Genomic DNA, 125,306 nt, shown 5'->3' on the forward strand with positions numbered 1-125,306 from the left:
TTAATGCATCCAACTAATTGGTCATTGCACGCACCATAAATGGGAAGTCAGCTGACTTCCGATCTTATTCCTCTGGTCAGCACATCAATATCTTTGTTATCATACTTTTTAGCTACAGGTAGCAACACATTGTTAATTTTTTGAAGAAAACACTCCACTAATTTTTTGGATATCATTATCATTAATTTGCAAATATGAAAATGAAGCACAGCTCAAGTTATTCCAAAATTAGTGAAGTATTAAAATTCAGACTATATTGATAAGATTTTTCATTACTAGACTATCATATCTGACTCAATACTTTGATAGTCCTATTAATTTGTTTGCAAACCATTTGCGGCTAAGAATTTTGGAGTCACTGATTTTGTGAACCCAAAAGACCATGATAAACCAATGCAACAAGTCATCATCGGCCTCACTGATGGTGATGTTGATTACAGCTTTGAATGCATTGGAAATATTTCTGTCATGAGGGCTGCTCTAGAATGTTGTCATAAGGTGAGATATCATCCAGTGCTTTATAATTTTCCCTGCACTTTCATGGGGTGCTAAGCTTGCAATTTTGATCAATAGTTTAACTGGATATTCTGATAAGAGCCCACATCAAAATCTCCTGTACCTGTTAATTCTATTTGCATTCTCTGCCAGAATCCTTGAACTAAAACTTCTTATCGTATTAAAGATCCTTGTCTAAGGTACCACATCTGAATAAACTTCTCAAGTGTCTACGTTGTGTCGCTTGTTTCTAAATCTTACAGTAGGCAAGTTCCTCATTGTCGTTCAGATTATAACTGAGTAGATCTGAATCCTTTGACTGTATATGCGGATGCCATAGGGTTGGGACTTGGGGGACATCAGTCATTGTGGGTGTAGCAGCTTCTGGTCAGCAGATATCTACTGGGCGTGTCTGGAAGGGAACTGCCTTCGGTGGATTCAAGAGCCGCTCTCAAGTACCATGGCTTGTTGACAAGTACACGAAGAAGGTGCTGTACATTTACATTCCTCTCCAAAAAGCTTCACGTAATAACTGCTCTTTTTTCAGAAAAGAACTATTGCTGTCTGTTTCAATACTGACAACAGAATTGCCCGGATACTGATCGTTGGGTCAGGTGGTCACACACTGATGCAGCATTATTAGAAAGACGCATGTAGTGACTTTCTGTCAATGTTGCAGGAAATCAAGGCAGGCGAGTATACATAACGCCCACGATGACTTTGTGGGATATCAGTAAGGCCTTTGATTTGATGCATGAAGGGGGATGCCTGCGCTGCGTGCTTGAAATGCATGCATGAAGTGTTCCATCGTCAGATTGTATTCTAGGACCTAAGATTATGAGATCATCATCTGTAGTGGACTTTTGTGCATCCTGTCCTAGGGCAATGTGGTCTACAAAAGTAAGATGAGGGTGAAGCCATATTGCCAGTCATGTTCTAATGAACTTACCTTGTCGGTATTTTGCTGTCCTTTTTCTTTATTTGCCAGCTATTTACATGCTTCGGAATTGAGAACGAGGATAATGTATTCATCCGCGTATCTTTTGGGGAATATTCAACTTTTAAATGTGGTCAAGGCCAATATTCAGTATCTTCAGAAAATCCGTAGATGATATTTGGAGAAAAAAATAATTTTGTCAGCAATAAATGAGATGATGATTATGATTGTGTTTGTGGAATTATAAATTCAAATTTCCTATTCATGTGAAATTATCTAAATAAAGATCTGACACCGTCGGTACTGCATTTGATTCTAAGCAATGTATCCGGGTCGCTCACAATGAAATTGGCTCCTTGAACCTGAATATTTGTCTGGTGAGGGGGCTGTGTTTTTGTTTGTAAAATTTAATAAATTACAACTTTTTTAAAATTAAAAATAAATTATATTTATATTTAATAATTTGAAAAATTAATGCTTATCCTCTCGAGGCGGGAGAAGTTGAAAAATAATCAAAATAATTTTAAGTAATCTAACAACAAATCAAAGACACAAGGAACATAAATGAAGTGGGTATTCTTCTCTTCCCTCAAGAATAATTTAATTTTTTTATATAAAATAAATTATTATATTAATTTTATAAATTTAATTAAATGTAAATATAGATTTTATAAGTTATTGGATGTAAATATAATAAATATATTTTTTTTAAAAAAAAAATTGTAAGTTATTCTAAAATTTTTTTATCTCTACTTGAAAGATTGTTTTGTTTTAATTCATCCACGAAATCATTTTACTTTGTCCCATCTATTAAATAGTATTTTACTTTGTCCCATCTATTTAATAGTAAGAGAGGAGCTAGTACCTCTTATCCTATTCCATTTCTCGCTTCAGTCTCTTATATGCTCAGGAAATTATTAGCTGGGCCAGGTCTACCGGAAAGGGGGCCAATCCTTTTACGAAACGCCACGCCATACTAAAGGAAGAGAGAAAAAAGACGGAGAGAAAAAAGACGGAGGGAAGAAAGAGGGAGAAAGTGAGAAAGCGGAAGGGACAGCCAATCACAGCCGTGTTTGCTGGTGTTCGACGTCAGGCGGTGGTATCAATCGTAGGCGGAAAACAGGGACCGAAAGTGGCTAAGAGGGAGGCGAGGTCGAGCGGTGAACCAGCCATCCCCGACTGGGCGGTGAAAGAAAGAGAGGGGCTGCAGACCTCCTCCAAAAGGAAAAAGCTAGAGAGGGATTCGAATTCTCGTTGGCAAAGTCCCTGGTCCCATGGCTACCAGTCAAAAGGTAGGGAAACCCTGGTGGTGAAACAACGAAAGGGATGGAAGAGAATGGGGGCTCATCCTCGACCGGCAGTGGCATCTAGCTTCCCCCCCTTCACCGAAGAACACCAAGGTACTCATCCAAGACCAACCAAATTGGGAACAGAGCACATCCAGCTCAGTTTACTCAAATCGAACCCATTCACCGAAGAACACCAAGGTTATCATCGACGCAAAATAGTACAGTGGAATCAGGTCAAAGACGTAGTTTCGCTCGACAGTAACAGTAGGTTGGATCATTCGTTTACATATAATTTATTTTGTTTTTCTCGATTTACATATTATCAGACCATCAGCAGCAGCGACGGAAGCAGCAGAACCAGCAACGTCGACAACCATACAGCGGAGAACCGATTTGTTAAGCAGCCGTGACAGGCTTTGACAATGGCGTGCGCATGAGCGAAAATTGATGCTGGGTTTTGCGGAGGATCCAATTGAAACAGCGGAGCAGCAACATGCATGGACTTCGATCGAGAGGCAGCAAAGGAACCATGCACACCGAGTACACAATCCAAGGATCCCGGACGGCAGCAACGATGCAAACCAGCGACCCAAAAGTGGACGCCATGAAGATAACGGTGATGTCTTCGAAGAACAAGGCGATGGAGGGAAGTTTAGGACGGAACGTGATGGATGCTAGAGAAGAGGAGAAGAGGCCGAGCAAAGAGAAGGCAAACATGTCCATCGAGGTGAAGTTGGCGACGCTGGGCTTCGTCAAAGCTTGTCCATCTCCCATGGCGACGTAGGACGAGAAGAGTGTCACCACCACGCCTATAGCGAACATGGGCAAGCCTTGGACCAAAGTGCGCAGTGCTGAGTGGTTGCTGGCCTCCCTACCATCTCCATTTCTAAGTGGACTCGTGCAGGAGAGTCGGGATTCCGCGCCCCGGCAGCTTCCCATCCCAGACATGAGGAGAAGTGTTCGCCGTTGCACGGAGGCCGTCGCAAGTTATAGACAGGGAAGAGCAGAGAAGCGCGGGTGGGGAGGGGATGTTGCACTATAATACTTCGGCTAAAAGATATGGAACCATCTCGCATATAGGGAGGAGGGGATTTTATGACACAATCTTTTTCTCGCATATAGAGATAGGGAAGGGCAGAGAAGCGCTGGTGGGGATGGGATTTTATAGGGGTCTGTTTGGGTCACCTTGCTTCCAAAAACGATGGTTTGACAATTGGAACCCCCTGCATTAAAAATCTAAAATACTAGTGAAAGAGAGGCAGCATGGTGGAGCACAAGGACCACTGAGTAAATATAGATGACCTCGTCATATCGTCCGCTACGGAAGGTCCGACGGCGCATCCTATAACTGGGACCGCCCCTGCGGACCGGTTGGTGGAAACGAACTTCCATTCTCCAAGTCCCCATAGAGTCCTATTTTCCCATTAGAGAGGGCCGGTACATGTTCTTCAGCATCACTTGTGATCGGCATGAAAAATTCTTAATATTAGTTGAGTCCCTCTTTTCATATGATTAAATCATAATAATACCTATATATAGCTTCTTCCAATTCAACCGAAGCCGCCACGAGTACAACTCCAATCACAATGTATTCCATAGATCCAAAATGCGCTCTTGAAAATAAATGAAGCTCGTCATCTAGACGAGGACTACTGAGATTCCTCATTTTTTGTTTTTTGTTTTTTTTTTTTTTTCTGATGACCAGCTATATGAAATGCCAAATTTATCAAGTAAATGAAGCTCGAATATATATTGATTGTGTCTGAAAAATTATGTACCATTTGACATATGAGTATATGACATATTGCATGCACTCCATGGATGTGTCCTTGTGTGGGGTTTTTAAAGCTTGAACTGTCAGACGCTTGCGGGCACCTAGACTACTAGGCATTCGTGTCAAATGTTCGGTAGCAATATTTATCTCACATACAAAATGCTCGTCCAGCCACCACTGAAACTTTGTGTATACCTGGACTACAAAACGGCACTCCTTTTGAACTCCCCACTACGCCCAGTCACTTCTTAATGCGGCCGCTCCAAAACAAAATCGATGTGCTGGGCAAAATGCTCCTTGAGCCAATCAATTCACCCGACATGAATGCTCAGGCAGCTCGGACCCATCAAAATGACCTCACGCTTAGCTAACAATTTTCTTACCCTCCACACGAAGTGCGTTCCATCTATCGCACGAAGATTACGATAATAATCTCCAATAAGATATTAAGATATAATTCACAGAAATTTCAAGATCCCAACCAATAATAGCCGTCGGCCCTTGCAAAATTGTTGTAAAGGGTCGGCCGTCAGCGTAAAGGGGTCGCTTCCTCTATTTTCTCCCTTACGCTGAGCTTGACATGGTGCAATGAGATTGGTGAATGCGCCGATGATGGTTACATAGTCATCTTTGCTCCCCATTTAGATAATCTTTATCCATGAAGGATGTTTCGGCTATTGAATCAGCAGCTAAGTTATGATCCTAAATGAGATCATCACTTAGTTATGTGGTCCACGTTTTTCTTTTTTTTAATGCTTCTTTCACAATAGTTAATTCAGGAGTCTAAGGTATGATGCTAAATGAGATCATCACTTGGTTATGTGGTCCACGTTTTTTTTTTTTAATGCTTCTTTCGCAATAGTTAATTCAGGAGTCTAAGGTATGATGCTAAATGAGATCATAACTTAGTTAGGTCGTCCTCGTTTTTTTTTCAATGCTTCTTTCACAATAGTTAATTCAGGAGTCTAAGGTATGATGCTAAATGAGATCATAACTTAGTTAGGTCGTCCTCGATTTTTTTTTTAATGCTTCTTTCACAATAGTTAACCAATGAGATCTAGACTTTAAGAACTTCGTAAGAAGTCTTTGTGTTTGCAAATATGATCCAAGCTCCGGCCTTGCTATCTTATGCCAGAGCTCATAAGGCCCTGTTCCTCTCTCCTCAAGAATTAGGATTTTTTCATGTCCTCAAGAATTAGGGTCTCGAAGAAAACAGAGAAATTACTCATTGGAATGGTAAGAGGAGAAAAGGAGATCTTTTTACACAATTTCTTTTAGATTTATAGATAAATTTGGGAAAGAGAAGAAGAGTTAACAATTTCTTTTAGCTTTATTGATAGATTTGGGTAAAAGAAGAAGAGTTGCTTTTTTCTGGGCTGACCGTTGTGCTTAGAATTAGTTTTGAATGAATTTTAATCTTTAGCATAATTTTTTTTCTTCAACCACGCGTTAAAAGATAAAAGTATGGCTCTTCTTTCCCGCGGATGAAATTCAATAGTTCCCGGATCTACAGAAAATGACCACGTCCCGGCACGAAAAACGGAAAGTCAAGGCCAGGAATAAATTTTGTTAGCTTTCTTGGAATAGAGTATGCAATAGAATCTGTTACCTTCAGCATCCTGCTTTCCTTCTTAGGCCTCTCACCTGTTTTTATAACTGGACCTCTAGACAGCAGCTTCCCAGTTTTGATCATATATAGCTTTGGCAATCTGCAAGAATTGATATGCAATACACATGATGGCACCGAGTATTAAGGTTGATCAATATAATTTCTACTAGGTAATTAAGCTGAACATACAGGTCATGACTCAGATGCATGATAGTCAGGAGAAACTATAACCTATGCCATCACTATAAAGAATGGAACCGTTAGCTGTAGCACAGTTCAAACTGCTACAAATAGTTTACGGGCTCGTTTGGTTCGCGGAAAATATTTTCCTCTTTAGAAATATAATTCATGAGAAGTAAATTTCTAGGAAGAGTATATTTAGGAAAGTACTTTTGGCATGTTTGGTTGACCATTGAAAAGTGAGAAATTTCTAAAGTGCTTATGTTTGGTTGACTATCCACTGTCCTGAAAAAGTTATATATAATTCCTATTATATCCTTCATAAAAATTAGATTTTTAATGCTTTTTAATGCTGAAGGGTCTTTTTAGGAAAAAAATAAAAATGGAGTGATTCCCGCCTGATGAAAAAGTAACTTTTCTATGTTTCTTATTGAAAAGACTTGCCCATGAAATGTGGGAATCATATTCTCATGAGAATACAACTTTTCCATCTTTCTCTTTTAAAATCTCCAACCAAACAAGAGACATCTCAATGATTAAACAGTTTGTTCAAACGAGCATCTCTTCTTTGAATTCACCATGTGTAGATAGCGACTCAAGTGGGGCTTTTGAGTGTACTTTTTGGCATTTCTGTGGTCCGCTCTCTAAACCTTTTTGCTACAGCTAACGGTTCCATTCTTTATAGTGATGGCACAGGTTATAGTTTCTCTGACTATCATGCATCTGGGTCATGCACAAAATTAATTCTTTATGTCATCTTAGTACGCAGATTTTTTTTTCCCCACAGGAGAATTATAACTGCTGTTTAATTACTTTGGTGCATGTTTTGAATGCAGTCACTAATGGGAGCTCTTCTTGTACTCGGTTACTCATCTGCAGTCTTATCTGTGGTTGCTTCAATGGGACTTGTGTCGTTAGGAAGACAACTGAGTTCCCAAAGCAAGACAAAGAAACCGTAAATAATCAGGTTTACAAATGTCAGCTTGCTATTTTAAAGCTACAGATGTATTTTGTTGAAGTGTAATTGAAATATTTCAAATTCCTCCATGCATATGTAAAAATTTGCGTGCTTATTGGCAAATACCAATTGCCTGAACGACGTGTTGCTTTCGACTGCGGTTGTGGTTTAGGCACGACCCTTGCAAGCAGGACAGGATGTTGCTACACTGCCTTGAAGAAAAATTACATCAAAGGCAACTCGTCTTCTCTCTCCCAAATCTATCTATAAATCTAAAGGGAATTGTTAAAAAAAAAATCTCCTTTTCTGTTCTTACCATTCCAATGAGTAATTTCTCTGCTCCCTTGGAGACCCCAGGGGCGTGAATCACCTCAGTCAACCCGGCAGGTACAATTCTCCGCGCAATGGCTTAGACATTAATATTCTGATATTAGCTTCTATCCTTGAAAAAATATCTTGAATTTAGTTATCAATTAGATTTCTAATTATTTTCCTTCCTCAAAAAGAATTTTTAATTAATTTAATCATCTGACTTGTTTAAGCTAGAGGCTTTAGAAAATCAAAATGTTAAAAAACACATTGAGTTTGACTTGTTTTTAATTGAATGGGCTTGTTCTTAAGCTAGACTCGAGTAGATCTAAAAAAATATATATATGCTTGGAGCTTATATATTTTTCGATCTTTATTAATAAACAATCATTCCAAATAGCAATTTTTCAAGTGGACTCTCATACTTCACCAAGGTGGTAGCCTAGTTGAAACGGGACGTTTGCTTCCAACCAAGTGGTTACAGGTTCGAAACGTGCGGGCGTCGATTAAATTTGGGGACCGGATGCCCCACGCCTGGACACGGGGTCTGGAAGCGCTACTGGTCGGCTGGTAGCCTAGGTGGTGCCAAATGTGACGTACTCACACGGAGGGTCGGGTCGGGTCGGGTCGGGTAACCGAGCCGATCCACGGGTGGGGAGGGTATGAGTAAAACCGACCGGGGTGCCCAACACACGGTCATTTCTGCCCGCATCGAACATTCTTCTGATGGGGTGGGGGCCCAATAGGGGCTACTACGCGGGGGTGGGCTCCCCTCTTCCCCTTCTTTTTCAGCAAAAAAAAAAAAAAAAAAAAAGTGGACTCTCATAAAAAAAAAAAGAGTAGAAGTGGCTTGAATTTGCAAAAAATAAGAATAAAGTAAGCCATTTTTATAAAATCCTCAAGAGAGGAATCTAACCAAAATTAATGCACTAAGTAAAACATATGTGATCATTGGAAGTTAATATATGAATACAATCTGTGTTAGGGTTCTACGAGCAAAATTTTTATAAACATATGAAATAAACTGAAAAATAAGAGATCAAGGAATAAAATGATGGTCTAGAAACTCTCCTCGGCCTCCGGCTTATCATGATTGAACCGAACAAACAAAACCGAAAGGACAAAGAAAAATCACGAGCGATAGTTTATCCCCAAGCACGCTCCGAAGGAGTTGGAATTGGTCCCGCGCGAAAAATCTCTCTCTCTCTCTCTCTCTCTCTCTCTCTCTTAATGGCGAGGGAGCCGCGGCTTCTGTGAAAGATCCCAACTGCATAATTGTGGGCCGTTGCATTGTAATCTGAGTCTTCTCTTCTCGGTTTCGATTCCGCTTGTATCTTCCCCAATGCTCGGGGGGTTCCTCGCTTTGTCTTAATAATGTAAAAGAGGGCGGTCAAAGTGATTAGTTAGCAGTTATAATGTTTTTATTTAGAACAAGGTATAAAGTATAAGACTATATTTGGAAGCTTTATATATCCATAGCCAAAATTTGGATGCCACCTTCACTTTTGGCCGTGGTCCCGGAAGATTCCCATCTCAGTCAGACATGAGGAGAACTTTGCGGGAAAGTGGACGGATAAGCAGGGTATATAAAAGGAGGGATCCTTTTAAAATAATGATTTCAAAATTCACGAATACTTATGTCCCCTTCAGTTTAGACATGCACGTGAAGACTTAGATGTCTCGACAATTAAATTAATCGATCAGGAAAACCAACTATAACGACTTCATAGTCTAACGACGTCATTTGCCGTACACACGGCGATTAATTAAGTGTAAGTGACACTAGACTATTTAAGTCTAATCAATTGCCGTACACACGGCGATTAATTAGACATATCCCAATCCAAAAATAGAAGTCCAGGACATTGCAATTAATCGTCCTTTGTACACACGAGAGTGTTGTTCCTGCAAGTATTTGGGCTGAAATTTGGATGCCGCCGTTCCATGCCCAATGGTTGTCCACCGGTCACCCATGGCCGCTCTCCGTATCCAGTCAGCTATCGTGATGAAATTCCCCTTTAAAAATACTCTGTCGGCTCCAAAAACTCTCTTCGCATGGAACATGCCCTTTTAGGTAGCCTGCAGCTCCACCTCAATGACGGCCCACCGGGTGATGCGTCGCCGTCCAGCTGCAATCAGCTTATCCAGATGATCTCTAATCACAAAGCTCACTTCTCCGTATGCTCCATCCTCCGACCAGCTACCATCGAAGTTCAGTCGATGGGTCTTCACTTTTGGCCTAAAGTCTTGGCATGCACTTTAAAAATTCCAAGCTGAAGGGGCAGGTAAGTTACGGAAAGTCTTGATAACGTCATGATTTTATCATTATTTTAAAAGGATCCCTCCTTTTGTATACCCTGCGTATGCGTCGACTTTTAAAAATGCCCTCTCTTTTTTTTTTTGTGAAAACGACAATTCATATAACTCTAACGTGAGTACATCCAGCCAAATCAAAAGAAAGTAAAGAGAACAAAGGAATGGGAGTATCAGCTACATATGTCCAAAGGAGTTCCCTGAAGTGTCGGGCGACGTAGGAGGCGACCCAATTAGCTGTTCTGTTCGCCTTCCGGTACACATGTGCTGCCTGAAAATCACTTATCTCCTAAACCAATCTTCGGATCTCTAGGATGAGAGGGTGATCGTCACCGTACCTGTCCATACCCCAGATCCAATCGATCACCACATAAGAGTCCCCCTCGAGATGCACTCGCTCGGCGCCGAGAACCTTCCTTACATAGGATAAACCCTCCCAAGCAGCCCGCAACTCCGCCCCAACAACGGTGAGCCTTGGCATACGACGGCCACCGGCGGCTATCAACCTGCCTAAAAAGTCTCTGATCACAAATCTCACACCTCCAGAAACACCGTCAACCGACTGATAACAATTAAAGTTCATCTTGAGATGACTAAGGGGTGGAGGCACTCATAAAATAAGGGCGAACCTGGGCGCTGTAACAACGGAAAGAGTATTCCAGATGTCTCTGGCCATTCCAGAAGAGAACAAAGCAGCAGCAGCGGTGATCTCCCCTATATGTAGCACAGCTCGATCCACCACCATCCTCGAAGCCCACCTCTTATCCTCAAATAGACCAGCATTCCTATCCAACCAAATGTAATAAGCCAGGTGCACTAACAGTATGCCCGCCTCGACAAAACTGGGACTCCGTATAGATGCTGTCAGCATGTGAATCAGATCCTATGCCGACACTACCAAATGGGGTAATCGAACAGGACCTACTCTATGTCTCTGAGTCTCTCTGGGAAAAACAATACCCTTCATTTGACCAACAAAAAAAAAATGCCCTTCCCTACTGTTAACTTGCGACGGCCTCCGTTTCTCCTCATGTTTGAGATGGGAAGCTGCCGGGGCGCGGAATCGCGACTCTCCTGCACGAGCCCACATAAAAATGGAGATGGTAGGGAGGCCAGCAACCACTCAGCTCTGCGCGCTTTGGTCCAAGGCATGCCCATGTTCGCTATAGGCGTGGTGGCGACACTCTCCTCGTCCTACGTCGCCATGGGAGATGGACAAGCTTCGACGAAGTTTGCCTTCTCTTTGCTCGGCCTCTTCTCCTCTTTTCTAGCATCCATCACGTTCCGTCCTAAACTTCCCTCCATCGCCTCGTTCTTCGAAGACATCACCGTTATCTTCATGGCGTCCACTTTTGGGTCGCTGGTTTGCATCGTTGCTGCCGTCCGGGATCCTTGGATTGTGTACTCGGTGTGCATGGTTCCTTTGCTGCCTCTCGATCGAAGTCCATGCATGTTGCTGCTCCGTTGTTTCAATTGAATCCTCCGCAAAACCCAGCATCAATTTTCGCTCATGGTTCTCCGCCCTCAACAAATCGGTTCCCCGCTCTATGGTTGTCGACGTTGCTGGTTCTGCTGCTGCCGATGGTCTGGTAATATGTAAATGGAGAAAAACAAAATAAATTTTATGTAAACGAATGAGCCAACCTACTGTTACTGTCGAGTGAAACTACGTCTTTGATCTGATTCTACTATACTATTTTGGGCGATGATTACCTTGGTGTTCTTCGCTGAAGGGGTTCGACTTGAGTAAACTGGGCAAGATGTGCTCTGTTTCCATTTTGGCTGGTCTTGTCATGCTCCCGACCCAAAAACAGAGGTTGAGGACGTTGCAAGTAATCGCCATACACACGGAAGGATTGGTCCTACAAATATCAAGAACTTTTAACCTGCTAATAAATTTAATGTAAATCTGATAATATATAATTCATACATAGATAATAATAATTGTTAAAATAACAAAAAATTTAAAATAAAATATTTAATATATTCATATACATCACCGAGAGTCAGAAGCAAGATAATTCATGAGATTTGCAACCCTAAATTGAACTTCGGGTGCTTAGCATATCCGCAGTTAGTCCTCAAGTAAACTCATTTCAAAAAAATGCTTTGTTTTTTCTCATAGAAAAATGTTTTTTTTAAATGCTTTTTAGAACCACTAAAGTATAGCCCCTGCTTAGCAGCATAAGAAGACAAACAAATGTAAACCTTTTATTTATGTATCTATTAGTGCAGATACCTTTTAATCCTAATGACTATATGCTTGAAACTTTTCCTGTTTTAAAGTTTTTGGCTTTCCCCTGTGCAGAAGGCTCAGAAATAACTTGGTGGCTGATAGGTTTGTGGAGAAGACTAGGAGAGGAGAATCATGGGTGTGGCGGTTTCAGTAGTTGATGGCTATAAGCGCCAACCATAGGGTTAACTTGGCAAGTTGATTTTGGGTGAAATCGCCAGGTGAGAGTTGAGGAGTTGGGTGGTTATCTTCCAGCTCAGATACCTAGCAAAAAGGTTCAGAGAGCAGACCACGGAAATGCCTAAAAGTACACTCAAAAGCCCCACTTGAGTCACTATCTATACATGGTGAATTCAAAGAAGAGAGAGTCGTTTGAACAAAACCGTTTAATCATCATTTATGCAAACTATTTGTGGCAGTTTGAACTGTGCTACAGCTAACGGTTCCATACTTTATAGTGATGACATAGGTTATAGTTTCTCTGACTATCATGCATCTGAGTCATGACCTGTATGTTCAGCTTAATTACCTAGTAGAAATTATATTGATTAACCTTAATCCTCGGTGCCATCATGTGTATTACGTATCAATTCTTGCAGATTGCCAAAGCTATGATCAAAACTGGGAAGCTGCTTTCTAGAGGTCCTGTTATAAAAACTGATGAGAGGCCTAAGAAGGAAAGCAGGATGCTGAAGGTAACAGATTCTATTGCATACTTCAACTATATTATATGTTTTAATATTAAAACTGAGATCGATGTTCCATCATTATTTTGCAGTTTGGAGGAGCACAAGTTGAGTTGACTCCAGGGGAAAACTTGCATTGGTGCTGCTATTGGTTTTGTTTTTGGGTAAGTCCAGCTCTTCAGCATTTCAACTAGTATAGTGTATTTCTTGGTTTGGTAACTGTGGGATCGAGAACCACGAACATCACCTATGGGTGACAAAAGAAAGTGTTCAAGGCCATTTCCTGGGTGGTGGTGGTTCGCCATGGACAGGCATCCGATCTTGATCAGGCAGCTATATATGAGTGAGATTCTTGATTGTTTTACAATGTGAAATTTGAGTTGATCATCATCAATTTATCTGAAGAATGTGTTAATTATGATCTGTGGACTTTGAGATTATATTACTCTCTTGGGAACTAAGTCAGGGCATCCAAAGCATTCCAGAAAGTTCATTGCAGTATGCAAATGATAATGCACTGCTCCTAGCAATAGACTTTTTGTTTTCCCCACAGAAGAATTATAATTGCTGTTTAATTACTTTGGTGCATGTTTTGAATGCAGTCACTAAGAGGAGCTCATCTTGTACTCGGTTACTCATCTGCAGTCTTATCTACTTTTGCTTCAATGGGACTTGTGTCGTTAGGAAGACATCTGAGTTCCCAAAGCAAGACACAGAAACCGTAAATAATCAGGTTTACAAATGTCAGCTTGCTAGTTTAAAGCTACAGATGTATTTTGTTGAAGTGTAATTGAAATATTTCAAATTCCTCCATGCATTTGTAAAAATTTGCGTGCTTATTGGCAAATACCAATTGCCGGAACGACGTGTTGCTTTCATCTGCGGTGGTGGTTTAAGTGGGACCCTTTGCAAGCAGGACAGGATGTTGCTACGCTGCCTTTGATGACCACCAACTCATATTTCCCCCATCTTAGAATACCAGTTTCCATACCCCTCAGACATCGTATTACTTCTAGCGCTGGTCTTTAAAATGAATCAAAATAATCAGAATCCCAATAAGATTCATAGGTGGATTAGATGCTTTTGGAGAGGCGTGCAGGCGGATGAATGAGGCGGATTAGATGCTTCTGTCAACTCAAGACTTGAGGCAAGCACTGATTAATAATTTAATATAGACCGTTAGGTATAATTTGTATCATTAAGTAATAATTTTTTTTTGCTAGATAATTTTATATTAATCTATATTATTTTTGTTATATAGAATCTGTGCATGAATATATTTCAAATATACCGAATGTGATGGAATAATATATATATATATATATATATATATATTCTCTTGATGACTCAAGTGAAATTAAAGAGTATGTATATGAATATATCTGAAATGTACCTATGATGAAATAGAAAGATATATTTTTTTTCCCTCTTGATTGCTCCAGCCCAATTGATGCTGGGTTTTGCGAAGTGTGGGTCCAATTGAAACAATGGGTCCAATTGAAACAACGGAGCAACATGCATGGATTTCCATCGAGAAGCAGCAAAGGGATCATGCAGAGACCGTTTTTGGGAGGGCATTGATAACAGTTTTTTTTTTTTTTTTTTTCCAAATACTTTTTAGAACCACTAAAGCATTTATAATTGTTATAAATCTTTAAAATAATATAAATCCGATAATATGTAATTCATACATAGATAATAATAATTGTTAAAATAACTAAATCTGTAAAATAAAATATTTAATACATTTGTATGGACCACGGAGAGTCGAGATAATAAGTTATTAGGAATATGACGGAACGAAAGACCAAGGAAAGGAATAAGAATGCACCAAAATGCAGTTCATGACATTTGGGATTCTAAAATGAACTTCGAGTACTTAATGTCTCCGCAGTTAGTCCTCAAGCAAACTTATTTTGAAAAAATGCTTTATTTTTTTAAAAAATATTTTTTATTTTTAAAATGTGAATGGATGGATTGTCACGGATCTTGGTGTACCCAACGGCCCTGACAACAGTGTTTCCACTCTTCTTCTCTATTTTCAAAGAGGGTGAAAAGTTTAGTCCCACATTGCCTGCCAAAAGCAACATCCGCGAGTTTAAGTAACATGAGCTTCCATATTGGGCTAGGAGTTTAGTCCACATTGTTTAACTCAAGATACATTTACTGGTTCAAATAACATGGGCTCTTTTCTTATTATTGTAGTTTGATTAGCAGAAGATCTATTTGGAGAGAGAGCTGTCCTGAAAAATCACCTCCTAACTCTTCATCGTCACGGGATCCAACAGAAATCAGCCAGGGACTCGGTGGTGACTAAATAGTCACCGACTGCGGCAGGCACGTTGGTGACTACTGAAATTAGTCAGTTAGTCACCAAGGTGCCCACAAAGTAATATGTTACTACCATGAACGTGATGGGAAGCTGCTGGGGAGGCGCGGAATCCCGACTCTCTTGCACGAGCCCATATAGAAATGGAGATGGTAGGGAGGCAAGCAACCACTCAGCTCTGCGCACTTTGGTCCGAGGCATGCCCATGTTCGCTCTAGGCGTGGTGGCGACACTCTTCTCGTCCCACATCGCCATGAGAGATCGATGGGCAAGCTTTGATGAAGCCCAGCGTCGCCAACTTCACCTCGATGGACATGTTCGCCTTCTCTTTGCTCGGCCTCTTCTCCTCTTCTCTAGCATCCATCACGTTCCGTCCTAAACTTCCCTCCATCGCCTCGTTCTTTGTAGACATCACTGTTATCTTCGTGGCGTCCACTTTTGGGTCGCTGGTTTGCATCGTTGCTGCCGTCCGGCATCATTGGATTGTGTACTCGGTGTGCGCGGTTCCTTTACTGCCTCTCGATCGAGGTCCATGGATGTCTCTGCTCCGTTGTTTCAATTGGATCCTCCGCAAAAACCCAGCATCAATTTTCGATCATGCGCATGCCATTGTCACAGCCTGTCGTGGCTGCTTAATAAATCGGCTCTCCGCTGTATGGTTGTCGACGTTGCTGGTTCTGCTGCTGCTGCTGATGGTCTGGTAATATGTAAATCGAGAAAATCAAAATAAATTATATGTAAAACGAATGGGCCAATGATTATATGTAATCTTTGACCTGATTCCACTGTACTATTTTGGGTCGATGATTACCTTGGTTTTCTTTTTTTTTTTTTTTTTCTTTTGCTACAAATTACTTGGTATTCTTCCGTGAATATGTTCGATTTGAGTAAACTGAGCTAGATGTGCTCTGTATCCAACTTGGCTGGTCTTGTCATGCTCCAAATCCAAAAATAGAGGCTGAGGACATTGCAATGAATCGCTGCACACACGCACACGGGAGGATTGGTCCTACAAATATGAAGAACCTTCAACCTGCTAATAAATTTAATATAAATCTGATAATATGTAATTCATACATAGATAATAATAATTGTTAAAATATCTAAAATTTTAAAATTCAATATTTAATATATCTGCACGGATCACGAAGAGTCAGAAGCAAGATAATTCATGAGATTTGCAACTCTAAAATGAACTTTGAGTCCTTAGCAGGTCCGCAATTAGTCCTAAGTAAGCTCATTTAGAAAAAAATGTTATATTTTTTTAATAAAAAAATGCTCTTTCTTTTGGTACAGTGGCGGAAGACATGAGTCACACGACTCGCAGAGCACTAGAACCACATATGCTCTCGTCACCGCTAAGCCGAGGTTTAAGAAACTGACCAAATGCAACGGTCTTTACTCATTCCTGCCGGGGGCGGACGGACCGATTGCACTCCGGTGGCTGGATGCATGAGCTCACCGCTCACCGGGTAGTGTTAAGATCCCACCCCAGCTCGCCCCTCTTTTAATTGCACCCTCGCCAAGACAACTTGGGGAAAGGGGTCCAGCGAGAAAGGAACGGACGGCGAGCGCGAGAACATAAAACGAGAGAGGAAGGGATAGAAAGGGATAAGAAAGCGACCGGATTAGAAGCTAGAAGCTCTCTCTCATGGCGGCAACTCAGGGTCAGGTCATCACCTGCAAAGGTAAAGAAGTAGAATGGAAATCAAGAATGTCACAGGAAATCTATCCAAAATCAATTTTGCTCAATCTGTCGATCTGGATTTCAGATCTAGGGTTTCTTTTTTCTCTTCGATCATTCTTGTAGGCGCATTATTTGCTTTATTTCTTTTTCCATTTTTTTTATTAATAATAATGGGAATGGAAAACAACAGCGGCGGTGGCGTGGGAGGCGAACAAGCCGCTGTCGATCGAGGACGTGCAGGTGGCGCCGCCGCAGGCTGGGGAGGTCAGGATCAAGATCTTCTTCACCGCTCTCTGCCACACCGACGCCTACACCTGGAGCGGCAAGGTCCATGATTGCGTCCTCTATCTCACCTTATATCTCTTTTTTTTCTTCTTTCATTTTGTTATCAGACCAAGATTTCTAGGTTTCTGTTAAATTTGCCCCTCGCTTGGCTAGGGTTTATTACTACTGGTATTTCTTTTCGCCATCTGACGTTATCTTCAACGGTTGCCACTGCTGCTGATGTTAGGTCGTCCTCCTTTTTTTTTAATGCTTCTTTCACTTTAATTAATCAATGAGATCTAGATTTTTAGATCTTCGTAAGAAGTCCTTGCGTTCGCCAATAAGATCCGAGCTCCGGCCTTGCTACCTATGCCAGAGCTCATAAGGCTCTGCTCCTCTCTCTCCTCAAGAATTAGGGTTTTTTATGTCATATGTTCTTCATGATTTGCATTTCATGAAGAAGTTTGTGTTTCAATTTTGTTTATATGCGCGCGCACCCTTGTTTCTATAATTGGTACTTTTGGCTTGCAAATTAATTGACAGGCTATAAACAAGAATGTGCATTCATTTAGAGTTCATCAGGAAAACTGAAATGAAATATAAGATAGAAGAACAGCTTTTCGCTCTTAGCAACTATGGATCCATGTATTTCTTTATCTTTGAACCCAGTTTAAAAACAGCACTATAAACAGTTTGATTTGTGCACTATAAGCATGCTTCATTGGAAAATGCATTGGTTTCTGTTCCTCATTTTTCTTTTGCGGACGCTTTGTTTACTTCTTTGATGTCTAAGATGGAAGGTAGGAAAGTTATATACTTTCTGCGATAGATGGATTGGTTTGGTTAAACATGTATGAAGCATTAGAGATCTATATATATGTTTTCAATCCTTAAGAGCTCTTTTTTACTGAAGCGATACTAATATCTAATTATGTTTGTTTGTTCTCTTCTCAAAACCTGTTTAATTGAAACTTTTTACTACCTGGCCTGATATCCAACTTATTGGCTCTGCAGGATCCTGAGGGTCTCTTTCCTTGCATCCTTGGCCATGAGGCTGCAGGGTTAGCAGTTGTTATATCATATAAATGATTTTTAACTTGTCATAACTAAGTCATTGATCATCAATATTCCCTTATACAGGATTGTTGAGAGTGTTGGTGAAGGAGTGACTGAAGTTCAACCTGGAGATCATGTTATACCTTGTTACCAAGCAGAATGCAGAGAATGTAAATTTTGTAAGTCTGGAAAGACAAATCTCTGCGGTAAAGTTCGTGCAGCTACTGGTGTTGGTGTTATGATGAATGACCGCAAGAGTCGGTTCTCTATAAATGGGAAACCTATTTATCATTTCATGGGGACATCAACTTTCAGCCAATATACAGTTGTGCATGATGTTAGTGTTGCGAAAATTGATCCCCAGGCTCCTCTGGAGAAGGTCTGTCTGCTTGGTTGTGGTGTTCCTACAGGTAAAGTGTATGATGTAATTTACGTGCATTGTTTATTTAGATCAATAATTTTGATTATCAAGTTTTGGGGATGGTGTTTGTATGTCAGCTTCTACCATTTTCAACGAGATAACTTTGATTTTCCCTGGATATCATGGTCTAGCATGTTAGAGACGCTGCATACTTGAAATAATGATACTTCATGTCTTCCATCATTCCATTACCAACATTATGTTTCCTTTCTTCTTTATGCCTCCCAAATGTATACTTTGTTGGACAATTAGATTAAAGTCATTAGATGGTAAACGATGTTATCGCTAGCATTGCGATCCACCATGATTATTATTTCTATAATTATCAGGAAAGTGTTTAAGGAACATTTTATCCCTTTATTTTAGTGACATACCTTTCATGTAGGTTTATTTTTTGAATTGAACTTTTTACCATATCCAGTTAGCATGGCGACATTGAAAAGGGGCAAAGCCATGGTGTGATGGTAGGGGCCTCCTCCAACATTGCATGTACTGTAAAAACATGGAGAGGGCATTTTCTTTCTTCTTCTTTTTCACTTGAAAATATCAATATTTCATACTACTTTCTGATAGCTCCTTCTTCTAGAGAAATGTTTGTGATTCTGGCTTAAATTTATTCTATACGTTATTGTGGTGGTGGTGTTTAATATAATGTGCAATTCATAATTCTATACAGACATATACAAGTTTTGGGGGCAAACAAAAACCTTCACATGAAGGTTAATAACTTGACATAACTAATGGTATTCTACTACTGGAATTTTATTTCTTCATTTTTTATTTTTTCAGTAGGGCATGCCGGCACCATGCAAGCAGGTTATGTTGGCCAATCATTTCATGGACTAGGCACATAACCCCAACAGAAATGCCAGCAACTCCAACTGTGCATTCCACAACGCACCCGCGCCGCTACATCATTGCACCATTTGCGCTGACTGCAGCCATTGCACCATCTGCACCCTTATTAGATGCACCAGTGCAATGTATTCCCTGCGCCGCTATTCTGACATCCATGACATTGAAGTGGTGGTCAAAATCTCGGACACCACTTCTAGGATTTCTGACCCATGACCTCCCCAAAGGAGGCATAGGTTGTGGCTAAGTCCACCATTAATTATTGCCTCTTGTTACTTCAATAATGTGCTTACTGTTTTTTTTAGCTACTGTTGTTTTTCTTTATCATCATTCCTTTTATTACAGGTCTTGGAGCAGTATGGAATGCAGCAAAGGTAGAATCAGGTTCCACTGTTGCTATCTTTGGCCTCGGCACTGTTGGGCTTGCAGTAAGCTGTCGAATTAATCGTATCTTAAATGCTTTTTACGGTAATAAGCCTGGCCATCTTTTGATAAATGTTAAAATCTTCTTTTGGTAGGTAGCGGAAGGGGCAAAAGCAGCTGGTGCTTCTCGTATTATTGGTGTAGATATCGACGGCAAAAAGTTTGATACTGGTATTCGCTATCCATCCTTGAGAAAGTGTAGCTGTTGTTAGTTTTTCTATAAAATGGTGCAATTTTCTAAATAATCTGCTACTTTGTGCACATGCTGTAGATATGATGGTTATAGATATGATCAGGTTCTAGTTTTTGGTGACCCTGTCAGTCAGATTATGTAATCAATCTGATTTCTATTGTTTAGATGTACAGTCATGTGCTTGTATCTAAATTTCTACAATTCGCAAGTCAGATGCCTTGTATCCTTGTCTAATGCTGGCACACTTTTTTCTATACCTTGTACTCTTTTATACTTGATTTCTTCTAAATTGGTGCCTGGTTCCTACAAAAGAAATCTGAGTAACAGAAGCTCCCCTTGCCACCTGTCCTCAAAGATCAATGGAGCCAAAAAACTAAAGACCATCTTTTTCTCGAGTAACTGGGGTGGAATTTTGCAACCCTCCAAGATTCCCTTAGACTTTAAAAGAGTCCAGTTGACAAAACATGTTTATCATAGAGGATAGCAGTAGTCTATCAGATTCAAATTTGAGGCAAAGTTGAACACGATTGCTGTAATTTCACAATGAAAAGCAATATTTATGCATCCAATTAATTGGTCATTACCTGCACGATAAATGGGAAGTCAGCTGACTTCCGATCTTATTCCTCTGGTCAGCACATCAATATTTTTGTTATCATACTTTTTAGCTACAGGCAGCAACATATTGTTATTTTTTTGAAGAAAATACTTCACTAATTTTTTGGATATCATCATCATTAATTTGCACGTATGAAAATGATGTACAGCTCAAGTTATTCCAAAATTAGTGAAGGAAGTATTAAAATTCAGACTATATCGATAAGATTTTTCATTGCTAGACTAGCATTTCTGACTCAATACCTTGATAGTCCTATTAATTTGTTTGCAAACCATTTGCAGCTAAGAATTTTGGAATCACTGAATTTGTGAACCCAAAAGACCATGATAAACCAATACAACAAGTCATCATCGACCTCACTGATGGTGGTGTTGATTACAGCTTTGAATGCATTGGAAATGTTTCTGTCATGAGGGCTGCTCTAGAATGTTGTCATAAGGTGAGAGATCATCCAATGCTTTATAATTTTCCCTGCACTTTCATCAGGTGCTAAACATGCGATTTTGGTCGTTAGTTTAACTGGATATTCTGATAAGACCCCACATCAAAATCTCCTGTACATGTTAAATCTATTTTGCAATCTCTGCCAGAATCCTCCTTGAACTAAAACTTCTTATCGTATTACAGATCCTTGTCCAAGGAACCACTTCTTGATAAATTTTTCAAGTGTTTACATTGTGTCACCTGTTTGTAAATCTTATAGGAGGCAAGTTCATCATCGTCGTTCAGATTATAACTGAGTGGATCTGAATCCTTTGACTGTATATGTTGTTGCCATAGGGTTGGGGAACTTCAGTCATTGTGGGTGTAGCAGCTTCTGGTCAGGAGATATCTACTCGGCCTTTCCAGCTAGTCACTGGCCGTGTCTGGAAGGGAACTGCCTTCGGTGGATTCAAGAGCCGCTCTCAAGTACCATGGCTTGTTGACAAGTACATGAAGAAGGTGCTGTACATTTACATTCCTTTCCAAAAAGCTTCACGTAATAACTGCTCTTTTTTCAGAAAAAAATTTATTGCTGTCTGTTACAGCAGAATTTGCCTGGATACTGATCGTTGGGTCAGGTGGGTACACTAATGCAGACGCATGTGGTGAATCTGTGTCAATGTTGCAGGAAATCAAGGTAGACGAGTACATAACGCACACGATGACTTTGGGGGATATCAATAAGGCTTTTGATTTGATGCATGAAGGGGGCTGCTTGCGCTGCGTGCTTGAAATGCATGCATGAAGTGTTCCATCGTCAGATTGTATTATAGGACCTAAGATTATGATATCATCATCTGTAGTGGACTTTTGTGCATCCTGTCCTAGGGCAATGTGGTCTACAATAGTAAGATGAGGGTGAAGCCATATTGCCAGTCATGTTCTAATGAACTTACCTTGTCGGTATTTTTCTGCCTCCTTTCTTTGTTTGCCAGCTATTTGCATGCTTCGGAATTTGAGAATGAGGATAATGTATTCGTCCGCATATCTTTTGGGGAACATCCAACTTTTAAATGTGGTCGAGGCCAATATTCAGTATCTTCAGAAAATCCTTGGATGATAGTTGGAGAAAAAAATAATTTTGTCAGCAATAAGTGAGATGATGATGGATCTGGTACTTCATGTATAAGGACGGATTGTGTTTATGGAATCCTAAATTCAAATTTCCTATTCGTGTGAAATTATCAAAATAAAGATCTGACACAGTCGGTACCGCATTTGATTTTAAACAATGTATCCGGGTCCCTCACGAGGAAATTGCCTCCTCGAACCCGAATATTTAGCTGCTGGTGGAGAGGCTGCATTTGTTTGAAAAATTTAATAAATTACCTTTTTTTAAATTAAGAATAAATTATATTTATATCTAATAATTTGAAAAATTAACCATCGCCGTTAGTGTTCGCACGGTAGAGGGATGTTCTCCTCCTTAGCATGAAACAGGGGCATCTCCTGTTTGAGGCTAGTTATCTATTTTTTGGAATGAGATGATGATGGAATCGGCCTCATATATGGCGGCGGCGGCGGCAGAGATCGTGGCAAAATGGGAGGCATCTAACCTTTGGCCCTTATGAAAGGAATTGTCTATGCCGACCTTGCCTGGAGGATCACCACCCTCAAGAACCAAGGGGTCAACGACGGCGGCAGAAGGGAAAGGGAAGGGATCGAACGATTTGAGGGCGAAGGAGGACGACGACAACAAGGCGTGGCCATGGAGGTTGGAGAGGGTTTGCTGGAAGGTGCAGGGGACATTGTCAATGCTGGAGAATCCAATCTCCCGTTCGAGGACTCTTCTCCATCTGTCGCCGTCGTCCTTGGTGGTGGTAGCGAGGCTGTCAAAATCATTGTTGTTGGCTTCCTCCTCCATTACGGGAACTCCCAAAACCCACGCACACACCCGTAGCGCACGGAGGCAGAAATTCTTAGAGCTTGTTTGGCTCGCGGAAAGCATTTTTCCTTTTAAAAATATAATTTCTGGAAAACAAATTTCTAGAAAGAATATGCCAAGAAAAATACTTTTGGTATGTTTGGTTGACAATGAAAAAGTGACAAATTTCCAAAGTACTTATGTTTGGTTGGTCATCCACTTTCCTAAGAAAGTTATGTATAATTTCTATTATGCCCTTAATAAAAATTAGGTCTTTAATGCCTCTTTAATGCTTCTTTAATGCTGAAGAATCTTTTTGGGAAAAAATAAAAATAAAATGATTCCACCTAATAGGAAAGTAACTTTTTAATGTTTTTCATGAAAAAACTTTTCCATAAAATGTGAGAATCATATTTCTATGAAAATACAACTATTTCATCTCTCTTCTTTGAAAACTCCAACAAAAAAAAAGACATCTCATTACTTTTCCGTTGACCACATTTTCTTTTTTTTTTTTTCGCGAACCAAACGAGCCCTTAAACTTTCGCTAAGTATGAAGGTGGAGGCAAATGATAGGACCCATCTACCGCTGAGCTGGTTGGTGGAGCCTTGGCGATTCTCTTGCACTCTGAGAGGCATGATTGGCACGTGTCAACATTGGGGGCCTATGCATTTCTTGGATGGAAAAAGATAATTGAATTGCCGTACTCTCCATGTTCTCTCACAAGCTTGGGGGATTTACACGCTTCTTGGATGCAAAAACAAGGTCGACAGATCTACCTTGTGGAAAACTCAACTACCAAGAAATCAATTGAAACATATAGATGTATTAAATTAAATAAATATATTACATTATAAATATAGTTATTTTAAGTAATATTTCCATGAGAAGGAAAAAATAATCAATCATTTTTCTTTTCTTAGAAATTGAAAGGAAAAGAGATATATTCCATTTTATTATTTGATTTGTTGAAACTTTAGTATTTAAGATAATTTAAAATCAATATCTATGTATACTTAATATTACTTATTATTTATAATTTTTTAAGAAAATTAGAAGATTTTTTTTGTTTGTGTGTGTGTAACTAAAGAGTAGCGAAGATTGAAGAATGTAGATTTAAATGATTTAGTAGTACTAAAAATTAAAAATCCATTAATACTCTTGCATATTGTTTTTATAGTATATCCAGCAATTCTATATTTTATTTTCAAATATACTTTATAGTAACATGATTCAATCGATTGATCCAACGATTTCAACAGTAACCCAGTGAAGCAACCACTTGGCCAAGTTGGTCTAGGGTCCATTTGTGGTAAGTAGGATAACTTGGGCAATAATGTGGGATAGGTCAGGTCTTATCATAAATTATTTTATGGGTCTATAACGATAACCGGACCTGCAAGATGACTTTTTTAAACAAGAACAACTATGATAGATCATTGCTGGCATGCCTCTTTTCATATTTTTTTTACCGCTCCATGATGGTGAGTGAAAAAATTAATTTTAGACCCTATATTAGTTCTCAATTCATTTAAGATGGATCTCCATCAAAGTAAATCTATTTATGCATCTCTTTAAATTCTCAAATTTAAGTAACAATAAGATAGATATATTTCTACATCCCTTTCCATTGTATTTCACCTTATTAAATTTGATAAATCAAGAATTAAAAGAGATGCATAACCATATTATCTATAATAAGGATCCATTGTAAAATAAATTCAGAACTAATATAGAACCTAGACGTGAGTCTTTATCACCATCAGATGCTGGAGAAGTTTTTTCATGGAAAGAGATATCAATAATCTATTTTTTATAATTGTTCTTGTCTAAAGAATCTTGTATCATCATGAAGTTGTATAAAAATTCAAGGAAAAAAGGGCCTGCAGTTAATTTATTGCCCTAATTATCTATGTCATCAAATCCATGCAACCATCAGGCCATCCATGCATATATATTTTGTAATGGTAGTTGATCACCTTGTTTTAGTATGCCTGTAAAATGGAGAGCCAAGGGGTCAAATCTATTGAAATATCATTTCAAGAGAACTCTAAATTTTAGAACTGGTTTCGCCGGATAATAAATATACCTTCCTTCTCATACTCGGAGGCAGCTATTTAGAAATTCATAAAATCACTTTTTATTCTCATTTGAAAAAAGAGGCAAAGAAGTAAATCACGCCAAATTATTTTTTCATCCTTGTAAGATAGCACTGTAAAAAATCTCATGCCCAAGAGAAAACACCTTGGATTATTTATCTCCTCTCTCCCGATCCAACTTCTTTTTTTTGTTCTTTTTATTTGTTATTCTGATCTTAGCCGGTGGGTGATGCAGAGATGTTATAGCTGTATGATAATGGAAGCAAGAAAATAAAGCACAACACAAAAGCCTGCACATGCATATTACTGGTAATTGAAATGTCCAGTGAATTTTTCATCTTCTAACCTGAAGGTTCCTTTCGACCAAGTGAAGTTTCTTCCGGGCTTCAGGGAAGGCAGGATGTTAACATGGAGATATTGAAAATATAAATGCATGAATTCTACAAAATATCAGACAAAATCTAAGAATACAATAGCAAGCTTCATCATAAACAAGGTCTTGTATGACAAACTTTTAAACTTTCATCCCTGAGGCATTTTGTAGAGCTTTCAAGAAACAGTTGGCTTAAGAATCTGAAATCAAGCGAATGTGAGTTCAATGAATTGGTTTTCTAATCCCATCAAGATGAGAAAAAAAAAAGGGCATGAGAGTTTGCAAAGAGAACAGAAAATATACTGGGATTTGCTTTACTTTCTAAGGTATCTCTACAACTATACTTCACCATCTGCTCTGACCTCTTTTTTAATAATGTTCTGAGCCCAATCAGCAGAGTAGATCTAAGGTTTTATGCATTTCCGGTTCCTGAATAAAAATGCAAAGTACGATCAGAAATACAGGAAAAGCATAAAGCTAAAACCACCGGCGTTAACAAAATTTCAATTGTTTTCAGGAGTCCTGACACAAAATTTGGACCATTTTCATATCAAATATCTAAAAATTATCAAAACAAGCCTTTGAGCCAATAATTTCAGAAATCTTGCAGAAAAATATTGTTGAGAGAATTTACAACTTGGTCTCAAAAAAATAGGCAATCAATTTATGCACCAGATGACATCTGCAAAATGATCAGACTGTAAACAAGTCGACGAGATGCCAATATTGTATATTTACAGATTAAAATAAATAGCTTTTATATGTATACCCCGTGCAACTATTGTTATTTACATAATAGTCGTTTACGTTCCATGGTTGGATTCTATTTATAGGTGCTTGTTTGGGCCTCCATCTGGATAAAGAATAGATCAGAAAAAGAATAGAGTAGTCGATTGGGCCGCCAATTGAGGGAGGTTTAGTGGGGAATAAATCATACAGGAAGGCTTTTATCACCTTGAGCTATGGCATCTATTGTATTTTGATACCTTGAGACTCCTACATAGAGATCTATGCAACCACGGTCGGTTTTTGACCATTCTTCAATCCATCCTAAAACACACACATAGACATATCCACTACCACCAACCTACTCCTGCTTCACTTCATCGCCCCTACTCATTTTGTTAAGCAGCAGCACTGCTGCCATTACAGAGTTCCTTCCCTGTAAACAACATTGTAGCTGTCACTGATTGTCATTTTGACAAGGATGCCACTGCAATTGAATCATGGTGTAAGATATGGTAATCAATAGATTTTTTGGATGCTTGGGTTCCCTATCAAATGGCAAAGAGAGAAATCCACGCATGGCAGATGAATCAAATGAATAAAAGTACTAAAAGAGATAATTTAGCAGGCGGTTAAAAACAAAAAGGTGTACATAAAACTAAAATTTCTAAAGGTATGAAAAAAGGATCAAGTGACATGCATTCAAGGTTGTTGTGGCAATCCAAGAGACTTTTCAGGCATCATAGGCTTAAACTAAAGGGTTGACCCTGAGCTAACTCTTCAAATTTGTGATAGATTACTTATGGTTTCAAGAGGAGGCTCCATGTGTGAGTGATATGCACACAATAAACTATTAATTGGTCGAGACAAAAAGAAAATTGAAAGCTAAATTGCAGAGGAAGTTGCATTGAATGAAGTTTCAAAATCAGGTGAACTTATACAGAGTATGCAAAATACGCCATCAACTTAAATATAAGCACTCTATGCACCTTAGATAACACAAGTGATCCTCCACGGTCATGACTTAAAGTAAAATTGAAAGTGTAAGACCACAAATTTCAGAAGGAATCAGAGATTAGCAAGGTGTAGAATACCCTTAAGTGGTCGTATTTTTCTGCTAGGACAAGCACTGCCAATCATGCAATCGATGATAGTAAGAGCCAATTGAATAGCCATCTGTATTGCCAATCATAGTACATCATATTCACACAATTGAAGACACATTGTAAAGGATATTGCCATCTAACTCGTGCAAAAAAATACATCAATTTGAACATCAATGTACATAAGTTATTTGAAACTTTTACTAAAAGAATTCCTTACCAATATTTCTCCTGGGTCTTCTCTCACTGGTAGAAGTCCTCTTCCTAACATAAGAGCTATTCCAGTCCCCTCCATCCTGAGCATAATAATCCATCGCATAATCTGTTTCTTTACCATAACTATTGCACTTGCAGCCACAGGATCCACCCTCGCAACCACCAGATATCGAACAGCTCTCCTCCTTCTTTGCCATGCGTCCACAGTTAGAATTCTTTGGTTCTGTCCTCCTGTCATTCTCCCACCAACCGGGAACATACCCCAGAGCAATCTCCAGCTCAAATGTCGTCAGAAGTGGCCTTGGGAACCCCTCCCCCCAGTCAATGGAAAGCCGAGGGCAAGCAATCTGCACCCATGCATCGACCGAGTCCCCGAACAAAGCAATCCTCCCCGGTGTAATTTCCGACATCAGCACCACTGAATATTCCAGCCCCTTCTCCTCCATGTGCTCCACCACTCTGTCCAAAACCCTAGTATTCCCCTGTCTGCCTAGAGTCCCAAGAATAACACCCCAATTTCTGGCCTCCCTGGCTGCCAGTATCGCATCTTTCCTCGCCTTCTTCATTCCCTCATGGTCATACTGTTCCAAGACGAGCACGCCGAGGTAGGGATCGTACCGGAAAGCCCGGATCCCCGGATTGGCGATCATGAACGCCTCGAGATGGAACCGACCGTCTGCGACGAAGACGAGATCCTCCATCCCCCTGCTCTTGGGGATCGTAGGGGCCGTGCACCCGAGGACCTCCCCGGCGGAGAGCGGCTTAGCCTGGGGGACGGTGATGTCATACCCCTCGGAGGACAGGATCGATTTGGCGGCGTGGACGGCGGCAACGAACTGGACGGTGCCGGCGAGGGCCAGTTTAGAAGATGGGGGGAAGGCGGAGCGGACGGCAGCGGCGAGGCGTTGAACATCGATGCGGATGTCGACGAAGACGTAGTGGGTGGGGAGGCGGGCGGAGGGGACGGGGACAAGGCAGGAGTGGCCGTAGTGAACGAGGAGGTCGGCTTGGAGAGCGGAGGCGGCGAAGTCGTCGAGGCAGCAGGCGCCGTAGGTGGGGTCGGCGAGGACGAGGATGTCTTCGGCGGCGGCGGAGGAGGAGCGGAGGATGTCGGCGAGGGGGAGGGCGTACATAAGGAGGCCGTCGGGGAGCTGGAGGACGACGCGGCGGGCGGCGGAAGAGACGACGCGGTGGACGGTCTTGTGGATCTCGAAGTCGTAGTTGGAGGGGAGGAGGGCGGCGGCGGCGTTGAGCGCTGGGTCCGACAGGATCTCCAACGGGATCTGGCTCTTCACGAACCGCTTCGGGGCTGGCTTCTTCTTCGTCGTCGGCTTCTCGCCGCCATCGTCGGATTTAGGGCTAGGGTTTGGACGAGCGGAGAGAGGCAGGTTCGAATTGCTGACGTCCGCCATATGCGCTGCTCGATTCAGCTGCAGGTTTTTGAAGGGAGTTTATTCAAGCTTCTGAAGGCGTTTGAGGAAGTGAGCATCTTTAATCCAACCGATCTACAATATGATTCGTCATTTATTATTAAAAACACAGTTTTCAGATGCGGGGATAGCTCAGTTGGGAGAGCGTCAGACTGAAGATCTGAAGGTCGCGTGTTCGATCCACGCTCACCGCAATAATTTAAAATTTTATCAATTAATTATATTCAAATTTTAAATTAAATTTCAAATTGTAAATGAGTGATTTTTGAATCTTACTTCTGACTAATCTAACATGTTTAACTAAATTATTTTGGAGCAATTTTCTATACCAATAATAATCTTTTCAAAACTAAGATGCGTAGACTAAAATGATGTGTAGCATTAACAACAATCGATTGTTTTAAGCTTTTGTATGGAATGGCATTTTTGACATAAAGTATTTTCTGATACATTGACTACTAAATTTTTTTCTGCACAATTAAAAGTATTATGGTTACGATCAAACAAATAAATGAAATTGCTCCATAGCTATCTCGGATAGATCGATAATTTAAGTAACTATGATCGGCTAAGTAGATGATGCCGGTTTGCATGATTATGAAGTGCACTGGGATGTAAGGTTGCATGCTTTTATGCATCATGCTAAAACATGTTACTCATGTTTTAAAATCCAACTCGAGTTGGTTCCATATTCAGTGTATGTGCTATTATCATTAATCCCTATAATATATATTTTTTTCTATACTAATTCAACCTAAACTGGGTTGCTGCATTCTGGTTTGAACACAACACAAGCTCAATGAGGATCTGTAGTATCTAAACCTATTTGATTGGAATTGGCCTAGATTCAATTATTCCATGCTATAGGCTTTTTTAAAAAAAATGGAAGGCCCGTTTAGGATTTTTCTGTGGACATGCATAATGCATTATGGTTGTACGAACTATGATTGTACCCTCACATTTGTATTGTTCATAATTTTTGCAAGGTTTTTGAGTTTTTTTACTCTTTTCCCAGATTCACGATATAGATTTGAGAACCTGATTGAATGCGTGTTTTTCCTTAAAGCATTATTTACATTTCATGATTTTGCAATTCTATTTACCCATGTTAAATAGCCACCAATACATGATGAGAGCAATGGCAAATATATCATATTATAACAATGGTCTAACTGTTCATGCACAATATGCTGTGGCCAGTGACAATATCCACAACTAGATTGAGACTCAATTACAAAATGAAATTTTTCAAGTTCATAATTTCCTCGCATGGTGTCTTTTTCAAACATGTTAGGCAAATGAAGCTTTGCTCTAGGGGTACGACTGCTCCTCAGAGTTTGTCGTACCTCGTCGATAGAAGGGTTTTTTGATATTTTGCATTTGAAACAGAATCAAAGGGAATTTCTTTCCCTTTGGAGGGTGATAATACTTTGACCATATCATCCAATCCAAAAGGAAATAGATGATATAATAGTAGAAAATGTTGATGTAAGTGTTGATATTTAACCTCTTTAATATAATTTCTTTCTCTATTCTCTATATTGACACTTGACAGGATCAAGTAGTAGACTAGTGGGTAGTAGAGAGGTGCCCCCTTGTTCAAACCTCTTTCTTTTGATCATGGCCTAATCGCATGGTGGCATAAGAATTTGATCCGAACTCGCTTTTAATGGAAAGAAATGGGCCCGTACCAACTCAATCAATTGACTCGATATGCTCGCCATGAGCGTCTCCATAAGGCTTCCAAAGCCCATCCGGCCCAGCTTTATTCGGTCCAACAGGCCCACATGCCATTATCGTAATTCCCTTGAGAAACATGTCCTGGAACGGAGAAAACGCGAAGCTAGGGTTTGCCGCTAGGGTTTCTGAATACATTAACCTCCTCGTTTCCTGCAGAAAGAGAGTTTCTCTGAGGGCGGAGGCGGTGCGTCGTTGCAGCAGCGTCGGAGTTAGCGAGATCGATGGGCAACTTCAGGGTAAGATCACTCCCAAACCTAAAGAATTCTCCTTTTCTTCTCTCCTCTTCCGCCGCCGCCTCCAAAATACTGGAGATTGGATCGAAAAAGATCACGATCTCCCGGACCGCTGGTAGCTCTCGATGGATCGCTAGATAGTAGGCTCCATTCGGCCCCATACACCTGAAGCATCTCTGGTTTCGAAATGCCGCCGATCTTTGGATCGGGTTTGATCTGAGTCCATCAAGATTTCGTGTGCAATTTAGTCAAAATTGCGTGACTTTATCAAAGAAAGGTTTTACCAAGAGTGATGAGCCCAACCCATCTCCGAATGCCATCATTTTTCTCTTTTTTGGGTGTATGGATTGGGATTTATGAGCTTTTTTCTCTATTATTTTTAATTGTTCTTTGAGTTAGGTTTTCCTTTTCTGTTTTTTTCGTTGTTAATTTTGTCGTTTCTGGCTGAATATTGATTGTTTTCATGGTGATGGATGGGATTTGGGGGGCAGTTTCATCAGTACCAGGTGGTGGGTCGAGCCCTCCCGACCCCGTCGGATGAACACCCCAAGATTTACCGCATGAAGCTCTGGGCTACCAACGAAGTCCGAGCTAAATCCAAGTTCTGGTAACAAGGAATTCTCGCTTCAACCTTATTTCCCGCCTTCCTAAGCATATTTTGTTTCCGCTTTTTCTTTCTCATTAAGTTGTATTATCTTTTGGTACATTTTAAAAATTTCAGGTATTTCTTGAGGAAGCTGAAGAAGGTGAAAAAGAGCAATGGACAAGTGCTCGCCATTAATGAGGTTAGTTCGTTCATTTTTTTCTTGATCTTCACTCTCTTCTTATTTTCAAACTTATGCTTATTGAAGTTTTGGTGATTGTTCTGTGTCTTTTGAGATGTGACTTTTAGTCCTGCCGTAAGTGTGTAGTTTGGCACAAATTATGTTCTGATATGATTATATTTAAGTATTGATTGGTGCATCTCCATGTCTCTAAAGTTTCAACTGAATCATCACCTATACCAGCATACATATGTTGCTCTGTTTTGGCATAAGTTGATGGCTGTTGCTGTCTTTCACTTGAGTTAAGATGTTTTGCGGAATGATGAACATTGTAGGAATTGCCCACTGTCATTGTTAAACTCAGGCGTATATGATTTAGTATTCCATTGTATGACTGAATTTGCTTTGACGTCTTAGTCGGACCAGGAGACCATGGTTCCTTTGTTAGTTGATTGTGATAGTTGGATTTAATTTGAGCTATTCTTTCCATGATTACATCCTTAGATACATTGTTTGGATCTTAAATTCTTGTCTACGACAAGAACACGGGCTCTATGATACTTTTCCTAGATGCTTTCAGTTCCTTTGTTTTGCTAGCATTGCTCCTTTACTGATTTTCAGGTAGCTGAACTACCTGGGGTCAGTTTTACTTGATTTTGTCTTTCATTTTATTTGCAAATAGAAATGTATGAATAAAAGTGAGGTAGGACAGAGCATACTTGCTTTTCACCTTAGCCAATTTCTGATAATCTACCCATTCAGAACATTTTTTAAAAGGAAATTGCTGTCCTGCTGTGAAGATTGACATCTCTTCTTCTTTTTGGAGGGATAAAATTTATATTGAGAATGGATATATCTAGTTAGAGTCATATACATGCCCTGGGTTTGCTATGCAAGATGTGTAACTGTTAGATAAGGTGGTCAGACACCAGGACATGGACAGATATGCCTATCGAAATATAGGTTCTTGATTAACTTAGTTTTGGTGAGCTTTGTGGTTGAATTTTTGGAGCCGAAACCAATCAATTAGTAACCATAAAGGAAAAAAAATGAAAATAGAAATCTAGAAGATACAAAAATTTGTTTACTTGTAACTGCCCTTGTTGGGGTATCATCTGCTGTTGTTTATGCTTTGTTAGTAGCTTTTCTTTTACAGTTCTCTTGGTGGATTAGTACTCAGTTGAACTTCTTTCCCGTATAATATTTTATCTATTAAATGATGAATCTGGATATTGACAATGCAAAGAGGCATATTGTTAACAACCATGCAAAAGCAAGTTTTAGGGATCCTTAAAAGACATTGCTTGTCCTGCCCGTTTATTTTATTTGGGTAATTATTGATGTCTTCCTGTTCATTTCCTAACCATTTCTCCCTACATTGACTACGTCGTTGCATGTAACCCTTTGATAGGGTTGATTATGAACTTTAAAAAGTTGGTCAGAAATGGCTGATCGTGGCTGGATGATTATAAGTACTTTCAGCTTCTGGTTGTCATTGTGTTACAACCTGTGAACGCTCAATCAGAACCTGTGATAAATGCCATTGTTTTATTCATGTTATTATATTTCAACTCAAAGTTTTTATTTTTTTTCTAAAGCATCTTGGAACTTTGTTCAAAATATTCAATCGAGATATGCAGTGTTTTGTCTTAGCATTGCCCAGAATTTTAAGTTGCTGGTATGCCTCTGACATCCATGGAACTTGGTGGGATTGTCTTTGGGAAAATTAGATCCTACAACTCCCTTAGTTATTCTGGTTTGTATTGATGCCTATAAACTAATTTAGAGCTGCTTTATGATGTGAGGCCAGATATTTGAGAGGAAACCAACAAAGATCAAGAACTATGGCATCTGGCTGAGGTACCAGAGCAGGACTGGTTATCACAACATGTACAAGGAGTACAGGGACACCACATTGAATGGTGCTGTTGAGCAGATGTACAATGAGATGGCATCCCGTCACCGTGTCAGGCACCATTGCATTCAAATCATCAAGACTGCTACAATCCCTGCCAAACTCTGCAAGCGTGAGAGCACCAAGCAGTTCCATGATTCAAAGATCAAATTTCCCCTTGTCTTCAAGAAAGTCAGGCCCCCTACCAGGAAGCTGAAGACCACCTATAAGGCCTCCCGCCCCAATCTATTTATGTAGGAGAGTAAGCGGCGAGCACGTTCCCAAATGTTTTCTTTTGGGTATGCTCCAGATTTTCTTCGTTTCATGGATTGTTGGATTTTGTGAGTCTCTTCCAGAGGTTAAACATTGCAATTCGCTTTTCTGTTTTTGGGTAGGAGCTTTGTGTAAGACCTTCTAAAGTGGTTTAGTTGATTTGCTGCAACTATGGGTAACAAGTTGTTTTTCACTATATTTTTTGGCATAAGTCTGTTTGACTATATTGTATTGGTAGCACGAACGAGTCATTGTTCCTTTCTGAGTTCTGGTTTTCTGGGTTCTCTTCTCCGCAGAGTGCAGGGAACTAAATCAGAATTTATCATTTTGCTGCATTGCAATTAGGTGACTGCGAAATAATTTCAAGAACCATGCCCTTTGGAGACAGAAATTTGAACATGAGGTTCAAGACGGATGCGTGGTGTTTATCTTGGGAGCAAAGAATGTGTGTTGTTTATGATTTTTTTTTCCTACTTGTTGAACGATGATGCAAGGAGTTGATGATTCAATCATATTAATTGCGTCATTGAGCCTCTGTTTGCCCAAGTGATTGCTCTGGAGGTTTTTTGAGCCCTCCTGGGGACTGAAGGGGGATGATGTAGACTGAATTGTCGAAAAGATCGTCAGCAGTAATTGCAGGTGAAATTGTAACCATGTGGTGGGATCTTGCTCATGGTTGAATGTTGGATTGAGCGTAGGAGATACTGGAATGGAGATTTGGTGCGGTCTGTGGATGATGAAAAGTTGTGATTCCTTTCAGGCCGTACGGACCCTCATGGGATGGTGAAAAGTTGTGATTTTTTTTAAGGCCGTGCATGTGTTTTGGAAGACATGCTATGTAGCTATTTCTCCATCTTTGCCGTTGCACCAAAAATAAATGAATAAAAAAAGATAAAAATTTTTAATATGTTAGGAAAGAAATGTCTTTCATTTGGCCAGGCGTGGGCGGTTCGGATAGGTGCTTTTTTTTTTTTGGGTTAAAAAAAAGAGGAAGGAGGGAGGAAGAAACAAGCTTATTCCCGCGTAGCAGCTTTCATCCTGCCAGAAGAATGTTCAATGCGGGCAGAAATGATCGTATGTTGGGCATCCCAACCGGTTTTACTCATATTCTCCCCATCTGTGGGCCTGATTCAATTATCCTTCTGGGTTCCGGTTTCTGGGTTCCGGTACGAATATCACGTATGAGTACATCACATCTAGCACCAGTAAGACCTCCATATTCTAGCAGAGAGTATTCAGTTTTCATAATTTAATCGATGCTCATGTATTTTAAACTCAAAACCATTTGATTGAAAGTAAGAATAGGCTCCTATTTGGCCACCACCACAGTGGCTCGGATACGTGCTTTTCCCCGCCCAATCGGACCGAACCTAAAGGCCAATTCGTGCCGGCAAATAAGGTCTCTCCTCTCCGCCCCTCAGCGTTCGGCCGCTATTCCCTGAAGGCAAGAGAAAGCGATAAGCGGGGAGTCGCTTGGGCAAAAGCGAACTCCCACTCCCCCAGGTGAATGGAGGCCGTCGCCTCCTCCTTCGCCTCTCGCCCTCTCCCTCTCGTCTTCTCCAGCACCAGGATCAACAACTCCCAAATCCAGCGCCGATTCTTTCCCACTCGAAGGCCTCTCCCCAATCCTCATGTAAAGTTCGCATCTTTTCCTTTCTGTTCTATCAATTCCCTTTTTTGTTTCTCTGGTTTCTTCTGCTATAGGGTTCATGAAAGAGATGATTCTTCGGATATTCCTATTGAAATTGTTACCGTAACATGAGTTTTTTCCGTTTCAGTGCGTTCTTGATCTTATATCTGGGAGTGCCCGATAATTTTGGTGATAAAGCTTAGAATTTTATAGCATGGTAGGGAGTTGGATTCCAGATTTAAAATTGAAAATGGTGTGAATAACTAGGGTTAGCGGTAGGCCGTAAAAGCATATCTGATCTGAGTCGGCCTGATTCCCCCCCAAAAACGGAAAGAAGTGGAAGAAATAGAAAAAGGAGAAAAGTGAAGAAGCTGCTGGGAAAAGAAGCGGCGGGAAAGAAAGGGGAAGAATGATCATATGTAACAACTTACAGCTACTGCTTATTTTTATGTGCTTTGCCTACCCTTCTCCTTGTGTCCTGATTGCTTCTTGCAGGAGGGCGAGAAACAGAAAACAAATGAGAAAGATTAGTAAAAGAGACTATAGAGAAAGGAAAAGAAAACTGTAAAAAAGATGTTGTTATTCCTCTTCTGTTACAGAATTTGCCTCTTCTTTGAATTCTTGAAATCAGGGCTATTTACTGAAAACAATTCCACAGCTTTTTCACAAACAAGCCTCATGTAAAGATAGAAATTCTATACTACTTTTTTTCATAAACCCTTTGCCTAAATTGCGGTCTTGATCCAATACCCATCAAAGCCTTTGTATCAAAAATTTCCATCAAAGCCTAAATTCACGTTTTGGAAAAAGATGGTCCCTTATCCAATTTGGGATCCCATGAATGGCCCAATCCCTTGCCAGCCACACCTAACCCCCGTGAATAACACCAATACCCTCCTCCCACATCATTCTGGGAGCTGGTTCGTGTTGAACCCTGTAGTAATATCCTTCAATGAAAAGGATATATACAAACATACCCAAGTCTAAATGTTCTTTATACCCTGTTCTTGCTTTCTTCTACAAATTCCAATTCTGTGATCATAAATTATGTAGGCCATCATCTAAATCATGGCTACTTCAGAGTTTTGAGTCTTTTGACCATGTCTAGACATCAAAGCTAGGGCTCTTCCCATTCACATAACTTTTTGATTATTTTTTGTACTTTTTTTTGGCAATCCTGGACATTTTATAAGTTTAACAAGTCTATCTTGATGAATGGTGGGGCTCACCAACATACCACAAGATCAGGATATCTCCATGCATGTTCGATTCATGTACATACATTACTCCTGTTGTTTCAATATTCCATGCTGTGAACTCATCAGAATTCGGATTATTCATTTGATTGCAAATTTTAGGGTTCATGTTTTCCTACATTCTAATGCATTTTTAAGAAATAACATGCTTTTGTATGTGAGAAGTATAATACTTTATCGCTCTCACACATTTAATATGGTTCTTCTTCAGTTCACATGGAAATTTCGGGTGTCAAATACCATCCGAGGGTATTCTGTTAGTCCTTTATGGTGTGCAATCTGCAACTTCAGTGGAAGAACGAAATATCTGAAAGCAGTTAAGGGTGCCGAAGGAACTTTTGCATGTACCTCCCTATTTCGTACATTGCAAAACTTGATTGTATCTTCGTGGAATGTTTCATGACTAGTCAACTATGGTAATCTTGCAGGTTGTGGTATCGACATTCACCAAATAATAAGTTGGCGGGAGAAATTCAAGCATAATATTTCTATTATTTTTGTTCGCTTGGTAACATGCATTATGCTTTTTATATCGGTTTATCTAATTGTCAGTAAGACTCCATCAGGTAACCACACAGCCAAAAAGTCCATTGCCTTTTGCATTTTTTAACAACAGAGAAGCATATTTTATATGCTATCTCTTGAAGTATTATTATAAATGAATATCTTGTAAATGGTTTGGATGCAGGGGCACTCACAGAAGAAAATCTCCTTTTCTTGGAAGCATGGAGAACAGTTGATCGTGCATATTATGACAAAACTTTCAATGGACAAAGTTGGTTTCGTTATCGAGAAAATGCACTTCGAAACGAACCAATGCATACACGGGAGGAAACCTGTACTATTTCATCTTTGTATAGGCTTTTTTTTAGCTTTTATGCAATTCATATTTATATTTATGCTGGACATAAGACTAACCATGAGCTGCCACATGAATAGATGAAGTTGCATGTGATTAGAAGATAAAAAACTGCAGTATGTCAATTAATGGATCTCAAGATGTAGAATGATCTTGATTGGGTATGCATAAAAACCTATTAACATGTGGTGATTGTGATTTAGTGTTTTATTGTTTCTAAAGTCTAAACATCAAGTAGGTTCTATACTTACTGCAAGAATCAACGTGTATTGCCAAGTTTTAGAACTACGAAGAACCTAGGGTACTATGAAGAGCTTGGGCTAAGGTTAACTCTTCATAAAGCAGTTATATGGATATTGTAGTCGGAACATTTAGTGTACTCTTGTTCTCTTTTAATTGTAATGTGTTATAGGAGTGTAACACAGGACTTTGGCTGTTGACAGAAATTTGTTTCATTTCTGATATACATGCAGTGCATTGTTTTACTGGTCTAAAATATATCATCTTGATTCTAGTTAAACTATGGTAACTTGTTTCTCCCCAGATATGGCAATTAGGAAAATGCTTTCAACATTGGATGATCCTTTCACTCGATTCCTAGAACCTGAGAAATTCAAGAGTTTGCGGGTATGACTTTCATTTGCATATGTTATTATGTGATGTCAAGAGAATTTCACACTTGTTTTGCTGATTGTTGATGTTGTAGATTCATAATATACTTTGAAGTTCCATTTTGAGACCTATATGTATTTTTTGAAGGCAGTCTGGCGCTCAAGGTGCCCTCACAGGTGTAGGGTTGTCAATTGGCTATCCTTCGATGCTTAATGGATCAGCTACAGGGCTTGTTGTAATATCATCATCCCCAGGAGGCCCTGCCAGCAAGGCTGGCATTGTACCTGGAGATATTATCTTAGCAATTGATGACACAAGTACAGAAGACATGGATATATATGACGCAGCAGATCGCTTACAGTAAGGATTTCAATTTAACATAAATTATCTGTTTTGCTGTTTTATAACTATCTTATGCATATAGTTGTTTTTGTTTATTAAACAAGTTTTCTTATTTGTGACTGAGGGCATATTTGATTGTCAACATCTGGTTCTGGCTGAAGCTCAAGTAATTAAGATTGCACCTCTCACGTTTATGTAAAAGTTGTCTGCTGGTCTTCATTAAGTGTATAATGTAGTTCTTCAGGCTCTTGAAATTAGGTGGTAAGGTCCTTTGGCTGTTTACAAGCTTGTAGCTAGATTATTGAGGAGTTGTACTTGCCTAAGGACTCAAGCAAACAAGATGAACATGGTAGAGATGAAATGTTTAGATCAATTGTGGTAGAACTAAGAAGGATGAATGACGAAGGTGTATATCAGAGGAGTAGGATTTATACTATTTGAGGATTAAATGATAGAGGTTTGTGCAATGAAGATGTGAGAATGTGGTAAGAAAATGTGCTCAACACTATGTTGAATTGTTTGGCAGGAAGATACAGACTATGTCAACATGGGCAGAAGTTGTGACAAAGGCTTCTAAAAGGGCAAAAAAGAAGGGTTGGGTTGGGGTGAAGCCTTCATCGAGCAGATTGAACAACACCTTTTTATGTTTATGTCTATTCTTTTAGCATTAGGGGTTCAAAATTTCCTTGATGATAAGGTGCTTTTTATTAACCTGAGTCCTTAATGGATGACACCCTGACATTCCAAAGTTGCAAAAAAAGCCACTGGTTTAGAATTTATTAACTATTTATCACTTCATTATCATTAAAAGCTTTATGTTATGTATTGGGCGTACTACTTTTGAACTGTTTATTGTGTGTGCTTGTGTGTGTGTATTAAGACATAATCCTTTAAAACATAGAAACCTAACTCATAATTGTAAGGCTCTCTAGCATAAGTTGTTTTTGCTGCCTTGTCCTGCTTTAGGTTACTTATGATGTTTCACATATGAATATTAGATAGGGAGATGCTTCTTAATAACACGTGGTAGACTTCTCAACAAGGTCTGAAAACCACAGGATGGGACTATACCTGTCACTGACGGGTAACATACAAACCATGGCACATGCCCATACTAGCTCACGATTTTGCTGGTTTGGCCAGTACCTTTTATGGATAAGGGTCAGCATGGATGGTATGTGAAGGCCATGAGGGCTGTCCTGACAATTCTCAAATCCTTGCTTCTCAGTTCTTTGATAAGCTGTTAGTGCTTTTCTATTTGATCATTCCATTTTCTCTTGCTAAACCCTGAGTACTTTACAGGGGTGCTGAAGGAAGCTTAGTGAAATTAGCTATTCGCAATGGATCTGAGATAAGGAATCTAGTTCTTAAGTAAGTTATTCTGTTACTTTAGTGCTCCTTATCAATATATTGTACTTTAATCAGCTATGCTACAATGCTTTAAGCTTGTTTTCTGTTGACTTTTGTAGTTCTTATGTATGCTACATATTTGAAAAATATTTGTAGGCGAGAAAAAGTTACATTGAACCCAGTGAAATCAAGGCTATGTGAAATTACAGGCTCAGGAATCGATGGCTTCAAGATTGGGTATATTAAGCTAACATCATTCAATCAAAATGCTTCAGGTTAGTATTGCTAGATATTATTGCTTTTCATGTGGAATTGTTTTTTTTACTTTTGGTGGAGTTGGGGGGGGGGGGGAGAGTAAGTCGTTAAACTTTTTTCCCTAGCATTTGAAGATTGGAGCCTCCAAGTCCTGCCTTATGGTGAAAATAACATTTTAACTATACAAGCTTCCATGGTCAATACAAAGCAACACCTATGATAGCTAGCTATTATAATGAACATACACATTTTGCTTTCTAGTCAATAAGAATGTTAGTTCATATGAAAACTGAGGCAAATGTTTCACATGGAATTATCACCCATGTTTAACCTACTGATTCATCATTTTTGGTTGTTGGAATGACTATTGCAAATGGCTGAAAGTATAAGTTATGAACTTTCTAAGCTAAAGGATATGTGACCCTCACATGGTCATGTTGGCCCTTGTTAAACATGGATATGAGGTGTCAGACATGGAATTCTGAGAAAATAATACTCCCAGCATTTTCATTTTATAGATGAATCAGTAAATGCATGCTAATGTTCTCATAAGCAGAATGCAAGATTTGGTGAAAACAGTCTTCTCTATAGATGGGTAACCTGGTTGCTTCATGATATTGTCACGACGAGAACTTCTAATTGCTAAAAAATACTAGTAAAGCCATCATGTTGGGGATGTCCATTACATGGTGTAAACAGGTTTTTCCCCCTCCTTTTCTTTTCCTACAGGAGCAGTTAAGGATGCCATTGAGACATTAAGAAACAACAATGTAAAAGCTTTTGTATTGGATCTCCGGAATAACAGGTGACTATTTTTGTAAGAAACATTCATTCTTTTCCACATTAAGTTGCTATGGGATCTTGATATTCAAATCTTTGGTGCAGTGGTGGCCTTTTTCCAGAAGGAATTGAGATTGCAAAAATCTGGTAAGCTTGTTTACATGACTACCCTGTAAAATTATGCGCCTTTTCATATTTTTGATGCTTTAGCCTAACAATTAGATTGATATATACTCTTTTTTCTGCTATGGTTGGGGGATCATTGTCAATGAATGTATATTGTTTGTGTTTTAGGGAATTAATGCTCAGCTATGTGCTTAACTGGTCACAGTACTTTCATCGTGTAAACTTTACTGTGTCATCTGATACTTATGGCATTTTCCATCTGAGTGTCCAACAAGTGTATGTACATCCATCAGATGTGAGGATGACTGCAGAGGCAGACACTTATTGAGTCAGTAATGACGAAAATTTTAGTAGAAGTACAAGTCTCTTTGCACTGGTTATTGAATTTTAGAATCATTTTTTTATTTTATTTATATATTTATTTTTCATGTGTCTGTGTCTGTATATGAGGGCACATGCCATGTATAAGTAAATATCAGGTTTCAGTTTTCCAGTTCAGACTAGCAGGTCTTGTTTTGGAAATCAAGTTGATTTGACCATCTTATGCTCCATTACAAATTTTAATTTCTTCCTTCTTGCTGATTAGGCTGGAGAAAGGTGTAATAGTCTATATATGTGATAGTCGTGGCATACGGGATATATATGAGGCAGATGGAAGCAATACGATGGCAGCATCAGAGCCTTTGGTTGTGTTGGTATGGTCTGACCTCTGACCCTACTAATAATTCAAGTTTCAAAACTTTTGACACGACACTTCTTTGAGCTATGCATTAACAATTTGACACTTAAGTAACAACAAGTTTAAATTTTGCTGGTGCTACACATATGATGGGCCATTTGAGTTGGTAACATGCTAAGTATGATCAACTACATTGGGAATGTGCTGAATCAAAAAGTTGGATGTGATGGTGATTTCATGTATGTGTCAAGAGGTCACAAAGTGAATAATGGTTAATAGCAAGATAAATAGTTTGCACAGTGGGACATCTAGTAAGACTTATATTTGAGAATCAATGGCTGATGCATCTTAAATTTTTTTTTTTGTCAATACTCAATCGGTTTAGATGCTTGCAAATGACTTGATTTAGAGGTAAGAAAGTTGCAAAAGTTTAATTTGCTTGTGAAAAATTTTGATGTCATAGATCACATTTTACGATGGCTCATTATTTGAATGGCACATTATGTAACTGGCCTTACTATATTTCTGTTTGATTTTCCATTATGGTTGTAAGTTAAATTTATATATATAGTTGTGATTCTTAGGTGCTTCTGATAGATATTTTAATCTTGCATTTCTCCTGGCAGGTAGTTTATGTTTTCTTTGTGTATTTTTTTTTCCCCGAGCTTGGCAGGGCATTACAATGCTTGGACAAAACTCATTTCGGGGAACTTATTGCTACCTTTTCTTCTGAATTTATTAGGTCAATAAAGGAACTGCTAGTGCAAGTGAGATATTAGCTGGAGCGCTGAAGGACAATAAAAGAGCTGTGTTATATGGGGAGCCAACATTTGGAAAGGGGTAGCTTATGTTGCATTTTTGTTTTTCTTTCTTTATAACATTATGCTCAAATATATATTATTTCTTTCCTTTTAACTTATCTTATTCCATGCACAGGAAAATACAGTCAGTTTTTGAGCTCTCTGATGGCTCAGGCTTAGCTGTCACAGTGGCTCGGTATGAAACCCCTGCTCACACTGATATCAACAAGGTTGGTAACTTTATGCTAGTGAGTGTCATGTTGTTCCAAGAGTTAGCTAAAAACTTTAATATTCAATATGTGGTGGCCTACTAATCACTTAATGCTTAATATGGTTCGTTAATTTTGCTTTATGTGACATATCTGGATGTCAAGATATTAGTGCAGATGTTGCAGGACTTACTGGATGGTTATCATAGTTTGTAATTATGTACTTTTAATTCCTTACAACCAACCAAAAAAAGGTGTCAAGGAGCTTAATAATTTCATTAGATAGCCATATTATGTGGTTCATTAACTGGCACTGAGCTATCGGTCTTGGATATTACTGATGCATGATTTTATCCATTCGGCTAAATGTTTAGTTCTGTTCTGTATGGAAAGCATTCAAGCATCCTCCATGCCAATTCTTAAGTTTCTGATACCTTCTCATTTGTTTAATATATTTATCCCATTAGAGCATTACAACATATTTAAGAGACGTTATGTTTAAGAAACCTACTGACATAACTATGAGACATAGATGACCTTCACTCAGGTTCGTATGAATTTATGTATCTACAATTATTTCTTTTATAAGATATTTTTCCTTTTGTAAGCTTGTGATGTTTTTTTTGGACATAACTGATAATAATTAATTTATCATTTTTTTGTCTTTTAATCATTTTGACTTCAAATGAAGAGCATCCTCTTTACTAAAATAAATGCACATCATATCTAGATGTAAACTCCTCTATCCAAATCCTCTTTTTTGAAGTTTGGACAGCATAATGTCTGAAACTACAGTCTTACTGGTATGCAGCAATTGACTCAATGATCTAATTTTATCAGCTCATTGTGCCAGCCATAGTCGTTCTATTTGACACGTCTACATTTGCAAAATATAGAGAACTCTAGATGGTTGATAGGTTCCTTGAGATTAATCCTTTTGTCAGTAATTGTACATTGATTAGAAAATTATCTTCTGCATCTATTTACAAGTTGATTTGCTAAAGGTATCTTTTTCAATGTTATGCTTTTGATGAAGTAATCTGTAAATGTGATTTGACTAGTTGGATTATACCTAAATTGAAAACTGATAACATACCCTTAGACTTTCTCTTTTTTTAAAAAAACAAAGAAACCTGGCAAGGAGAATGAAGTTGTGGTCAATTGATTTTCTAGCATGTTCACAACATGGTTTGTTTGATATCGTTCAAGTCATACTGATCATCATTCTCCATGAGGTCTTTAGTTTTGTTGTTTAGAAGTATGAGTTCATCAATCTCGCTGGCAGGTTGTTTTGGCTATGCAATTTGTAACTCACTAGAAAATGTCTCATGTATGCACAGGTACTTGCACAAGGAAAGTTCATTACTCTGTATCCTCCTGTACAAGTGACAGAGAGTTTGCTGTTTTTCTTTTCTTATAAGTGGGATATATAGAAAATGTAGTAGGAAAGCACCAGTATTCTTTTTAGTAAGCTTGAGTTATAGAACATGTAGCAAGAAACACTGGTACAAAATTTGATGTGTGTCTAGTGTAATTGATGTCTTTATATGATTGCATGAATATACACCTGTACAAAATTATGCACTCCGCATTTGACACATAATTGTTTTTATAATTGTAATGATGTTCCCAGTGATAAAATTTGACCAGGTTGGCATCATTCCGGACCACACCCTTCCGACATCATTTCCAGTTGATGAAGATGGATTTTGTGCTTGCCTCAAGGACCCAGCCTCCCTTTGCAATCTTAATGGTGCTGAGCTATTCGCAAGATGACCTGTTCAGAAGAAAACTTGAGAAAACTTTACCGTTCTCTTTTTCTTAGTTGTACTGTCATTTGTTTGTTGCTACCATTTGGCAATGATATTATTTTGATGGGCATTTTTTCCTGTTTTCTTGTCCAGTAACGGCTTATGCAGGAATTTTGTACCAGACAATCAAATGAAAGAATTCCCATGGCATGTTATTTCTTGTTCTTCATTTGATATTTCCTTTTAATTGTGTTTTAGAACAACTAGCAAGATATGGCGGCAGAATTTTTTTTTCAAAAAAAAAACTGATGAAATATCACTGGTTTCTCTTGACTGCAAGGAGAATGCATCTTTATTTTTATTTGTTTGAAACTTTGTTTCATAGCTTCCTTGAAGGTAATTCTATGAGATACTGATGGTGTTCTGCATAATTACGGAATTTACCAGCCTAGGTTTGACTGTTACCCCAGGGCTTGCAATTGATTTCTTCTGCCATTGCAATGTTCCAACCACCACAAAAAGGTGGCATAATTTTGTAACTAGTCAGCTATCACGCTCTCTTAATTGCAAAAGGAACACTTCATTTTCCTCCTGACAATTCTGTGATGCCACAGGGGGAGGTAATTTGAGTATGTCTGCATGGGGATGTTCCGAGTTCGTTAGCAACTTAGCATAGCATCTACTATTTCTTTGCATCTGAGACAAAAAATGAATTCTGACGTGCCGTCAGGCTTCTAATGTTTATATTTATTTACCCATCTGGGAATGAAAGCGATCCCTATTGTGGTGCTTAGATCGCCATATCATGGGGTCTTAGTTTATTGGTGGTGGAATGCATCTTCTTATTTTCTACACTATTTCAAGGACCACTAAGTTTTATGGGAGTGATTGAATGCAAACTTCATGTTAGATTGGCAATCCTTCAATTGAGATCGATGGTTGCATGAACAATTACTGGAATATTTGGTGCCAACGAATTCCAACCCATCAACCTCCCTGTCTTCTGTCTCCTCCCATCTCTCTCTCTCTCTCTCTCTCTCTCTCTCTGGGGGAAATCACTCATAAGACGTTACTGGAAGAATGACTGATGTTTGTTATGTTTGGCATGTAATTTCAGTCACAGATAGCAAAAGAAATTAAATTGATCATGTTCTAGCATGTTTTACACCAGTTTATCTTACAGACTGTAACTGAATATCAGAAAGATACTTGTATGATAGACATTTACTTCAAAGATACAGCCATTCCTCCTGAAGATAACAACCCCACCATGTTCCTGATTTCATGGTACTGCTTTCCCAAATTACAAGCATTCGTATAGATCTGGAGCTGTTCAAAAAGAATGAGCAATCTTGATTAAGTAGGATCTGAAATTACAGATGGGTGGGCGAGCTTTTAATTCTCTTGCCCAACACGAATTAATATAACAATTGCTGCTGTTGCTCTTGCTGATCCTCCTCTCGCATTTTATGTGTTTAGGCGCTGATGAGATGCTGGATTATGATGTTCTCATTACCGGGATGCCTGCTGGTCATGCTTCATACTACAGTATCCTAGTCCATGAACCCAAGAATGGGAAAACTGCAATCAAGAGTCTCAAAAACAGAGGTACATCCCTGTATCTTCCTCTCTTCGACAACTTCCCCTTCTTCACTGGCTCACCCTTGGGTGGTGATCTATTTGCTGTAGCTGGTTGCCCTCTCGCAGAACCTTTTCTAGGCTCCCCTTGCCCATCCAGTTCATCCCATCCTCCAAAACTGGGTCTTTGTGAGTCACTCCCCTTAGCAGCAGAACCACCATCTGCAGATACCCACGACTGATAGCCCCGCCTTTCCCTGTAGTCACCACTGCTTTCGTCTTGCCATTGTCCATTAAAGTCACTGGCAGACCTTGCAAATGGCTTCTTCTTGGTCTTGGGCTTGGTTCTTGGCCCTTCGCTTGCCTTACCCCACAACTTATCAATTGCTAGAGAAAGTGCTGACTGTCCAAGAGGCAAAGCCAAGGCCATTAGAAAAGCTTTTGGACCTGTTGCAAGAAGCATCGATGCGATGATAGCTGGTAGCATATAGCCATATGCTTTGAATACCTGCATGGATATTGTGTAACATGTGTAATTAGCAAATGCTGTGTTAAGATCGGACCATAGGAATTCAATTTTATAAAACCTAAGCAGTAAATAACAGCACTATAGTACAACACCAGTATTCACATTATCCAAACATCATGCATCTGATTATGAGCAGAGTCAGCACATGGCTAACTCTTTTTTGTTAAAAAAGGAAAGATTGAATTTACCAACTTGAAAATTTGCATGGTCAGCGATCCTCAAGCAACAAAAGACTACTGAACAGGGGAAGGAAATTAACATATCGATGAGCAAAACTTTAGTTGGCTACTATGCATGATTTGAGAAAGTGATATCTATCAGTTTACAACCATATAAGCCTCGAAAATGATTATTTGAACAGAACCTGCTTAAAACAGACTCCAAACCCTTATAGTTTGGGATTCAATAATATCACCTGCTGAATCACTAATAAAAAAAAAAATCAAGATGCTTCATTTAACCTCCCTCAAGATATATTTAAAAAAAATCGACAGATTACCAATTTATAAATCTTTCCTTGACACAAGTGCAGTAAGTGTGATCGCCAATCCTTGAGTACTTGCTAGCAAAATCTGTGAAATATGATAACCATCCAATAAGACTAAAGGAGCTTCATTTCAATCCCCTGTAACTTCCCACTGCAATATTTCATCAAAAAAAAAAAAACTTTGCACTGCAATACAGTTTTAGAAAGACAAGGAACACATTTTGGAGTTGCCAGACACTTGCGATGCTTATATCTCTTTCCAAAAAATAAACACTTTACTATTCATTTTGGAGAATAAAATTCTCTTGAAACATTTTTCTGCTTTCTGAAATACAAACGAATGACAAAACAAGAGGATCTCAGCATAAGGCTCCATGATTGTTAATTTAGTACCAAACAACTAAGCTGGATTATATCAATATGATGAGATGGTTAACTAGTTCGCCACAAGAAAGAAAGAAAGAAACCTAAAATTCTTAATCTTGGTTATAAGAACCAATAGAAAAGGTAGGTTACACTTAAACCAACTCATACATCATATATGTTGATGCATCTGGTATGCTTGAATCCATATGCTAGGTGCCACAGACAGGAAACTGAGCCGACCAAAAATATACCGCCAACTTGATCTTTTCCTCTTTTATCTGGTGACAAGATGGAATAATGAGAGCCACTACTGCAGAAACTTGAACTAGCGCAATACCATCAGCTTCCACACCATCCAGGCATTTTTCGTATAACCAATGGACCGCAGCAATGATGCTTTGCTTCCCACCTTAAAACCCCTCTATCCTGCAATTCTAGATTCAGTTTAACCATGCTCCCAATTGAAAACAACCTAACTTTCATAGTTCATAGATCTTTGCATCATCCAATTATAAGTAAAATATTCTCCTCAGATATCCCTTAAACCACCATATTCATTTTGACTTTGTCCTGGACGTTCATTCTCTTCTTTATATCAAAGTATAGACCATAACTACAAATGGATTTCATGTAGTCTATGGCTTTCCCTACAATATTTCAATGAAAAATTGCAACTTAAATTCTCTTTCCTCCAAAGAGGAAATAGTCTATGGTTTTCCCTACAATAATTCAATAAAAAATTGTAACTTAAATTCTTTTTCCTACAAAGAGAAAATAGTCTATGGTTTTCCCTACAATAATTCGATAAAAAAAATTGTAACTTAAATTCTTTTTCCTACACAGAGAAAATAGTCCACCGTTTGCAGCCTAGGTCGGTTCTTAAGACGCATCCATATGCTTATATGTCTTCATTGATCTGTTGCAAGAATTCAAGGATTGCATCTCCAATTACTTATATCTTCATGCATCCTTCTTGATTAACCTTCTTACATCCTCTGGTATCTTCCTGTAAGTGACCCTTAAAGTCTCCACCAATATATGTCCATTTCTTGTCCACATCATCATAAATGACATCTTGTTTTAAAGAAAAAATCTTACTTGTCACACATTTACAGTATCCTCTATCTCCATTTCTAATTCAGATTAACTGCTATCGGTACATTGCCATCCCTTTTCTAATTACCCAGCTTTAGTTGGTATTTATGTGCAGAAGCGTACTCTATTTCCAGTATTATCTAGATTCAACTAACTACAAAAAGAAACTAGCTTTTGCTTTTATATCCAATGATTCAGCTTTTTATCAGCGCAGTCAGTCTTAAATCGTCCTATATATCCTACCATCCACTTCAAATTACTTGCATACCAACAGAGAAGCAATCTCTTCGTATTGAATTCATTCGGTGAAAAAAATCTCCGTTATCATATTTTCTAGCGCAAATAAGTAAACATCCAGGGCAAAGAACACTGATAAAGAAAAAAAAAAATTATACCTTGAAGATCCAAATCCTATCCCACAGCGGCTCCTCCACAGGATCCTCATCACCAAACGGATCGAATTCTTCCTCGAGCTCATCGGAAAACTCATCGGACCGCCATCTCCTCTTCCTGCCGCTCCTCCAAGGATCCCCGTCTTCGTCCCCTTCTTCGGCGTCTCGGAACCGGAATCTCCCGGGCCGGACGGACTCCGCGTTTGAATCCCATGAAGCGCCGCGGCGGCGGCGGCAGGGGCAGAGGAAGTGGCGAGCTCGAAACGGTAGCGGATAGGAGGAGAAATTAGGGCTAGGGATAGGAAAAGGGTTTAGGTCGGAGGAAAGAGGCGGAGGGAGTGCGAACGGGGAGGAGAGGAGGCTGGAGAGAATCATGATAGCATCCGCTGGAGAGAGAGAAGTGGCCCCAGGGCCCTGGGCCTCCATTCGAGTTCGAGAGCGTCAAGAGATACTTCTAGCGGATTTATTCGTGTTTTTCTTTTTATTTTTGCCATGTTGCTTGATTTTTGCTGTGCGCATAGTCATATATGTTAGACTGTCACGTATGCAATTACCGCCACATGCACGACATTGAAAGATTATCACCATCCGGTTATTGCCCAATAAGCCGTGCAGTTATTGCTCTTTGATAATTTTGGTAACGGACTCCCACCTAATATCTTGTATAGAAGAATCAAAAGATCCTTAGGTATACTCTTCTTTTTCTACTTTCTATCTTACCTTTAAAAAAATATTATTATTCTTCCATTATTTTTTAGAATTCGACTATATATATATATATATATATTTATATTACTAAAACGGACATTTCATACCTCACGTGCACGAATACACTGAATAGAATCGGGAAACAAAAGGTCCGAAGTGCTCCGGGCATCTCTCCTCCCCAGTCCATAGGGTGCCTCTTTAGAATTCAACTAATTTGAGAATCGAAGAATACCTCTCTAAAAAACTTCCAACAAAAAAACTTGGTTTTCATGTTGGATGTGTGTTATGTAGAACAAGTAGCCACGTCCACACTATTTGCGAGTTCGAAGTTTTTATCTTAGATCTCGGCCAACTTAAATTTTACCTCGGAATAAAACCAACCTCAACTGACCTCGAATTCTAGCAGCACCAACAACATACATATGAATCAATGCCATATACCTACAAAGAGATTGAGATTCAAACGATGAGCATGGATTGTTTTTCGATACCTTTCAAGTATAAATTTTAATGCACGTCGGAATCTTGATTTGAAATTTTGTGCTTGATCAACTTTACATATTGTTGTGGCTTCGGGTTTAATCCATTTATAGAAATGATATGATTTTCCTCTTGCTAACATGGTGTTGGTATGGAATATCAGGATATAGAAAACTCCCTCTTGAAAATGCAGCAACATCCATGAATTACAGCTGTTTTGTATGCAATGCGAAGGGTCATTTAGGATCACTCATTTTTATTTGAAGGCACTCCCTCCTAGATTACTTAAAGTTGATGAAAGTGTCTCTCATTTCTAGCATGATAGGTTTGATTAGACAGCAATAAGCGATTAAAGTGGTGTCTAGATCTTCATGTCCGTGTGTCATGGCGTGACTTAAGCTCTATTAAACACTGTTCCAACCTCCATTAAAAGAAGATTGGCTCTCGCCGAATAAAAGATTTGACCTAAATGCATCTAGTGTCTTGTATAATTATTTTTTCTAGCAAAATCCTTTACAGTCCTCTTGGACGTCTGCATAACCCATCTCTCTTAATTCTTCCCTCCTTCCTTTATTTTCAAGGAAAGACATAGCTCCAGCGTCACATTATTTTGAAGAGGGGTATATCATCGGGGATCTCTAATATTTTAATTAATTTACTTTATCCAAATATTGCAATCCAAACTTTTAGAAACTTTTTTTTGCATCTATACTCTTATAAATATCTGAAATTGAATGTATATCTGTATTTTCTATTTTTGCATATATTTTTATAAATTATTCTTTTTTGCATCAACCTCTATATAAATATTTGAAATTATATTTATATCTTTAAAAAATTACTATTCGTATGTATACCTTTACAAATTATTTTTTATATATATCCTTGCAAACTTACTGTTTACATGTATATCGTTATAAATTATTTATTTTGCACCTCCACTTTTATTGAGTTAAGGATATATATATGCAAAAAAAAAAAATCGATAAGGATATATATAGGTAAAAATAAATAATTTATAAAAATATACATATAAAAGAAAATTATTTATAAAGGTGTATATGTAAAAAAAAATTATAACGGCGCGCATGCAAGTAGTAAATTTGTTCGGATATGCATGTAATTTTAGATTTTTTATGAAGATATATTAAAAAAATAATTTATAAAGACATATACTAAATAATAAACCTGCAATTTATTTATATAATTTTAAATATTTATAAACATATACACTTAGAGTATCTAACTTTTTAATATCAATTCAATTGCTTTCTATCGGTTAAAAAAAAAATAGCAAGCCTTTTCCTAAACCGACAAAAAAGAGGCCTTGCATTCCGGTCTAATCCGACAAGTATCCATACGCAATATGGAAACCACCGCCATCTTTTACCGTCCGGTCAGAGTTCTTCCACCTACGACGGTGACCGAATCCACCTATCCCAACGAGAGGAACGTAGACCGGTGACCCGAAACCGCGCACCCTCACGCGTCGGTCCCGTTAGAATGAGGAGCGGCGCGCATCGCCCGTCCTCCCTAAAGCCACGACAGGTCCCCGAGGGCGTGGTCCATCAGTACCACCGCCTCCAGCCCTTCCGATCTCCATCCGACGGCCCTGACTGGTCCGTTCCGTCCCGACCCCGATTTAACGATCCCTCGATTAGGTTTTCTTTTCTTGAGCTTGCCAATTAGGTTTTCGTTATCTCTCCGCGTTCGAATCCGACTGAGGCCGTGGTGGAGGCCGGAGAAGCGCACGGCCGAGACGAGTCCCTCCGCTGCCCGAAGAAACCTCCCGCGTTCCCCCGGGAGACCCGCAGCGCTAGCTCTTCAGAGAAATCGCCAGCTCCTCCCGTACTTCGTCGAGAAGGCGACGGATCGTCACGATTTTTTGAATCTTCTGCGGGCGGGGAAAGGGGACGGAATTCTCTGCTTTTTGCCTCCGATCTGATGTATTTCAGCCATTTCTCGAGTAATTCTTTTGCCTCCGCTTCACTTTTTTCTTGATCGTTGTTTGGATTCGCGTTTCTATGCGTAATTTGGCTGTCTCGTTAATTTGAGATCGGATTTCGCGTTATTTTATTAGATTCGTGTGGAAACCTGAGGAAAGATGGAATCTTGGTTAGTAATCTGTCGTTGGAGAGGTCCAGTTCATCGAGGAACTAATTTACTGCGGAAGAATTGATAAAAGTCGAGATCTTTTTGATGATAAGGAAGGTACTGATGATGAGGGACATGGTAGATCTCAATGAGAGTTCAGGAAATTGATTTTTTTTTTTGACGTTCGCAATTCAACTTTCATCGCATAATCTTTCCGTGAAGTTGGAAGGTTGGGGCACGAGTCCGTTGTATCCATCAAAAATATAAATTTGTAGGTTGTCTAACTCTTTATGTTGTTTTTTAGCGCCTATGTTGATTGAGTTGCCACTAAATCGGTATCATTCAACAAAGAAGAAGGCTCATTTGCCTGAGATTTTGTGGCTGTTGAGGTCTTATAATCCCCTTTATCTCTCATTGCGTCATTTTCCGCACGTTCTTGTCCTTGAGTGTGCAAGAATACGTGATTTACTTCCTTGTCACCCAGATCTTCTTTTTATTCCTTAATAATCATTTTTAACCTGTCAAAGTTGCTGTTGGCAGGTAAAGGAGCTATTATAAATAATTTTATGTACATATACATGCATGAAATTCTGTTTCCTTTTTTGTTTAAATCACGTCTGAACATTGAGATAGCAGTTCTGTATCTTATATCTTATTGGTCTGTGCCCTTTGTTGTAACCGTTGTAAGGGGTTTCTTTGATAATTTTGGCATCCAAATGGATGTGCTGGATGCTATATTCGTGACAGCTTCATTTATATTGTTTCCATGAAAACGAGAGTACTGAAAGAGTTTATTTGGTTGCTGATGTGGAAGAAAATGTTCTTCAGATTTGTTTATGAAGATGTCTTCAAGAGACTAAAGAGTTCCTGTGACCACAGGCCAGGTCAATTTAAACCCTTTAACTTTCTGCACTTCTTTTGGAAACTTCTTTTATATTCGGTAGATGCAATGATGGCGGGACTAAGGAAGCGCTGAACACTAAATTAGAACTATGATAGGAGCTCTCAATTTGTACTGGAAAAACACACATGGTATGCAACTTTAGAGGGATGCGAAGTTAAGGCCGTGCATCAACCATGGTAATAAAAATTCTTGAATCAAATTATTTCAGCAAGCTTATTTATATTATCTAATGGACTGAGGGATCTATGGTGGTCTCTTAATTATAGTCTAAGTACAGTGAATGAGGTGGAGATGTGCCTCTAGGCTGTTATGTGGTCATGCATTAATGCAAAGACAATCATAGGACTTGTTACACTGCCTAAATTGATATATTACATTTTGAGGAGGGTCCTCACAGTAATTGAGGGGATTGCATGAAAGAAACTTACCATTATTGTTTATTTATTCGTTTTTGTTGGTCCAATTTCGTCTCGGTGATAAAGTGGCTACTACTGAGAACAAACATAACAGATCATTATCTCATGATAGAACTCTTAGTTTAAAATGAATCATCATTACATGACTGCTTGCAAATTAAAAACATTAGGCTTGCTTGAGTTCATATTCTGCAGATTTCTCAGCTCAACTATGTGGATCATTCAAGCCTAATACCAACTCTTTGTATTTGTGAAATTATACCTAGATGGACTAATTTTATTGGGTTCTTCTTTTTGCTTTTGTTTGACCAACTCTTCCGATCCACTTTGTTCCTACTATGTCATTTTGCACCTGTTTCAAGGCTTGAGACTGTCACAGAAAATAATCCATGTTGTTTAAGTCAGTGTTATCATTTGCCTTTCCTTAAGGGTTCCTTGGCCGGATAAGAATCTTTGATCTATTTTTTTGGCCCATCTCAACTTTTTACCATCAATAGCTTCAGTTGATCTATTTTTGTGGTCCATCTCAACTTTTTCCCATCAATGGCTTCAGTTGACATTTTAGAACTTTGGCTTGCATTCAGATCCTTAGAACTTTGGCTTTTATTCAGATAACATCCGAGCTTGGAAAGGACCTTTTTTTTACCAATTGTATTTGGGCTTCATCATCATCATCATCATCATCAGTTCTATGATGCTTATAAGCTAGTAGTGGTGTTCATTTCCTCTTCCTCAGAGTTGGTCGAAGAAGTCTCTGTGTGGCTTTCTATGATGCTTATAAGTTAGTGTGTTCATTTCCTCTTCCTCAGAGATGGTCGAAGAGGTCTCTGTGTGGCTTGGTACAACTTGTTGGAATAGGTAACCCTTTTTCTTAGTTTGATAGTTGTGTTCATTTTCTCTTCCTCAGATATGGTCAAAGAGGTCTCCATAAGGCTTGAGATTATACGTATCTCATTCTTGTTCATTATGGGTTATGGAAATTATGTTTGTCATTCTCATGAATAGCTTCCTAAGTTGAGAGCGAGGTTTCCCAAAACTAACTGCCTCATGTACCAATGCCTTCTTTTTATCTTGGAATGCAATCATCAATCACGCTAAATTGAGTTTTCACGTTGAGGCATGCACCTTGACCGTCTTGGTTTTCTTTGTAATGATTTTCAGGAACAGCTTATTAAAAGGATGAAATGTCTCAACCCTGGGTAGATGATGCAAAGTTCTCAGCACCCACTTCGTCATCTAGTTCACATCCTGCATTTTCTCAATCTTCATCATATTCCAGCTTAAGGCACAGGTAAAAAAATGTAACTGTTATGAATTTGTTTGATATGTTCCTTTGTCTTTGATCATTGGCTTATGTGGTGCCAGCTACTTCATACATACACAGACAGTATAGCTGGTGCGTGTGTGTATAATTCTGTTTGTATGCTGCATGATTAATTGTATGGCTGGTTACTATGACTTTGAAAAGTGAACTTCATGAAAGTCAATTGTAGTGAAATTTATCATCTAGATGGTTCTTAGATCTGGGATGGTCAGGAGAATGTTATTTATTTATATATCTACCAGTTTTCTGCTAAAGAGAAGCTCACAATTTGTGACCAACCAATCCATCACAGCCTTGGGCTAATGCCAAGCTGCTTGTGAGGGTTGAATCACACAGATCGACTGAGAAATGGCCACAAAGGCTATATCTCCAGCTAGGTCGACTGTCCCATGGGTCTACACCAAGATATCAGTGTCCTATGATTGCCACTGGCAAAGAAAGATCCTGTCGGGTAGAGAGCCAATGCCATCTGGATCATTTGCCATGAGATCTGCAACTTGCAATAGTTGGATTTGGTGATGTGTGGGCATTCAACACAAAGCAGTTCAGAAATGTTAGAGTTGATACTGCACCTTGTTCATCATCATGTTGGGAGTGGAAACATAAAAGTTGAGAAGGGTCTGGCCATTTGCTGTTTCAAACTAGTACCTGGCATGGGCTTAAGGACTAGATGACTGGAGCTTAGAAATGTGATGATTTGGCCAAGGGATTAGATTGCTTTCTCCATGCTGCTAAAAGTCCAAGACCATGAGGTGTGAGTCACCTAAAGTGGGATTATACAGGCCCAACAGGGGCTGCAAAATATGGACATAAAGCCGTGCTACTTTCAAAAAATAAAATGATATATGGGCTTTGGAATCTGTCTTCAGCACTTGACTGGGGCTCTGATTAGGAATTCACTTGGGTATCCAACAGCTTTCTTCTCAGATGTTCTCTCTCATAGGGCACTTGGAATATGATATCTACTGCTAGATTGCTTTTCTTGGGTTATTTCAGTTCAAATTAATATATTATATGCGCTTCCAGATTATTCTTCTCTTTATTCATTGGCTTTAACTTTGGAGCGGTCTTTGTTTCCTTGTATTCAGTTATCTGATAGGAACTATACTAGGAATTATTGTAATTTGTTTAAAAATGTTTTAGAGGCTTTAGCTGTTATGAAGAGATTAAGGCTTTGGGTTTAGATGGGATATTAATTAAAGTTTAGTTTAATTGTTCAGTCTTTTCTATCTAAAGCCTGGAGTCATGGACAATACTATAGATGGAAGAAGGAAGGATTCACTGATTTGAGTCTTTAAGAACACAGGACAGAAATAATTTTTCACCATCTGGATGAGACTTTGCTCATAAAATGCGAAGAGGTGGTGGGAAGAAGAACAATACTATAGATGGAAGAAGCGTGCTCTCTCTCTCTCTCTCCCTCTCTACACATGCACACATAATGATGGTGGATGAATACCTAGCTGACCTGCCTCCTATCACATATTGTGAATTGTATTGAATAAACATGCTAATGAGGATAGGAAGTTCTGCAAAGTTTGCAATTCTTGAATTAAGTCTTTGGAGTCTAGAGGAAATGTGGGGAAATTTTGTAGTTTCATACTGCATTTATCAATTACGTGGATTGTCGCCTCCAAAGATGTCCATGTTGAATCTTATTTTTTTGATTTTTTTCTAATACTGGTGTTAGATCACTCTGAATTGCGGTAAACTTGTCATTCATTTGCTCATTATCAAATGCAATATCATCTTATATAAAAAAGCGTATATTTTATGCCAGTACACATGATTTTTGTTTGTACATTTTTCTTTGGTTTTCAGATGGTTTGACAATGTGATCAGGTTGTTTGCCCACTGTACAATAACATACTAATATTTGGACTATGTGTGTATTTTTGTTGTGTTTATACCATTCACTTATTGATATTTGGTTTTGCTTCCTTTTCTTCCCCTCTTAGTCATAGAAATATTTATCCGTTGTTAGCACGGAGGGAGATCTCTCCTCGAGCAAAATGCTACTCGAAAAGGCTGTGGAGAGAAGCTTCAAAGGGGAGAGCTGATTGCATCGAGCTAAGATGTGAAACTGTTGATGCACGACATGCTCTTATTTCTTGGTAAAGCACCATTATACTTCAGAATTTTTTTTTTCTGTAAAGATTATCTAATTGCCACTGATAGACTTGTTAATTTGCTTGTCGTTTCTGTAATTTGGACTCCCTTAACCAGAATTATACTGCAATGGCAAGGGCTGATTATGTCATGCATTGCTTTTGCAGGGTAGAAGCAGAGTCGTTGCGTCACTTGTCAGCCACGTATTGTCCTCTTTTGCCGCCTCCGAGGTCCACAATTGCAGCAGCATTTAGTTCTGATGGAAAAACTCTTGCTTCCACGCAGTAAGTGAATGCCCCTGCTTTAGCTCTGTATTGTACTTAATAATTCTACTGACTCAATTTGTTTCCAGTGGTGACCACACTGTTAAGATAATTGACTGCCACACTGGAAACTGTCTGAAGGTGTTAATGGGCCATCGACGAACACCTTGGGTGGTATGTCTACCCTATATTCTTATCCCTTGGTTTTTGCTTTTTATTTGCTGTAATATATTGACAAATTTAATTATTCTACTAGGTGAACCTTATCCACCTTTTACCATATGCTTGTATCAGAAGATAGTTGCCACAAGTTTCACGATAATTAATTAGTTGAGTTGCAGCAAAAATGCTGCTAGAGATGTGAAACTCATTGTTATTATGAAAGTTAGTATGCTAAGTCTTCTTTTTGGGGTGTCATGGTTGCTTGCGGGGACTTGCTTTATGGAGTTTCCAAATTGCATGTTATTCTAGAATGAATCTTATTGGACTGTCATATTTCATAACCTCCTATTAGGTAGATTTTTGTTATACTGTTTTATCCTCTGAATTATCCCTGTGTGCCTTCTTATTTAAAATAAAATTACTACATTTAAAATAAAATTACGAGACTTTTACATATAAGGTCAGAGGGTGGCTATCATACAAGTTTCATTTGTTGCCTTTTTTTTTTCAATGCTTCCTGGACGTAGCAACTATTGACACTTCATTTTGAGCTATTATTTTGGGTATTTTGGTTTTAATGTTATTTCCAAGTCTGTCTTTGGTTTTTTGTGATCATCTGACTTTGCATAATGTTTTTCCGTGGTATATGATAAACTTGAAGAGCACTATTATCTGCTGGCTAGTTTTTATTTACAAATTTGAATCTTTGTTTTACAAACTAGTTCAATAAGCTAAACTATTGTTTCCCATCATCATAGTCATTAATTATGATTATTCTTAGTGTTCATTCCTTTTCTTTCGTGTTTCAGAAAGTTACATAGTGGTTATGGGCCTGTTCTGTCATCATTATCTTTAGAGGTATTATTTTAATCTAGTTGATCATCTGCAGGTTAGGTTCCATCCACTGTATTCAGAAATACTTGCAAGTGGTAGCTTGGATCACGAAGTTCGTATCTGGGATGCTTATACCACGGATTGTATTGGGTCACGTGATTTCTGTAATATCTCTTGCAAAATTTCTTCTGTGATATAACAAGTTTAAGCAATAGGATTTTTGTTGTTTTTATATTTTGATAATATAGTCTATTGCTATCAACATTACTTAGGGGCATTAAACATATGGCCCTCCTCCCTCTTTTCACAGATCGACCAATTGCCTCGATTGCTTTTCATGCCCAAGGAGAGCTTCTTGCTGTAGCATCAGGTCACAAGGTGAGTTATTCCTAACCTTGGAAGTATATAATAGAGATTCATCTTGCTCAAACTTTCTCTTCCCCATTCATCTTGCCCAAAATTTATCTTCCCCACTTTAGTCTTGGTTTTGCTGCTGTGAGGAGACTTAAATCTCACAGTTTAAAACTCTAAAATATAATCATCTTGCAGCTGTACATATGGAACTACAATAAGAGGGGAGAAGCTTCTTCCCCAATGATTGTGTTGAGGACTCGGCGTTCTTTGAGGGCTGTGCATTTTCATCCCCATGCAGCGCCATTTCTATTGACAGCTGAGGTGGAATTTTTTATATAGCATCATATTTGCATTATTGTTTGCTCACTTTTACAATATCGTCAATCTAAGCTGCTTGGCTTGCAGGTGAATGATCTCGATTCGCCAGACTCGCCACTGACACTTGCAACTTCATCTGGCTATTTGCACTATCCTCCTCCTGCTGTCTTTTTTGCAAACATTAATTCAAGCATTCGTCCACATCTGGAGGCTAAGGTGCCTCTTATACCTTCTTCATATTTGTTATGGCCAACATTTGTAAAAGATGATGGAAGAATGCCTTTGCAACAGGTTACAAGGGTTAGTAGCTCCAGTAATGGGCAGCGGAGACAGAGAAACGTAGATATGGGAAACCAAGATGAGAACTTAGCAAGCCCGATGGATATATCTCCTGGAGAACCTTCTAGCTCAAATATTATGACAGAAGATTCAGTTGCTGATTCTATGCTGACTGGAATGGAAACAGTAACATATGATTCTTTTATGGGAAGCGCAGAAAACACTGAAGGGCAGCCTAGCATTGGATTTCAGCAAAGAAGTTCTACTGGCATGGTTGAGAGATTGGATGCTTTGAACAATGGGCCATCAACTACTTCCCCTTTCAATGGGGTGACTATAAGAATACCTGTGAGGCAATCTAGGCCAGGTTTAGAGAGTTCTTCTGCCTTCAATTCTTCAAACTCTTCAGGCAGTACTGACCTTCAAATGCTATTAAGAAGTCTAGATGGTGGACAACTTCATCAATTTATTCCTTTTAGCGATCCAGCAAGCTGGGAGTTGCCTTTTTTACAGGGCTGGTTAATGGGTCAAACTCATGCAGGCCTGCAAGGAAATTCATCTGTAGTTCGTGGAACAGGAGCTGACTTCTTGACACCTGAATTGCTATATACCCGTAATGTGGAAGCTCTAGTGGCTGCTTCTTCAATGGCAACCACTAATGGCCATGCTAGGGTAACTGGACGATCTGGTTCTCGTCATCGTTCACGCTCCCGTTTGATGGCTTCTACAGCTGCCGGAGAAGGTGCCTCCTTTCTTAATGCCCAAAATGATGAAGCTGAGCCTCATCCTGGTCCCAGCGGTGTTGAATCTGAAATTCCTACATCATTGGCTGCGGCAGCTGCTGCTGAACTACCTTGTACAGTGAAGCTAAGAATATGGCCACATGATATACAAGAACCATGTGCCCCTTTAGATCCAGAGACATGCCGTTTAACTATACCACATGCTGTCCTTTGCAGGTGAAGTTCCTATTTGTAATAATTAAGTCATAATTTTTTCTGTTTTTCTTTTGTTCCCCCTTTTTAGCTTCTGCTTACTGAAGTCACATGAGTACCATGTTGAAATTATTGATCTACTCTCTATCATGAGCATGCTTCTCAGTCATAATAATTCATCTGTTGTGCTGAGAACTTATAATTGGTCATAACATTTTGTAAGAGTTCAGTATGATAATCTCAAAATACAAGTTTACTTTTATTTCTATTATGGTCTGTCTATCTCAACTTTATGAAATGAAGGTTGCTTCTGCTTATATGTGCATGCTACACCAGTATGGCCTTTGATAGGAATGAACTATAACCCTGAATTTATATAGCTGAACAGATTAGCTTTAGATTTCTTGTTGCTGTTTTTGGTCATAGATTACATTCTATTTGAATAATTAGATGCATTTAATAATGACAGTGAAATGGGTGCCCATTTTTCTCCTTGTGGCCGATTTTTGGTTGCTTGTGTTGCATGTTTACTGCCCCATGTCGAAGGTGATCCAGGAGTTCAGTCACAGATGCAACATGATGCTACAGGGGCTGCAACTTCCCCAACACGCCACCCAATTTCAGCTCACCAAGTTATGTACGAGCTTCGCATCTATTCTCTTGAAGAGGCAACGTAAGAGTGAAACTTGTTGCTTTTTGGTATTTATGTGTTGTAACCACTTTTTCCCTGAAAAATGTTCCATGCATGTATCATGGTTTGATTTTTCTGTTTTTGCCGCAGCTTCGGCATGGTGCTAGCTTCAAGAGCAATCAGAGCTGCTCATTGCTTGACTTCTATTCAGGTTAGGGGCAGTTGTAATCAAGCCTCGTGTATACTTGTCTTTTCCCTTGAGTATTTATTTCAGGATAAAATCAACAGTTGAGTTTTAGGTCCATAACTTGTGCCGTAGCTTTTTATTTGGGCTTATTGGACACATGTCAGTGAGTAAAGCCACATTAATAGAAGTAAATTTCGTCAGCAAATATTCTGAGACAGATATCCTGCCTTATCTTTAATGACACCTGCATAAGATGCTCTTAGAAGTAGCTTGACCACAACAGGAAAGTTCAGAAAAATAGCCCAAAAATTTCATTTAATTGTGGTGCAACTGGGAGGCTACATGAAGGTGATAAACTATTTTTTAGATATACAGGTATATATTAAGAGTATAAAATAATATTTAGATATGTTTAAAGTAAGTTGCCAAATGCATATATTCTTTCAGTGCAATGCTTTTTAGATTTGAAGAATATAATCCCACATGATTGGTTTAATAGAGAACCGAGGTGTTTCAAGGACTAGAGACACATTATATTTCACTGTCTATTGACCTCCAAGATGACCTGAAAGAGAAGTATAGAAAGCATATAGTGTCAATCTTTTAGGCTTAGGTGTTGCATATCTGTATACTTTATTTTTTTTGTTAAATATGGATAAATATTCACTGCCCATTCCCTATATTTTCTCCATCCAAATCTGTCGATATAACTCATTTTTTTGGTAAAACGTTAGTATTGGTGGAAAAGATTGGCGTTGCAGTTATTAGTGTATATTTCTTTGATATAGATGAACTTGCTGAAATATCAAGTTATTACATGGTTACCACCACTGCCACTTGCCCGTCCTTTTCCCTCAACTCCGTGGATGTATCAATTCTCTGTGGTATATTGCATGTGGAAGAGGAAGAACTGTTATGCTCTTCTGTCCTAGACTCAGCCACTACTATATGTATTGAAGTATCTAAACCATACATACATCGACGTTCCCAGCGTGCGTCTATGATGATTAAGGGAACCAATAAACAGAAAAGGAATAGTATAATTTTATCTACAGATCACCGATGTTGGACTTGGGAAAAGAAGCCATGACATCACATCCAACCCTCCATTTCACATAATTATAATCAACTTTGATAAACTGGAAACACGAGCAGGATGGAGTTTGGACAAGAGGACTTTTAGTAAGGAAAGAGAGCAAGTCAATTAACAGGTTCTGTCCCACCTCAATCAATCAGAAATAGACAATTATATGCTTTTTTGGTGAAAGGAAGATTAGCAGTGGAGCGATGGACCTTTTATGTAGTAGAGGAAAAGAAGGTAGCAAACAGAGAAGGAAGGTTTTTCATAAAATGGGATGTTGGGTATTATCCCTAAATCAGTGCAGGATCCCTTCAACTTCCTTTATGTTGGCAGGCAATCAAGTTATTGGATTCTAATGACTTCTCAACAGACAGTTTATTAGCTCTCTATGGTCCTGCATCTAATGGTGGCCATCTGTTGTAAGACAGGCAAAGTTGTTTGTCATTGATGTTGAAAGCCTTCAGGATGAGTCATAAAGGATATTCCCAAAGCCTTCATATCATGAAACCTGGGTGTTGTATAGGTGATAATGCAAGTATACTAGAGGAAAGGAAGGTAACAAACAGAGAAGGAAGGTTTTTTATAAAATGGGATGTTGGGTATATCCCTAAATCAGTGCAGGATCCCTTCAACTTCCTTTATGTTGGCAGGCAATCAAGTTATTGGATTCTAATGACTTTTCAACAGAGAGTTTATTACCTCTGTATGGCCCTGCATCTAATGGTGGTTATCTGTTGTAAGACAGGCCAAGCTGTTTGTCATTGATGTTGAAAGCCTTCAGGATGAGTCATAAAGGATATTCCCAAGCTTTCATATCATGAAACCTGGGAAGCAGTGTTGTATAGGTGATAATGCAAGTATTCATTGTTGGGCAAAAATGAACTTAAACACGGGTATAATATGTTGTTGGTTTTACATGTAGAATTAAAAGTTCGTGACACAGGGTATTAGTACCTTTTTACCAGTTTTTACATTGTTCTTATTATGAATGTTTGTATTGGTTTGCACAGTAGAATTTCTAGAAATCCATACTATTCACTGATTTTTTTCTTTAATGTTTTCCGATGCAGTTCTCTCCTACGTCAGAACACATATTATTAGCATATGGCCGTCGCCATAGTTCACTTCTAAGGAGCATTGTTGTTGATGGGGAGACTGCAATACCTATATACACAATATTGGAGGTTGATATGATTCAGTTTCCATTGTTTTAGTTTTACACTGTCCATTCTTGTAGAAATAGGAATTCAAGATTCTCCTATCATGTGAATTCTTTTAAATATTTTGTAACTCTTGCATAATTTCCTCTTTCTTGAAGCTTATACAGAATTCTTTTCTATGAAAGCCATAACAAATACTTGTATACTTTTTGGCATTTCCATGTTACACTGTTTTTGAATATTTAATTCCAGGTTTATAGAGTTTCAGATATGGAGCTTGTAAAAGTTCTTCCTAGTGCAGAAGATGAGGTCAATGTTGCATGCTTTCATCCTTCAGTTGGAGGAGGTCTTGTTTATGGGACTAAGGTGATGGCTTAAGAACTTGATGATCATTTTTTGGGGAACATGAGCTTCCAGTACAAACTGTGACAATTCCATGGTCAAGTGCAGGAAGGCAAGCTCAGGATTCTTCAGTATGATGGCCCACATGACACAAGTTGCACAGGACCAAATTTCTTTCTTGAGGAAAATATGCTTGAGGTAATAATTTTAGGTTCGCTGCTATTTCATTTATCTTTAAGTTGACCCTCTTTATTATTTCTCACTTATCATGATCTTCACTGAATTCTCTCTCTCTCACCCCCTCCACTTCATCCCCTGTGTATCCATGCATGCATGTATCCCCTTGGAACCCTATTTACACAATTTGGTACTGCTCCATTACTCCTTGCTAAATTGATTGGTATGTTAGTTTTGATCCACACAAAACCTCAAGCTTATTTGTACAGATCGTGGAACCTTAAGATGGGCAATCTTATATAATGATTGTTAGTAGTGTGTAAAGGAAGGTTTATAACTGATCCTTGGACAAATCTAGAAGATTCTGAACCTTCTTGGTGTTGATTGTAGAGATCTCCTAATGGCTTGTAATTTGTGGATGTAGGATTTATCATGAATGACTGTAGGAACCTCATTTTGCTTTTTAAAATGCATGGAGTTGGGTCTCATAAAACATGCTTTTGAATAATTTCAAATTCTGTAGTATCATACTTAATAATTGTAGCAGGAGCTTACATGAACATGTGGCGCAATATTACCTACACATTTCACATGTGTTCTTTATTAAGGATTTAAAATACCCCTCTTGGCCTCTGTTATACAAGGATATGAAACAATATCAAAAGGAGGGGCATGAAGCTGAAGGCAGCTAATTGTTGAATGAAGGCTTTGGTATCCAAAGATAAAGATATAGGTGCAAATGTGGGCAGAAATCATTCAATTAATGAAGAATCGATAAAAAGCAAGCTCAATAATAATTCAAAAAAAGAATACTGTGTAGCTACACACTATGATCTGCCAAACTGTCCGGTTCACCTTGTACCGAATTGAACCAGCACGGAACTGATATAGATCGACACAGTTTTTCGGAAAATAGCGTGAATCGCTTTAAACCGGACGGTTTGGAGCGGAACCGGTGCATCGGGTCGAACCGGTTTGAGCCAGTTGGTATCTACCCCCCCCCCCCCCCCCCCCAACAAAAAAAAAAAAAAAAAACCCTGCTTTTCAGTATCTTAAAAGGCTTGAATCATGTGTCATCCTAGGTTGAACCGCCTAATTCATCCTGTACCGAACCGGTTGCCGACTAGCATGGGTCCGGTACCCATTCGGCCAACCTTGCTACACACATACATTGACTGTTACCTTTCCCGTTAAAACTAGATAGATACTTCCCTGAAGATGGACTGGCATTATTGCTCTTGAATCATTTACTGATTGTATTCCTCCTGTCATTGTCTCAGGAAGATGATAATGGGATCAATACTAATAATCACAGGTATTTTATATCCTATTGCAATTTAACTCCATGGGCTTGAGGAAGAGGTACTAAGAGGTATGGAGAGAGGTAAATGAGAAGTCAAACCCAACTAGGTAAATATTTGAGTTTAGGCAGGTTCAGTCATATGTATGTATAAGTTGACCCTGTGCTGGAGCTATATCATCTTGTGTCTAGCAATTTATTGCACACTATTGTACTGGCTAATATGGATCAAGATGCACCAATAAGGGTTAGTCTACTCTTTTTTCATCTTGAGAACTATCGCCACGTATTGTACATCATCGCATGATATAAATCTATATTTGGTCTCTAAGGACTAGGTTTTTTTCCAAAAATATAGTACTTTTAAACATTCAGAAGGATAGGAAACAAGTTAGCAGTATCAGGCTTAAGTTCTAGCATTGTTGTTGGTATTATCTCGGATTTCTAATGGGTACCTATTATTGTAGAACACTTTGTTCTAAATGTACACCTAATGGCATATAGAATGCACTAGGTATTTAATGCATATGTATTGCTTTGTATTCTATCCCTTTGGCCACATGGTGTTTGATGAGAACTTTGCCTTAAGGCGAGGTAAGGTGCACTCTACTAAGTCTTCTCAGACAGTGGTATACAGTTATTATGAATGAACACCACAAATAAGATAATTCACAATTTCTCAAGCAGTGGGACCGCACCATTTTATTTTCTTTTCTGTTTATGACGCTTTCTTGGCCTACCGCCTCAAGACTCTGAATAGTTTTCCTCAACCATATAAGATATTTTAGTGCCATTGCCCAAAACTAAATAGATGTGGTTCTTTATTCCATTTGTTGATTTTGTTTTATCTATCACGAGATTACATTTGCAGATCCATTAAATTTTGTTTGAAAACTGTTTCCAATGGTGATACTGGTTTAAAACCAGTTGCAGCAATGTTGGGAACGGTCAGTTTATTTTAACAATAATCAGAAATAATTTGTTTTTTGTATTTCTTGTGTGGCAGATCCAGAAGTATGCCTTAGAATGTTGAAAAATAGAGATTGCTATTAATCCAAGAGTCATTGCTCATTTTGCTTGACACTGCTGCTTACTCCTTGCTGCTTGTATATTACCTTATCTTGTTCTCTATATGTGTCCACTTCCCAATTAAATGTTACCAATGTCAACGTATCATTTCCAGTTACCCACTGAGGATTCTTAAAATATGCCAACTTTTTTGCATGAGCATTTCTGATTGATTGTTATCACTTCTGTTTTCATGAATACCTTTGATTAGTGGTGATTTTGAATCATTTGTAAGTTAATTGAGACTTGAAGTGTATGTGTTAGATGAGTCATTGGTCATTCTAGCTAACACTTATAATACGGTCACAATTCATGAACCAACCTTCGCAGTATCGGTAAGTGTTGGCTGAGTATGAGTCTTCCCCCACCCTTTCAATTGCTATAATTTAATGAGAGATTTTGTACAAGTCATTGGTGATTACTTTGTTAAAGAAAAACTTGGTGCATTATGCAGGCTGATAACCTTTGTATAGAAGTACCTCCAAGAGATACAGTGTAGTAGTTATCTTGACTCTTCCTCAACTAACTCAAGGCAGATCGTGCACTGGGAGTTTAATCAAGTGGATGTGGAATTTGGTAAGCATTTGTGACATTGTAAATGTAAGAATGAATGTTAATTATAAAGATAGAAGTGCTGAAAATTCTTTTACCATCATTAAAGCTTGATCCAGGTCAAAGATTCCTTGGTTATTATATGCTATTTGAATTTGTAAGGTTACAAAACCAGCTGAAAGTTTCTGACATGAACTTTGGGGGGGAGGTGGGTAGCATTAGACTCATGAACTGGGAGTGCGCTATGTCTATCTGCCCGATCGTTGCATTTACAGGAGAATGTACATGAGAATTAATATACCAAAAGTCCTTGTTGATCTAGATTTCTTAATAAAGTTAGGATACACTATGTATGAGGCTTTGTGATACATGGTAAAATACCCTGCCCTGGTGCTGCTATAGCTCAGATTCATTCGGGCTGATGTATGCTTTGGAGCTATATTGCAATTAGCTAATTGAAGCTGCAATGAGAAATGGAGGCATTCTGCTTTTCGGCACCAGAGAAGTTAGTGGCCTCCACACAAACTTGCTGTTCTAAGATCTCCAATAAATGTTTTGTGATGTGATTTTGTGTTGTACTGCAACATTCGGCATCTTGGTCATTTAAGTTGTCTATATTGCTAGTAATAGTCATGCTTTAAATTAATACATAATGTAGCTTTCTCTGTTGCGACAACTACAAGTTCATACTACTGCCAAAATGTGCATGCTTTTGTTGATTTGAAGCATGAGATCCTTTTTTTCAAAAAGGGTATGCTGTTGGCATTTTCCCTCAACCATTATATTGGAGTGAGTGTATTGCATTGTTTGAAGTAAAATTTTCTCGTATTGCTATAAATGTAAAATTTTCTCACTTCTCTATCATTCATTAGCAGGTATGTTTGAAAATTGGATTGCTCGGTGTTAGTTCTATGTTTGTACCATTGCTGCATATTCTTTTGAACTTGATGGATGCTTTTTAGTATCTTGAACCTTCCAAAGTCATTGATAGATTCAAATTTCATTTTTTGCTGGCTCAGGAACGTGCTCTCCATTGCTGAATGATCATCATACTTGCTCGGAGACAGCTCGACGATGTAAGGTTCACGGTGTATAAAAATTTCTCTAATTTGTAATCTCAAACTTGCAAGCCTTGTTTTTCTTGCTCCAAATCAAATGCGCAAAATGCATTCTGAACTCAAATTGGTTTCCTGTTCATGTCGAGCGGATGTCATGTTGGTTCATTGCCTGTTGCATGTTCATTGTTGTGTATTATATTTTATCATATAGTAATTTATTTCCTGCTCTGATGACTGGATGCAAAAATGCCAATTTATTTTCTATTATTCTTTTTAAACGATAATGGTGAATCATGTAGGTATGTAGGTAGTTACCGCTGGTGTTTTAAAACCCGGTTGTCCCACTACCCACCAAGCTTTGCGGGTTGGGTCGATATAAGATGCGAGTTTTATTATAAAAAAAAACCTGCACCGGCCAACTGTCAGACACGTGAGTACATCTTTACAAAAAAAAAAAAAAAGTAAAAAATACAAAGAAGATGGAATGTCAACTATAGATGTCTAAAGAAATTTCTTGAAGTGCTGGGTGATGAAGGAAGTGACTCAGTCTGCAGTCATGTTCGTCTTTCGGAACAAGTGCAGTTGGCTAGAGATGTTCGACCACCCGGAGGTGTTTGACCACTTGGACCAATGGGTCAATCGGCAAAAACCTGCATCGGCCAATTGTTGGAGAGAGTGAGACGTCTCTCTCTCTCTCTCTCTCTCTCTCTCACACACACAAAGGTAAAAAAATACAGAGGAGATGGAATGTCAGCTAGAGATATGCGACAAAGGGAGCGACACACACAAAGGGAGCGACACACACGAATACATCATGCCAAGTTATAAAAAGGTAAAAAATACAGAGGAGATGGAATGTCAGCTACAGATATGGGACAAAGGAAGCGACTTAGTCTGTAGTTATGTTTGCCTTTCGGAACACATGCTACCTAAAAATCATCTATCTTCTGAAGCAGATTCTTAGATGAGTAGATGACCATCGTCATACCTATTCACACCTCGGATCCAATCAATCACCAGAAAAGAATCTTCCTTTAGATGCACTCGCTTGGCACTAAGAATCCGTCTCGCATAAGATATACCTTTCCAAGCTATTTGAAGCTTTGCCCCTACAACAGTAAGACCTGGCGTGCGGCGACCATCTGCTGCTATCAGCCTGCCAAGAGAGTCTTTAATCACAAAACCAACACCTTTAGATGCACCATCCATCAACATGCTACCGTCGAAGTTTACTTTGAGATGACCAGGGAGTGGGGGCACTCAAGAAATAAGAGCGTGTCTGGACGCTGTGATAGCGGAAGGAGTACCGCATATGTCCCTTGCCATATTAGAAGAGAACGAAGCAGCAACTGCGATGAACTCCCCCGCATGTAGCATAGCTCTATCCACCACCATTCTCGGCGATGACCTCCTCCTCTCAAAAATGCCGACATTCCTGTCCAATCATTTATAATAAGCCAAATATGCTCTAAGGATCCCCGCATCAATAGAACTGGGGCTCCGCAAGAAAACTCTCAACAAGGAAACTCTCAACAAGTGAATCAAATCCTGTGCTGACTCCACCAAGTGGGGTGGAGGTACAAGTGACCTGCTCTATATCTTCCTGGCCCTGAGATACTGCAAAAGAATATGATCAATAGTCTCCACGATATTCGTGCACACCTCGCAGCATTGGGTCAACCACACTCCTCACCCAGCTACCAAATTCCTGGTCGATAGGCATCCCCATGCTACCTTCCAGATGAAAAGCACCACATGCCAGTCAATCTGCATCCTCCAAATCCAACCTCCATCTATCTGCCGAGCTGGCTCCCTACTGATCAAAGCATGAAGATCCCTAGCTTCTTGCTTCATGCTCTTCTAGGAAAGAAAGGTGATCCTCTGCCCAATAGAGCCTAGCCCGAGAGACTGAGTTCTCCAGTATGGACCGAAATGGTCTCATGAGGTCGGTCCCCAGCCCACAAGTGATTGCTAGAGACAATAAATCGCTACTACTTCTATATACGCAATATTGACAACTCAACCGAGCTTTTCGATTGAGATATGAATCTACAAGGTAGAGTGTACCGGCTCATTCTTATCGAAAACAGTAGTCTTTGGTAAACCGATTGATCACTAGCACGAAGGCTATAAGCGTTGATCTTGCCTTGGTGTTGACCCGAGGAGTGGTAGACGAGGCTTTCTCTGTTCACGACTCCGGTGATATTGAATCAGCCCTTTAGCTTTAGCTGGTTTGTCTGTCACCCTGATATCGGATATAGTACAGTTGACGGTTCACTACCGACTTAAACCCTAAGACCAAACTTGTGCTTAGGATATCTTTCTTTATAGTCACCTTCATATGTCAACTGTCACAGGAGAGGTAGCAGCGAGACTTGGACCTGGGACCTTGTGATACTCTTTAAGATATTTTTTTCTATTTTTTTAGTATATGCGTGAGACACAATCTACTAATTGATCTATATTCAAATACCCTACTATATCATAGTCTCTACTACAAGGTGCTATTTCAATCATCCAGATTCCCGAACCACATGTAGGCTACATCTAGCTATCAAAGGTATTGGAGTTCATTCTTCAAAATCGTAATCACTTAGTTGAATTGGGTCTTCTTATGCCAAGAAATCTAGTATACGTGAATCTGAAAGAAGCCTCCTGGCTAGTCTATTCGAGTTTAGTCGAGTCATTTTTGGTTAAAGTGACTTACCGCACCCGCGACCGCCCTGACGGCAGCCATACTAGCCTGTCAAACTCTTTCTGGGCGAAAATCGGTAGAGCCAAGACCATCTCTGCCAACTGCTCTCCAAACACATCTCGGATAAGCCCCTCCCTCCACCGACCCCCATCTGGGTCCAACAGGTGGCTGACCCTGCAGCCTGCCAATCTCATCGAGTCCACCATGGTCGGCAAACGACTAATCGACTACTTAGTCACCCAACTATCCTTCAGAACATCGATGGATCGTCCGTACCCAATAGCCTATCTAATCTCCGGAAGCACCAAGTCGGCTCTGGCACACATCTCCCTCTAGACTAGTGAGTGGTGACGGCCAGCTCGTGCTCCAAGCAACATGGCACCATGCTTGGCCCTTATCAATGAAAACCACATGCAATCAAGCTCTAACACAAATCTAGCTACGTGACAAACTGGGCCAACAGTGGTTGCATCCCCAAACCTTCTAGTCTGGTCGGCTGACACACTACCTCCCACGCCAACAAATGAATACCACCTCTATCACCTCTCCCCCAAATAAAGTTTCTAAAGTGCTACTCTTGTTTCTTCCTTTGGGTCCAATCAAGAGCTAGCCATAGTTTTAATGGTTTGATCTCATGAGGCTCTTGGGGAGACAGAAGGATTTGATCCCCCTATTTACTTGGCATGAATCTTGTTGCTTGGGGCATGGATGGGGAGTATCGGTGGGGCTGGTGGTGGGGAGTATTTGTCGCCCAAGGAAATGGATGGAGAGGATTTGGGGAAGTTAGGGTTCTGAAATCACCAAAACTGGTTCGGCTCCGGAATTATTTTTATAGAGGGGGCACAATCGAATTTGCTATTTGCAAAGGACATGCCAACACAACAAACAAAACAAAAAAAAGGCCCAACGATTAGAAGACACATAACGCCATCCGAATTCTTTCATGTTACAAAATTTTGTGGGTAAAAGCCTCCTCAGACCCACAAGGTGATGGTGGAAGGAGTACCGAAGCTCGTCTAGAGGAATAAATAAGACCACTTCGAAATTGAAGTATCATAATAACTAAAGCCAGGAGGTTAGATTTAGATTTAGGGAACCCACATCAAACAGAGAGAAGAAGACCACTTTCCTAGGAAGTGGATTCGAATTTGTAGTGCTTATCGATTGCTGCCAATACATGCCACGTGCAACTGACTCCCTTGGGGATTACTACAAGATCTCCAGAGCCAAAATCCACACATTCGGAAGATCCCTTAATATAAGCTTTAACCTTTCCTTTTAGGAGGTAGCAAATTTCTTCTGCATCAAACTTGAGATGGAACTTTCCTGGAGGGCAACCCCACCTAACGAACAATAAGAAAAGCAGAATGGAGGACCTCATTAGCAACACTACTGGAGAGTTCATACTTTCTAAGAAATAGAAGAGGACAATGAGACAAGAAGGCGAAGCTACGGAGATAGATACTAACTTGGGCCATGAGTTGATGCCCAGTTTCAGTAAGCGCGACTGTGGTGGGTTCTTCTCTACTAGGATTGTGGGGCTGGTGGCCTCAACTTGCATGGCCTCTTGGTTTGAACTTGCGGCCATTGAAGATTACTAGAAGTTGAAAGAGGAGAAGCAAGGAGTGTTGGTAGCAGCAGCAGCAGGAGATGCAGGGGCAGTTTGCAAAGGTCCTTCTATGCTTCTTGTAATAAGAACTACGAGGATGAAGTCTGGAGGGAATCCTTACATAGAACACAGATGGAGAAAGAAGTGAGAAGCTTGAAGTCTTCTTATGTATAAGTTGAGAAAGAAGAAATAAACTTGTGATTTCGTCGCCTGGTGTACAAGTTGAGAATAGATTCCAAACATATTTTGTAATGCATGATGATAAGGCCTGGGCTAAGGTGCCAAAAAAAGAAAGAAAAAGGAAGGGTTCTTGGACTAGGGCTCTTCTAATTTTTGACATCAGTCCAAGGCAAAAGAACAAAGTAGGTCACAGTGGTTGACGGGAGTCAAAAGGTTTAGCTTTCTACCAGCTTTTTGGGATTCTTCTTAAAAACTTTTCAGCGAATGGCTAGCATTGAATTTTTTGGTACACTTGCACTGAATTATTTAAGCGACAATAGCTCAATGACGATAATGAAGCTACGCATTGGTATAATCAACGATTAGCGTCCATCCATTCCACATAAATATCGACTGATGTAGATCTAAACTTGGATGCTTTACATGAGAAATTTAAGAAGTCTCTCACGAGTGACCGGTTGGACCGTACTCGCTACAATCCCTTTGTTAAAAATCTCTCTAAAATCTAAAATCCTGTCTAGATGATTGGGCTAAAAATTCTATTGAATTTGTGAGTTGGACCAATATAGCCAATAAGATCATAAGATTACAATATCATAAGATTACGGACTGATATTTTTTTTTTCTTCCTGTAAAATTCAGACCGACCTTCACCAAAGTTATTTCTGAATATTTATGAATATAAACCTAGCCCAGCTTGTAATACTATGATCTTGCTGATTGTACTAACCCATCATGCAACCAAGCTTTGATTATAATGCTCGTATGGTGATTGTATTATTATTATTATTATTTTTGCCCTAAAAGAAGACTTTTAAGAATGTACGTACGCTCGCCAGTTCATGTGGCTGATCCTTTTTCCCCACTTCCCTCAGACGTGCATACCTTCTCTCCTAGGATTTTTAACAATTTGAGCTTACCCAAAAAACAATACATGAGAGAGTTGCAGACCATATTTGATACAGCACGCCAAAGCGTCGACACTTCGGACACTCGAATTCAAGAAATCTGGCCTCTAGCTCACCTGATGCAGAGCAAGATCCATGTTTCCAAGACTCGCGACAAAATACTCCACAACTGACATGGCATGATATGCCATGCGCTGCTAGCTAAATGACAATTTCTCATCACATGAAAGAATTGCCAGCATCCAAAATATGAACAAGGTGGTCTTATTATTTCTTATGCCCTCATGAATCTTTAGAGAATTGTAACATCCTTCTCATCCAAATACATGTTTCTCCAAGTCAGATCCTATTTGGAGGCTTTAAATCAGAAACAAAGTAAATCATCCACCAGGAAAAAGTGAGCTAAGAGAAGTTACAGGCAAACAACAGATTAATCTCCCATAGATTTACTTTGACCCTACATGGGAAATTTTGATAGTTAACAAGGTTTTCTATGTTGATCCACAATTGCTAATGACGCCAGTTTTGAAACCTGCAACACTATGATAAGCATATACCGGGAGACGCCTATCATGCCTGTAATATCAAGTATTTGACATGTATCCATGTATTCAATATTTTTTCTTAGAGAGGGATGGAGCATTTCTGGGGAAACCTGCAATATAATAACCCAAATATAACATTTTCGGGGATACACAATCCAAGAATTGAAACCAGAATATTTGGTTACTAGGGTGTGGCCACTGGGAGAAGCCTCAATGTATTTGTGGGATGGTTACCCCAAAACGAGTACTCTCTATCTCTTCCCCCCAAGCAAAAAACATGCGAATGCACACACAATAACTTGCAACACAAGAAAAGCCATAACATGAACATTCTTCTGCAGCAAATACAATTTTAGCAATTATAAAAACAACTTATAATAAAAAATTTCAGGTGCTCCAGCAAAAAACTCTCTAGAATTTCCAGAAATCAGCACATTAAGTATAAGAATAATTTTTTTAAAAAAAATCCTAGTAGTCTTACAATGTTTGCTGAAGAAAATTCTCATAACTGATAATATATTTATCGGCTACTTTAAGGTACCTTCAAACAATGTTAAATGAGTTCTCTGACATAAGCAAATGTGAACCCATTTCCCTGGCTAAAGGAATCAATACCATTCAACACAACGCCTATAAAGGAAAAAGGCCAAGTTATACCATCCACGAGCAGATCGAACAGATAGTTTCACTGAATTAAAGAAGCAATAAATAAAAGGGTCCATAGTCAATAATTAATGGATCACTAAGCATCCTGTTAGGTCATTACCGAGATAAAAAGACATGACATTATCTCATCATTGAAAATAAAAAGGTTCGAAAGTATCATTTATTACAAGATCATAAACCTATCAGTCGGGTAAAAGGAATGTGTTCAACTTGACCATCATTTGCCGATATTGTAAACACAAGTATCATGCAAGCCTCTCTAATAGCCAAAAAAATATTGAAACTATTATAATGCAGATAGATTGGATATAGTAACTCAGATTTCATCTCTTACTTTGCAAGCCTATGACCCATAAAAAATGGGTAGTTGATAACAACCAACCAAGGAATGCTTATGTTGGGCAGTTGAGTCAGACAGACAAGGTGCCCATTGTTCATTCACTATAGTCAACTAAACTGACAAGTTTATCAACTATATGGACTGGTGGCAGGATAACAAGGTTTGGGTCTGTGGCTCCTCCACTTAAGAAGCCCATAATCCTCTCCGACACAAACTTACTTTAGATAATTAGGGGAAGTTAACAATTTAAAAGATGCAAATTCACGGGTCAGAAGTTAATTAATTATTAAGCAATTTCCAATAACAACTATGCAATACCACCACAATAAGATATATATTAGCAACAAGAACCCTGTCATTTTTCTTACAATCATGTGAAGCAGTAATCTAGTAACTATATGAGCAAAAATCTGCAAGAACCGCTGGGCTCAAAAGAAACAGAAGCTTACAAATAAGCAGACATCCACAATATTGCTCATTCATCACCCTTTGTCTGCTTCATCTCCCAAAAGGCAATATATCTAGTCTGCCTTCGCAACTTTTCTCCGTTCAACCTGGCCAGTCAGTGGGCATTGCATCTCTGTCCAACTGATTGGAACCATAGTAGCACCTGGAACAACATAGAAAGGAGTTGTTAGCTAAATTTCCTAGTAGCGTTCCCGGTCATAATTCACCAGTAATTACTGACATGAATGTGCTGCACCAGCGATGCCATCAATTTATTATGGTGGAGCACACACACTATGCAAGTCTCTCTCCACAGAATTGCAGATGCTGTGCATCTATAAGAGTGGCTATGTGCATATGTGCATGAGTGTGCATTCCATCACATTATTTGGATGCTCTGTTGTTGAACTGTGGAACTGTAGCATACTAATATGATGCAGCACATGAACCAAGTCATTAATTAGCGCACAATGAAACAACTCTGACTTAATATTTATTATCTCTGGATACATTTCTGCATGGGAACTCACTATCCTCAAGAAGAACCACCCAGAATCCTTGAACACAAGTGGAACAATGACATTTTATTTCTCTTTCTTGAGAGTTTGATGCTTTGAAATATTAATGAGAACTTAATGGATCATTCTTTGCAAATTCCTAACACATGCTACATCTGCACATTGCAAGCCTTCTATATCTTTTCCCATTGGTTCCTTCTATGTTATTTTAAGCAATGACCTCCTCTTTTTGGTTCTCATCAGAGGCAAAATATATATTGATATAGACTTAAAATGTGCTCATTGGCCACAATTTTGAAAAAAACGAAATTTTCAGGCTCAACTCAAAAGAGGTAAAATAAAATCCTCCGAACTGTCAGCGCTTCTGAATACTCACAAAATATATGGCAATGCATGCATGTCTCCTATATTTCCTACTCTATCATGAAAATGCTCAACCATTTCATAGCACTAAAATTTTCATATTCACTAACTACAATCCTTATTGCTTCCTCTAGTTTCTCTTAGGCCTTCTTAGCTTTATTTCTAGCCTTATAGCGACAACTTCTTCCAAGTGGGTACATAACTACATCAAGAGGACCTTGGGTACAAGCAACATCCATCAAAGTTAGAGTTCCGAAGGTTGTGGCTTCTAATTCAATGCACAAGCCTTCTGAGTACAAATGTAATTCTAATAGCCCCCCCCCCCCCCCCCCCTCCCCTCTCTTCTTTTTCCTCCTCCTCCTCTACAAGTTAAGCATAAAACCGAGCCTAAGATGCACAAAACTGACACCAAATACATTAGATAAAAAGCACAAAAAGTCTAATTTCCACTTAAAATTCTACCAAAAGCTTCTCAAACAAATCCAGAGTTCTCTTGATCAAGACTGCAAGCTAGCAGTGTCAAATCAGTTTTTCCAAGTGATCAAGTTAACCCTACAGTTCATGTGAATAATTCCCATGTCTCTGTATCTTTTCCACCCATTAAGCACAACTATACAATTATAGATGCCTGGATTCCATCAAATAATAGTAAAAGGGCTAGAGGAGATCATGCAACTTCCATTGAGGAATGTTAATCAGACAGGAAACTTGAAAAGACAATGGAAGCGAATGCATGTTCCATTTTGCATTAACAGCCATAATTGTATGCCTAAATAACTACACTAAAAAATTCTCAATGTTAGTTCTAAACAATCTCAAGGAGACATGAATACTGAAACAAGGTTTTCTGATGCATAAATCAAGGAAACTTCACGAACATAGGTTTGCCAATGACTGCGTGCAATCAAATGGCATACTGCAGTTATGGAACAAATAATGAATTAAAGTTCTGCTTGTACCTGCTATACTTTGAGCTGATACCACTCCCAATTCATTCTTTGCAGTGGAAAGGTAATATGCCCTTGCATCTCCAAGAGAGAGCTTATTGCAGGAATTAAGTTTGACAAACATTCTCTTGTAATTCCATAATGCAAAAAAGAGCACGTCATTTTTTAAAAAAATGCAATATATAACAGAATAAGGCAAGTACTTCCATCAATAAGTCAGATAACATGATGAGGACCATGTGATAGTTAAAACAGAAAGCAGAACATGAAGCAGTGATACATATCCTGCTTAAATACTTTGCCATCATCAGGTTCGACCACATTTCGAGAGACCTGTAATTACGTAACATAGTGACAGATATCTAAAGCTAGTTATCAAACAATTAGTCACAGATATCTAAAGTTAGTTATCAAACAATTAGCACAAAACTGTCATATCTATTAATACCAAAAACTGAATTTCCCAATATAACATTGCTAAAGAAGCTAGATACTGCTGCTCAAAACCTAACATATTAGTAAAGAATATCACATAAGGATCATCTTGTGGTCCATTTCAATGAGTTCAACATAATTTCTGAGACATTAGCACCAAATTGCACATATATTTCTGTTTGGTTCAAAATAATTACTTCCTAATAGCAATTAATTCAACAAGTCTCCACAATTTAATAATTGATGTTGGATTTTCCACCGCCCCCACCTTTTTCGCTGGCGGTTGCATATGTTTCTTCTTAGATATGTGATAAATACCAGCAAAGCGATGCAAATTTGAGGTCATTAGAAAAGAGATTGCTCCTTATATTGGTGTAATTTGACTTTGCATTGTTCTTCTGCATGAGGTTTACTTCTGCCTCATTTATATCTGCCAGTACATTGTTCACTACCATAAAACACAGTATATACCACGATTTACCTAGAGATACATCTAGTATGGTATTGTTTACTCTATTTTGTTAATTTCACCTAATCTTCAGTAGTATAATTGCATAAGCTTCCTAGGCAGGTTTAATGTTGCCTACTTATGATAGATATGGAGTTCAAAATGTTCCTATTCATTAGCTTATTGATTTGTTTGTGTATTTCCACATTCACATAACTAGAGTTTTGTTTGAGTTCAGCATATGGATCAGTAGGCTTGATTGTCTCATATAAATGCAAATTATCATACCTATGCGAAAATGATAATTAAAAGAAAGTTATATTGAATCAAGACCAAGAGCTATAGCAGAATTTTCGTGCAGAGGATGATATATTATTTATCTTAAAACCACTACTCGAAGATGTCTTCAAGCAAATATCTGGTTTTAATAAATCAACAGGTTACATGCACAATACAAAGTTAGGGGAAAAAAAGAAAACGAAAAAGAAACTACCATCTTCACAGTTGTTCAGATACGACAGTCGGAAGTACTCGGAAAAAATTATAACTAATATACGATAATAAAAAAATATACCAGTACTTGGAAAAATTATAACTAATATACAATAGTAAAAAAAATATACCAGAATGTCAAAAGGCTCATAAAAACGAAAAAACTAGAAATAATGCATCAAGTATTATTTTAGGATACAACTAAGGCTCTGACAATGTCACCAGGACGAAATGACAAATACATATCCACTTTATCAATTTCAGTTGCACGAACATCTTGTTGCCTGTTAAAATAAACCAATCAATATCCAAAACAAAAGACAATTTTGGGAGCATCTGTAAGAAATCAGCATAAATGGCACACAGAATTCTGCAATGAACAAGACCCATTTATAATGGCTATAGAAGTCCATTGTTTTTTGTTTTTTTTTTCTGGTAAGATAGTTAGCCATTGTTGAAACAACTATTTGTCGGTGAAATATAAGCACAACAAAATTCCTATTCTATCATGCATGATCCAAAACAACCAGTGAATGGAAGTTTGTAATTTTCTTAGCGTCATTACCTTTGTTGAAGTCGAGAGCACCAATAAGCACGAGTAACAGTAGCAAAAGTGAGAATGTCTGGATGGAGGAGAGATAGATTCAAACCAAGTAAATTTATAGAACGAAATAGATGAGCAAATCATAAGTTATCTTGATGAAGCATTTTCATATCATCTGGGCTTCCAGAGACAACTATGGCAATCAGGGAGTCAAGTAACAAGAAAAGGTCGGTGCAACTATTTTATATGCTTTGAACATGCTAGAAATGCCAAAAGGTCGATAAATTAAATTGAAGGGTCAGAAAAGAAGACGAAACAAATTATATATTGAAAGTAGTTAATGGTTATTCTATGACTCCCTCTACTTCGGAAGCATTGGAGGGAGCTGCATTACATACTAAGTCAGTAGGATAAAGATTGTTGTTTATGCCAATCATATTTGAAATCACACCATATGTCAAAGAAGAATTACATAACAAATATTAAAATCTTAATCCCAATACAATGGAATACTGTTCATGTTTGTTGAAGAAAATATTTTAGAAAGGTTCAGTACAATAAATAAAAATCAGAGCTAAAGGATTAGTAGCAGAGCCATGACAAAACTAAATCTTGGCTCAGTAATGGTCAAGAAAAGCATCATCCATTTTCTTAAAACATTATATGCTTTAAAAAAAAAATATCCTCAAATAGAAAAATAGTTTTTGCTCATTACATACTACCTAATTATGCCCGTAAACTTTTCCCTCACAGCTTTGGACTCGACACACATTATATCAGCTGAAGCCATCCTGGCCATCACTTTTGTCACCTGTCAAAATAGAAAATAGTTTACATATTTATGAGGTACAAAATGAGCTGGTAGACTTCAATAGTGCAATCCACGTATAGATTTATTGAATATAATGTTATCTTACTTGGGAAGAAAGTTGACAATATACAATGATGAGGACCGTTTGAAGTGTCCAAAACTAATTAGGAGTTAGGGGGGAACTAGAAAAAAGATCCAAAAAAAAAGGAATAATAATAATAATACAACAGGAACCAAAATAGCCTGAATTTTTTTTTTAAAAAAAAGAAAAAAGATAAATCATGAAGAACCACTTCGTGGTCATCTTTGATAATTAGATGACCATTATCATGTCATATACATCTGACGTATTCACTCCCTTTTAAGCAAAGTCAGTTTCTTCCTTTCTGACGAGTGATTTAAGTTGTAGAAGCAAAAAAATCCCAAATATTGTCGCAGATCATACAAGAGAAGGAAGCTTAACCATGTGGCTGATATCGGGGTTCTTCAATTGGTTATTCTTAAGTTAGCAGTTAAACCGCTACGTCTAGAATATGACCCACGGACAACAAGGCTTCCCATTTTATTTTTTTTTACCACAGCAAAGTTACGTCTTACTTTCATTAAAAGAGAGAAAAAATATTTCATCTCATAGACAGAGGGTTAAAGTTACAGACACCTATAATTTTCATCCAGACATCCCAATATAACGATAAATATGCTCCCCTTTTATCTTGTATTGTTCTCTTGGACGTAACAGGAGCACTTCTCGTCTAATAGATGAAAACGACCATTAATAAAGTAGCAAAAAAAGGGGCAGGGGGGAGGACATTAAAAAGAAAAAAAAAAAACAGGAACAGAAAGAAAGAATAGTGAGGAAGAAGGGATTTGCTTGCTTGCTTACTCGAGCGATGACCACAGACCCCGGTTGCGGGACAGCTCCATGGGCCTTGTGCCCTACGACTTCCACGGTGGATCTCTGGAAGGATGGGAAGAAGAACAAGAAAAAGATGAAGGGGATGACCCTAAAATCATGAAACCCTTAAGAACCCTAGAAGAGGGAGAAGCGACCTGGTCGGAGGAGTCCGGGGGAGGAGGGAGGATCTTGCGGAGGCCGGTGAGGGAAGCGCGCAGGGTGCGCCCGTTGGGTGCCAGGTACACTCCCCTCCCGGCGATCAGCTGGTTGGACTCGCCCACCACCTCGCCGGGGGTGACCACACCTTCTCCTCCCATTCTTCTTCGCTTGGCTATCGCCGGCGGCCTTCGTTTCCTTGAAAGAAGAGACGGGTTACAGAAGGTTTATGTACGACGCCCGAACGACTCAAGTTGGGTCTCGCCCGTGTCCGACCTACGCGCTCGAGACGACCTGGTTGGGTGAGTAGGGTCAGCATCCTTGAGGTCCACATCCCACATTTCCCACACACTTTGCCAGGTCGACCGGATCGAATCTGTAAACCCGACCGGACCTATCTGGACTGGATTTGAGTGAAAGATTTTCCATTCAGGATCAGATACGAGTCAAATTTCCTGATCCAAATTTTAAATAGATAGATAACGATTCATAGTTTTGATTCGACATGGATCATAAAAGAAAAATTATATGTGGATTAAAGCTAATTTATACCAAATTTAATCAACATTTTCGGTTAGAATTTTCTAAATTGCTAATCCTTTAAATACTAATAATTTAAATCATTGTGGAAGTAAGCTGCTCAAAACTGTAAGGATTGGAGTCCATATATTAAATTTGAGTATTACAAACTGAGTTTTAGAAAAAATATTATGATAGGACCAAATAGATAATTTCAGGAGATGAATGTTGATGCCATGGACGGCTATAGGCCGATAAGTCTTGCATGATGTTGAATGATATAATACATTCGTTATCCTTACTTGACCCAACCCGGAACTGGACCTATATGAGTTGTTTGTACGCGTTTAAAGACGATTGAAGAATTGGTTAGGTTTTCCAATAGGCTTGCGTTTGCACATGGGCCCCACCTATTCTAGACGAATTCAATTTTATGGAATTTAAACTAGTAGTTTTCTTCTTTTTTAGGAGATAATTAGTAGTTTTCTTGAGTGTCACAATGTATTGACTACCACAAAAGGCTCGACCCACCGGTTTTGTTGGATCTCCTCTCCGGCTATCATGTCAAACTGGTTTAGACTACAAATAATGTCAAACCATCAAGGTGAATAGGGATTTGATTCAGCCATTCTTACAGTTAACAAACTGAACTGAAGTTGATACTCGGACTGCAGTCGAGTGTTTGGTTACAGCTTCTATTCCAGCACAATCACCATTTCAACTGACAAACTGATATATCTACGCAGTAATGAGTAATCTAAAGTATTTTTAAGTCCACTGCCACACCCAACAATAGCCCAAACATCTCCACTTCTTCCTTCCACGACAGATGGAGCATTGAGGTCCTATCACCTGCTAATCAAAAAGGCAAAAATAAAAACACAGGTCAAGAACAGTTCCAACATATACAAGAAGCTCAAAAGGATATGCAGCCAAAAATTTATATATCGAAGATGAAGAGAAATGAAGATACAGCATCATCCTCAGGAATCCATAAACCAAGCCAATAACCATTTCAACAACCAGATCTAAACATCAACGTCAGACTGCTAATTTAGAATATGATATAAATGCCCATGATAATGGCAAAAAGGGTTGTTATTTAGGCCATATAATGTATCTGAGCACAGTTCTGTTCTTAACAAGGATGTCATGGTATAAAGCCAGACATTCACTTCAAGTGTATGATGGATTTTATAGCTTTGACAAGTTCCTGAAGTTTGACCAACATGACGAGCATAATCCACACTAAGACATTAGTTCTTTGGTTTAAGAACTTGGGTCCCACACAAACAAAACCAGCTTAGCTCAAGATCAAAAGAAAAAACTTTAAAAGCAACGATATGTTAATCACGCCTTACCTGTGGAAGTTCTGATATTGTCCATTTTAACCAAAAAACATAGTTAGGGATAGCTCTGAAGGGTACCAACAAGTGTAGCATGCATTCGCTTTTCAATGTAACAGATTTTGTCATTCACATTCTATAGCAACCAAAAACAGGTAGAAAGATAAAAATGTACAAGACACTTCCCCAATCCATATCACAACAACAAAGAAAATGTAGTTTCATGAGTCATGGCTGGATGATAAACACTTACCATCTCAACACTAATGTGTCCAGTATCATGGTGTATGAAAAATTGGGAATGCCTGACCTGGATGCCTAACAAACCAATGTCATGCATTGAACAAGAGGAAAAAAGAAGAAAAAAAGAAAAAGATTAACCTTTGATACATTTAATAAGCATAAACTACATGACAGTTAGCTTTAAACGAAAGTCCAAAGGCAACAGAAGCTAAAACTATCTAAACAAGTAAATTGACTATTCATGGCACACTGTGAGAGCTTAAAGTGGTAAATTCTCCTATCTTTCAAAATAATGTGCAGAAATCCTCATGCAAGTTATAATGAAGTCTAGGATCTAAAGATGCATTTAAGACATTACCTACAGGATGCCCTCTGAGGAGAACCACCGTCCTTGACAGACCCTATGAAAATTAGCAGGACTTGAACAAGCGGATCCATCTTATGGATGCAAAAAACACTTGTCTAAAGACTATGATGCCCCACATATTCTGATATATAGACTTGACTAACTATAAATAATATAATCCTCCAAGTTGGGTGAAAGTTTAGTGGCAGAATTAGTCTAGGAATGTGGACAAACTTAATAGAAAACTTGAGCAGCAAGTAATCGAGTAACTTTCGAATTGTTTCTGCATTTTCACATGCAGAGACACAACAACATGATTTTTACTACCAATTTTATCAGAAAAGAGATCTTTTTCCACAGAAAACATTCCACAAAACCCTGGAGAAGCTGAATTGTACAAGCTTTTACCTTTACGATCTGCATCAAATGCTCTTGATCTAAGATCCCTTAGGGCTCGTTTGGTTCGCGGGAAGCATTTTTCCTCCTACGAATATGATTCCTGAATAACAAATTCCTCGGAAGAGGATGCCTAGGAAAGTACTTTTGGCATGTTTGGTTGACCATGGGAAAGTGACAAATTTCCAAAGTGCTTATGTTTGGTTGGCCATCCACTTTCCTAGAAAAATTATGTATAATTCCTATCATGCCCTTAATAAAAATTAGGTCTTTAATGCCTCTTTAATGCTTCTTTAATGCTGAAGGGCCTTTTTGGAAAAAAATAAAAATAAAGTGATTCCCGCCTCATGGGAAGTAATTTTCCCATGTTTCTCATGGGAAAAACTTTTCCATGAAATGTGAAAATCATATTCCCATGGGAATACAACTTTCCCATCTCTCTCCTTTGAAAACTCCAACCAAACAAGCAGCATCTCATTTTATTCCTGTTGACCACACTTTCCCCCCTTCTTTTCCCGCGAACCAAACGAGTCCTTAGTTTCTATACCTATTAACAAACAAAATTATCAAGTACAAAAGTTTAGAAAATGCTTCAACAACTCTTTTTTGTTTTTTACGTTAATTGATTCAACATCTTTACATGTAGTACAACCACATGATGAATTTTTTATAGCCAATTCTATGAAGATCAATAGATAAATATTATTTTCTTATGTCAAATATCATGAAACCCTAGATGATCAGCTGAATTTTACAAGCCTTAAGTTTTACCATCAGTATCGAAGTCTAGGGCTGTTAATGAGCCGAGCTGCTCAGGCTCGGCTCGGTAAAAGCCCGGCTCGGGCTTGGCTCGTTAGTCAAACGAGCCCGAGCCCAATATGAGGCTCGTTTACACCCGAGCCCGAGCCCGAGCTCGAGCCCGAGCAGCTCACGAGCCCAAACGAGCTCTAGTCTCCCACTGAAAAATTTTATTTCAGCACTATAATTCATAAAAATCTGACCACATAGAGAAAAATAGCCTGTTATCAAGCCCGAGCCCAAGCTCGAGCCCGATTACGAGCCCGAGCTCGAGCTCGTTCTGGAGCTTGTAATTGAAACGAGCTTTACGAGCTCAAGCCCGAGCCTTTGCTTTGCCAAGCGAGCCGAGCTCGAGCCCAATATAGAGCTCGTTACCGAGCTCGAGCCCGAGCCCGAGCCCGAGCTTCTGTGAAACGAGCCGAGCCGAGCTCTCCTAGGCTCGGGCTCGGCTTGGCTCGTTAACAGCCCTATCGAAGTCTAAATTTATAGACCTTTGTTCATTATACATAGCTAAATATTCGTGCCTAGTCCTTCTGCAAGAGTTGCTTTCCCTTTTCGTGTTTCACAGGCCAATCATCCCACTGTTTTGAATATTGTTCAATACGTACAGCATTCAAGCAAACCATTAGACTTTGATGCCTAATAATCCCATATACAAAGAGAAGCACTCGCTATACATCAGCCAATATGGCAATTTGATCTTTGATGTCGAGGATTTACTACCTACAAATGGGGCCCTCAACAGAAGGTATATTTTTACCAAAAAAAAAAAAAAACAGCAGGTATATCGAGAAAAGAATTCAGATGGGCTTTCCATTTCCATTCCACCAAGCATATTTTATTATGATATAATTCCCCATCAAATCATGTTTCCATGATTAATTGACAAAAGCATTTCTCCAGGTCTAGGGACTAAACTTAAAAACCAATTTCTGCTCACAAGCAATGCATTCTTGGTGACAGCGATTAACACCCCAACAACGTCTTGACAGTTGAAATTAAAAAATAAATTGTAGCAGACTTGCATAAATCAAGTTGCCGTAACAGAATATACGTACTTGGAAGTAAATCCATTTGAGAACAATATTATATACAGGATTAGCTTTATATTTCAAAGAAAAAGAAAGAAATTATAAAAACTGGCATCCAATTGTATTCTAACGTCATATAATATATCAGGTCACTGTGAAATCTAAAATTTCTAAAATAATGGACTATCTATCTTACATGACCAGATCTCATAACTTCCATGCTCACAAACAAAGAAGATACCAAAGTCCCAGTCCGACAGAAACAAAGAAATCCCCAAAAAATCCCTAATTCGATTAGACCGGCACGCATATGATACAAACTAAGAAATTTATTTTTATAGTCCCTAATTCAATCAAGCGAGCACCAGAATCCATACCAGCACTAAAACCCCTCAACAAAAACATGAGCACCCACCAAAATTTCTTCCGCAAACCCTAATTGCCACACGCAAAACAAGGCGTCAAGAAACCGTAAACCCTAGATGAGGAAGACACGACGTGTAATAAAGCTTATCGAGAAGACAAGAAGAAAAGTACCGGAGAGAGAGACAGAGAGAGAGAATGGTTGTTGATCAAGCAAGGTCTTGGTCGTCGAAATCGTCGTCGAAGGAGTTGAAGAAGTCGGCGTCGACCGGAGGGAGCTGCTTGTCGAAGTCGGGGAGGAGGTCCATGGGGTCGGCATCGTCCACCTCCACGGCAACCCCGGCGACGACACACGCCTCCTCCATCGTCTCTTGTTCCTGCTGCTGCTGCTGGTGGTGGTTCAACAACACCGCCGGCGGAGTCTTCGTCGCCCTCCTCCTCCTTCCCCTCGAACGGCCCCTACTGTGGAATTCGCTCTCTAGGCTGAGAGGGGGTGAGAGATGGCTAGCGACAGCGTAATAAAAAGTCGGCAATTCGGAGTTTCAGACGGTGCTACCGGCTTTTATAAATATATCTCCTTCCTTTTTTGAGGTAAGCGTTGGAGTTTGGTATGGACCGAAACAACGGACACGTAACAAGGTCGCATAGTTTCCGGAGTCTTCCAGATAAGGGATGGATTTAGTTATACCAAGACCGCGTCATGTCCATGGCTCGTTTGGATCGTAAGAGAAATTTCTTTATCAAAATATTTTTTAAAAAAAATTAATATTTAATCATATAATGCTTGAAAAAATAATTTTGTATATCTAATTGATAATAAAAAAATAGCGCATTTCAAAGTAGCTTATATTCAATTAAAAATTTACTTTTCTAAAAAAATAATATAAAATATCTGTTATATTTTTAATAAAAAAATTTACTTCTTCTAAAAGCTTAAGAATACTTTTGGTATAAAAAAATATTCTAATTTTCAGCCACTGAAAATTAAATTTTTTTATATTCCACATAGATTTTTTTTAAATATAAAAATTTTATTTTCATGAAAGTCTATACTTTTTTTTTTAAAACTTCAACTAAATATGAAGTATTTTTCTATTTATCTATTTTTCTATTAATCATACTTTTTTTTTCTTTTTCTTCTTGCGAACCAAACGAGTCCAAAGACCTTTTCTAACGCAGACTGAACATCTTGACCCAATCCTCAGAAGCAAAACAAAGCTGAATTACCAACCTAAGAAAATTCTCCAAAAGCTTGCTTCAAACTTAATAAAAAGCTTCATAGAAGAACTAAACAACTTGATGGATGATCAATAGTTACTGAGGCTATAATAGAGAAGAATTCAAAGGAGGTAGTCTTATGTGCGGGATGATATAGTAGTAATAAGGTAGATGATGCCGGCTGAATGCAATAAAGATATCTCACAGAGATCTGAACAAAAGCTTTTACAATTCTTGTGTATCTGGTTTGTATTTCATAATGAGAGTACTAAATATCAGAAATGATATATGATAACTTGAAACCTAGAAAGCATAGCCCATCAAGAGAGAATCCCCGAGCTCATCCCCAAATAATGTTTAATTATCATATTCTCTGCTCTTTGGATCTGAAATGATCGAATGACAAACCGTCTCATGCTATTCAGGAAGCAACACAGATATGCGCAGCTTATATTACACCAGTAGGAGTGCCTTCGTTTATTTCCATGTCCTGAGACTGGTACTGACAAAGTCTAGTGCCAAAATGGGGACAACCGTGGGTCTGTGCGCCTTGGTAAACCACTCCGAGCACCCAAAGCCCTACATCCAGCAGCCGCCTGCAACCATTGCCCATAGATTGGTTGACCAAGGCATTTGCAAGAAATTGAAATGAAGGAAGAACAAAAAAGAATGGGGTGACAGATGAAATCCCGGACCGAGCTGCCTCGAAGAAAGAAAGAGGAAAAACAGAAACAAAAGGTAGGCAAGATCAACTAGCTAAATTGAAGTTTGTAGTGGTGGATAGAAGAAAGGAGGCATACCACTTGGGAGGCAAAAGGCAGCATCTTCTCAGGAGGCATGCCTGCACATAAAGCTAACCGGAGGGGGGAACATAGAATAAGCACACAAATGAGAATATCAATTACACAAATTGCGCATGGATCAAACACTGGAAATATTCACCCAAGCACAGCAAGAGCAATCAGATAACATGGTTCTGACTTCTGAATGCTCGGCCTAGAATTTTTTTATTTCAGATCTTAATGCACATTAGAATATGAACATGGTACTCTTGATTCATGATTCATGTAAAATTTTCATCACAGCTTTCAAACAAAAATATAATATCTGGTGGAATAAAAACCTCGATCAGATATGTGGGATGAAATAGAGAAAAGGCAATTATGGAGGCAGTTCAACACTAGAAAATTGGAAGAATGCATATCCAGTTAGGATGACCAAAAAACACGAGAAGTAGTGACATTTTTCCACAAAATCATGCAATGAAAAAGAAAATGAAACCATATGTTCAACACACCGTAGAGAACTGCTCCGATGAATGCATCTCCAGCACCAGTGGTGTCAATTAGCTCCAAAGGAGGTACCACCTCTGCTGTACACACAAGTAACCTCCCACTTAATGCACCTACTCCATCAGCACTAACTCTCAGGCTTGACTGAAATGATAGCAACAATGATCAATTTATCAGATAATACGAAAAGTGAAAAAATAGAATCACAAATTGCGAACATAGTCCACTTGGATGATGCTTGAGATTGCAGATTCCATCTCTCAGCTCAGCCAAAATAATTTGGAGAAAGTATACATGTTAGAGGGATTTATATTGTCTGGCAAGAATATACCTTGGAAGAAATACATGTTGGGACGGTAGCATTCCTATCAACTTTCTGCCTCAGCGACTCAAGTAAACTCCCAACATTTGTTTCCTCCATCTCAGAAGCCTCTGTTGAAGGCAATTAAGACAGCAAATGAAGAAGTCAAATAACATCAGCACAATCAATGATCAAGACTGGGACACTCATCCTCATTGTTCGAACCTAAAATATCTTAACCAACATCATTTCACAGGAAAAAACTGGTCCACTCACCATTTATGCTTCTCTCAAGCATTATACAACCTTTTTCTCCAAGGGTCACAATCACAAATTTGATATTAGGTACTCTCATAAGAATGGACACTAGTGCACTGGGAATAGATGGTGCAGTTGTCCATGCCTGTCAGGTAAAACAATTAAATCAACATAAGACAAAATTATTCAACCTTTATGATAGTTGGTGCCCATAAATGATTTGCAAATTTACATCCAAAACGCTAGTCAAATTTTGTGAAGATTCTTACATAAAAGTTACACCAAAATATTTTTAAACATGTATTTAATTTATCGGCATTGCATTATGTATCCGATGAAGGTCAATAACAAGGGCCGCTTTTGTGCTGACAGTGTTAGAGAGGGAAAAAAATAGTGAAGGTGTTGGCAAACAAAGGCTTACATAAATAATATGTTTCATATGCCAAGGACATGTAGGATGAAGCAACATGAAGAAGAGTCTAGTGGACAACCAGACTTGATAGCGCTAAGACAAGGGTCTGCATTAGATTAATAAGTTGGCACCTCGTACAGTGCTTCCCATGCCAAATTCAAGACATAGAAAACATTGTACTACAAGCAACACCTAGAAGGTGCTGCTCATGCCAAACCTGAGCCCACCCATCCTAGATTTCAGGAGCTGACACCGATTAAGGTGCTTCGTACTCCGAATCTGAAGTCATCCAGGTTAAATTTAAAGTTAGCACCCATCAAAATGCTGCTAATGCCACCCAACCAGGACAGGTTTAACAAAGATGCACCTTGCAGAGCTGCTCATGAAGAACTTGGGGTCCAGCCAGGCCCAGCAGGAGTGAACTTCCATGAGATTAATGTTAATGCCCAAAGAGGCCTAGCAAAGTCCAACTCAAAAGGCCAACATTTTTTAGGGTCTACTGACATCACAACCAGGCCCAGCCAAGCCATTTTAGCAAGCTGATTAAGCTACCTTAGGGATCAACACAATCTGAACCATGTTCTAGTGATATGATTTAGAAAACTGACCATAACCACAACTGATAAGCCATGTGCATTCAGAGAAATTATTGTCCAGCAGAAAAAATTGACTTCACAAGACAAAATACCTGAATATATGAGGCTTAGGAAAAAAGAAAATTGCGTATATTGGAATCCATTGATCCATCTTAAAAAATTGAAAGTTTTGCTTGCCTGAGGAAATTTTTCTGAGCATACAAGGTAAGTTGCCAAGTTAAGAAGATCATCCAGCCCCTCCCTTTTTCTTTCTGCATCAATGAAAATAGGAATTTTCCTTCGGCTTGCCTGCACTGAGGGACTCCATAAGCACCAACGACTTGCATTGGTAAAAGAAGGAAAAAGTTTAGCAGGTTAGCATCGAAATACCTAAAGAGAAAGATGTTGTTTCATAAAGATCGACAAATTTTTTTAAGACTTTCATAATTATGAAAAAATAAGAAATATTATTTATAAGTTAATAAATACACGATGTTCAGCAAACTGCAAACCAACTTATAGTTACGGTGAAAATGTTGAGATTAGTAGAGAAAAGTAGCTAGTAAAAGTAGAAATGTTTGATATTTTGAAAACTTTGGCAATGGCTTTCGACTAGGAAGAAATGTAATCCAGAAATCATAAGCATGTCTCTTCTGGATGTATAGTCTAATGTTTTGATTTCTGTAACATCAATGTATTGCTTGATAGTTGGTCAATATTTAGCGTTCTGCTTTGAGTTATTAGTAAGCCTATGCAGAATGAGGAGACAATATAAGAGCTGTAGATGCAACTAGAGAAAAGTGATAATTACCTCTTCTGCAACCACTAAAGCAGTTTCATGAAATCTTCCATCAAAGTATACAAGGCTTGCACCATCTAAAGCAGAACATAAGCTAGACTTGGAAAGATCTTCTGGCACCATTTCAGGGTATCCAGGTGTGAAAATACAAGTACGAGTTTTCCTGAAAACATAATCAAAAATTTGATCTACTGTCGCCGCTGCTTCAGAAATTCAACTGATTAGACATGAATTCTTCTCCTTAGAAAGATCCACTGAAAAGTTCTATTACATATAGATCAAGTCAAGAAGACCCAAAGATCAATATGATAGCATGTAAAGAGAAGTTGAACAGAAACTTCTCTCTTCCTACCGTTTTTCACTTTCTCATGCTGTAACCATATAAAGTATCAGTTACAAAGTGGCAGCTGGAGCTGGACAGGGTACAAGTAAACAGGAGGGGAAAAAAGTAGGAACACATAATATTGCTTGACATACAATATTACTTTAAAATCTGTAACATACGCTTGCATTCTTTTTTAAGAAATAAAAAAAATCATAGTTGGATGCAAAATAGTGCAAAAGAATTCTTGGGTCAAAGTGGCTTTAATAGAGGCATTGCAGCGGTAGCTAGTCGTATGAAGAAAACGAATATTATTAACCCTTTCATAGTCAAATCAAACTTTTCCCTAGCTACGTTTGAAGATTAATTACTACCTAATAGTTCAGACCTTATAGTTCCAATTCCATTAGATGTGGAGTTAAGCAAATGTGTGCAAATGTCCAAAAGTTGCAACGCATGCAACTCACATGAGCCTCTGTGTATGATGCAAACCCAGTAATTTACATTGCCTCATCCATGAGCTTCAGGCCACTTCTTAAGAGACTTGCCTCAAGGTATGAGATGATGCCAGACCGAGATAAGCCTTTTCAACCAAAGTTTAATATAAATGTGTATATGGTTACAAAAAAGTTGAACTACAACCCAGTACAAGCAGATTGTTTTGGCTCCAATAATGAATTCTTGATAACCACAACCAAGAAGATTGCATTTTTCAATACTATTAGGCAAAACAAATATTGAAGCTTGACAGTGGAATGGGGGAAAAAGTTCTTACGTTTGGTTGTCGACTATTACATAGGTAAATGGTGAATTTCCGTTCTCTGAAACCTGAAAAGGAAATGACTTAAATCAGGAAAAGCACAAAAGACATATTATAAGGTAGCATGAGATCACTTAAATTTCCATATTATTTAAGCATCAACAGATATGAATGATGCAATTAGTTGATGCCCAGTTTAGATGAATTCCAAAAGAAAAGTTGCATGTTGAATGAGTAAAATTGTACGATAAGAAATTAAGAATATCAAGGGCCTGTTTGGCACAATTCCTGTTTCTGTGTCTTTGTTACTCTACAAATTAGCGAAATCCCACATGGACATTGATGTGGAAGATAGCGTTTGTGCCAAAATTCTGCTATTCCTTCCTTCTATCGTTGCTCCTTTCTGAAAGCAATAATCTTTTCTTCCAAGGCCTCTCGAGATTTACAAAAAACAACTTGAAAAGGATAAAGGGTTTCATCATGCAGGGGTCAGGTCCAGTATCGTTCTCCATCTTGGGTTTCTGAAAACAAAAGCAATCCCAAATGGCCCCCAAATAACTTGTTTATTAAAAAAAGGAGTTCTTAAGAACATGACTAGATTAGAATCTATGCACCATTTCAACAGAGTGCATATGCAGGAAATCTGACCAAAAAAGAAAAAAAGAAACAAGTTAACTGCGAAGAAACATTTAGATGTGGTATTTTTTCTTCTGTAAGGTTAAAATGACAATCAGGGAAAATCCTTTCACTGGTATAAGTGGTGCAGACTCATATAGGTACCTCCCTTACATGTAATATTTCATCCCTCCTTCCATAAACAATCTAACAAAATATATTTGATAACTAATTCAGTCAGAAATGTTTCATTCATAATATATCAGTGTTTCAGAAACAAGATTAGATGTAATCAATTCAGTACATTCATCTAAGTAAGAACATGGATAGCAGTTTAATGCAATATATCTAAAATAAATGCTTCACAGTCAGTGAAGAGAAAGAAAGGCATACTGAACATACCACCATATAGGAAGTATCAACTCCATCAGCTTCAAGTTCTGCAAGCGCTTTTCTACCTTGTGCATCATTAGCCACCTAAGGAAGTAGATGATGACACTAGTAAGCAGATAGCCGAATAACAAGAAAGTCCATTTGTTTGAATTGGATTACAATCAAATCTAAAAGCAAATGTTGCTTTAGAAGAGCAGAATGAAGCAAATAAACATACACTGAAAAATTAAGCTTGCAGCACACAGGAAAAAATGGAGGTATTTCTTTCGTATAAAGAACAGAAGCATTTCACATAAACAAATTTGCTAGGGATCAGATTTCCATTAGTCGGAAACAAAAATACAAAACTGAAACAAGAAATTCGCATAAAACCTTAGAGATTATCCTAGGTTGCAAGCCCAGACGAGCTGCACAAGTTAAAGCATTCCCTGTATTTCCACCTCCTTCTACCTGTAATTGCACATGATAATCAGAAAGCCAAGTTATAGCTTTTCTTTGTAACAATATAATGTTAATTCTACTAGAGCGGAGTACTTTTCCATTTGACCAGCACCAGAACCATCCAAAGTTTCAATCTTTTCCGAGCAAAAAGGTGGCGAACCTCCAAAGCAACAATCTTTTACCCAAAATAAGGGTATTATCACGATCGCATAATCCAGCATAGCCCCACACCCTACCCTGAAGTGAAGAAGGGAAAACGCACCTTCAAGCTCGTGCTACGAATCTTGTCATCAGGCTTCGGGAAGGCGGCGACCGTAGCCAAGTAATCCAACGAGGCTGCCCCGCAACCCAACTGACGAGCCGGAGAAACAGCAAAGCAAGATTCACAAGATTGCTGAAGAATAAAGTTTAGTGCAGGAATTTCTTTCGATCGAAACTCACCACGATTCGGTTGGTCGGGAGGGGAGGGACGGAGGGCGAGGCACCGGCAGCCTTCTCCGTTTGCGAGGAAGACGACGATGACGACATCCCCGCCCTTCTCACGGATACAGAGAGAAAGAGAGACGAATGAGAAACAGAGGAGAGAGTAGGTAATAGTTGATCGATCAGGAATACCTTGGGTAGGGAGGGTGGAGGTAGCGGCGATGGAGAGAAGGGAGGGAGAGGGAAGGGGAATGGGGGCCGTCGGACGGGGTTGGGGTCAGCTTCATCATTGACTTCTTTAGAGATTCTCGGTGTATGTGTGAAACCGAGCGAGGAAACTGCGGCTGCTGTGCCTTCGGAAATAATAAATTGCTGCCTTAACTGCATCCATTGCATTGTGAGCTCAGCTATAACTCTGTGGCGCACATCGCAGGGCAGTTGAACTTCTGGTGGCAATTTTATCATCCGACCCATGATTGCGACCGATGAACCACGTTTGGATCTGACGTAAATAAATTTAGATCATAAATAGATCAATTCATCCATATCTATTTATTAAATAAGATTGGTGAAGAGTTAGATCTTCGATCTATTTAATAATTAAATAAAATTATAATTTGATCTATTTAAACTGTTTAAAATCTATTTAATTTATTTAATTTATTTCTGACTCCTTTAGTTTGATCCGTTTAAACTTTAAACCTATTTAATTTGATTTAATCTATTTAATAAATAAATTTTATGGGCTGATCAAATTATCTATTTGATAAATAAATAAAATTTAAATTTAAAATTTTAATTTATTTAATAAATAAATTAAATTTGAGTTGATAAATTTTGATATATTTTTTAACTAATCTATATATTGGAGCCGATTGCTACACCTAAGTGAGACAATTTGATTTTTCTTTTGCCTCTCCTTTAGGTTCTCTATGGAGACTGTTGCCTGCACGAGCATGGCCATGCATATGTTAGGTGAATATAAGCAATATGCTCTGATTGGCTGCTTGCACGGCCATTGTCATGTACCTCACCGACATGGACAGCTAATCCCAGTCCCTTGTCAATAATTTATCGAGATGGACCCCAATGACATGATAGCACAACTCATGCACCATCACGATATCAGGGCCATCACTGGGAGGTGAATAAAAAATTTTAACACATCCACAAGGCCCAGAACTGTTGATAAAACTTTTCCCCCCATAGCCAGCACACCAAGTGGCAAAAGATGATTAGTGTTTCGTATCAAAAAATTGCATGCACCGAACCAATCGCCTCGTCCCACGTTTACGTATCTCTATGTTTGCAGACGAATTTTGGGCGAATATCAAGTAAAAAATACTTATAAGCACAATAAAAATATGATATTTTTCTGTTCAACTTTTTTTTTATGTAGTCAAAAAAAAAAAAAACTTTTTTTTGAGAAAATCAAAAACATGTTTCTCGTTTGCCCAGGATGTTTGACTGCAAACCAGAGTTACTCAACATAAAAGTTTGCATTCCCGTGAATGTGCAAGAAAGAAGTCGAAACACTAAGAATATACCATGTTATAATTTCCACTAGAGAGTGCTCGATAGCATCCAAGGATTGAGGTGAAATGATCTTTATGAGTTGTTGTGTCACCTAACTTAAATCTCTTTCAGTGTGATTGCATGTGTCTCACTGTTGATTACATTTTTCTCCCTAGTCGGTGCACGTACGACATTTGAATGCACATTGAATCATGTTTTTGATATCGCAGGGGACAAGAAGATCAGATCATCCGAGTCCTATTGCATCTAGTTCCGGTTACTATTTGATGTGCTGGAAGTGTGGCACGAGATCTTCGGGTTAAGTTCTACTAATAATAGCCATAATAAGGTGTAGGGTCTGGCAGAAGAAGACAATGGCTGCTTGAGTGCCAACTTAGCCTGCTCATGGATTACACCACCCAGATACGGAGGAGGGACCATTGGGACCGCACAGGCATATAGCCACTGCGATCTGTGACTTGGTTGCATGGTAGGGGTCTTCTTTGGATTTGGCGTGCTCGGACCCAGCCCAATTTGCACCCGTCAGGTGCCCAAAGGCCACACCCTTAAGTCAGGCGCGGGTCGGATAAAATTGGTGTCAGCTTGGAACCCAACTGAATCTGACCCATCAAACTCCCAACTGAAATCAAGAACCTCGGACCTCAGGCAACTGAAACAAATTCAGTTGATTGGTCCGGTTGTTCGTCCAAAAGCAGAACCCAAACCTGAACCCGGTTGAGTTAGGTGAAGACCCGCCATTTTGTTCGTAATTTAGGCGCAGGCATGAGTCCTTTTCACCGAAGGAATCCTGAGAAGGGAAAAGTTACTACAAACCAATGCGACCGACTGTAGATTTGTTGCTTGTTTCGTTTGGAGCAAGAGAAAAGGAATTAAGTGGACCACCGTACGTCGTAGCAGAGCGAGGGGACCAGTAATGGCACACTTCAACGTTGTCAAGAATTAGGACCTGTCTTTCCGCCAAGAAATCCAATAAAGGTTGCCTGGACGTCGTCGAAAATAATGGCAACCAGTACTCCAATGGAGTGCCAGTGCAGCATGGTATAATTCTCCTGGAGTATATGTAATCGGGGCGGATAATGATGGAACACCTGAATGGGTCCTGCATTGCCTTTTGATTTCTTTCAGGGTCTTTTGGACCGTTTGATTGCGAGAACGTGCATCTAGAAACGACAGTAGTTATGGGTTTGTTTACACCGTAGATGGTTGAATGTAAACTAGAAAAAGAAAAAGATTACCCATGCATTATGTACATTTGTTTTTATTTTTCACAAAACAGAGGATAGTTTGTTTCTTTTTGAGGGGTAAATCACAGGGTAGTTTCGTTCAAAAAACAAGGGGTGATACTGCTAACAATAACAACAGAGAGAAAACCCTTCAAACTATCTACAATTGTCATTGTGCTTAGATTTTCGTCATTATATTTGAACATATATAGATTACGATCAATAGTGACTAATGCATGACCTATCTATCATGGGTTGACATAAAACTTACTAGAGGCCAATTTTAATGGAACTCTTATTCCCATGCTGATCTAAATAAAAAAATCTAAGATAGTTACTCACTTAGACGCCGACCTCTAAAGAGTCCAATTCTGATATAACAAAAACTTTTCACCCATAAAAAAAAGCTCAAGACCCTAGGTATGCAAAACAAACAAGTTATGCTTTCTTTTCTCTTCTATTGCCTCCAATATTCTATCTAACTTATACATAGGAGGATTTAGACGGAGCCAAAGCATCCAAGGACTTAGTTGGAGCCAATTCGAGATGCTTTTCTTTAAAACTTTTTCTTTGGTGTACAGACTAGCAACTCTCGATAGCAATCTTCCACCACTATAGATCGAGTCTCCACTATAGTTGGTCGAGATTTGGGCATCAAGGGCAACCAAATATGATTGATCGCATCCGGCCGTTGTTTACTCGATTTGAACATAATGATTGCTTGGACTTTTCAACTTTCTTTCGGTTTTTGACCAAAGGAAAGTAAAATGCAAAGATGCTGAAAACAATTTTACTGAAGCTTAATACTTGTTTAAGAAATGTGCATCCCATATATCCCATCATAATAACCATCCAAAAAGCAGAAACGGAATGTGTCAAACAAAGAAATAAAAATCAATACGGAAACTATCTTTTACCTTAAAATAATAATAACAAAAAAAGAAAGGTGCTACAAGGGGCAAATGTTTCCTAGTAACCATGATGAAAATGGTTACAGCTGCCACAACAAACCCAGAGAGGGGAAGGAAGGACGGTCAAAATTACCAGTAAAAAGACGACCTCTCTCCATCATTCTCCCTACTCTTCTCTGGCCTTTCACTTCGGATGCATGCAGGGGAGGGAGCGCGACCCTTCACACTCTTTGTCGCCTACATTTATCCCAGAACTTATTGCAAGGTAGCCCCCCCGCAGTAGAATGTCTGGGGATGGCATTTCCTCCTCCACGAGATTCTTCCTCCTACTTATTTATGTCCATTTCCCATCGCCATCCAAAGGCACGCAAAACCTCCACAGCCCCCATGGCCCCATACCCCGGCTCCTTCTTATCACCGCACTAAGGAGATCAAAGAAAGAGGCTCGTCAAAGAGAGAAAAGGGTTGAGAGGGAGAGCCAAAGAGCTCTCACGAAAAAAATGGGCATTGTCACCAGCAAGTGCTGCACCCAATACCGTGAAACGTGCAGAGAACTCAAAGCTAAAATCCAGATCCTAGAGGAAGAGATCAAGGAGATGAAACGTGCGAGGGAGCAGGAAGCTTGCGTCTATGAGCAACAGGCTGCGGCCTTGGCAAGGAAGGAGGATGAGTGGAAGCGAGAGAGGAAGAAGCACAAGGAGGAGGTGGCGAAGCTGAGGAAGAGGCTCGAGGAGGAGGAGGATAGGATGAGAGGTTTGCAGGAGGAGGTCGCAGCGAGCAGAGGTGACAAGGAGTGGAATCGAGCAGGCACTGATTACATCGTGGAGCACATGAAAGAGGAGCGAGCGCGGAGGGAGGAGGCGGTGGAGAAGTGGAAGCAGCTCTACCTTGCCATCAAGACCGAGCTCGACGACCTCATCCAGAGGACTCGACAAGGTAAGTAACGTAGCCGCATTTTGCTTGGATACTACTGAGATCTGCACCAAAAATCTCACTTCTAATGCTTCATTTTGCGAAGATATATGCAGACTTCACATTAGTCGCCTGTGCTTGTTTCATGATAACTTTGTCTGAAACAGAGACGTCAGGAGGACAGTGTAAAGAAGGAAAACACCTTCACACCTCTAATCTACAAGCCTTATACATGATCAATTTAGTTAAATTTACTCAACTAAGTGACAACAATCTATCGTTGTACCCGTAGTCTAGGAAAGAAAATGAAAACTAGGAAGAACATAATTATATTCTAATAATTAAGACTTGAATTGAAAATGGAGTGAGTACACATCTGGATACACTTTTATAATTTGTATTGTATTAAACACCCATTTTGCAGTGCAGAATCCTGAATTCCACATTACGAGATCATGTGAAATAGCTTTGGTTATTAATCTGTGGAACACATTCTTTTATAAATCCTTTTCATGTTTGCAGTTGCCATTTTTTTTTGGTGAACGTTGCCATTTAATTACCAAGAAGTATCCTAATGCTGGTGGCATATGGTATGACAGAACAACTTGAATTGTAGCTTTAAATCTGAATCATCTCTCTGAAATCTAACAGAAGAAAATAGGATAAGATTATTTCTGCACTCAAAATAAAGTGCATTAATTCGTAAATAAATAATGCTGTAGATTTCAGATAGAAAAATCATACCATTTTATATCTTTAATTTTCTAATAACACAATTTTTAACCTAAAACCAACCCCTGCTTTTATTTATTTTTTTCTTATATATTAGAACTTCCAAGTCTTAGTACTCTAGCTCAAATATATATATATAATACTGAATTAACTTAAGCTTATGCTTCTGGAATTACTAAAGCATCTAACTTAAATGCAGACACCAGTAACTAACAGAAAACTAAGAATCCCCTTCTTCATCCTAGTTTACTAGGCTTGAATGCTTACAGAGTTGGATGCAATGTCATTTTCATTTCCGAAACTTGTTCCTTCTCTAGAACTCCCAAAACAATGACAACAACAAAGTATACGGCATCGTTCTGAAATTGTCTCGTAAGCATGACAAATTCTTGGCTATGCTTCACATGAACGAACCTGTCAACTAATACGCTCTCTGTCCTGTACTATATAAAAGCCATCCATCAATTTGCACTGTAAAGTTACTTCATTTGTTCACCAAATCAGTCATCCTTTCCTTGATTTACCTTGTCCACCCATTTCCCCTTCCAATTACAGCCCTCTAGTGGAAACAAAACTACTTATGATTTTTGTCACCTTTCCAAACAAAACCTAAACCTTCTTTTCTCCATTAAGGTTGAGATATCTTGACGCACCGCTATAATTCAGTCTGATGAAAAACCGGTGGAAAATCAAGAAATATTAGCATGGGCCGATGTCATGAAACACAGCAGTTGACTATAGCTTATCTGAATTGGTTTCTGATAAGGTCAGTCTGGGTTTAAAATGAGGTTAACTCCCCAAACCTAACTAGAATAGTTTTCTTCTCGACTCAATGGCTTCAATTCCGTGTCTGGTTTGGGTTGGTTGGTCCTAGGTCAGCATCAGGTCCACACAAGTTCATCCTACAACAATGTGAATTTATAGATCCTATCCAGTAGATACTCTTCCCCCATGATGACTGGAGACTTTCTTCTTGCTAGAGTTAGCAGGTACCCTGATTTCAATAGATGTTTCTCTTCACTATCCTTTTCCTAGATAGACTACCAATTAAATTATGTCACTTCTTGCCCTGGTGATTGAACTCTAGTTTCATAATCTTTCCAGCTTTCAATGCAGCAGCTATTCTTCATTCCATTGATAATCTTATAAATATTTGGAGAGAAGGTGGTCATTAGATGCCATTCTTATGATCTTCTCTTATAGGGGAACGATTCTGGTGGGGAGTTGAAGAAGGCATGATTGAAGGGCTGCACCAGGAGTTGAAGACCAAGGAGGAGACCTTGCAAACACTGAGATCGCGCATAGCAGCAATGGAAAAGGAGGGCATTAAGAGAGACAGGGAGATTGACATTTTGAGGCAGAGCATGAGAATTCTTAGCAACACAAAAAGGAATCGCATCCGAAAGAATCAGCCCGGAAGCTTGCGCTTATGAAGCGGCAAATAGATGCAGCCAGAAACTTGGATGGGTTCCTTAAACCCACAGTGATCTTATGAAGTACTACTGCCCCGTGACTGAAGCTGTACGATTGGTGTCCATGCTGAAAGATTGCAAGCTGTGTTGGGCTGCAGTCGAGCACAAATCTATATTAGAAACATAAGAAATTCAACATCTTTCACGTATTAGTTAGCAGCCAGAAATATCAGAATAAAGATGGCATTGGTTCCAGTCAAGGTTATTACCGAGCCAGATGAGGTTGTAAACGTCTTCCTTAATGTACAAAATATAATTACTTCCAAGTTGTTCCAGCTACAGTGATTCTCTCGGTTTTCTTCTGGTGTCGAGTGGTTCTTGGGTGCCAACCAAGTGATCACCATTTGGAATTTTTTTTTATCTTCACATCATTCCAACGTATCTCTAATTCTTTTGCCTCTGATGCAAGTAATTCGAGCCACGGGAGCAGATGACCTGGCAGAATTCTGTGTCAGCATCCGTGCTTATCTCAACAGACATGACATGTGAAGACTTCTGCCATCTCGATGGCTCCAGTCTGATGCCCATCTCTCCAGACAACAGCACCAGTTGTGACTTTATTCCAGATCCATCTCTTACTAGTTGACCATAGTATCGCCATTTTTTAGTCCTCACATAGCCAAGTATTGGATGGTTTCAGTAAAATTATATTCTGTCATTCATACGCTATCTAGATATTTGAAACTTGGAAGTCCTCTGGGGACAAGCCCTTAAGAACATGTGCCAACCGAGCGAACGGTTGTTGGCAAGTTTGAAGAACGTTGTCTAGCTGTAGGTAATGCATATAAACTCCTATTCCAAGGAGTGCCAGTCCGGACATGAGGGTTTGGAAAACGTCTTGTAGACCTAGAGTCAGATTGGGAGATATCTATCGCGGCTTTCAGAGTGAGCAATGCGCGGAGCTGGACTGTGTCTGGATCTAGAGGTTCGGCCTTCACCCGAGGGTGGGCCTACTCCTCTAGAAGGTGGCTTGGAGCCAGTTGCCGACGAGTTTGGTGTTGTGCGAGTGGGGACTGGCCATCCATCCTCAGCGCCTTGGGTGCCAAATGAATGAGACTGTGGACCACACTTTATTTTAGTGTGAGCGAGCTAGGAGGGTCTGAAGGTTTGTCGAGATCGCGTCGGATGCATGACACCACTTGAGCTCTTTTTTTGCAAGCACTTAGATGGTGGGCTGTCACCCCCTAGACTTGACAGGTGGCTATTGGGGCGACTTGTACTGCTTATCAGATATGACTAGCTAGGAATGTCTAGACTTTTGGTGAGAGCAACTCTTCGCCTAGGTTTGTTGTGGAGCGAGCCTAGGTACATATGGCAGAAATTATCCATGTTGATCCATCGAATAAACCTTTAATAGTTTAAGACACATGGGACTCTATTTTTGCTTGTATAGCGCCTCAGACGGTATTTTTACCTGGAAGCTCTTACTCCCGAGTTTTCTTAAGGTCAACTTTGATAGATGGGTGCTAGATGGCGGCAGGACGGGAGGTGCGAGTTTCATCATTAGAGACCCAAATTTCAGGATGGTTGTTGCTGGTAGGTGTTAGATCTTTGACACCTCGGTCCCGAGGGCTGAGCTGAGGGTGGCATGGGCCGGTCTATGGTGAATGGTTGGATCCAAGAGGGCACAGGCGGTGTGAGTGGGTGCCACCCCTTGCTTCGAGGCATCCGGGCCATGGTTAGTGTCATTGTGGTTTTTCCGGTCAAGTATGTTTATAGAAAGGCTAACAGGACCGCAAATTGGATAGCCTCGTATGCGGTCGATCATTTCGAAGAAGTTCTGTGGATTAGAGAGAGGGAATTGCTTAGAGTGCTATCCATTTTCGAATGTATCCATGCTAGAACTATATGAATCATCCATTTTAGCAAAAAAAAAAATCCTGCATGCTGGCTAATCTCGAGCCATAATTTAGGCATTGCACATCAATATTTAAAACAAAGCCAAAAGAAGGAAGCTAACAAATACGTCATCACGATAGGCTAAGAAGCAGAGCTCTAGGGTCAGCAACCGCTTCATCTGTTCTAATACGCCTTCATCTCAAACTCGAGCCTTCCAGAAATGGTTGCTTCATTGAGACCTAAAGTCTGCGATAACCGGTCCAGTCAACCAAACCTCATAATAGATAGCTTTTTTTTTGGTACATCAGCAGCTCACATGCGACGGATATGAATGCTACCAACAAAATCAGAAAGCAGGCCTGTGGTCTGCCTACATAAAGCCTTCCAAGATATAAAAAAAAAAGGCTACTCAATTTACCGCACTATTTGCCTCTTGGTAGAGGGGCGAAGCCTGATGGGAGGCAGGTAGCATTTCATCCCTTTCCGCCCAATACGTCCGCGCACCCAGCCAGACCGAAATAAATTTGAAATAGACCGGCTATGATTTAGGCCGGTCCAGTCCGATCCGACCGAGGCACCGAATGTCCCTCGCAATAAATCGCAGGATCCCAAACCCTTCCTAGGCTTGCCATTTCATATTGCTTCCTTCGAAACCTAGCCGCAAGAGAGGAGCAGAGGGAGGGGGAGAGATGCCGGCCGGCCATGGGCTCCGAGCGAGGACGAGGGATCTCTTCTCGCGTCCCTTCAGGAAGAAGGGGTACATCCCGCTAACGACGTACCTCCGGACCTACAAGATCGGCGACTACGTCGACGTCAAGGTGAACGGCGCCGTCCACAAGGGAATGCCCCATAAGTTCTACCACGGCCGCACTGGTCGCGTCTGGAACGTCACCAAGCGCGCCATCGGCGTGGAGATCAACAAACAGGTCCGATCGATTCCTATCTCGCATCTTTCTCTCGATCCTTGCTGTTAGATTGATAGTCCAGTTCTATTTTTGATTCGATTCGTGAATCAGTTAGATTCGTGCTCATAGATGGATATGAGTCTTCTAACCTTAGTTCTGCTCATAGGGTAGTGATTTCTTTTGGTATTTTTGTGATATCTTACTTCTTTTGTCTGTAGCTGTTATTTTGATCGCTTCTTCGTTGCCTCTTATTGCCACGTTGGATCTTTTTTTCCGTGGTGGTAAACAATGCTTCTTTTACTCAGCTCAACAGAAACTGTTGTTAGCGATGATTCTTATGGACTTAGGTTTGTAGCGTGTTAGATTATTGTTCATTGCTGCAGGTGTTTCTCATTTTTGTTGTTCTTGGATTTTAGGGATGATTGCATTTTTTTTTTGCTTTCCAAGTTGATTTCAAAAATGTGTTTTTGGATTTATAGTTTGTTGGAGATCAGAGTTTTTACTAGTTGACGAATAGATCAAATTTCCATCTATAGAGTTAGGGTTATTGCAATCTCATGTTTCTTATGTAGGGCTAACTTTCAGAGGGTTGAGTTTTGATGTTGTACTTCCTTTCTGCCACCAAAGTAATGATTGAAATTTGGAGAAAAAAATGGTTTGTGTTCTGAGATTTTTGAAGCTGTTGTGTTACATTTCTGGAGGCGCAAGCGAAGGTATTTAGTTTCCATCATATATTTTACAAACTGATGGGTTAGTAAGGCATGGATCTCATGGAAGGGATGGTATACCAGTTGTAGTAAAGATTGCTAACATCTAGCAGATTGGTTTTAAGGATTAGTTGAAGCAACAGGAAGATAGTTTTTAACTTTTCTTTCTGGAGCATAGTTTCCATATTATTGTCTAATGTCATATTGGGCAGAAGCTTTGTAATAGTTGCAGGTATTCACTTGTAAAGTTGGACCATCTTTTGTTATAAGAGCTGATTTTGGAATGCATCCTGAAAGGCTTTTGCAGTATCTAGTGTACCCACATACAGTAACTGAGCAAGTTTTCCTCTTTTCTTTTGCTGTAAGCTTGTGGGGAACACCTAACTGAACATTCTAAAAGTCCCCCTAAGTTTCATTTACCTGTCTTATGGCCATGCTGTTTGTAGGATGACTTACAACAACTGAGGCTGCAATAATGCTGCTTAAGCTGCATTGTGGTTGCTTAACCAATGTAAATCTAGTAACATTAACCAGATGCATATGCAACCTGACATCGTAATATAATTGCACATATTGTAAGTATTAAAAATACGTAATCCCAGCTCCATGAAAACTCCAATTACTTGCAGCCAAACATGTCCTTGGTGATCTTCTTTCAGCCTTCAGATGATTAGCATTGTGCTGACAGATCAGTTCTTCTATCTATATTTTTAATTGATAAAAAACGAAAAATAATAGGGGCAGAATAAACTTCATCTTCTACAGATGTAGCTTTCATCCAGAAGAATATAAGATCTTAAAAGAAAAAACATAAAAATAGAACAACTTTCTAAGAAGGGTAGATAGCAGAAAAGAAGATCGAGTGATGAGGAACCTTCTTATTTACAATACAAGTACAATATAAAAACCAAAAGTATGACATTCTTGTTGTTCATCTTTGATCAGTAGTGTTCATAAACCAAGTGAAACAGGAAAAAATGAACATTGTGAAAGAGAGAGCACCATCCAATTGAGTGTTTAGACAATAATGCTATAGAAGGGCATGTATTTTTAAGTATTTACTGAAACTAGCCATTACAAATATTTATTTAATAATAGTTAGAAATCTTCTGGCAATCAGGAAAAAATTGACAGGTGGAATCTTTTTGAATATTATATTACACAGAATTTTTTAGAAAAAAAACGAACAGCTTTGATCTGTTGGTTCTTTTCTAATTGAATATTATTAAATCAATGTTCACTTGACACATTTGAGTAAATATTTGAATGATGGCTCTTCTCGTTGGATCCTTCTTGTGTCTTGATCAACACCTAGGTGAACTCTTGAATCTCCATGTTTTTCTTTCTTTTTGTTCTATTCCTTCTCAGACAATTCACTTCCCCTGCTAGTTCTGGGATCATTTCAAATCTCAATCTTCAGATGATCCTTTTACCCGATGATATAGTATTTGAGGCATGCAATACTTCATTTGGAGTTTCTCTCCTACAATCTAATTATCCATCTACCTCTTCTCGATCCCTCCGTAGTCTATGGACCTTCATCAAATGATCATGCATCTGCACGCCAATCTTCTTTCAACACAGTGAAAAAGTCATATGTTTGAGAATCAAGGTAGAAATCAATAACTCTAAACAGATAATTGAATTCTTGTTCTAATGTTCCCTTAGGAATTTTTGCCTGGGTGAATTTTTGCCAATCATGATTCCTGGAGTGATATGCGGTCAAGTTCCGATAGTTGTATGCATTCTGGCTTATGTGTCTTTGTAACTTTATGACCAGGTTGGGAACCGAATCATTAAGAAGAGGATCCATGCGCGCGTGGAGCACGTGCTGCCTTCCAGGTGCACAGAAGATTTCCGCTTGAGGAAGAAAATGAACGACCAACTCAAGGCAGAGGCGAAGGCACGCGGCGAGATTATCAGCACAAAGCGGCAGCCGGAGGGCCCCAAGCCTGGTTTCATGGTTGAAGGAGCCACGTTGGAGACTGTCACTCCAATTCCCTATGATGTGGTCAATGATCTCAAGGGTGGCTATTAAGGTGTTATTTTGTCTCGAATTTTTGCCTCCGCTTGCTTCTTAATTTGTTTGAGCTTTTTGGTAGTCGTTGCATGCTGTTTTGTTTTGAACGTTTTGATACCTAAAATAGAAATTTCTCTGCTTCCGCGATGGTTAGAGCTCAGCAGACTTGGGTAGCCAGTGACAGGTGAGCTTCCATGATTCTCGCAGTTCGCTCTGTTGAGGTTGTTTTGGCACGTGAGATTTTTTTATTATTTTTAATTTTTGGGTCAGTATTGCAGTTTTTTTTTTTTTATATTAGTCACCTGTATGTACCTATCCAAGGCGATTCTTTGCCAAAATTCATCTTTTACGGTCTTGTTCTAGTTGTTGGAGTGGATGATAGGCCTCTGTCTGGGTATTGATCAGGATTTCCTTGAGTCTGGCTTGGTTTTATGGACCTCTCAGAGTCTGCCTTAGTCGTCAAGTTTTGAAGTATGGACTTTAATAATCACAGTCGATTGAAACGTGGCATGAAACAAATGACAACTTCAGCTTTGAACCTTCAGATGAGATACCATACTTGGGCAAGAGTATGGGAGCTCGAATTAGAATTCAGCTCTCGTTTGGACCCTCCGATTAGCACGGTCCAAGTCCCCCAAGCGCCAGGTTGGTCTGCCTGGGATCTTCGTCTCCGGCTAGAAGTGGTCGATAGGAATTACCCAGCAAATCATAAAGAAATCGTTACCCTAGGCATTAGGGAGACCTTGAATATTTTTTGACTATGTTAGAGGTGCTGGAACGCACCATCTGTGCTCCTTTGCTAAGCTCTCACCAAAATGAATAGGAGCATGAATCCATGTTAGGCCGAGTACAGACCAGACGAGCTTGGGCCACCTGTCTGGTAACCCAATCCAAGCCTGGTATAACCCAGCCCAACCTCGCTAAAAGGGAAGCTTACGCCTCATCTTTTGTCACCTACTGCATCAAATTGCATAATTTTAGAGCGATAAGCAACCCCACCTAAAAACTTAAACGGGCATTAGCTGCATGCATGATTACAACAAGAAGCAAAATTCCTCGGACTGCAAAGCTACCTACAGTACGGCTCATCCCTTGTACATTTTATGGAAGGCCTGCATCTTGTTATTTAATTTATTAATTGCACTGCAGTAAGAAGAATTTTACAGATGCAAGTACAAGGAGACAAAATGAGGTGTCAGCCAGTCTCCAGTTCTGAACCCGCCTCCTTCTTCTTCCCAGAAACATGTATATCTGGGTCGTGAGCTTCCATCAGCTAATGTGGATGCCGATAATTGAATGCAAAAGGTTAGCGACCGTTGATGCTCTTCTTCCCCAGCAGTTCCATTCATGCTCTTTGGAAGAAACTACTGAACTATGCTTTCTTCAAAAAAATAAAAAATGTGCGGTTTGGCCAAGAGCTTGGAAAAGAACAACTTATGCTAATCAAAAGCTCGGGACAAGTTGGCTTCTCTTTCCACCATCCCCCTTTTTGCCCAGCAAAATATTAAAGAACTGATCATCATATCAGCTAGAGTTTAACTTCACGGACTGCTCCTGCTGGGAACCGTTCACACAGATTCTGAGCAGCCAGTTCTACCCTCGTATTGTCCTGAAGAAAAATATAAAGCTTAGATGTTCGCAAACTCTCTTTAGAAACAGAGGGTAAGAAAGAAACAACAAATTTCCCCATTTGAGTTCAGAATATGATATTGCTTTTATTCTCATTAAGGTATGGAACACAGAAAATTAAGAAGACGGAACCCAGATGAATATACTTGGAATAGATACCTTCCCAACAAAATTGATTATTAAAGGGCCAGCTCTAGACTTGCGATGACATCCTGCTTGTTAAACAAATAACAAATTATCAAATGAAAGGATCATTTCTATAGCCAAACCCATTACATAAATAAATACACAAGAATGCTGGTTAACTTACCTATATAAATATCTGGGAAATCAATACACAATTTGGATATAACCTGAGCAGTTTCAATCTGCATAACAGGGAGGATGAAAATTAGAAAATATAGATATCTATTCAGAACTTGAGTTTTTTCCCCTTTTTATAGGGTCTGTTTAGCAGCCGGATGGGTAGCACCCGTGAGGAGATAAAGAGAGAGAGAGCACCCGCAGCAGGGCGAGGGGGATTTTGCCAGACACGCCCTTAAGAATATCAAAATCCAGTAATTTCATTTGTAATACAGTTAATGGTCACAGGTATTTGCAGATATGTTGATTAAGAGGTTATCCCCACATGGAAAGAGTTCACGAAGTATGAGATAAAGCAAACAAAGTATTAGCTGATGTAGATACCATAATTTCTGATATAAAAGTAAGAGAACATCATATGAACAACATCTTATTGGGTTAAATACCTACCATTCTGGAGAGCACAAGGTTAACAAGTAGTTGAAAACATCACTTCGTAGGCAGAATCACAGGTTAACAAGCAACACTGAAGTAAATCACTCTGGATCAGTAAACATGGAGGAAGCCCAGACTCGGGCAAGATTTAATTATCGGTAATTGATGGAACAAAACAGATTCACTCTTCCCAGGCACATAGCTTTAGACATTATGTCTACTGCCATTTCTAAACTCTCTCCCATTTTCTCGACAAAATGATAACCGGTTATAGAACCAATCCAAAAGATCAAAGAAACCCATGAGGTAGGAATTTGGAACAAAATTTCATATTTAAAAAAAGCAGAAAATCTACACAAGGAACAAAAATTGATTCCTGAAGATGATCAACAATATGATCTGGGATGATTCCTCAAGCCCAAATTGAGAAAACAATTAGAGAGAAGAGGGTCAATAGGAAGAAACAACAATATGTTTTATTTATCACTAGCTTCTTTTAGACCATCTCTTCTCCTCTTAACCATCAAGTAATATTACACTTAATAAATGGGACTCCTCATCCTAATAGCATAAAGCTTTTCTTAATTAAACTCGACCTCAAGTATGATCCACATATGCTAATCTTACCTAAAATAAGATTCCAGAATCAACTAGAAAAATGGTCCTGAAGATAAGCACCAAAATTTCATCAAAACAAAAGAATACCTTGCCTTCTCTCAAAATATTTAAGTACTCAATAGAGCTAATAATGACATATCTGCCTCGTAGTCATATAGCAGACTTTGAATATTCATGTGAAAAAGTAGTGGTGAAAACAAAAAAGATATGCAAGTTTCAGCAATGAATGAAACTTCCGAGCAAAGCAGCACTAAGTTATGGAAGAAATGTAGCACATGAAGCTTATAAAAATGACAGCACATCTACGAAATAAAAGTAAGCACAGAAATGTACATCAGAAAGCATGGTATGAAGATGCTTTGACTTGAATGGTGCCATCCGCACTATAGGAGGACTTGGTAATTGTAGAAGACATTCCCATTCTGTTTCTAGTTCAGAAACATTTGTTGCAGCAAGAATAATCACATTTCGGCATTTGATCTGCAAGAAAAGGTCACTGCATTCTCAGTCACAGAAAAGGCTGCTCGAATAGAAGACACTGTAGAAAAATAGTTAAATGCCGAGTAACAGTGACACATGACATTCCAGAAACAATGAAATTACGGATGACGACTAAACTTGAAGAGCAAAGCAGGAAAATGAAAATTTTTACTCAGTTTGCATTACAGCTGAAAAGGAATATTTCAGAATTAAGCATCGAATGAAATATAAAACATGAGATCATACAATAAAGTAGCAATCCTGACATGTTTTATGAAGACTCAAGAAGAGTGACCTTGTTCAAGGTAACAATCCATGGTCCAAACATCATATATCATCTTTTTCTAGGAACTCTTATATCTTTTAATGGAAAATCATGTTCAACGCAGTTATAGAATTTTTTTGGTAATAATTCTTCAACCTCTGTTCTGGATGTATTTCAGCTCATGGATTAGACTTGCTAGTAATGTTTAAATTGCATGAAGATGAACAAAGAAAAATCATCCATTCAATCTACAGTTTTCATTGAAGAAAATATAATATATCAAGGTCAAAAGACATACCAATGGCACAGGTAGCATTTCATGGTGCAGTAATTCAGTTATGCCTTCAGGCAATAAAGCCATCTGGAACATAAAGCAAGCTTCAGATCAGAATAAGAGTCTTTTAGCATGTTGTATATTTAATACTTTAAAGTGTATGTTACTAGTCTTATAAGCTTGAGGCACTCTAACATGGTTAATAAACTAATCATCTGGGTTTGCAATAATAGAGATATCAATGTCTAAGCCAACAAAGTATTAATAACACATGAATGGTTTGATAGAATAAGCTGAGCATATTTAATATAGGTCAACCAGAAAACCCACAAAACTTTACCATGTTCTCTGCTCCTGCAACAAATAACTGTCAGTAAAAATGATCAATTACTACGCACAATCATATGTATCTTTGCATATGAGATCTGTGAATACTTTCAACACCTATTATTAAGTACATGTTCGTTTCAGTAAATTAAGGATACCATAAGAGCTGAAAAATGATCGGTCTATCTGTGTATAATAAATGAAAACAGAATGAATAGCTTTGTCTTCAATGATCAAGAAGAATAACAAAAGGAAATTGTTCAATCTGCTAACACAATAATTGTTACTTATCCAGACATACTCCAGGTTCTTATTCTACCTTAATTTAAAAGCATTGTGCAGTGTTTCAACAATTTAAGGAAGAAATTGGAAGAAATATACTATTCAAAGCTACCAATTAGATGCTGACTGACACAAGAAATGTGTTTCTCATAATAGAGATGGTGGTTACAACAATTTTATTTAATAGGTTAAAAATAATCAATAAATAGAGGATATTATGCATAAACATGCAATATTTTACATGTGAAAGCAATGAAGCTTCAAGAAATCTATTGTTACACATGTATCCCTGTTTCAGTGATGCATATGCCAAGACATTTCATGACATACAATGGCAATATTATTTAAAGTCCAAAAAGCAGAAGATATCATAAGAGACTTTTTAACTGGTAGCTCCAACATTTATTTTTCGGACCTACCACTTTCTTTTGTGTTTTTAATATAATAATTATAAAGACTTTACATAGCATTATATATTCAAAAAATGATTAACCTTGATCACAAACAGAATTTATAATAAAAAGTGGCAGCCATACAGAAATTCAGTATTAAAATATTTTAAATTTACTTGTTGCGCAAAAAATATTTTATATTTACTTATTTAAAATATATCCCATCTATATGGGGAAAATTTTATGGATTCATCAAGATATGCTCTGTCAAATTGTGAGAATGTTTTACAACAAGCTCTCAACCTAATGCCAATTCTCTAGAAAAAAGTACTGAATTCCTGGCCAAGGCAACTTTTGGCAAGAGAGGACCTGCCACAAAACTTAGACCTCTAGATTTTGCTTAGTTAAACAATTGAAGCACATGCAACTACAGAGCAACCCTCTAAAAGTTCTTGTAGGCCTGGAAAGATTACCAAAAACGGAACGTATAAATTGTTTTCATGCAGTAGCCAATAATCACATTCCAATAAACTAAATCAAGACATAGTTCTGAATTGAAACTAAATTTGCATAATAATCTTCGTAACTAGTATAAAGGGTAACAATATCAAATAGTACATATGCCCAATTATCACATCACCTCATTCCGGTCACCAGTGCAATGGTCTCCTATAAGATGCCTGAGATACTCCTCGAACTCTTCATCAGGGGCCTGAAAGAGAAAACAGTCATTTCATACAAAAAAAATTATAAAACTAGATAAAGAAAAACGCAAAGTGAAGATTAATCAGATTTAGAATTATGTTTTTGCCTGAAGAAAGGTGGATGGTGACCACTCACTGGACACTAGCCATGACTCAAGCACACATATCATAATACTCTGCATCTAACACATTTAGATGATGCATGACTGACAAATCTCCTCTCCTTTTTATCATCTCATAACTCTTTTACTCTCCATAATTTTCCTTCATTTATCTATATTTCACAGTTGAACCAGCACCAAAATGCCATGACTCATTCATGGAGAAACTGGTTATGGCATTTTTTGGACCACATTTTGCACCCTATTGTGCTTTCAAGTTTCAGATTTCACTGGAAGCAGCATCACACACAGGCCCACACATAGAGAAGGGGGGGGGGGAGAGAATTTTTCAAAGATTTTTGAGAACATATAGCAGTATTGTATGATCAAGAAGCCCTGCGAGCCAGTGTTACATGTTGTTAACCAAAACAGAAGAAGGAGATCCAATAAAGCAATGTTTTAATATACATTACTAAAAAAAGGTAAAATTACCAATTACACAGCATTTTGCTGTGCATCCATCAGTTTGATAAACTCACCAGACGAACTCCAAATGCCTTTGCAACACCTGCCGCCGAAACATCTGAATGTAAAGGGCCAAGCCCTCCAAAAAGGAATACCTGCAATTAACAATTCAAAATTATTTTTTGAAAAATACAAAATTAAAATTTCTTGAAACCTTGAGATAATAGTTACTATGAAATAAGAGCTGCAAAATTCTAACCATGTCATCTTTAGATTTCCGGCGTTCGACTTCTTCGGCAACAGAATCAACCTGTTTTTTTACATAAAAACCATGGTGCATGCCTGTAAGTTCTACTAAAAACCTGCTACTCAGCTATGTGCCATAAAGCAAAGACCAAATGTTTGAAGAATTAATGTTTTGCAGTATCAATATTATCCCAACAATGTAAGGTCTTCTGAATAGGTGTCCCTAGCTAAGAAAATTGATTTACCATAAGCAGGTAGCAAAATGCCAGGGCTCTCATTATTGCAGTTTTGTACTAGAACGTGTTCAATGTGGAAAAACCATGAGTGAATCAAGAAATATGTCCGTCATATCCTTTGCAGGATATAGTAGCAAGTTATGCATTTGATCTTAATTTTTTTCCTTTTTCTTTTGTTTGAGATAGAAAGTCCTCCAGGCATTATCTGCTAATATAGTAAAAAGGGATTTTCAAGGAAATCATCTTTATCTTCTTCAACTACAATATAAAGTAGCCAGCAAGTCTTAGTTTATCAATTTGGGTTGCATGTTTTGTAATATATCCAAGAAAACTGTTAACAGTTTCAGCGAAATCTTAGTCTATTCATATGCTGAACAGGAAATTATAGCTGTCTAGAACATTTTTAGATCATGAGACGGTCAACATGTGAATTTAGGAGCACAAGTGGCTATCTTATCGCAGAAGTCATCTTACATCATTCCGAACAACTGCTACATGGGCAACTTGCCAACCTATGGTTTGAAGCTTTTTGCACAATGTTGCTCCTATTTGGTCCTCAGCAGTACCAAACCTGAAATTTTATGCACTAACATTTGTCAAGATGCTTTGTTATGAAACGAAAAGACAAAAATGAAAGAAAATTTATGCATATAAACATACATAACATGTATGCAAGCGTGCATGTAAGCATGCACGAGTGTCTGCAAACATGCATATATAAGTGTCGGTATGTATATGTATGTTATTCTTGCATAACTTTGAATGCATATGATGCATGAAACAATGATTCATTCGACCCTAAGCTTAGGGAAAATATCTGGATGTGTTGCCCAGGACTAGGCAATTAGTGATAAATTTTCAAAGGCGTCTAAGCACCCTCCATCTACTTACCTAAAGAATAAGTGAACTATTCTCTCCATTAAAAGAACATAACAGTTCAGTAAGATATAAGTACAATATATGCGACAGGCATGGCATTGCACGTCAACTAAGTCTATGCACTGTCTCTATTAAATGATGCGCAATCATGCTCTCTCAATGGAGAAATCTTCACTCTTTAGATGTAACAGTAAGTAAAAAGGTAAAGAATTTCTAGAAGAAGCTGGAGTCCATCCATGTCATTCCAATCAAGAAAATGTTACTGCTTTAATATAAATATTTTTTCAGTAACAAGATTTAAAAAAAAATCATTACTTATGAACTTCAATCGACAATGCCATTTGAGGCAAGCAGATAAATGCTTAGTAAACTAGAATAGCCTTATTTGACTAATTTAGTTTAAGTCCACCCAAACAAACATAAGCAGAATCTCGGAATTTCAGTAACTTGACAGAACATTTATAAAGTAAGGTAATGACAAGAAGCTGCAATCATTCCATATGAAGCTCAAGTATATATATTTTTTGAAGCATGAAAAAACAGGTTGCTTTATATTAGTACTACGAATTACATAGAAAATAACTTACAGAATCTCATCACCTACAGCAATGATTGATGCTGTGAGAAAGCTGTTCTTATGTGGACCAATATTGTTCAGGCCATTGCTTAGAACAGGAGTGCTTTCAGACTTTGAAGAAATCTTCTTTGCTCTTCCAGCCCTTTCTTGTCTTCCATCCGATAGCATATATGCAGGTTTAAAATTTTCTTTCATGGTTGAAGATTCAGCAACGCTCAACAATGCATTTGGAACTGTATCATGTATGCTCCCAATAGAAGTATATCTAAACAAAGAAGATATAAGTTCTGATACAATATAACAGACAAGTTAATAAATAGAAAAAGAAAGATAAAGTAAGAATTATAGAAATTTTTTACTTCGGAAAAAGTTTAGGTTAGTCTTAATAAATATATCGAGGAGAATTTGAATTGCAGATTCTGAACATGAACTCACATGTGGATGCCATTTTCTTTTCTTTCTAGCATTATCTACTCACTACTAAATTGTTGTATTTAACAGGCCTACTTCAACATCAAGAAAAAAAAAACTTCAACATTTTAATTAGTTACATACATGTAATAAGCAGGACAAATGTAAAAAAGCATTGCTGAATGCTGAGGAGCATGTACATGTGTTTTAAACCTCAGATAGAGTTGGTAATAAGCTCGTAAGGATGCTTGGGAGATGTTGAGCTATTTGAATTAGTAGATGATAACTGATGGAGAACTGTTCAATATCATCTAGTCTTCTAGAACAAGCATTGTGAAAATGAGTTGAAGGAACAAATACTGATGAAGCAATGAACAGAAAACAGGATTTGTTGATCCCAACAATACACACACAACAACAATTGCATATGGTTTACATGTACGAAGCACAACAGTAACAGCTGGAAATTAGATAGCCACAATTCCAAAATTTGGAACTTAAAGGTCAAACAAAAGAAAATCTTTTACCCTTGATCGTACAGACTGCAGTATTTAACCTTGCAGGTTAAAATGAAAGCCCACACATCCCTGTTGAAGAAAAAAATGAAGTTAAGACCATTTTTTATATAAAGAGGGAAAAGGAAAAACTACGAATGATAGGATTCACTCATATGACCAAAAGAAAACCTGTATGACCAATCCAAGATAGGATTCACCCTCATAAAAGGAGGCCATCCAGTTGAACTAGGGGAGAACTGTTCCTGACCAACCTGAAGGGGCAATACAGTAATTAATCTGAGTAGCAATTTAAATTGCTCTAATGTTAAATTTCGCATGTTTGGTAAAAAAATTTAAGACATAATCATGATATTGAATGATACCAATCATCATTTTTCATAGCAGGGTATATAAATAGCAGGGTATATACAACTGCTATAAGAAGCCAGAGAAATACCGCATTAGGATCACCAATTCGGGTACCAAGAAAAATAGCTTTGATAGGTTTTTCCGTTAGCAGAGTCCCTAAACCCGACTTGAAATCTGAGCGAATAATTTCCAGATGCAAGTCATAACTAGACAAAAGGACCAAAAAAAAAAAAAATATATAGATTTAATATTACAGGCTTGAACAATTAGAATGCATAAAGACTATTTGTGATAGGAGCACAATTCTAGCAAGTTCCTTTTAGGGAGGGGGGAAACAGCTAACCAAGGTAGGAGTATTCTTACACAGCAGCAGTTTCATAAGTGAATAAATTGATGTCAGGGAAAGCACAAGGGCTCTCAAAATAGATAGTTCGTATCGGACAGTTCAGCATGCAGTCCAGTTGGTTCCCATGGGAATTATCTGTTTTCTCTTTATGCAGATAATATCCAGCCCGAAGTAAATGCAGTAAAACCTGCCATATCAATATCATCATAAATACTGAAATGCGAGAATCTGCTCTTTCAAATCATTTGGAAGTTAGCAGAAATAAGCATGGGATAATAATTACAGTCGAGTCCTTTCCCCCATTGAAGCTGAAGGCAACTTGTTCAAACCTGTCCAGAGGCAATATTCAATGGTTGAGAGTTTAATCAATTTGATGTTTAGTAGATAACATTAAAGAAAAACATGACATATTAAGTTATTCCATAAATCTGATACTAAATCGTGGTGAAGATGTGGAGCTTTTCACCAAGCTTCTCATCAGCATGATGTGCATGGATTCAGCTGGCATTGATAAATAAGCTTGTGTGCTCTTCCTCTCTCTCTCACCCCATCCCCCCCTTCTCTCTATGTGTGTGCATGTGCATACATGTGTCTGCAGCTTGTATCAATTATACGCATCTCGAAATAACTTAACAGCAAGTACCAAGATCAGATTATGATTTTTGCTAGAATTGAAATTTTTCACTATGAGGGACAAATCTATCAGCACCTTCTCATTTGTACCAATACAACCTGAAGATCTGAAATAGTGTCTTTTCCAGCAGTTCACTGGACAAAATTGGTCCCTACTTCTGATAATATACCTTAAGCAACAGAATGGATCTGCTCATTGTTACATGGCTTCAGGTTTAGAACTCATATGACAATTTTCCACAAGGTCTGCCATACTGATGACTACCACCCCATACTAAATGTACTGTAATGTACCAGTAAGGTACCAGTATAACACTGAGATTTGATTCGATATATGAGCTGACCCAATTCATACCGGTCCGAGCAAACTGGAACTACCCCATACCACTGGGTATCAGATGGTACTAGGGCTGGGAGTGAGAAAAAAGTATTTGAAGTTTATCTCTATATAGGATATGTATCGTACCATACTATATTGAACCAGTAACATTCTGATATGATTCTTGGTATCGGTTTTGTGAACATTGACCCACTAAGAGCTGCTAAAAATTGTCCAAGGACTTCTACATGAATATGACATAATGAAATTTCTTCATGATCGAGTAAAATATTCAAGCATAATCAGTAAAATAGAACCCTAGGCCAAGAATATTGACTTGTTGAAACATTTCAGACTCTAGGCTGACCAAAATTTCAACCTTGATAGAGAAAGCCGAAAAACTATTCAAGATTTTCCAGAGGATGAACAAGCAATTGAGAGTACTAACAAGGTTCACCGAATCGATAAAGGCGTACTGGCCAGCGACCAGTTTGGCACGATACAGGTTCATACCATGCCATTACAAGACATATAGAAATAGGGAGAGCCGAAAAGGGAGGGGGAGAGGTAGAAAAGGAGGAAGAGAGAGAGAGGGAGAGGGTGGGAGGGAGGATGGAATGGAGGAAGGGGGAGGGCCAAGGAATCCCTAACCCTAACCCGAGTGAGAGAGCGAGAGGGAGGGAGGAGCGGGAGCACTAAGGGAAACCCTAAGCCTAACCTAAATGAGAGAGGAGGGAGGGAAGGAAGGAGAGAGGGAGGGCATTACTACTCTCAGACTATCACAAACAGCCGTGCCGGGGGGGGGGGGGGGGGGGGGGGGTGAATTGCGACCAGATGGGCCATTTATCACCATTAGCCTAAAGTTCCTAAACCATCTCGAATAATTAGCCTAAACCATGCCGGTCCTCGAGCGGTCCAGTTCAGTTGTCAATTCAGCATGGTTCGGCCATTGTTACTAACAATTGTATTTGCTAGCCTGTTTGTACCTAATTATCATTGTTGAAGGCTTTTACAGGTCCCCTCAAATGTTCCAAAACCATGGAGATTTTTCTTCCACAACTCTTTGTTTGATATTTATATACTTTCTTACTTTGTTTTCTCATTTCATATCACTTTGATAGCTTGAGATAAATTGAGGCTTCTATTCACACTAATTTGCTTTTATTGACGAACTTAATGATTAACTTGCAAAAGAAAACGGCATCCAAATTAGACTAGTTGGCAGAGAGCGACCAGACAGACTTTGGCATAACTCAAAACGAACAATAAGCAAACAAGAAAGCTAATGAAAACTGCCAAAGTATACACAGGACTGCCTTCATCATAATTTAAGAACCGAACATATATGACAAAGAATGAAAACTGCCAAGGTCTATACAAGATTGACTTCAGCAAAACTCAAAGCTGATAATATTTGACAAAGAAAGCTAATTAAAACCACCAAGCTAAATGGAACATTTCCTTCAGCCCAACGGCATTAGTTGAACACAGGAACATGCAATGCATAATTTTTTCTTTTTATCTAAAAAAAGGTTGAAAAGAACAATGTGCGCCAAAGCTTAAGCTAACCATAGGATGTGAAGGGGCAAGGGAGTGATACATGACTAACTCTTCATGAGGACTAGCCAAAAAGACTACATCTCCAACAAAAGATAGCTGTTTTTTGTCACAAACACGTCTCCACTATTTCCATGAGGAGACTGTTTGTAGAACTTTGGACAGCCTGATATGAAGAGATTAACTTGACAATCTAGTAACTTGTTAGAAAAGCCTAACACGAAAAGTTTATCTGCATGCTTGACATATAAGTAATCGAGAATGTCATAATTTATCAAATAAATCAATTTAGTTGTGTTATCCAGAAATTTCAAACTAAAATCAGGAACACAAGAGTGATCCAAGAAACAAAATATTTGTAGAAAATCAAGAAGAACACCTTAACTAATGGAAATCTAGAACAGCATCAAGAATTCATCACAATTCAAGAAATGAACATAAGCTCGTGCAAAAATCTCCAAGAATCGAGAGTAGATAAAAACAGCACAAATGTCTCGGAAAAATCAGACTTCCTGTTATAACAGTTAAGCATTCCGAATCATTTGGAAAATTTAATGTATCATAAATCACCAACATTTAATCGAATTTTGTTAATCAAATTTTGTTAATCGAATTTTGTCCCAACAGAACAGCAAGAATCGGGTATAAGCTCGTGCAAAATGATGCAACAAGGTCAGAAAAAGGGCAAAAATGACAGCATAAATGTTGCCAAATAAATCAATCTTCCCGTTAGAGCATGTAAACAACCTGGGCAGTCAAATTCCAACTTCCGCTGCATTCAAAAATCGCCAGAATATATTCAAATTTTGCCCAACAGAAAACAAAGAAATGCCCATGGATTCAAGCAAAAAGCTCCACGAAGGAAAATAAACAAAAAATAGGGCGGAAAAACACAAATGCTTCATAGAATAATTGATCTTCCCGTTAAACTAGTTCAGCATACAAATCGGACCGGCAGAAAGGTACCAACTGATGCATGCTTCAATTATCTCCAAAGAGAACAAATTCTTTTCCCCAAATAAAACCCCCACCTTCATCGGAACAAACCCAAAACCCAGCGGAACAATCTCCCCCGATCTCGAGAAGATCATAGACCCAATTAAGAATTCGCCGCAGAAGCCCACTAAAAGAAAACCTGAAGAAGTTTCAAATTAGAGGACAGAATCATCTTACTCGTATAGAGCGAAAGTTCTCTGGATCACGTAAACGGCGTTGTTGTACTTAGTCTGGAGCCTCCGATCGCTGCTCTCCTTTATAGCTCGATCGATCTCCATCCCCCTCTCTTTACCCCCCCAGGAAGAAGGAAAGAGAGAAGGGAAGTGCCGATTAGGTTGCCTTCCGAAGACACCTCTCTCTCTCTCTCTCCCCCTCTCCGTAGCTGAAGAGGAGGATGTCCGCTTCTTGTTTGGATGATTGGGGTTATAGGAGATGCGATTCAGATGGGGAACAAGGTTATATCTTTCGCGCGACAGAAGATTCCTTTGAGATTTGTGCGAACGGAGTTCCGAGCGCTTTGAGATTTGTACGCCGCCTATCCATGGGAGAAGCATTTATAATGCCTTCCAATTTATATTTATTTATGATCTTAATTATTATTCAACAAAAGGAGGGAAATTGTATGGAAACTGCGAGGAGAATTAAAACCCTCCGGCTCTCTGCAGAAAATGATTGGATGTCATTTTAGCCAAAACCGATTTGCCTGGAATTTATACTAGAAGTCAAGTTCAAATTAACAACTCAAAATTGAAAACAAAGTTGCCATGAAAGGATACCCAATTAGACTCCGAGCTATGGATTTGGACTAAGTTGGATCAACTTGACCTGCTAGCTATATAATCAGAATAAGAGAATGATACAATTTGTCGGGTCTAAGCGTGTTAAACGATCTCTTACATTCAAAATGGAGGGCGATCTTCTGTAACAGTCTAAGATGCCGCCTCGGCATCATTGTATCTATGTCGGTGACGAAGACATCATGATAGTATGGAATGGTCATAAGACTTTTGCCAAATATCATAGGCACAAGTTGGAATTATTCAGACCATGTATTTGAGGAGCTTAGTATGTCTTGAACCATTTCAAGGCTTGTGCTTTGTGCCATGTCTTCCAAAATTGAATTGCTTGTAGCCTTTTTTAAAGACATTAATCCTTGTATAAAACCTGCAGCTTGCAGCTTTTCTCTAAATGCTTTCCCTGAAAACCATGGTTTGTAGATGTTCTGCAGTGGTTTTGAGGAAGGTAAAGCATTTTGATTACAACAAATTTTTCAACTGAAGAATGATAGATAATTATAAATCCATTCCATCTATATGCTTACACACACACACACACATATAGTATTTTTAGCAACTTCTACCAGTCCATAAGCTAAAAATACTTTATATATACACACACATGCGGTGGGGGGGAGAGCATTTTCAGCTCAGGGACAGGTAAAAAGTTACTTATTTTACCTATATAAGGACTAAAGAATAATTTTGGTTCACCTAACAGAACTTGCAATGGATGGGCATGTGAATAATTTAATATCCATTTAGGGACTCGAAAATAATTTTGCTTTATGCATTTCAAAACATAAAGTACTCGGCTTCTGACGCCTTTTTGTCGATCTGCGAGTAAGGGTGTGATAAATGACTTACAGTACACTTTGGGAGGCGCACAAAGAGACCGTAAATAGCGTGCAATTTCCATGCGGTTCCTGTTGAATAAACAAAGATCTTACTAGGGATTTCAAAATAATTTTAGGTTTGACCTGGTTTTAAGTCGAACAACTCTTCTCCCTTCCCTTCTTTCCTGCTCCTACGCTTCCGTTCCGTCTCATTGCATCTACTCGGGAGCACGTAGTCGATAGAAATCCACCGAGATGTCTAAATCAAAGCTCTAGTTATTTTGGAATTATTAGTTCGGAAAAAAATATTTTTTATTAAAATATTTTTTAAAAAAATTAATATCCGAATGCATGATTTTTAAAATAATAATTTTTACAAATTTAGTTGACCACGAAAAAAAGACATATTACAAAATAATTTATGTTTGGTTGAACATCTATTTTTTAAAAAATATTATATTATATATATATTATATTTTTATTAAACAAAAATATTTTATTCTATTTCATCTAAAAGCTTAATGGTATTTTTAGAAAAAGAAAATTACTACAATTTTCAGCCAGAAAGAATTTGACTTTTCTATGTTCTATATAATTTTTTCTTTATAAAATGTAATAATCTTATTTTTCTAGAAAAACTATTTTTTCGTGTCTTTTTCTTAAAAATTTGAAGTAAGTATGAAATTTTTTTTTCATTTTTTCACCGACCAAACTTTCCCTATTCCTTCTTCCAGGAACTAGAGCCATTTTTAAGTGTAATCCCGCCAATCACGGGAAACATTGAATTTTCCAAAAGAAGTGGTCTTAGGCAAGCCAGGTGATAGACTAATAATTTTCCACACATTCATCATATAACTTTCCCATGGATTCTTCTCAATGTGACAAAATCATAGTTTAAAATGACAAACAATTGATACAAGGTACATTCTTTACTCCCTTTTGCGCCTTTTCTTCATCCTCAATAAATCGGGTGATTTCCTCTTCATGAAGGTCTAGAATCTGACTATCTGAGGGCTGAGGCACAGGTCTTCCGGTGTGTTCTTCTGGCCTTAGAAAGCCAGTTCTTGACGGGTAGTTGACCTTGGGCTTTTGAGGTTTGGACAATGTGCTTTTGCTTCTACGTGATTTGATTAGGGGAAAGAAACTTGAGTCATCACAACCACCCAATCCTCTGATTAAGTCACAATAACAGGATACATATACTCGTGTCTAATTCAATTAAAGCCAACTAATAATCAGCATGGGTGATGCTAGTGATTTTTCAGGCTTATCAATGGTCAGTAGATAGTTATTGTCTCATATATTGAAGAAACTTTCACACCTGGAATTTGAATAATGGCATATTTATTTGTAATTCAATTGATAAACAAAATTTAATTCTTATTATCGTACGCCTCTTCTATCGATATTTAGAATGAGGAATTTTACATTGGTTAAGGAATGAAGAATATCTATAGGCCTGACATGAGCCTTGGTCTTCAAAGTTCATAGAGATGCACCCTGGTATACACAACCTACTAGTACCCTACTCTAGTAAATACGAACAATCTTCTATATTAGACAAAAAAAATTTAACTCTTGCGCTTTCAATGCAAGGAAAAGTTATTAGCGAAAACACCTCCTTTGGAAAGCAATATAGCGAATACTTTTGTGGAAGATCCTTTTGGCACCTACGAAGGTTTCAAAAGTAGCAGACTTTGAAAATGCTATCTGAGTCAAACTTCATCCCTGCCACCTTAGAAGAAGACCTTCTAACACGACAACCATAGGTTCAATCATCAACTCATCCATTATAATTTGTTGATTCGCGTCGATAGGTGAACACGTTGATGCAATTCAGAGGAGTGGCAAATGTCGCTACTCCGATCGTGCCTAAGGATCTAATTCCATTAAATCCATCAATTTGAAGCCAATTGTAGCACCCATGCAGCTCAGATCAACTTGAAAAATCAAACAAAGAAGCATAACCTTGCATTAAAAGTTTATTCACCTGGCTACTATGCCGGCTATCTAGGCCAACAACCAATAAATAAACTTCGAGTCAAAGTCAGATTAAATTCATAAAACAAAGGATCAAAAGAGAGGGAACCAATCGCCCTTCCTCAGCCCTTGTTTATGAGAATTCTGAAGTCGGAATCCGAAAACTTGAATCAAGTTGGCTCCCCGAGAATGATAAAATATATGGTCTCTCGTCAAAATGTGATACCTGTATCTTAGTTCCACGCTTCTGTCTGGTGTTATTGTTGTTCCACCCTAGAAAGATTAAAAATAAGAAATAAATAAATAAATAGCAGATACAAAAGAACTACAAGCAATATTAATGAGATATGCTTCTGTTGGCCAGGAGTAAGGCCATGTAATTGGTGCCTCTCTTTTATTTATGCAGCGCAAGTTCAGCTCCTCTTAATGAGTTAGAGGATTCCTAGACGTAGATTATTGCCAATAGCGTGCAGCTAGGTTGGTGGCTTAATTTCTTTGGAATTGAATCGAGTATCTAGATCTAGATTTGATTAATTTACTTAATGCGGATAATGCTATGTGGATACTGGTCATGTCGGACGTGTTTGTATAGTGATACTTTGCACAATTCATAAAGAAAGTTCAAATTAGTGCTACCTAATTTAGAATTATAATCAAAATCTAGTTGTTTAAACAGGTTCGGATTCTGAAGCATCCTTTGCTACACGTCGATGATGTAATTGGAACATGCCTTCTTAAACTAGTTATTTCAAATGTGACCACTTTATATTGATCATTCTAGTGATAGATTTCCATAACTTGTTTGGATATAGTGCAATAAGAAATTTAAAAAATATGTTTCTATATTTAAGAAACCAATGCATATTTTTTTTATTTTTCTATCATATATATATATATATATATAATTGTGTTGCTTATTAGGAATCAAAGTGAATGTCTAGTTAAACTGGAAAGATATTACTGAAACTTAGACATAGTATATAAAATTTAAATGAAGAGAAAAATAATGAAGAGTTGACAAAGATAAATTATCACTATTTAGTGACTTAGAAGCTTAGCGCCTCACGGCCTCCGAATCTCGGCAATTTGACCTTCATGCCCTCATACCAGGACTACTCCTAATTTTCCGTTAAAGGGTATTGCAGTAATCTCACGCTTTTTAGACCCGCGTGTCGCGGTATCCTAATCGTGTCGTTTAAGCGACGTCGGAACGGAATCCGAAGTAGGTGAGAATATCAAAGAGGAATCTTCATGTAGATTTCTCTCTAGATCTCTGCCGTCCAACCTTACCAATGTCTCACCGATGTTTAGCGCTTTTATTACTTTATTAGATAATATCCTAATGGTCTTATTTTTTTTCCCAGAATCCTGTTTTTCCATGCTTTGTAAAAATTAAAAAATATAAAAAATCTTTGTTTTATATTTCAGTTTTCTCGAAGCATCAGAGACGGGTTCTTCGAATTCCAATGAAATCACTTCTTGAAGTCTAATCCTCAAATCCAATCACTGTCCTTAAATGCAAAAGCCAAGTTCTAGCCAGGGACAGCCACTTACCATTGAGTAATCTAATCCATCGTAGTAGAACTTAATGATAAGTTGGGATTTCCTTGAAATATTGACATATTCTATGTCAAGAAGTGACCGATCTCTAGATATGAATTCAATTGTATGAAAAATTGGAAAATCCGTTCTATAGAAGATATTACTTTAGCTTTCGATCATCAGTCTCTTTTTCCTCTTTATAACACAACTCTCACCATCATTTATATATATATATATATATAATAAAAACACAACGAAAATGCCACCTTTAAAAAGCTTCTATCCGGTGCATGCATAGCTCTGCTTGCATTGTAACCTAGTTTCTCAAATAGTGTCACTATGATAGTCTCTAAAGACCATTATTTTTACTGATTTTCAAATACAGTTGAGCACTTTGAAACAATTTGGTCCATTTTGCTCGTTTGTAGTATGGATCTAGATATGAGAATCGGATTCATAAGCTACCACACATATTAATGCTTCCGGTACAGGTGTTTTTAAGGCCTACCAGAATTGGCCAGGAGTTAGTTGAACTACGTCAGTATTTTAAAATTTTAAAAAATGCTTAAAATTATCCTATCTTAAATAATATTACCAAACATGGTACTCACTCAAACCGAACAACCTGATTTAATCCCTTGGATGAACTAAAGCTAAGTTGACCATATACGTACTTGCACACCATAGACTAAAGTTATACATGGCTGCAGCCATAAGGGAAATAGATTACCATCATCTCAAAACTTTACTGGCGGAGGAAGCAGCTCATGCGTGGAGACTACATGAAGCATGATGGCGGCTGCAATTAATGGAGGCCAAGCGGCAATTGCTGGTTCGTACATAATTATGCTTTGGCTTTGCGGCACTCAACGACGACTACAGCCCATTTAATGTCCAAGTAATTAAAAATTTCTAGAGTTTGGTTGCATCATGGCTGATTTAAGCAAATATTTTATTGTTCAACTTTCTTTGTATATATATATATTTTTTAAAAATCTCTTTCAGAATGAAATGGCACTACTCGCTCATCTGGATCACTCGATTAAACAATTACTGTTACTGG

The 125,306-nt window shown here is 38.6% G+C and overlaps 13 protein-coding genes and 1 non-coding gene across 22 annotated transcripts in view; 8 read left to right on the top strand and 6 right to left on the bottom strand.

The window, feature by feature from the left end:
* LOC103723752 (alcohol dehydrogenase class-3) overlaps positions 1-1,623 on the top strand; it is a 5,506-nt gene extending 3,883 nt beyond the window's left edge. Inside the window, exons 7-8 of one of the 2 annotated variants that reach the window (XM_039115309.1) lie at positions 836-983; positions 1,175-1,623. In XM_039115309.1, the coding sequence (XP_038971237.1) occupies positions 836-873 (38 nt within the window). In that variant the 3' untranslated portion in view covers positions 874-983; positions 1,175-1,623. Of the gene's footprint in view, positions 1-835; positions 984-1,174 lie in introns of those variants that run through there. The other variant, XM_039115310.1, reaches the window with a different exon arrangement.
* Positions 1,624-16,635: 15,012 nt separating this feature from the next.
* LOC103699526 (alcohol dehydrogenase class-3) lies at positions 16,636-22,151 on the top strand. The gene is made up of 9 exons (XM_039115311.1): positions 16,636-16,800; positions 16,990-17,126; positions 18,078-18,124; positions 18,204-18,529; positions 19,741-19,823; positions 19,914-19,989; positions 20,912-21,069; positions 21,411-21,572; positions 21,742-22,151. Exons 1-9 carry the CDS (start codon positions 16,764-16,766, stop codon positions 21,856-21,858), a joined length of 1,143 nt encoding a protein of 380 aa, XP_038971239.1. The 5' UTR covers positions 16,636-16,763; the 3' UTR covers positions 21,859-22,151.
* A 3,197-nt stretch (positions 22,152-25,348) lies between these two features.
* LOC103706948 (2-(3-amino-3-carboxypropyl)histidine synthase subunit 1) lies at positions 25,349-28,972 on the bottom strand. Of its 3 annotated transcripts, none has more exons than XR_604063.3 (3): positions 27,500-28,971; positions 25,813-25,879; positions 25,349-25,650 (listed from the first exon to the last, which is right to left on the bottom strand). XR_604063.3 is itself a non-coding variant. In XM_008791231.4 (3 exons), the coding sequence occupies exons 1-2, from the start codon at positions 28,905-28,907 to the stop codon at positions 27,294-27,296; spliced, it is 1,467 nt and encodes a 488-aa protein (XP_008789453.1). In that variant the 5' UTR covers positions 28,908-28,972; the 3' UTR covers positions 25,349-25,879; positions 27,271-27,293. The 3 variants fall into 3 exon arrangements, 2 of the variants coding, with proteins under 2 accessions (XP_008789453.1, XP_008789455.1); XM_008791231.4 differs by adding an exon at positions 27,271-27,352 and having other exon boundaries at positions 25,349-25,879; positions 27,500-28,972; XM_008791233.4 differs by having other exon boundaries at positions 25,349-25,879.
* Positions 28,973-29,046: 74 nt separating this feature from the next.
* Positions 29,047-29,119, top strand: TRNAF-GAA. The gene has a single exon. It is a non-coding gene; the product is annotated as a tRNA-Phe (tRNA).
* A 1,632-nt stretch (positions 29,120-30,751) lies between these two features.
* LOC103706950 (60S ribosomal protein L18a-2) lies at positions 30,752-34,091 on the top strand. The gene is made up of 4 exons (XM_008791234.4): positions 30,752-30,901; positions 31,390-31,505; positions 31,620-31,683; positions 33,473-34,091. The coding sequence occupies exons 1-4, from the start codon at positions 30,887-30,889 to the stop codon at positions 33,812-33,814; spliced, it is 537 nt and encodes a 178-aa protein (XP_008789456.1). The 5' UTR covers positions 30,752-30,886; the 3' UTR covers positions 33,815-34,091.
* A 1,121-nt stretch (positions 34,092-35,212) lies between these two features.
* LOC103706951 (carboxyl-terminal-processing peptidase 2, chloroplastic) lies at positions 35,213-44,707 on the top strand. Of its 2 annotated transcripts, none has more exons than XM_017842738.3 (14): positions 35,213-35,462; positions 36,927-37,032; positions 37,144-37,281; positions 37,404-37,553; positions 38,119-38,201; positions 38,338-38,546; positions 39,831-39,899; positions 40,035-40,153; positions 40,863-40,938; positions 41,019-41,060; positions 41,626-41,734; positions 42,461-42,558; positions 42,655-42,748; positions 44,378-44,707. In XM_017842738.3, the coding sequence occupies exons 1-14, from the start codon at positions 35,337-35,339 to the stop codon at positions 44,501-44,503; spliced, it is 1,545 nt and encodes a 514-aa protein (XP_017698227.2). In that variant the 5' UTR covers positions 35,213-35,336; the 3' UTR covers positions 44,504-44,707. The 2 variants fall into 2 exon arrangements, with proteins under 2 accessions (XP_017698227.2, XP_008789458.2); XM_008791236.4 differs by having other exon boundaries at positions 35,214-35,462; positions 36,927-37,059.
* Positions 44,708-45,602: 895 nt separating this feature from the next.
* On the bottom strand, positions 45,603-49,427 carry LOC103706952. Its single transcript, XM_008791237.3, has 2 exons — positions 48,929-49,427; positions 45,603-46,564 (listed from the first exon to the last, which is right to left on the bottom strand). The coding sequence occupies exons 1-2, from the start codon at positions 49,349-49,351 to the stop codon at positions 46,022-46,024; spliced, it is 966 nt and encodes a 321-aa protein (XP_008789459.2). The 5' UTR covers positions 49,352-49,427; the 3' UTR covers positions 45,603-46,021.
* Positions 49,428-51,646: 2,219 nt separating this feature from the next.
* On the top strand, positions 51,647-67,908 carry LOC103706953. 2 transcript variants are annotated; one of them, XM_039115313.1, is made up of 18 exons: positions 51,663-52,079; positions 53,036-53,091; positions 54,689-54,818; positions 56,810-56,965; positions 57,128-57,244; positions 57,313-57,397; positions 58,275-58,383; positions 58,530-58,597; positions 58,769-58,894; positions 58,979-59,107; positions 59,183-60,129; positions 60,575-60,778; positions 60,887-60,947; positions 63,075-63,188; positions 63,417-63,530; positions 63,615-63,704; positions 66,506-66,627; positions 67,623-67,908. In XM_039115313.1, the coding sequence occupies exons 3-17, from the start codon at positions 54,712-54,714 to the stop codon at positions 66,548-66,550; spliced, it is 2,472 nt and encodes an 823-aa protein (XP_038971241.1). In that variant the 5' UTR covers positions 51,663-52,079; positions 53,036-53,091; positions 54,689-54,711; the 3' UTR covers positions 66,551-66,627; positions 67,623-67,908. The 2 variants fall into 2 exon arrangements, with proteins under 2 accessions (XP_026660399.1, XP_038971241.1); XM_026804598.2 differs by lacking the exon at positions 53,036-53,091 and having other exon boundaries at positions 51,647-52,079.
* Positions 67,909-71,266: 3,358 nt separating this feature from the next.
* LOC103706954 lies at positions 71,267-73,800 on the bottom strand. Its single transcript, XM_008791241.3, has 2 exons — positions 71,826-73,800; positions 71,267-71,699 (listed from the first exon to the last, which is right to left on the bottom strand). Exons 1-2 carry the CDS (start codon positions 71,942-71,944, stop codon positions 71,486-71,488), a joined length of 333 nt encoding a protein of 110 aa, XP_008789463.1. The 5' UTR covers positions 71,945-73,800; the 3' UTR covers positions 71,267-71,485.
* A 215-nt stretch (positions 73,801-74,015) lies between these two features.
* LOC103706955 (exosome complex component CSL4) lies at positions 74,016-81,208 on the bottom strand. Of its 2 annotated transcripts, XR_005506786.1 has the most exons (7): positions 80,660-81,208; positions 80,493-80,567; positions 79,521-79,609; positions 78,454-78,538; positions 76,892-76,973; positions 75,054-75,214; positions 74,016-74,228 (listed from the first exon to the last, which is right to left on the bottom strand). XR_005506786.1 is itself a non-coding variant. In XM_008791242.4 (6 exons), the coding sequence occupies exons 1-6, from the start codon at positions 80,819-80,821 to the stop codon at positions 75,126-75,128; spliced, it is 582 nt and encodes a 193-aa protein (XP_008789464.1). In that variant the 5' UTR covers positions 80,822-81,207; the 3' UTR covers positions 74,876-75,125. The 2 variants fall into 2 exon arrangements, 1 of the variants encoding a protein (XP_008789464.1); XM_008791242.4 differs by lacking the exon at positions 74,016-74,228 and having other exon boundaries at positions 74,876-75,214; positions 80,660-81,207.
* Positions 81,209-81,765: 557 nt separating this feature from the next.
* On the bottom strand, positions 81,766-93,891 carry LOC103706957 (ribokinase-like). Of its 3 annotated transcripts, XM_026804600.2 has the most exons (13): positions 93,704-93,891; positions 93,530-93,623; positions 93,351-93,440; positions 93,020-93,097; positions 92,657-92,731; positions 91,655-91,707; positions 90,570-90,720; positions 89,957-90,067; positions 88,790-88,916; positions 88,544-88,644; positions 88,218-88,356; positions 87,721-87,773; positions 87,100-87,516 (listed from the first exon to the last, which is right to left on the bottom strand). In XM_026804600.2, exons 1-13 carry the CDS (start codon positions 93,799-93,801, stop codon positions 87,433-87,435), a joined length of 1,254 nt encoding a protein of 417 aa, XP_026660401.2. In that variant the 5' UTR covers positions 93,802-93,891; the 3' UTR covers positions 87,100-87,432. The 3 variants fall into 3 exon arrangements, with proteins under 3 accessions (XP_008789465.3, XP_026660401.2, XP_038971242.1); XM_008791243.4 differs by lacking the exons at positions 87,100-87,516; positions 87,721-87,773 and adding an exon at positions 81,766-82,031 and having other exon boundaries at positions 93,530-93,840; XM_039115314.1 differs by lacking the exon at positions 87,721-87,773 and having other exon boundaries at positions 93,530-93,840.
* A 3,591-nt stretch (positions 93,892-97,482) lies between these two features.
* LOC103698466 (golgin subfamily A member 6-like protein 6) lies at positions 97,483-100,595 on the top strand. The gene is made up of 2 exons (XM_008780492.3): positions 97,483-98,117; positions 100,029-100,595. The coding sequence occupies exons 1-2, from the start codon at positions 97,682-97,684 to the stop codon at positions 100,256-100,258; spliced, it is 666 nt and encodes a 221-aa protein (XP_008778714.1). The 5' UTR covers positions 97,483-97,681; the 3' UTR covers positions 100,259-100,595.
* A 1,977-nt stretch (positions 100,596-102,572) lies between these two features.
* Positions 102,573-105,941, top strand: LOC103706959 (60S ribosomal protein L21-2-like). Its single transcript, XM_008791247.4, has 2 exons — positions 102,573-103,062; positions 105,529-105,941. Exons 1-2 carry the CDS (start codon positions 102,826-102,828, stop codon positions 105,784-105,786), a joined length of 495 nt encoding a protein of 164 aa, XP_008789469.3. The 5' UTR covers positions 102,573-102,825; the 3' UTR covers positions 105,787-105,941.
* A 926-nt stretch (positions 105,942-106,867) lies between these two features.
* LOC103706960 (FAD synthase-like) lies at positions 106,868-119,548 on the bottom strand. The gene is made up of 16 exons (XM_008791248.4): positions 119,287-119,548; positions 115,888-115,933; positions 115,622-115,791; positions 115,347-115,464; positions 115,079-115,161; positions 114,920-114,979; positions 113,992-114,246; positions 113,000-113,096; positions 112,303-112,353; positions 112,118-112,198; positions 111,414-111,485; positions 109,797-109,859; positions 109,087-109,233; positions 107,708-107,765; positions 107,557-107,609; positions 106,868-107,377 (listed from the first exon to the last, which is right to left on the bottom strand). Exons 1-16 carry the CDS (start codon positions 119,385-119,387, stop codon positions 107,297-107,299), a joined length of 1,536 nt encoding a protein of 511 aa, XP_008789470.2. The 5' UTR covers positions 119,388-119,548; the 3' UTR covers positions 106,868-107,296.
* Positions 119,549-125,306: the final 5,758 nt, after the last annotated feature.

The sequence above is a fragment of the Phoenix dactylifera genome, chromosome 18 (genome assembly GCF_009389715.1).
Source record: "Phoenix dactylifera cultivar Barhee BC4 chromosome 18, palm_55x_up_171113_PBpolish2nd_filt_p, whole genome shotgun sequence".
Taxonomy (NCBI): Eukaryota; Viridiplantae; Streptophyta; class Magnoliopsida; order Arecales; family Arecaceae; genus Phoenix; species Phoenix dactylifera.

Bases quoted from the DNA above. Each gene is read 5' to 3' on its own strand.
- LOC103706948 (XM_008791231.4), bottom strand. From the start codon at position 28,907: ATGGCGGACGTCAGCAATTCGAACCTGCCTCTCTCCGCTCGTCCAAAC. The intron at 27,353-27,499 runs GTAAGGAATTCT...TTGGCAATACAG, and splicing joins AAGACCCAGGAGAAATATTG to ATGGCTATTCAATTGGCTCT.
- LOC103698466 (XM_008780492.3), top strand. From the start codon at position 97,682: ATGGGCATTGTCACCAGCAAGTGCTGCACCCAATACCGTGAAACGTGC. The intron at 98,118-100,028 runs GTAAGTAACGTA...CTTCTCTTATAG, and splicing joins CATCCAGAGGACTCGACAAG to GGGAACGATTCTGGTGGGGA.
- LOC103706950 (XM_008791234.4), top strand. The intron at 31,506-31,619 runs GTAACAAGGAAT...TAAAAATTTCAG, and splicing joins CGAGCTAAATCCAAGTTCTG to GTATTTCTTGAGGAAGCTGA. The intron at 31,684-33,472 runs GTTAGTTCGTTC...ATGTGAGGCCAG, and splicing joins AAGTGCTCGCCATTAATGAG to ATATTTGAGAGGAAACCAAC.
- LOC103706960 (XM_008791248.4), bottom strand. From the start codon at position 119,387: ATGGAGATCGATCGAGCTATAAAGGAGAGCAGCGATCGGAGGCTCCAG. The intron at 114,247-114,919 runs GTAAAAGATTTT...TTCTTTGTTTAG, and splicing joins TGCAGTCTGTACGATCAAGG to ATATACTTCTATTGGGAGCA. The intron at 109,860-111,413 runs GTGATGTGATAA...TTTATGTTCCAG, and splicing joins GCACTGGTGACCGGAATGAG to ATGGCTTTATTGCCTGAAGG.
- LOC103706953 (XM_026804598.2), top strand. From the start codon at position 54,712: ATGTCTCAACCCTGGGTAGATGATGCAAAGTTCTCAGCACCCACTTCG. The intron at 58,598-58,768 runs GTGAGTTATTCC...ATCATCTTGCAG, and splicing joins CTGTAGCATCAGGTCACAAG to CTGTACATATGGAACTACAA. The intron at 58,895-58,978 runs GTGGAATTTTTT...CTTGGCTTGCAG, and splicing joins CATTTCTATTGACAGCTGAG to GTGAATGATCTCGATTCGCC.
- LOC103706959 (XM_008791247.4), top strand. From the start codon at position 102,826: ATGCCGGCCGGCCATGGGCTCCGAGCGAGGACGAGGGATCTCTTCTCG. The intron at 103,063-105,528 runs GTCCGATCGATT...CTTTATGACCAG, and splicing joins GCGTGGAGATCAACAAACAG to GTTGGGAACCGAATCATTAA.
- LOC103706954 (XM_008791241.3), bottom strand. From the start codon at position 71,944: ATGGCCGCAAGTTCAAACCAAGAGGCCATGCAAGTTGAGGCCACCAGC. The intron at 71,700-71,825 runs GTTAGTATCTAT...ATTGTTCGTTAG, and splicing joins GGCATCAACTCATGGCCCAA to GTGGGGTTGCCCTCCAGGAA.
- LOC103706955 (XM_008791242.4), bottom strand. From the start codon at position 80,821: ATGGGAGGAGAAGGTGTGGTCACCCCCGGCGAGGTGGTGGGCGAGTCC. The intron at 79,610-80,492 runs GTAAGCAAGCAA...CTATTTTGACAG, and splicing joins GGTCTGTGGTCATCGCTCGA to GTGACAAAAGTGATGGCCAG. The intron at 78,539-79,520 runs GTAGTATGTAAT...TTATTTTAACAG, and splicing joins AAGTTTACGGGCATAATTAG to GCAACAAGATGTTCGTGCAA.
- LOC103706957 (XM_026804600.2), bottom strand. From the start codon at position 93,801: ATGATGAAGCTGACCCCAACCCCGTCCGACGGCCCCCATTCCCCTTCC. The intron at 93,441-93,529 runs GTGAGTTTCGAT...CCGGCTCGTCAG, and splicing joins TCCCGACCAACCGAATCGTG to TTGGGTTGCGGGGCAGCCTC. The intron at 90,721-91,654 runs GTAAGAACTTTT...TTATGTTTTCAG, and splicing joins GTAATAGTCGACAACCAAAC to GAAAACTCGTACTTGTATTT.
- LOC103706951 (XM_008791236.4), top strand. From the start codon at position 35,337: ATGGAGGCCGTCGCCTCCTCCTTCGCCTCTCGCCCTCTCCCTCTCGTC. The intron at 40,154-40,862 runs GTTAGTATTGCT...CTTTTCCTACAG, and splicing joins ATTCAATCAAAATGCTTCAG to GAGCAGTTAAGGATGCCATT. The intron at 40,939-41,018 runs GTGACTATTTTT...TCTTTGGTGCAG, and splicing joins TTGGATCTCCGGAATAACAG to TGGTGGCCTTTTTCCAGAAG.
- LOC103706952 (XM_008791237.3), bottom strand. From the start codon at position 49,351: ATGGAGGCCCAGGGCCCTGGGGCCACTTCTCTCTCTCCAGCGGATGCT. The intron at 46,565-48,928 runs GTATAATTTTTT...ATATCCATGCAG, and splicing joins ATAGGATTTGGATCTTCAAG to GTATTCAAAGCATATGGCTA.
- LOC103699526 (XM_039115311.1), top strand. From the start codon at position 16,764: ATGGCGGCAACTCAGGGTCAGGTCATCACCTGCAAAG. The intron at 16,801-16,989 runs GTAAAGAAGTAG...GGAAAACAACAG, and splicing joins TCAGGTCATCACCTGCAAAG to CGGCGGTGGCGTGGGAGGCG. The intron at 19,990-20,911 runs GTATTCGCTATC...AACCATTTGCAG, and splicing joins CGGCAAAAAGTTTGATACTG to CTAAGAATTTTGGAATCACT.